Source organism: Sarcophilus harrisii, chromosome 3 (genome assembly GCF_902635505.1).
Source record: "Sarcophilus harrisii chromosome 3, mSarHar1.11, whole genome shotgun sequence".
Taxonomy (NCBI): domain Eukaryota; kingdom Metazoa; phylum Chordata; class Mammalia; order Dasyuromorphia; family Dasyuridae; genus Sarcophilus; species Sarcophilus harrisii.
This window is the reverse complement of record NC_045428.1, coordinates 18,631,292-18,775,470: the sequence shown is the minus strand read 5'-3', so window position 1 is coordinate 18,775,470 and position 144,179 is coordinate 18,631,292. Positions and strand designations below refer to the sequence as shown.

The window sequence follows — 144,179 nt, the reverse complement described above, 5'->3', positions numbered from 1 at the left end:
AGCTAGGACAAGGTAGAAAATTGTCAATTGGGAAAGAATTGTTTGACTAATGGAAATATGTTTAACAGGATTGTACGTGTATGTCTTATATCAAATTGCCTGCTGTCTTGGGAGGGCAAGGAGAAAGAAGGGAGAAAAATTTGGAATCCAAAATTTTATAAAAATGAATGTTGTAAACTATTGATGAATGGTGTTTTAGACAGAGAGAAACTAAGAATTGATCCCTGAAGCAAGCAGGGAGAAAGTACTGATAGAGATCATGGTCCCACCCTCTGGGGAGATTTTCCAAATCTGAAATCCAGGTTATATCAAACCCCTGAGATCCACCTTCCGTAGAAGCCTCGAGCACTCTGTTATGCCCTGTCAGAAATCCAAAATATGTCCCTTAGGTTAAATGTTCCCTAAAAAAAATCTATTTATGGGCTGTCCCATAGCTACTGCCCTTCTTTGGATCAGCCCACTACAGCACTCTGTCTCATAGTGTCTTTCTCCTTACCTCCTGCCCTCCATGTCACATGGTATCTCTCCTAACTCCATTATGCTTTCAACCCCACTTCTCCTCCTTATAGCTAACTAACTCTTTTAGGGTACTAAATCCCTTTTGGGATTTAGCCTGCCAGCTAAGGATATGCCCCAATCTCATATGTGCTCCCTTTCTACTGGTAAGTGTGCGTTCCACTGAGGAACTGGTCTTTCATATGCTCTCCCATTCTATTTCATATTTGCCATTTCTAGGGTCTATTTGTATACCTTCATTTTTCTTGTAACATCTTTCCTAAATAAAACTACCTTTTGTTCAAGATACTAGCCATTGTGAATTCTTCACATGACCAAACCCCAGATTTTGGTGCCTTCCATCATCTGGTGTCTACATCATTTTGGTCTCCAAATTATCTTTATATGTAATTGGAAAAAAAAATTATGAAAGGAAAGAATTGTATCAAATATCTCTGAAGAAAAGTCATCTAAAACATGTAGGAAATTAATAAAACTATTTAAAAACAAGATTTTCAGTAGGGAAATGGTCAATAGATGTGAACACATTTCAAAAGAAGAATCATGAACTATTGATAATATTATGAAAGACTATTCCAAATCACTATTAATAAAAGAAGCACAAAATGAAATATCTCTGAGGTTTAATTCTTCATATTCCACTTTGGCAAATTGACAAAAATGAAACAAGATCTTCAGTAGGGAAATTGTCAATGGATGTGAATAGTTTTCAAAAGAAGAATCATGAACTATTGACAATATTGTGAAAGAAATCACTAGTAATTAAAAAAGACACAAAATGAAATATCTCTGAGGTTTAATTTTTCATATTCCACTTTGGCAAATTAACAAAAATGACAAAAGACAGAAAAATCAATGCTGGGAAAGGAACTATGGAAAGGAAGGCATACTTACACACTATTGAATGATAGATTTAAACCTTCAAGGACTGTAGAAATGATCATATGCAAACTCCTCATTTTAAAGATGAGAACTGAATTTTAAAGAGTTGAAGTAGAATCACACAACTTATTAAGTATCTGGATCCCAGGTTGTCATTGTTCAAACTAATGTTTTCTATTCACCACCCATTCCCATTCTCTTCAACTCAACTTTCCATTCTAAAGCTACTCAAAAGTTCTGTGTTCTCTGAAATGCCTATTCCATAGATAACAAAATAAATTTCAACTCAAAACTTTTCCTTTGTTGCTCCCTCCATTTTCCTGCCTTTTCCCTGTTGCACAACTTACCCAGCTATTCTTTCTATTCCTAAGTGCACTGTCACCTAGGTCACACTGTCGCTGTGCACCTAGGTCACTGTCACGTGTCCTAGTGGAAGTTAGATTACTCCTTGCTCCCCTTTACCACTTCCAAGCTTGCCTTCTGCCACCATCATTCCATAATCTTTCTTCCTTGCACTTCCTTCCACTTATTATTAATCAAAATTTTGGTAGCTGCTGTCAGCAGACCTCCAGGATACTCTCCTTCCTTCTTCCATGAGTCCAGGGCTTGGTTCACAGGCTTTATGTGAACCTCCTGCCCTCATGCTAGAGAACTACAACATATTTATTGATATTTTTTCAAATAATCTAATTTCCCTTATCCTTCAATTCCACAACAACAACATAGAAATTTATTTTGCCATTGCCTGTAAGTATTCCATATCCTTACTCATGAATTCTAAAATTCTTTTACCTATTCATAATCTATTGTCATTTTCTTCTCCTGCTTTGTTACCCCAAACAACAGTCTTCATCCTCCCTTAACCTCCAATTCCATCACCCCTCAATTCTCTCCTGGGCATGACCTCTGTACTGGCTATGGTCTTCTACTTTCCCCATGTTGACTCTTTGGCAAATCAATTCTGTTCTACATTGTTTTCTTCTTTCAAGGATCTTTCCCCTTTAATCCTTCAACGATGTTGTCCTTGCAAACTCCAGTCTTGGATTACTCATCCATTGCCTTCATTCCTATTCATTCACTGCTGAACAAAGCTAGAGAAAATCATGAAACCACATTGCATCCCTCTGATATTAATCTGGACTGGACGCTCACTGAAGCAAGACAACCCTTTCATGCATCCTTAATCAAGTCACTGTTCCATTCTCTATCATGGCTCTTCTAAAACCTTTTCATTACTCCTTAAACTTACCACAACTCTCCCTCTCCCTATTCTCCCAGCTGAGAACTTTGCCTTATGTTTCACTGAAAATATTCAGGCCATTTGAAGACAACTTCTCCCCCTTTTCTCTTCTTACATCACTCAAATGCTTTCTGCTATTCTCTTCTCCCTCACTCCTGTCTCCCATGAAGAAGTGACCCTTCTCCTTACCAAGACAAATCCCTTTATCTGCATGAAGGATCCCTGTCCATCTAGTTTTCTTCCTTAGTTTCCCCCTTTATCATACCTGCAATCTCAACAACTTTCAGTGTCTCCCTATATACTGAATGCTTTCCTGATGCCTGCATATACATCCATGTCTCCTGCCAAGTCAACCTCTTTCCTACTTTGATCTTCCGTGACTGTGGAACTGTATATCTCCTCCCTTCAGTGGCTAAGCTTTTTGAGGAGGCTGTCTATGGTAATTCCATTTCCTTTACTCTGTCCTCTTAACACCTTGTAGTTAGGATTCCAACCTCATTATTCAACCAAAACTATTCTCTCCAAAGTGAAAGAAAGTTTCTTCTGTGTTCTGCTTATTTCATTTTGCATCAGTTCATGTAAGTCTTTCAAGGTTTTTCTGAAAGCTTATTGCTCATCATTTTCTTTTCCTCCAATTAATAATATTTTATTTTTTTCTAATTAATGTAAAGATAGTTTTCAAAATTCATTTTTGTATTGTTCCAGATTTATCTCACTCTCTTCTTTCTTTTCTTCCTTCCTTGCTTCCGTCCTTCCTTTCTTTGTCACTTAGTTTATATTTTATCTTTTCTCAATTATATATAAACAAAAAGTTTTTTTTTTTTTTATTTAATAGCCTTTAATTTACAGGATATATATACATGGGTAACTTTACAGCATTAACAATTGCCAAACCTCTTGTTCCAATTTTTCACCTCTTACCCCCCACCCCTCCCTAAATGGCAGGATGACCAGTAGATGTTAAATATATTAAAATATAACTTAGATACACAATAAGTATACATGACCAAAACATTATTTTGCTGTACAAAAAGAATCAGACTCTGAATTATTGTACAATTAGCTTGTGAAGGAAATCAAAGATGCAGGTGTGCATAAATATAGGGACTAGAATTCAATGTAATGGTTTTAGTCATCTCCCAGAGTTCTTTTTCTGGGTATAGCTAGTTCAGTTCATTACTGCTCCATTAGAAATGATTTGGTTGATCTCGTTGCTGAGGATGGCCTGATCCATCAGGACTGGTCATCATCTAGTATTGTTGTTGAAGTATATAATGATCTCCTGGTCCTGCTCATTTCACTTAGCATCAGTTCGTGTAAGTCTCTCCAGGCCTTTCTGAAATCATCCTGTTGGTCATTTCTTACAGAACAGTAATATTCCATAATTTTCATATACCACAATTTATTCAGCCATTCTCCAACTGATGGACATCCATTCAGTTTCCAGTTTCTAGCCACTACAAAAAGGGCTGCCACAAACATTCGTGCACATACAGGTCCCTTTCCCTTCTTTATAATCTCTTTGGGATATAATCCCAGTAGTAACACTGCTGGATCAAAGGGTATGCACAGTTTGATAACTTTTTGAGCATAGTTCCAAACTACTCTCCAAAATGGTTGGATAAACAAAAAGTTTTAACATTAGTTTTTTAAATTTTGAATTTCAAATTCTCTCCCTTTCATCTTTCCCCTTTTTCTTGAGAAGGCAAATAATTTAATATAGATTATATGTGCATGCAAAATATTTCTATATTATCATGTTGCAAAAAACAAAAAAAAAAAAAAATGCAGACCAGAAAATAAAAAATGATGAAGCAAAAAGAAAAAACTGTGCATCAATATGTATTCATGTACCATCAATTTTTTTTTTCCAGAGGTAGATCACATTTTCCCTAAATTCTTTGGAATTGTTTTAGATCTTTGTATTGCTGAGAATAGTGAAGTTATTCATAGTTGATCATACTTGCAATACTGCTGTTACTGTGTATAGTGTTTTTCTGGTTCTGTTCATTTCACTTTGCATCAGTTCATGTAAGTCTTTATTTAAGGTTTTTCTGAAAGCTTATTGCTCATCATTTCCCTTCCCCCCCAATTAATAGTATTTTGTTTTTTTTCTTACTAATGTAAAGATAGTTTTCAAAATTCATTTTTATGTCATTCCAGATTTATCTCACTCTCTCCCTTCCCTCGCTCCTCCCCAAGACAGAAAACAATCCAATACAGACTATACAAGTACAACCAAGTTAAACACATTTTCTGTTAGTCATGTTGTTAAAGAAGTAGTAGAACAAAAGGAAAAACCACAAGAATTTTTAAATTGAAAAAAATTTAAATGAAAATAATATGCTTCAATCTAGATTTAGTTTCCATAGTTCTTTCTCTGGGTGTGGATGGCATTTTTCATCATAAGTCTTTTAGAATTGTCTTGGATCACTGTTTTGCTGAGAAGAGTTAAGTTTATCAAAGTTAATCATCACACAATGTTGCTGTCACTCAGTACAATATTTTCCTGGTTCTGCTCACCTTAGTCTTTCAAGGTTTTTTTGAAATCCACTTGTTCATCATTTCTTACAGAATGAATTCCATCACATTTATATACCACAATATAGTCAACCATTCCCCAATTGATGGACATCCCTTCAATTTCCAATTCTTTGCTTCCACAGAAAGAGCTGCTCTAAATATTTTTGTACATACAAGCCTTTTCCTTTTCTTTTGATCTCTTTGAGGTATAAACCTAGTAGGAGTACTGCTGGGTTAAGAGGTATGCACTGTTTGATAGCCCTTTGGACATAGCTACAAGTTGCTCCCTAGTACAATTGATTGAATCAGTATTCAACTTCACCAACAATGAATTAGTATTTTCATTTTCCCAATGCTCTCCATCATTTGTCATTTTCTTTTTCTGTCATATTAGATAAACTGATAAATGTGAAATTATTTCTTAATTGCCAAATCTAATGATTTTAATACAATTACACACACACACACACAATACATCAAACTAACCTCATTTCCTTTTTTGTTAGGATTACTGGTGTAATAGATTGAGGAAATATTATAGGGCTCTTGGTATATCTGATTCTTGAAGTAAATTTAACCAAATCTCTTATATCCTTGTGGACAAGATGAAAAATGACAATATAGTGGGGTGTATTTATAGGTGCTTGAATGACCAATCCCCAAAGAGTAGCGAGCAATAGATTAACATGAACCTGGAAACAAGTGTCCAATGACATGTTATAAACTCTATACTTGGGGCTGTTCCATTTACTATTTTAACCATTGATTTGGATATTGACACAAAAAGTATGATTATTAACTTTGCATAGGGCGGAAGTTGGAAGGCAGAGATAATATGCTGGATGATAGAATGGTTACTTAAAAAGAGACTGAAACAATGGGCTACCATAATAACACAAAGATTAACAATACATCCAAGGGCCACAGTGTCACAATAGCCCTTCTAAATGAGAAGGGCCTGGGCCTGACCAACAGATTGAGTGGCTGTGGCTGAACAATTGTCACCCTGCAGTCAGCCTGGCAATGAGTGTCTCTAAACTTAGCTCAGACCACAGGCATCCGGCCTGTCCAGAGCTTGTTCTCAGGGGGCAGAGACTTTAAGAATCCAAGGTCATCTATCTCCAGGCCCCCTTGAGATATCAGAGGAGGAAGGAGAAATACAAAGTGTTCAGGTACTTAGCTCAAAACAAAAAATCTACAAAAATCTGAGTCTAAAGAGCATTTTATCTGAAAACAAAACCGTGTGTGTGTGTGTGTAATTGTCCTCTTACAGCATAAAATGGCAGCCAAAAAACCCTTGCCCAATCTTATACTGTATTAACAGAAGCATAGGATATCAAAAAAAAAAAAAAAATAGATTTTAATTCTATTGTATTCTGAACTGGTCAGATTACATCTTAAATACTTTGTTTATTTGATTATACTAATAATAGCAATAGCTAATTTTGATAGAACACTTAAGATTTTTTTCGAGGATAGGTGCTGTTATTATCCCCATTTTACAGAGGAGGAAACTGAGTCAGCTGGGGCAAAGTGACTCACCCAGCAGCTAAGTAAGTTCTTGAGGCCGGATTTGATCACAGTTCTTCCTAATTCCAGCTTCAGCATTCCAACCAATAAAATAATCATTTATGTTGATACACCACTAGAAATCATCTGGCTCAATCCCTCTTCTTACAGATAAAGAAACAGTTAATGTTAAGTGACTTGGCCAAGACCACTCAATATCCAGGATTCAGAGTCAAGTTGTTAAGTTGATGTAACAAAGGATGCTTTCTTTATGGGACGGGAAGAGGAAATGACTGGAGAGACAAGCGAATGAGTCTTTATTGAAAATAAATTACAATTTAATTTCAACAAAAGCCAAGTTATCTTACTCTTCCCCCAGCGCCATTGTTAACAGTGAGAGATACATAGACAAGAAGCATTTGTCTTTTCTCTAAAATAAGCATGTAAAGAAGTAAACAAAAACCACCCCAAAAAGGAAAATGTTACACTCTTTCAACATAAAAACTTGCATTTCTGTAGTGTTTTTTTAAGACTCACAAAGCATTTTCTTCACAACAGCTCTATGAATTTAATAGGGCAGCAATCACATCCCCATTTTTCAAATGGTCATGTCAAGACCAAGCAACGGGTCGACAACCCATGTTCTTTCCACAGGTATTCTTATATGGTTTAGCAAAATAGGAAAAGTCCCCCATTGTGTGGGGATGTCCCCCCACTCCCTCCAGATGAGGGAGGAGAAGGCTGGCACTGAGTAGCTGCAATCTGCAGATAGAAGGAGAGGCAAGCTCAGTGATGAGAGGTCCCCCTGTCAGTGTCTGGGTAACAACTCATTTTGCCAATGAGAATGAATGTGGGGGAGTGTCCTCATGCTCCCCTCCAGATATCCTTGTGTTATGTTTGACCTTGGATGGAGCTGGTTTTGCTTTGGTTTAGATTCTATTCACTTTAAGCAATTTTATCACCTATTTTATGGGTAATGCTAGGGCAAGGAGAGATATAGAGATGACTTTCACTTTGCTCTCCAGGAAGAGAGGAGAGAAATAAGCATATATTAAGCATCTCCTCTGCAACAGTCACTCTGATTTTATTTTATTTCATTTGATCCTCACCACAATCCTGGGAGGTAGGTGCTATTATGGTCTCCAATTATTTTTCTTTTTTTCTGATTTTTTTTTTTTTTTTTTTTAGATTATACAGGTACATTGGTTTTTTTAATACATATTTCCATTTGAGTCATATTGGGAGAGAAAAAGCAGAACAAAAGGGAAAAACCACGAGAAGAAAAAAAAAAGAACAAAAAAAGGGGAAAACGTCTGCATTCAGTCTCCATAATTCTTTCTCTGGAGGCTGATGACTTTTTCCATCCAAAGTTTATTAAAATTGCCTTGGCTCGCTCAATTGCTGAAAAGAGCCAAATCTATCACAGTTGATCACAGTGATCTCCATTGTTATAAGTCGACATTAGGTGACTTGTCCAAGGTCACACAGCTAGTGAGTGTCTAAAGCTGCCTTTGAACTCAAGGTCTTCTGCTTCTCGGTCCAGCTGCAGCTGCCTCTGCATCCTCAAAAGCTGACAAATTAATGGAACTCTTGTGTGGAGAAACAAGACATCAAAACTGGAGCCTCTAACGTGCAAAGTGGGGTACAGATAACCTCACCTCTGCTCTATCAGTCTAAGAATTAAAAATTAATTAAATTGAAGATTTTAATTATAAAGCAGGAAAAACTTGATCTCAGTAAACATGATGAAACACACACCCTTCCTTCCCATAGAGAAGTTAGGAATCATTCCATATATTGTTGGGCACAGCTGCTATGTTGGCTCTTTCTCCTGCCAAGGGAGGAGGTATATGGAAGAGGTAGCGGTACATCTGAAAGATGACTATGTCCATAAAACTTTAATAAGTGAAATAATCAAAGAAAATAAAAATAATTACTAAAATAAGCAATAACAGGAGTTTAACGATCAGACTAACCAATGCTTGATGGCCCACAATAAGGCAGTAAAGCAGCAGGATAGATCATTTAAAACTTAGGCTCTCTTGCTCTCCTACACTGACCCACATAAAAGTAAAAAAGTACAGTGATTCATGAGGAAAGCAAAACTGGCTTTTTTTGTCTGATCAGACCCATATGGAAGTAGCCAAATTTGAGGAAGGAGAACAAAAAGTTAGGGGATTCTTAAGATGATGCTACAGAAGGTTCCACTGAAGGAACTAGAGATACTGTAGGGAACAAAGAAGGATTTCATATAGAAGACAGATTAGACTTCTTCCTGGGCACTATAGTGGATGGGAAACAGTGAGTTACAATGGAAAGATGTCTGCATTTGAAGTCAGAGCATTCAGATTCAAACCTCAGCTTTATTCATCATTAACTGCAAGTTACTGAAATCTCTTTTGGTCTGAGTTTCCTCATCTGTAAAATGGGGAAGTGTCTCAGATCCCTTCTAACTCTAAATCTATTTTCTTCTTCTTTTAAATTGCAGAAACCAAGATATCCCCTTGATATAAAACAAGAGTTCTTAACTCAAGGTCCGAACGCCATAACTTAATTTTTGAAAAATTATAATTTCAATAGAAGTGATTTTCTTTGAAGTCATATTTTATGATGGGCATTTAAAAATTTAAGCTTCACCACATGGCATCTCCAAATACTCGGTTTGCTTTCTAATCTTAATTTAATGCATTTACAAAAGTTAGTCTGGTATGGGGTCCACAGGCTTTGGCAAAGTGCCCAAGGGTCCTTAACACACATCCTGGGTTAAAGGCAAACTGTGGAATCTATTGGTTAGATCATTCTATTGAGCAGAGTGGAAGGATTCACCATCAGGACAGAGCTAGACCAGATGACCCTTTGGAGGTCACTCTGGTGTCTGAGGTCCCATGATTCTACAAGCCTTACAAAGTCAGTTTTCCCTAGTGAAACAGGGCACTGCTTTCCCAAGGCTTGGCACCTAATGCTGATTGATTGATTAGCTGCCTTTCTTACTCAGATTCTGGCACTCCCGGAAGAACAAAGCTGCCTTTTTTCTGGAGCATGGCACTACCATGCTCCTATTCACTTGTAAAATATCTCAACCTTTGCGTTGCAAGATTGATTGGATTATTGTTTCATGGCACCTCCACTCCTAGCGCAGGCTGGCCAGACCAAGCCCTCATAAAACACTGTTTACCTATAATTGGGTCAACAAAGGCAAAGTATAAATGTACAAAGGTCCTTATTATCAGCCCATATTAGTTTCTGCTCTTTCCTTCTCTGCCTTTTTTCCACAGGACCTGAGAGAAGCAGACAGACCTCCTGGACAAGGCGCCTGGAATGGGGACCTGGAACTCTAAATCCTCCAAGGTCAAGCAGGCCCGAGTTCTGCTCTTGGGACTGGATTTCTCAGGGAAGTCAACCATCCTTTACAAATTAAAGCGCATCAAGGACTTCACAACCATCCCGACCATCGGCTTCAATGTGGAAATGATAGAGACGGAGAAAAATATTAATCTCACGGTCTGGGACGTTGGAGGGCAGTCCCAGATGAGGAGCCTGTGGGACCATTACTGTGAGAATACAGATGTGCTGGTCTATGTGGTGGACAGCACCGACCAGAAGCAGCTGGAGGCCTCCCGCAGGGAATTCGAGCTCATCCTGAAGAACGAGCACATCAGGAATGTGCCCGTGGTGCTGCTAGCCAACAAGCAAGACCTGCCCGGGGCTTTCACGGCGGAAGATATCACCAGGAAATTCAAGATGAAGAAAAATTGTGGAGACCGGGACTGGTACGTCCAGCCTTGCTGTGCCATCTCGGGAGATGGCCTGGCTGATGGCTTCAAGAAAGTGACCGAGTTCATCCAGAGATACAGGAACTCTGCAGAAGCAACTTGGGCCTTCTTCAGGCAGAATTAAAGCTGCAAAGGGCACTCCAGGTGTGGATCTTTACCTAAACTGCCAAACTTAGTATTTGCATTAGTTCTGCCCTTTTTTTTGTGAGAGGTAATTGGAATTAGGTGAATTACTCAATCACACAGCTAGCCAGTGTATGAGGCTGGATTTGACTCAAGTCCTCTGACTCCAGGGCTAATACTCTGTTTACTCTGCCAACTAGCTGTCCATACTTCTTTTTTGAAAAATATATTGTTACAAGGAATGGCTTGTTGGGGAGGAGAATGGAAATGGAAATAAATAAGTTATTTAAAAATTTAAATTTAAATTTAAAAATTTATAATTTAAAAAATATATTTTAAAAATTAAAAAAATAATAATTGTTTAAGGGTAGACTGTCAAACAAAGAATTGTTCTTTGTGACCCAGGAGTTTAAACTGGAGAACACTAAAAAAATACTTTCTAAAGTCATTCATTCTGTAAGCATTTATTAAGCACCTGGTCTGCGCCAAGAGCTATTCTAGGTACTAGGGACACAGAAACCTCACAGACTACCCTCAAGGGGTTAACATTCTAGCACAGATAAGTCATTGCAAAATATATACCAACTAATTGGTGTTGGGGAGACAGTAGTGGAGTAATCGCAGTTGACTGGAAGTGGGTAAAGGAGACCTCTTGTAAGAAATGAAGCTTTAGACGTGCTTTGAAGGAAGGTAGGGTTTATAAAGGTAGAGCTTGGGAGGGGGGAGGGAATTGGGGGCGAGGGATGGTGTCGAGGAAGGGCTCGGGGGGGGGGGGACAGTCTGTACCAAGGAGAGGGAATGAGATCCGTAGGAAATAGAGCAAGTTAGCTATTTAGTTTTTCCCAGTCAGAGCATAGGAATGCCAATGAGCCAAACAAGTGGCCACGTGGGTATGGGGGATGTTGTTGGCAAAGCTTTCCGGACAGGCCGTTTCATTTCACTTTTTATTTAAGGGTTCAGCACACCCTAGTCTGGGGGTTGCTATTTTGAGCCCCGGTTTAGCGCGCACTCGGAAGGTTGGAAAGGAGAAATGAAAGCTCAGTCTGTAAGCCTCTTAGGACCCCGCGGGTTCCCTTAGGGGACCATCATTTAGGGCTTTCTCACTTGTCTGCCGCCCCTGCCACATTATTTTCAGAAAACCCTCGGGGAGCCTCGTTCGGAATAAGCTCAGTCTGGAGACTTGGGGATCTTTTTCCAGCTACTTGTAGTAGCAGCGGGGTGGGGGTAGGGGTGGAGGAAGAAGTGGGATTTAAAGTTGGGGAGGGGGAAACTGTGGCCGGGCAAACACCCCTCCAAAACCCCCGCTTCTGGGGTACCTTTCACCTGGTTCCCTGCCAGGCTGATTGGAGGAACTGCTGCCCAGAATTTCCTAGCTTCGTCTCCAGCCAACTCGCAGGTTATTTATTGCCCAGGGGCTACTCTGGGGCGGCTCCGGTGCTGACTCATACCCTGAAGCTGAGGGGGTGATTTCACAGGCTCCTGGCACCAGCCTGGGGTTTGAGTCTGGACGGGAGCCAGCCAGGCTGTTGGAGAATATAGCCACCCTGTGGGACTCGCTGCAGGCTCAGATTTATCTCCCAAGTCCTAAGGGAAGATTAGGCCAGTTCTAAAATAACCTGGGAATTCTATTTTTTAATTTTTATTTTTAAAGCTTTTTCTTTTCAAAACACGGGAGGATAATTTTTCAACATTGACCCTTGCATAGCCTTGTGTCCCAAATTTTCCTCTCCTCCTCATTCCCTCTCCTAGATGGCAACAAATCCAATATATGTTATACATGTTAAAATATATGTTAAATCCAATATGCGTAAGTATACTTATACAATTATCATGCTGCAAAGAAAAATCAGATCAAAAAGGAAAGAAAATGAATAAGAAAACAAAATAACAACAACAAAAAGAGTAAGAATGTTATGTTGTGATTTACACTCAGTTCCCACAGTCCTCTCTGGGTATAGATGGCTCTCTTCATCACAAGATCATTGAAACTGACCCGAATCATCTCATTGTTGGAAAGAACCACATCCATCAGAATTGATCATTGTATGATCTTGTTGCTGTCTACAATGATCTCCTGATTCTGCTCTTTTCACTTAGTTCATCACATCAGTTCATGTAAGTCTCCCCAGGCCTCTCTGAAATCATCCTGCTGATCGTTTCTTATAAAATAATAATATTCATATATCATAGCTTATTCAGTGGGCATCCATTCAGTTTCCAATTTCTGGCCACTACAAGCCGGGCCGCCACAAACCTTTTTGCATATGTGGGTCCCTTTCCCTCCTTTAAGATCTCCTTGGAATATAGGAATCTGGGAATTCTAAATCAATTACCAAGAGACTTCCTCGAGTTGGGGGCAGAAGAGAGGGAGGGATGGGGGAGACAGGGCAAGGAAATTTGGCCTGAACTGGAATTCCCCAAAGTGTGACTCAGAACCAGCCCTGAAACTGACCTCTTCTCTCAAGGCTTCTTCCTTCTAGAGCAGAAATGATCCCAAATGGAAGGATTACAGTCCTTTCCGGTAGGTAAAGTAATGCAAGCATTACCAAACCCTTTTCACAGATGAGGAAACTGAGGCTCAGAAAGATTAGGAATCTTCTCACAGCAATATGACCAGTGAATGGAAAAGCTGGGATGCAAATCCAGGTCTTTCCATGGACTTTGCTGCCTGAGTTAGCTCCTCCTACCTGATGTCAACTATGATCCCACCAGGTCTTTTTAGTTGGTTCCCAATTATTATTTCTTCAACTGGTGTTTTTCATTCTGTTGCCCAAGTGTGCAATCTCAACCTCCTCCATATCGATTCATTAGAGCTGGAAGAGACCCTAAAGATTGTTTGGTTCAAATTCCTCTTTGTACAGATAAAGAAACCGAGGCAGCAGGAGGTTATAGTCACTTGCTTGAGGTCATTTACACCTAGAAAGAATAGAACTTGAATTTGAACCTAGGGCTTCGGATTTTAAATCTATATTATGCACCTAAAATACAAGGTCTAACCTTAAGCCTCCAGAAATTGAGGAAGGCTCTATTGGGGACTCAGAGATAGAGGAAGCATGTCAGTGAGAGCTGGAGTTGGCATTCAGGGACCCGTCTTTAACATGTGGGAACCAGTCACTTCACCTGTGTACGCCACCGTTCCCTCTTCACCAGGCTTCTATATCACCTACACAGGTGATATAATGTATTCAAGGCCCTTTACCAACTTTTCTGAGTTCTGTAAAAGTGATCACTGCTGCTGCTGTTACCACAACTGTGTAGTCAAACTTGGGAAGTTCTCAGGCTCCAGTTTTGTTGCCATGAAAGTGGGAAGAAGGATGGGAAGGGTGACTACCCACCTGACTACAGGTACTCTTCCCATTTTCTGGCATTTCACAATTTTCTTACCTCACTTATCCAGGTAACAAGTCAGGCAGCTGAAGTGAGCTATTTAAGTTCTCACATAATTATTGTTTCTAGATTTTATAATAAATATTTACAATCTCAGTAAGTGGCACTTCTCTCCGGGCGAGGTTTTGGCACACACACCCTCCACTATTTCCGTTGAAAATCCTTACCTGTGGTAAATAGTTTTAACTTAAAAAAAATTCTCATTTAACATGAACTGATGCTGAGTGAAATGAGCAGGGCCAGGAAATCATTATATACTTTAACAACAATACTATATGATGATCAAGTCTGATGGACGTGGCCATCCTCAGCAATGAGATCAACCAAATCGGTTTCTATGGAGCAGTAATAAACTGAACCAGCTACACCCAGCGAAAGAACTCCAAGAGATGACTGTGAACCATTACATTGAATTCCCAATCCTTCTATTTTTGTCTGCCTGCATTGTTGATTTTCTTCACAGGCTAATTGTACACTATTTCAGAGTCCGATTCTTTTTGTTCAGCAAAATAACTGTTAGGACATGTATGCTTATATTCTATTTAATTTATACATTAACATATTTAACATGTATTGGTCAACCTGCCATCTGGGGGAAGGGATGGGGGAAAGGAGGGGAAAAATTGGAACAAAAGGTTTGGCAATTGTCAATGCTGTCAAATTACCCACCCATATAACTTGTAAATAAAAAGCTACCAAAAAAAAAAAGTTTTAAAAAAATTATCATTTAAACATGCCTTTCTTTTTAAACTTTCAGTCTTATACTCTCTTCTTCCATCTCACCTATATATATATATATGTGTGTGTGTGTGTATGCATGTATATATGTGGGTATACACATGTATATTACATATACCTGTTACATATGTATTAGATATATTATATGTGTTGTGCAGTTGTATGTATGTATACATATGTGCATATATATTTGGTTTAGCAACACATAAATACATTGATACATATATGTTATATAGGCGTGGCAAACCATATGGGTTGTGCATGTGTGTGCATGTATGTATGTGTGTATATGGGTATGTTGTATGTGTATAATATTCCCATACACATGTTATATACATGTATTGCATATATTATGTTTATGTTATACATACCTGTGGGTGGGTATGTAAAATGAAAGCCTTTACCTGTTTCCTTTAACCCCCCTGCTCTCATTAGAAAGCCAGGGAAATGAGCTGCTAGAGAGTGCTTAGAGTCGGAGGACCCCAATTCTGACCCTACTTGTGCAACTTTGGGCAAGTTCCTATCTGTGAAATAAAGGGCTCGTGCTAGATGAGCCCCAAGATTTCTTCCCAATCTAAATGTATGAATCAGGGAATCTGTGAAAGCTTCTTCTGCATCTCTGTTGGGTTTTTGGTAGAGGGCATCCCAAACTCCAGGATGTCCAGCTGATCTAGAATGTCCACACACACACCCCCAGCCCCAAGTCAGACTGGCCCCCTTTTACTCCCTGGTTAGAGCCCCCTTCCCCCTTCTGCTGCCTTCCTGGGATTGCCCCTTTCTGCTTCAGTCCCTGCCTGTCACCTCCTTATGGAGCCAGTCCCATCTAGAGGTAAAGTTGAAGGATTAAGTTTCATCAAGTAAAGACCTCCTGGCTTAAGTCCCACTGTCATCCCTTGGCCTTGTGTCTCTGGGTGCTTTCTCCAGCTCCCATAACTGAAGCCATGTTGGACTGGGAGCCTGAAAATCCGGCTTCTTAAGAAGGTGGGATTTAGCTGAGATGGAAAGCCAAGAAGGAGAGGTGAGGGGAGAGAGTCTTCCAGGTGCATATCTGCAGTTGGGAAATGGAGGAAGAACTGGAAGGTCAATGTAGCTGAATCATAGAGTACAAAGGGAGAAATAAGGCAGAGGCCAGATCTTTGTAATAGGGAGGTTCAAAGAAGGGAGGGCTGAGGAAAAACACCAAGTTGTTTGACCAAGTCAAATTTAAGGAGTATCCAATAGGATAGAGATCTAGCTGGGGATGTCCAATAGGATTATGAGATCACCAATTAAGGGAGGGGGAAAGGATGCAGGGAGAAAAAGGCCCAAAATAGAGGCTGGAGGATTCCCACAATTAGCAGAAGATCCAGCAAAAAAATCTGAGAAAGGGAGCTGAATCCTGAGCAATCAAGGCTGAAGAGGCTGATGGGAAACTTCAGAAAGGATTAAGACTGGGGGGGAAAGGCTTTTCAGCTTGGACATTAGGAAGTCATTGGTAATTTTGAAGAGTGAAAGTTTGAGGGGAATGAAGAGGTCAGAAGTCAGATTGCCCAGGGTTCTGAAGAGGAAAGTAGAGGCAACAATAGAGAGAGAAAGTGAAAGTCACTAGAGGAGAGGAGATGTGGGTGAGTCTGTCGGTGGTCCAATGGCAACTTCCCCATAGGATCTCCTGTAGGGAGGAATAGTCAGTCACCTGCAGTTCTGTAAATTGTGCCTAGGGATGTGCCTGTATTCACCAATCTAACCACTTTTGTTTATCTGCTTATCCTGGTTCTGTTTGCTTCACTCAGCATCAGTTCATGTAAATCTCTCCAAGCCTTTCTGAAATCATCATGCTGATTCTTTCTCTTTCTTTTTCTTTCTTTCCTTTCTTTCCTTCTTTCCTTCCTTCTTTCCTTCTTTCTTTCTTTCTTTTTTTTTCTTCCTTCCTTCCTTCCTTCCTTCCTTCTTTTCCTTCCTTCCTTCCTTCCTTTCCTTCCTTCCTTCCTTTCTTTCTTTCCTTCCTTCCTTCCTTCCTTTCTTTCCTTCCTTTTTTTTCTTTTCTTTCCTTTCTTTCTTTCTTTTCAGCAGTTGGGGTTAACTGACTTGCCCAAGATCACAAGCTAGGAAGTGTTAAATGTCCAAGATCATATTTGAATTCAGATCCTCTTGACTTCAGGGCTGGGGCTCTATCCATTGCACCACCTAGATGCCCCTATCCTGACTGTTTCTTATAGAATAATAATATTCCATAACTTTCATATGCTGTAACTTATTCAGCCATTCTCCAACTTATGGGCATCCACTCAGTTTCCAGTTCTTTGCCAATACAAAGAGGGCTGCCACAAACATTTTTGCACATGTGGATCCTTTCCTCTTTTTTATGACTTCTTTGGGATATAAACTCAGTGGAGACACTGCTGGATCAAAGGGCATGCCTTTTGGGCATAGTTCCAAATTGCTCTCCAGAATGATTGGATCAGTTTCCAACTCTACCAGTAATGTATTAAATGTCCCAGTTTTCCCACATTCCCTTCAACTATCATTATCTTTTTCCTGCCATTTTAGCCAGTCTGAGAGTTGTGAAATCACACTTCAAAATTGTCTTAATTGCATTTCTCTAATCAGAGTTGTCTTAATTTGAATTTCTCTAATCAATAGCGATTTAGAGCATTTTTCCACATGACTATAGAAGGCTTTAATTTCTTCATCTGAGAATGTGTGCTCATATTTTTTGACCCCATCATCCCCCATCAATTGGGGGATAACTTGTATTTTTATAAATTTGATTCAGTTCTCTGTATATTTTAGAAATGAGGCCATTAACAGAAATACAGTAAAAATTGTTTCCTGGGGCAGCTAATTGGTGTAGTGGACAGAGCAATAGCCCTGAAGTCAGGAAGACCTGAATTCAAATGTGACCTCAGCCACTTAACACTTCCTGGCTGTGTGATCCTGGGCAAGTCATTTAACCCCAATTGCCTCAGGGGGAAAAATGATTCCCATCTTTCAGTTTCACTTCTAATCTTGGTTGCATTGGTTTTGTTTGTGTAATTTTTTTTTTTTTTTTTAGTGCAACAAAAATTATCCTTTTTTTTTTTTTTTTTTTTTTTTTTTTTTTTTTGTTTCTTTTTTTTTTTTTTTTTTTTTTTTTTTTTTTTTGCATTTCATAATGTTCTCTATTTCTTGTTTGGTCATAAATTTCTCTTTTCTCCAAAGATCTGATGATAGGTAAACTATCCCTTGCTTTCCTAATTTGCTTATAGTATCACCCTTTATGCCTAAATCATGTGTCCACTTTGACTTTATCTTGGTACGGGATGTGAAATGTTGGTCCATGGCTAGTTTCTAACATACCATTTTCCAATATTCCCAGTGATTTTTGTCAAATAGTGAGTTCTTATCAAAGAAGCTGGAGTCTCTGGTTTTATTAAAGTGTAGATTATTATTGTCACTGACTATTGTGTCTTGTGTACCTAACTTATTCCACTGATCCACTACTCTAGTTCTTAGCCAATACCAAAACCAATACATTTTGATGACTGATGTTTTATAACAGAGTTTTAGGTCTGGTACTGCTATGCCAACAAGTTTTTGCATTTTTTCCCGTTAATCCTGTTGATTTTCTTGACTTTTTCTTTTGTCAGTGATTCTTAAAACCCTGCACCATGAAATATTTTGAAGACCTTCTGAACAGCCATTTCCTCTTCATCTTAATCCCTTACTTTCTGAGTAGTTCCCTCAAGTTTCATAGCTTCTGGCAAGCAGCTGATGGTTTGGGCTCCTCCAACAATGGCTATTTTTCCCTCCAAGAGCATTTGTTATAAATTCAGGGTCAAAATCCCACATTGCGACTCATGCCAACTGAAGGTCTCTGGGGCCCGTGATGTCTCAAACTCATGAGGTTGCCTTCTATGCTCAGTGAAAGAAATCCAAGCTGAAATAGCAGCCAGCAGGGTCCAGATTCAGTTTCTCCTAGAAAGCACCTGTGCTCACTGTCATATTCATCTCTGCAGCTTCTGGGGTGAAGACAGGCAAGAGGGGCTCCTGGTGTCCTCCCACTCTTGGAGAATGCCATAGAGCAGTCACTCCTTTTCAGGTCTGGATGGCCTGGTTCTACGACTTCAAAAGCCAATTCTCTTTAATTCATGGTACCTTCGTTCCTGCTGCTGTCACAGGGAACAAAGAATGGGTTGTTGCATCATTTCAAAATCCTTCGGTGCTGAACATTTGTTTCCTTTCCACCACTTCCCTCCACAACTACCCAGTGGAACTTAGTTCAGCTCCAGTTTTGCTCATTGGGCTATCCATTCCTTGGGCACTAGAGCAAAGTTAATGACTCTTCTCCAAAGGGTAATCGTACTAAGGCCTAGTTATCAGAGTCCTTCCAAAGGCAAATAAAAGACCTGAGACCTCCCGCCATCATTTCTCATTCTTCTCTCTTTCCATCTGCCTTTCAGATGTCCTGCCCCTGCCCCTTATTTGTCTGAACCACTAAATATTAACACTTCCACTACTAAAATATCTACTCTAAAGTTGCTACAAGGAAAATATTTTGTAAGCCCTAAAAAGAAATTGAAATGTAAATAATTCTCCTTCAAATTATTTCCTTGTCCACCACCCTGAGGCCCCTTTCCCAACTCCAGTTCCTGGTACAGATACCCACAATAGCCTAGTGTTTTTCATCTGAAATTTAAATCTTCAGTCTTGTGTGGGCAAAGACTAATATCACCATCAGCGTATGTTTTTTGTTCTTTATGTTTAAAAAAGAAGAAAAAGAGGAGTGGGGAAGGGAAAGAAAAAAAGGAAAAAAGAGAACAGGAAAGAAGGAAAAGGAGGAAGAGGGAGGGACAGACAAAGAGAGCTAGAGTAGGGAGAGAGGGAGGAGGGTAAAATGGGTTTAGTTTTGTTTGTACTCTCTATTTCTTTTTTACTAGCCTGAAAGATTCCCAAAGGATATTTTCTAAGATGGAAGTGCATGGTTCTGTTATACAGAGAGCCAAGGAAAAGCTCTCATTCTGCTTTTTTAGATGAAACTAATGGCTGTGGAGAACATAGGGTTCAGCCCCTAGACCACAGATTCCAAATTCTTTTTTGGGCAATCTGGTAAAGCCTTATGAACGTCTCAAAATAGCATTTTTAAATTAATTAAAGGAAACATTACATAAAATGTACTTAAAGTTACATTTAGTTAGTGCATAGAAAAATGTAATTTTTTCTCCTATATATGCACAGACACCCCAAAATCAATCCCTGGATCCCTTGTTAACATCCTCTGCCCTAGACCCCCTCAGAAGAAAAGAAAAGGAATGACTGGGAAGTGAGCCAAGATTAAGAAATATCTCTTGGCTGGAGGCCCAGGCTCCCCACAGCTCCTGACAGCCAACCCCCTAGAGTTTCCTAGCCATTTTTCTCCTTGCCCTTCACTAGTTCCCCTTGCTTCAAAACAACCATAGAGCTGTCACTCTAAGTCCCAGCCCACCCTCTCTCTTCCCATGCAAATCTAACTGGGCTGTCACAAAAACCTGGGAGGCAATTTTGCAGAGGGACCGCCTTTTCTTCTTGCAGCAGAAAGAAATGGAACTCCTGATTGGCTAAGAGAATGCTGGGTATGTTGTTTGCCTGCATAAGTCACCTAGAGGTAGAAAATTCTGAGAAGACTTTGAAGATATTCATCAAAAGAAGTTCCTGGAGGTGATTGGGGCAGGGAGGGGTAGAGTGAGGACTTCAGCCTTCCTGTACTCCACCTCCCTGGACCCCACCTTGAAATATTCCCTGCCTGCCTTCCTTCCCACACTGGGGGCTTGCCATCGAGATAGTCCTTGCTCTGACCAAGATGGGGAGCAGGGGAAATCTCTGAGCCCACTACTCAGATGTGGGGAGTATAGTCCTAATGTCTCAAGGCAAAACCATGAATGTGTTTCCAGCAGTCACACAATATAAATGAAAGAACATCATCCGAAACACCTGTTTAGAGTCCAAGATCATCTCCCTTCCATAGCTAGGAGAGTAGAGCTGTGGAATATTGCCTATGCCATTAAAATTGAAGCACAGATTGGTGTTTTCAAACTGCTTTTTCCCTTTTATTTTCCCTCTTTGGCAATTGGAGTTAAGTGACTTACCCAGGGTCACACAGCCAGGCTGTGCTAAAAGTGTCTGAGGACAGATTTGAACTCAGGTCCTCCTGACTTCAGGACTGATGCTCTATCCCCTGCACCACCTAGTTGCCCACCTCTTTTTCTAACCTTTATAACAAGAGATGCTTAATTGAGTAAAAAAGGAAGGAAAAAGGAATATTTAGAAATGAAGGTGACCTAAAAATGGAAAAAAAAAAAAAAGTTACAAAGAAATATTGTAACAGATACAGATTATCTTAGAACAGTACCATGCTCTGACTACATTCAATATATAGGTATTTGTAGGCTAGCCTGGGAACCTACCCATATAGTAGCGATGATAATAGAAGCCCATATTTCGATTGCATTTCCCAGCTGGAAGATGGCTTATTATCTAATTTGTTTGTATGACATTGTACTTTTTCAATAGTATTTCATTTTTCCAAATACATGTAAAGATGGTTTTCAACATTCATTTTTGTAAAACTTTATATTCCAAATTTTCCTCCCTCCTTCCCTTCCCTTCTCTTCCCAAAACAGCAAGCTATCTGATATACGTTAAATATGTGCAATTTTTAAAAATACGTTTCCATATTTGTCATGTTGTGCAAGAAAAAGTAGATCAAAAGGGAAAAAAATCACAAGAAAGAAAGAAAGAAAAAAAAAAAACAAGCAAATAAACAATAACAAAAAAAGGATAAAAATACTATGCTTTGATCCAGATTCAGCATGACATTGTTTTGATAGAAAAATGCTATCTCGGTTCCACAGAACCGCTTATAAATGAACTTTTGGAACACAACTTATGGAAAAGTTAGAGAGGAACCTACTCCACCACGCCTTTTGTTTGAAATGAAACTGTTTTCCCCATCATATTATGATCTCATCAAGTTCTCCATGGTATTTTATCATCCATCCTGATCTTCAGTAAGATAGTTTGAGACCCATCCAAGAGCGCTATTGATTAATGATGCCAAACCTAAGCTCCAAAATGCCCCCTCGAGGAAAAAGAAAAGGGGCCTGGAAATAAATACTACTTAAATATTATTATTTAATTTTGGAAATTGTTCCCTGGTGGTGGAAAAAAATGGTTTAAAGCACAAGTAGAGATGAATGGCTATGGATTAAAATACATAAAGCATTGCCTTGACCAATAGATATTAAAATCAATACATCTATTTGAAAAAACAAATGATTTGTGGGCAAAGTGGTCCCTGAGGACTCTTCCTCGGGGAAGGCATGCCCTTGCATCCACACTTCTCTGGAAGAGGATTTGAGAGACTGATGGACAGAAGGTCCTGAACTCCCCCCAACTGAGCTCATGGTGCTCATGGAGGGGAGATCACGAGTGGTAATTGGTTTGGGGGAGTTTAGTTTGGTTTTTCCAACTCTGGGACACGCTGAAGTTTTCTTTCAGGGAATGAATATTCCCCTTTTATTCTGAGCTGAAAGTCTCTACCTTCTAATAACCCAAAGCAGTTTTAGCTAATCTGGGGGCTCCTGTGCTCAACCACAGAGTTTCTAAGGGCCTCTTGAGGTTTAACAGTCGCAGTGGCTGATGGAGGCTCTGATCTGTGCCAGAGTTCTGCCAAGCAAAGCGAGCTCGGGGAGAGGCTGGTTGGCTTTTGTTTTGTTTTGTTTGGGGGGTGGGGGTGGGGGTGGAAGTTTGGTTCTCGTTTTCTCCACGTTAGCTGCCCTTGCCTATTGTTAATTGTGGCCTGTGTCTCTCTGAAGAGCCTGGGCTGGACCATCTGATAGAGGGCTTTCCGAGCCTGAGAATTTAAACCACAGATAAGTCTTGCTTTTTAGCAAATCAAACATCAAGATGAAAGAATATACAAAAAGCACCCTGCAAACCTTTAAAGACTTAGCTATCTTTCTCTATACTATAGTCGTTATCATTATAAACAAATCTGGATTTATATTAGAAAAAGATGATGGAGATGGACCGTTTGTTTCTATGTAACCTGAGCCTCAGAGTTCACTGGTGGTATGCAACTCTCCCCTTCATTGGTGTGACCAATGGCCTGAGCCTTTGTGAGGGCAGGGGAGAGAACGGGGAGAGAGGGACAGGGGAGAATTCTCCAGCTCTACCTCTTGGATCTCTGCTCCAGCTCTGGACACTGCTAACTTCCAGCTTTGAGGGAGAAGATGGAAGAATTGGAGGTTAAATTGGAGATAATCAACAGAGGGAAAGCACTGGTATTCAAGGGAATTGGGATCATTTCCAGTAGTAGGTGGGAGTGTGGCTGGGACTTGAACTAAACCAGGGCAGGCAGGAGATGGAGATGAGAAGGAAGAGAATTTACAGCATCAGCAGATGGGGTCTGGAGTTGGGAGGTAGAGTGTTTTGTGTGAGCAGTAAGAACGTCATGGGGTTCCAGGGTTCAAGGAGTGGGCTGGTAGGAAGAACAAGCAAGAAGGCTAGATAGGTAGGAGGAGGACGGATCATGAAGCATCAGTCTGCTTTGCCTACAAGATCCATCTCCCATTAGCTGTTTTGCCTCTGCTTGGGAGGTAGCGTGAAGCAGCAGAAAATACATTGGGTTTGGGGTCAGAGGGCCTGGACTGAAATCCTGACTTTGCTGCATATTACTCTTGTCTGTAGAATTGGGTAAGTTCCTAAATTCTCTGGGGCTCAGTTTCCTTCTCTGTAAAGCAAAGGGGGAAGATTCGAAACCCCAAGTCTATAATCCTATGACCACTGAGACCCTTGTTCCACCTGGGTCTCTTCCTGTTTTATCTCTGCTGTTTGTGATGACAGTAGAAAGGGCACCAAAAGAATTCAGAGGCCCTGGGACAGGGATTTTACTCTTCAAAGGCTGTTTTTCACTCTTATTAAATGTGTGAACTTGGAAAGGTCACAGCCTTCCAGGTTAATTTCTTCATCCACTTGTAACATCTCGGATCCAATGGTATGGACAACTTTAAATCAGTTAAGAAATTTTGGCTCACTAATAAAAAAATCATAGATTTAGAACTAGAATAAAGCTGAGAAATCATCTAATCCAAACCTCTCTTTTTTTTTCAAAGCAAGTCAAGCATTTATTAAGTTCCTACTGTATACTGAGCACTTAGATACAAAGAAATGTCAGAAAAATCCTGCTCTAGATACAACTTGCAAACCACCATGTACAACCAACTTATTTACTGTATGAGGTAAATTGGAACTTATCTCCGAAGGAAAGAAACTAAGGTTAAGGAGGACCAGGAAAGTCGTGAAGAAGGTGAAACTTTAGCTGGAGCTTGAGGTGAAGATTAAGAGAGGTCCAGGAAGGGGTGGGGTACAGCTGATGACAGTCCCAGAGTCCCGTGGTGGAGAGTCTCTGGGTAGAACAGCAAGGAAGTGGATGTCATGGGGTTAAAGAAGAATAAAGTATGGGAAGACTGGAAAGGTGAGAAGAGGCCCGGTGATGACAGACCTTAGAAGCTGTGTTTGATTCTGGAGTTGATTAGGTCAGGAATGTCAAAGAACTAGGTCCTTTGAATCCACAACTTGTTCCATCACTACTTCCCAATACTCTAACCTTGAAACTCTTCATTTTGTGGTTGAAGTCCCATCTTGACATAAAGTGGCTCCCTGCAAAATTTTCTCAGATGGGCATTTCTCCTAGCATTTTGAAGGGATTCCAATTAATTTGATAGATATGTATAGAACTTTTATGTCAAAGAGTCCTCTGGCATCAAGATTTTGGAAACACTTTGGGAATATTCTCAATTCTGTTTCAAAGGCCCAGGAAAGCCAGAAAATCTTTTTATTTTACTTCCCACTCATTCTGCTAAAACTGTGTCTAATTTCAAGCATTTCCTTTACAGTATTATAGAAGAAAATATTTTCTAATAGGATTAAAGCAGAAAGCCTTGAATGAATAACCATTTGTCATAAGGATCTTCAGAAAAATCCCCCCAATGACTTCAATTCCCATGTAGGATGACTGAGGCCTTCTCAAGAAGGTAGTGGAAAGTTGCTCAGTCGTAGTATGAATCAGTTAGAGGACAGCTATTTATTTCCTCCATGCAAAAAAAAAAATATATATATATATATATATATTTATATAAACTACAAAAGTCTGTCACAAACATACATTAACTTAAAATCAGTCAGGGAATATCTACTGATAAACTCTAGAACACATCTTGGATAGCAGATCAGACCATGCTCCCTGATTTTATGACATTATTATCATTGTTATTATGTCAATGCTCTAGTGATATAACCATAAACTGGACCAGGGAAATCTTCTTCTCTAAGTTCTTTGACCTTACTCTTGCTAAATTCTTTAAGGATTTGCGCTCAGTGCAGCTCCAATGCTGATTCAGTTTTGATGCTCAAAACCCTTCCATCCTCTTAACACCAGAATGATTGTCCACTCCAGGAACTGTTCCCTGATTCCAAGTCCTTAGCAGGTCATGACCCATTTGGAATCACCCAACTTAATGTGGGAGGTTGCAAAATTATGATTTATTATTAATAAATGTTTGATTTGTATACCTAGAGTGTTACATAAAAATTTCTCAGGGAAAAGAAGTTGCAAGTGGAAAAACTTTATGAAGCTCTGCCCTAGCTAACTGAGGGTTGGTACGGTATCCGATTTACAAGTACGTAAGAACACAGGCAGAAGATTATTGTCCAGAAGCCTTCTCAAAAGCGAGGACTTTTATTTTTATCTGTGTTTAGGATATAGTAGGTTCTCAATAGATCTTTGTTAAAATAACTGAGTTTATCAAATCCTATTGGGATAGCAGCCACTTTTTGCCAGTTAACTAGCTCTGACAGGCTTGCATTTGTTACCTCAGTCCAGTGATTATAGGGCATCAGTGGGGTAGTAAAGTGCTGGAACTGGAGTCAAGAAAACTCCACTTTGAAAGTTCAAATCCAGCCTCAGACACTTAATACTCGTGTGAGCCTAAGCAAGTCACTTTACCCTGTTTGCCTCAGTTTCCTTATCTGTAAAATGAGCTGGAGAAGGAAATGGCAAACTACTCCAACGTCTCTGCCAAGAAAACTTCAACTGCAGTCATGAAGATTCAGTCCTGACTTAAGTGACTCAAACAACAATTAGTGCTGGTTCCCTAAATCAAATTACGAAGGGAGGCAACCCTAATGGAAGTTGCCAACGCTATCTACATGCATCTATGTGCACAGATAGATATGGATATTACTTCATACACACATATATGTACATGCACACATACATTGGGTGTGGGGGAAAAATGAGAAGTATGACTCAAGTAAGGTCTATAGTTCACATTATAGACTTATTGGGCTTTTCACTTATTTTTCTTTATCTTTTTTTATAATTTCCATTCTGTAATAAGCATTGAAATAAAATGTAAGCAGTAAAATGAATCACCAAATAATTGTCCTGAGCTTTCTCAGGAAGGAGAGGAGCTGCAGTGGCTAAGCTCCATGTCCTATTAATAGATCTCTAGCTAGTCCTATTCACAGATTACAGTTTTGATAGTGGATCTAATTAGGAAACTTCAGAGGGCCATGAGAGGAGAGGGGCTAGAACTAGAGAAAAGAAGAAGTTTCAAAGTCAAAGTCACATGATTGATGAAATGGAGATTCCCACCCAAAAGCCTGGAATAACCCCTCCAAGGTTATTCGAGCCAAGCTTCTTTCTATTCAGTACTATGTAGGAGACTCCTTGTCAGGCACTGGGGGGACCATGAAGACCCAAAACGATGGCATTCAAAATACTGTAATTATTTGGCCCGTTGCTGCTGGATCTCTGGGTTCCCTTTCCACTGCTGTCACTCAAAGGTAAAAAGAAGAAGGGAGATTCCTCCATCCATGACCATCATCTTTAGCTATAGCTTTCCCCCATTTTTCCTTCCCTAGGAGTACCTTTTTTTCCTACCTGTTCATTACAGGCTGATCTTCACAGTTTATTCTTTTTGCTGGATTATGAGGCAGCTAGGGGCTCTCTGGCCTAGAGTCAGAAAGATCTGAATATGATCCGGGGTGATCATTTTAACCCTGTCTGCCTCAATTTCCTGAACAGAGAATGAATGAACCAGAGAAGGAAACGGCAAACTACTTCAGTATATTTGCCAAGAAAACTCAAAATGTGAAGTCACAATTGAAACAACTGAACAACAGCACAATGTGATGCATTTCTAGTATAATATATACCAGTTTTATATTCTCTGTATTATATAGGAATAGATGCATATATGTATGATATATGTAGGAAGTCCCCAGAGGGGACTACATGTGTAACAGGAGGCTGACGCAATCTCCTCCACAGAAATTCCTGTTCCCCACTGGGAACAAGAGCAGACATTCTACCCCTGGTTCTGGTCTGCTAACCAGAGGAAGAGCCGACTGTTGATTGTGCAGCGAGAACTGGGTGGTTCAAACAAGTCTGGCCCTGGGTCAGGATTTTCCTGCCTAGATGCAGGTTGGGTAAGATGATGATTAAGGGAAGAGGCTTCCGTCTGTGCTCATCTCAAACTGACACTCACAGGCTTTGCTCTTTGCCCTTTTTCTGGATTATTTTCCCCTGTTTTGGGTGAGATATATGGACACAAATATGTATATGACACACGTATGTGTGCAAGTGTGTGCAGAATAAATATATTGTGTGTGTGTGTTATATGTACATGGTTATTTATATTTTATCTTCCCAATCACAATGCAAACTTTGTGTGTGTGTATGTTTGCACACACATACACACACACACACACACACACACTATGTGTTGTTTATGACCTAATGTTGTCTCCTGCATTAGACTGTGAGCTTATCCAGAGCAGGAACTGTTTTTCCCTTTCTCTGTAGACTTAGCCCTTACCACAATGCCTGGCATACAAGCCACGCCCAATAAAGGCTTGTTGACTGACTGACTGAACTTCCCTTAGAAATGAAGATCTCCATCCTGAGAGACCGGTTTTCCAAGCTCCAGGTCTTGCTATCTCTCCCCAAGCAGCTGAGATAAATCACAGATAAAGACTCTTTGTACTCAGCTGAGGCATAAATCCTTCTATGGGCCTTTCTAGGCACTCCCCATTGTCATCTGCCTTTTCAAGTCCCTGCTTCTAGGTCCTGATTATCAGGACATCTGAATTTTTGTTCCACTCTAAACTCTTCAGTTCCGGCAAATGTTTAGCAATCTCCCCAGAAAAAAGGAAAAAAAAAAAAAAAACAACAATAAAAAGACATATACCACACTTTGAAGATTCCTTCGCATTTGTTAACATTTTTTCTTTCATTTTCTTAAGTCTAGACAAGCAACAAAAACAAAGCCAAACCCTGGTATTGTGGCCTTCGCCAATTTTTGAGGTGTAAATGCTCCTTGAAAGTTTAACAATCAGCTTTAGAGCAGGCCCACAATGACTCTAGCACATGCCCACCTGCATCTATGCTCTGATCCAGCAGTGGGGAACATCTGGCCCTCAGGCTGCATCATTTGCTAAGGCCACTGTGAGCTGAATGCTAGAGAGACAACTTCCCACTGTTTGAGTTCTATAAGTTGATAATTTTGCAGCCCATGAATGATGAACCCAAATGGCCCTTGGCAGAAAACAAGGTCCCCCACCCATATTGTTATCCAAGGTTGAGCCCTTTTAGAGTCCAATAGCACAATTCAGTCTCTGGAGGAGCAAGGTCCACAGCCAATTATTCTGAAGAGTCGGTGAGGCAGGTGCTCAGTGCCCAGCCAGCTAACCAGAAAGCTGTGTCTGACGCCATGTTTCCAGGATTCAGATGCGTGGAAACAGACTGGAAAAACCAAAGCAATGTAATCAACCTAAGCAGGAGAGCAAATAAGGAGTCATCCTTACAGGAGTCAGTCAAAATCTGAGCTATCAAAGGGAGCAAAAAACTGTAAAAAAACAAAAAACCCAAGGGGGGGGGGGCATTGTCTAGCCAACACTACGATGTACTGAAGGGTTTAGTCATCAAGTCACCCAGTTGTAATCCAGAAGATGCACCCATCAGACCTTTTGACTTTTCCCTGGATTAGTCACTCATGCTCAGTAAGGGTGGCTGAGTCAGGATCACATGAGGTAGGATGGGAGAACCTCTGCAATGAAGAGATTTACACCCTCTGTAATTTAGCTTTGGACTTCATCGTCCAGCCTAAACTGCCCTCGCTCCAGTTACCAGTGAGTTCTTAACTAACATATTGAATAATCTTTTCTCATTTTAACTCTCGATGACTTCTAAGTCTTCAGTACTGTCAATCACCCTCTACCTGGATATTCTGTCCTCTCTAGGTTTTTGCAACCCTGCTCTCTCCTGGTTTTCCTTCTACCCACTCAAGTAGCCCTTTTTCAGTTTTCTTTGCTGATTCTTCAATCCAATCCTGTTCATCAGTGCTGGATGTCCCTCAAGGTTTTGTCCTGGGACCTCTTCTCTATAATTATTTGCTTAGAAATATCATCAACTCTCATGAAAGTCAATTATCCTATGTGGGTGATTTCCAGATCTTTATATCTGACATTAGTTTCTCCCTTATGTATCATGATATATCTTCAACTGCCTCAAAATCAATATATCCAAAATCCTTTCCTCTGAAATTATCTTCTTTCAAATTTTCTCTATCCCTATTGGCAGGGCCACCATGTTCACGGTCACTCAGGCTCACATCCTTGACTCAGAACCATTGTCCTTACTCCTCACTCTTATTTACCCTACATATCCAATCCACCGCCAAACTTTCTCAAGTTTACATGCACAACACCTTGTCACCTTCATATACATCATTCATCCAGCTCGAACTCAGAACTCGATTCAGACATCCATCACTTCAGGCCCAGACTGCTTCTATAACTTCCTAGCTGGTCTCTGCTTCAAGCTTCTCCCCACCCCAATCCGTTCTCTACTCTGTTGCCAAAGCGACTTAGATATAGCATAGATCTGACCGTCCCCCCATCCCTCCCTCAGAGCTCTCACATAACTCCCTATTGTTTGGGACAAACAGACCTCCCCAAATTAACTGCTCAGAGATCACTCATAGAAAGCAGAATTATTTGTTAGAATCTCGAGAAGCGGACTCGTCCTGGTGTGTGAGCCAAATTCACAGCAGGACAGAGCCACTCCCTTGCAAATGTTCACAGTATTTATACATTTCAGACAAAGAACCCCCCAAATCCCACCCTCTATATGTTGTGATTGGTCACATAAGTCTCTTCCCCTATTTGGTCAGTGGAATGCAGTAGATAAGGTGATGTACAGCTTCTTCAGCCACTTTTAATCCCTTCTTTGGACAATGGAATGTAGTCCAGGCCTTATCTAAAATCATCTGACTCCAGAGAAGCCCAAACTGAGGCCTTAAGGCTTCAATCAATTTAGCTAACAGTCTCTGATCAATATGTGCTTAATCTGTGAATTCTTCACCTTTTCCCACACACTATTACCACTAAGATCAAATATAAGATGTTTGGCATTTAAAGTTCATCATAATCTGACCCCTTTCTACCTATCCAGGTTTACACTTTATTTCCCTCTACCTACTCTACAATCCAGATATACACACTTGTTTTCAGCTCCTCAGGTCTCCCTTCCTTGCACTATGAATCCTTTATTCTTACAATTCTCTGCCCCACCTCACCCCTAAGGCCTCTTGGTTTTTCTGGATTCCTTCAAAGCTCAGCTCAAATTCATCACTTTTCTTGCGCCCTCAGCTGTTAAAGTCTTCTTTTTCCAGATTTTTTTCATCTAGTCTTTCTGTGTCTCAAATGTTCCTAGCTAGTACATGTTATCTACGCCATCTAGAATGCGATTCTTTTTGTACAGCAAAATAACGGTTTGGTCATGTATACTTATTGTGTATCTAATTTATATTTTAATATATTTAATATCTACTGGTCATCCTGCCATCTGGGGGAGTGGGTGGGGAGAAGGAGAGGAAAAATTGGAACAAGAGGTTTGGCAATTGTCAATGCTGTAAAGTTACCCATACATATAACCTGTAAATAAAAGGCTATTAAACATTTAAAAAAATAAAAAAAAGAATGCCCTCTTTGAAGGCAGGGATCATGTATTTGCCCTTCTTTGTATCTCAGCCCTTAGAGAAAGTGCTCAGTAAATGCTTGTGGGTTGCTACTTGAATGGGAGAGAGAACACTATCAAGGGGAAAATAAAGAAACAGAAAAGGATCTGAGATATAGAGATCAGGAGGGCATTAGGGACACCTTGTACAAATGCATGGAGATGGGAGACGAGAGGATTCTAGGAACAGCAAATCCATTTTGGTTGTAATTTAAAATTCATGAAATAGAGTAGATGGGACGTATATAATGTAGATTTTGAATGGATGGATGGACCTGGGGCGTCCCCAAAGGAATGGGGAGCCACTGAAGTTTGCTGAGGATGGGAATGCCATGGTCATCCTGGTTACAATATTATTTTGGCACTTGTGTGGAGAAATAGTTGGAGAGGGATAGAGATTATCAACAAAGAAGCTTTTACAACAGTCCAAGCTAGAGCTGATGAAAGCCTGAACTAGGGTGATAGTCATGGGAGTTGAGAGAAGTGAATAAATGCAAGAGCTATTGTAGAGGCAAAATTGATAAGGCTTGGGAAATCATTGGATATTTGCAATTAGGAAAGTGGTAGGACCAACAAAGACTCCAAAGTGATAATCCTGAATGCCTGAGAGTATGGGGATATCCTCACAAGAGATAGAGAACTTTGGCAAGAGGAAGTCATTGGTTCCCTTTTGGTATGTTGAGTTTGAGATCCCAATGAGACATCCAGCACATCCATTAGAAAAATGATGATACAAAAATAGACTGGACTTTGTAGTCAGAAAAATCAGCGTTTAATGCCCATCTCTGACATTTACTGGCCATGAAAATGCAGACAAATATTTAACTTCTTTTATTCTCTTTTCAATTTATAAAATAAAGATAATCATGTTTTTTCTCTGAAGCGCTGATAGATGTATAACCCCATCCATATGAGAATTCCTCCAAATTTCTTGAGGGCAGAGACTATGTTTTTTCCCCCTTTTTTGTATTTCTATTCTCAATGTTTAGTACAATGCCTGATGCGGAGTAAACATTTAATAAAAGCTTATGATTTATATAGGACTGCTTGCCATCTAGGGAAGGGGGTGGAGGGTGGGAGGGAAAAATCGGAACAGAAGTGAGTGCAAGGGATAATGTTGTAAAAAAAATTACCCTGGCATGGGTTCTGTCAATAAAAAGTTACTATAATTAAATATATATATACATATGTATATATGTATATAAAAGCTTATGATATACCAACCTATTAAAACCCTTCTAAGCTTTTTCACTGGATTCTTCTCTTCTGTGTATCTGCAAAAAGAGGGATCTGGACAAGATTGAATGAATGAATGAAAGGCACTTACTGAATGTTTACTTTTCCAGTTTAAGAATACAAAGAAAAAAGGAGAAAAGTGCCTGCCCTCAAGCTGCTTACATTCTAATGAGGTTGAGGTAGGAGCCTGGGGACAGCAATGAATATAAATAAGTTTAAACAAGATACTGAGAGAGTAGAAACAAGATAATCTTTAAAAGACAAGAATGGTGGGTTGGACCTTTGAACAGCCAATTTCCAACAGACCAATTGTCACTCCCTTCCAGGAAGAAAAAAAAAGTTATTGTGTCTGATGGCAAGAAGGAGGTAGGGAAGTAATTCATGTGATGACCTGGCAGATGACAAAAAGACAAGATGGATCAGGATACAATGAGAAGGATAGTCTGACCTGGGACTGACTTGCTATGCTAGATAAGCTGAATTAGGGCTTATTCATTCATCAGTTTAGCTCAGCTCCAAAGTGGAAGTTCCAAAGCTGAGAGTATTAACTCTTCCTTCTGGGAATAAAGACCAGATTTCTGGAGGCCGGGTCACTCGGTCCAGGTAAAGAGAATCTGGTCAAAGACAGAAGAGATGACAAGATGAGCCAGGGAGACAACCAGTTGGAATGGGCTCTGAGGTCTCTACAACTCTAGAGCTATAATTCTATGAAATCCCATAGGAGGTTCACCAGAGCAATTAGTCAGTCCATTTACCAGATAAGCCCTACAATAAATGTGAGCTCTTACTAGTTCCTGTTAGGGTTCCAGGTCCACTGCCTTTAGATTCTGATAGCAAGGCTGAGGAGCCCCTCCCTCATTAATTTGCTGCAATATTAATATCCAAAAGAAAAAAAAAAAAAGCACACAATGGCCAAGAGTGTGCAATGATAAGAGAAAAAGAGAAAGAGAAGTATTCAAATCAACTGCAACAATCCTGCATTGGAATAGAAGTGCTCACCAAGATTCCCAAAGCAATGAATATGTACGAGAAAATTAATGGAATGGGAATAGCTAAAAGAAATTAACCTGCCAAAAAAAGAAATCCCCCCTCTTAAATTATTTCCTACCCTTTTTCATGATTTAAAATGTGTAACTTTGTAAAAAGTTTTCATAAAGAAACAAAGATAACAAACATGCAGATAGGTTTGATACTTGCAAGGCTCTGCATATGAAATCATATGATTTTAATTCTTAAATGTGTGTGGAAGGTCCCTAAATTTAACACAGAGATTATTGGACCCAGGGTGATTTTCATTCAGAATTGAATATTGGACAGCTCCTTTCTGGAGAATCTTTGAAAGGACATGGAAAACTCAAACAGAATGACAAGACTGCAAGTCAGCATTGGTGAAGGAAACGTTCATATCGTGAGATCATAGACCTCGGTGTGTTGACTTTTTCTTTGCTTTGTCTTTGTATAATTTATTTTTTCTATGTGGACTTCTAAGGAAATTCCTACACAAGTAAGTAGTAGGATCTGAGATGCTCAGGCAAGCTTCTTGGCCATTCTCAGAGGATGCAGAATAGGCAGCCCGTGGGACAAGGATGGTGGGCTTGGTTTTTACAATGGGAAGTTAATACGTGGAACAAATCCAGAACTCAAAAAGACCAGATAGATCAAAGAGCTTTTAGCCAGTGCCTGTTTATAATTAGTTACCCAGTAATGCAAATGACCCAGGAATGGATTGAAAGCCTCTCTCTAGTAAGAGGAATGGCCCATGTCTTCAATTCTTCCTGAGTTTTTCCACCTCAAGTCTCTATTTCCATCTCAATTGCAGACCCATTCCAATCATTCTCTAGGTACTTTCTTTATCTGTTCTGACCGAATGCAGCCAAGACAAAGTTAGACATTGTCCCTTCCCACCAGCAAGTCAATCAAACAATAAACATTAAGTGCCCACTATATACCAGGCATTGTGCTAAATTGCTTTGTATAGGCAATGAAGCAATTGGCAAGTCCCTCGGGGAGCTATATCATGGCAGATGATCCCCAACCAATGGCTATTGGAAATAGGGTAGTGAGCCCAAGAATCAAAGGGAAGTGGGGTCCTGGTCCCTCAAGAGAAGTAGGGAACAAACAGGATCAATATCAAGCTGAAAGAGGCTGTCTAATGCCTGGTGTGAATTTGGCAATGGGGTCTGGGCTGGAGAAGGGGAGAATCTGTGATTCCCTGACACGGAGGACGAACCAGTATGGCACTCACCTTGTGGAGAGACAACTTTTTCAAATATAACACTTAATACTTACGTAACTTTTGTGGGTTTATAAGGGACTTTCCTCATAACAAGCCAATGAGGTCTAATATAAATATTATTATCTCCATTTAACAAATGAAAGAACAGAAACTTAGAAAGTGGCTTGCCCAAAATCATTCAACCAGTAAGTTTCAGAGCTGAAATTTGACCCTACTATGCCCCACAAATTTAAGTCTCTAGAGCCTGTTTACCTAATAATTCCTCCATTATAAAAAAAAAAAAAAATGGAGACTGTTCATAAAGTCTGATTTCTGTCTGAGGGGTACCCTCACTGCAGAGTCACTTTGAAGCACAGATAATACACACACCAATATTTTCCAGCTTAGGTTATCTGTATGACCTGATTCCTGATGTTCTTTCTGAAAGACCCATCTTGCCAGTACTCTCCAAGAAAATGAGCGATCTTGCAGAAAACCATGTGGAATACTAAATTGTAAAGGTACAATTATCTGAATGAATAAGTCCCCATTTCCACCCAGGATGAGGGGAGATTTTCTCACCCAGAGTCTTTCCAGCAAATCATCTCTTCCCATCTACACAAAATTTATATGAGTACAGCTTCCCCACATGTGTCAAGGGCATCCTTAATGAGGATATTAATGGGGAACAGGCAGGCAAACCACATTGTCACCTTCACACCATTGATTGAAAGCTGTAGAGAATGAGATACTTTGTTTTATCAGAGTAAAACACACAGTACACACTCATCAAAATTGTTCAAGGTTCAAAAAGTAAAACAACAGAGCTAACCTTGTTTGATTCAGTGAGGTGGGCATAGTAGGAAGATTTGAGTTCAAATTTTGATTCAGGCATTTATTGTGTGATGCTGCACGAGCCATTTAACCTGTCTTAGCTTCAGTTTCCTCATCTGTAAAATGTAAAATAATAATAGTATCTACCTCCTAAGGTTGTTGTGAGGATAAAATGATGCTTGTGAAGCATAGTGCCTGGAACATAGTAGGTCCTTTAGATTTATTTCTTCCCTACCCCCAGTACATAGTGTTCAGTTGTTATTCAGTCATTTAAAAAATTATGTCTGTCATATTCAACATATATAGGACTGCTTGCCATCTAGGGGAGGGGGTGAAGGGTGGAAGGGAAAAATCGGAACAGAAGTGAGTGCAAGGGATAATGTTGTAAAAAAAAAAAAAAATTACCCTGGCATGGGTTCTGTCAATAAAAAGTTATATAAAAAAAATTATGTCTGTGACCCTGTTTGGGGTTTTCTTGGCAAAGATACTGGAGGGGTTTACCATTTCATTTTCCAGTTAATTTATAGAGGAGGAAACTGAGGCAAACAGGATTAAGTGAATTGCCCTGAGTCACACAACTAGTAAACAGCTGAGGTTGGATTTGAACTCAGAAAGATAAATCTTCCTGACTCCAAGCTCAATACACTATCCATTGTATTATCTAGCTGTGCTGATACATATTAGGCACTTAATAAAGCAGAAGACTAGGTAGAAAACTGGTCACACCTTTCAACCACTGAAAACTATAATTTTTGCAATTCTGCCTCAAAAGTACTGTTAATCCTGAAAAAGAATAAAGAAGTTTATATTTTTGTGAAATATAGTCTGTTCTGCTATATACTTGTTTTGAGTGAATTTGTTCCAACACAGATGAAGTTTAGAATTGCAGTTTGTTTATGCTAAGAGTGTAAAACACTGCCCCATTTGACAAGAATTTGCCGGCTACAACCCTCTCAATGCCCACTTCCCCAAGCAAGCTCCAGGTCTTTATTAAGAGAAAGTGTCATGTTAATTGTCTTATGTTCTGGTTCAAGAGGGACGTTTAGTGGAGGAATTCTAGTTTGCCCCACTTTGTACCCCGTACAATTTCCATCTTCTTTCATGGCCATGGCCCCCCATCAACTTTGTCAGCTCACTGTACCCCTTCCCAATCAAGCCACAGCCTGAAGTCTGAGCTGCTACCTCTATTTCTTTTATCATTTCTGAATTTCTTAATCAGTTAACATATATAAAACTGAGCTACACCTTTACCTTTTTTGAAACATATCATTGACAAAGTTTTTGGGTAGTATGCTCAAACCCCTTTGCTCCTACATCTGATTTTGAATAGTGGATTTTTGAATTGTTATGATCATGTATATCTTGTTAGAACTGACTGTACTCTAAAGATCAACCAAAAGACCTTGGATTAATCAAAAAGAGCCAAAGTGTGCCACCAGCTAGGCTGTAAACTTAGCTAAAGAGGTTTCCTGATCGCCAAAAATCCATGAAAATATTGATAGGGATGGAAAAAACCCAACTCTTTCTGTTGAATTCCTCTCTTAACCTTGACATCTAAAAAGACAGTGTTCCAAAACTCTGAGTGCAGTTTTAAGCTTCTTTAACTTTAAATTTCAGAAACTAATAAAATTCAAAACTGCACTCAGATTTTTGGAAGGTTCTGTATTTAGAATGTGTAACTTTCAAAATGGGGCAACTAGAGGGTGCAGTAGGTAGAGTGACAGGTCTAGATTCAGGAGGACCTGAGTTCAAATTTGGCTTCAGACACCTCCTGGACGAGTCATTTAATCCTATTTGCCTCTGTTCCTCATTGGTAAAATGAACTAGAGAAGGAAATAGCAAACCTCTGAAGTTCTTTATCAAGAAAATCCCAAATGAGTTCACAAAAAGTTGGACATAATAAAGGGGGAAAAAAACAGCTTTCAAAGAAATTTAAAAGTCTTACTTAAAATACCTATCACTGTTGACCTTAGGACTTGAAAATACCACAACCCATTTGGGTGGGAAGGTAGAACTGGGAGGTTCAGCAGTTCAGTGGATTCTCAATAATAAAGAGAAAATTCAGAGCCCACTCTAGATTTTCAAGCCTGTAGTGCTTTATGGGTACAAACCAATTTATTCTGCCAAGAGATATCAGCTGTGACAACAATATCAAAAGCAACTTTCTCCTAATGTGATTCTCAAAAATTCTCGAAATAATTTTGGATTGCATCACAGTAGGACTGGGCCCTTTCAAAATTTTGGATTTATCTTTATGGACATGTTATATACATTTAATTTTTTATTGGAGGATTCTAGCTGGAGTCTAATTTAATCATAAGATATCTTATAAATATTTCCCCATAACCTAGATTTCCCAGGGGAAATTTAGCAAGCAAAAACTTAACCTGAGGGGTATTTCTAAAAGGGTAGTTTGAAATTAGAAACCATTATTGCTACTAATTACTTTTGTTTTTAATCCAGGAAATGATTTCAAGAAAATATCTTTAAAAGCTATATTCAAAGAAAAATCATCTGCAGCAGCACCATCAATATCTGCCAAGTCATAAGACAATCTCTCTTCCAATTTCTTTGAATTTTGCCATAGCTAAATTAATAAATGCCCCAACTGTAAGTTCCTCCCCAGAGGAAGCCAGTCTTTTGGAAATATTGCTCAATTTTTAAATTTAATAATAACAAGTTCTCATTCCCATTTATAGGAGTTTTTCCTCCAATTCAAAGTGTACAGAATGACACAGCTTCTTTTTGAAATAAATTTTGTTGGTGCGTATATATCATCCTTCGTAGCTCTTCATTCAGTGCGGTTATTCTTGACTTGCCATCTGATAAGAAAGAATTGGAAAGCTAACATTTTATAGCTAAGCTATTAGTAAAAATTATCTAGGGTGATCTGCTTCTTAACATCAATTAAAAGTAACAGGAAATCGAGCTCAAAATATCAAGTCAAGAAGAATGTTGCTTCCTGGGCTTATTCCTTAGCTATTCCAGGAACGGCAAGTAGTGATTTTCCACCTCCCCCAGGCTGAGTATTTTCAACCAAACCATCATAGTTAGCCATCTCTCTCACTGTTAGAAACATTAAAAGGTCAAACCACTTCTTATCAAGAATGAATTGTAAAATGGATCCAAGAATATTGATTAAAAAAGAAAAAACAGATTGAAAAGCTTGTGTGCCCATGGATCTGGCATAACGCCCAATATAAAAGACATCATGTGGAACAGAAAGAAACACATGCTGTTTGAGGGAGTGTACAAGGTATTGGCTTTAGCATCTGTAAACCAGGATTGAAATCTTGCCACTGCTAGTTATGACCTGTGAGATTTCGCTAATTCCCTTCTCTTTTCTAGCATTCGGGTTTTCTGATTTCTAAAATGGGAGAGGGGCCGAGATAGACATTTTAGAATTATAAAAACAAGTAGTGGAAGTATAGGAAATTTTGGAGGAAATGTTCATTATTATGCTCTATTTCTCTTGAGTACAAAATTTAAGAAACCTAATGGCCAGAGGCAGGAAAGGACTGTTCTGAGTTCTGTTAACCCTGTACTTCTGATTTGTGTTTAAGAAACAGAAGCTGGAAATAAAAGACTTCATTTCCCTAAGGGAAAAAAAATGGGAGTTTTGAACTGGATGGTCTCTAAAGTTCTAGTGAAATGAAATCTTTTTTAAACCCACATATTTGGTGAAATGGGGAGGAAGTAATTCACTTAAAAATTCAAATAATAACTCTACATGATTTTGTTATAACTACAATGTAATTTCTGGACAAGTCAATTAATCTATCCAGGGTTACTTAGCATGGTGCTTGACACATAGTAAGCATTTAACAAATGTTTACTCCCTGATTATCTGTACCTTATTAGGTTCATCTAGAAAAACTGCTGGTCTACCTAGAGAACCATGTGAGGATTCATTTATTCATTTACCAAAGATGGTCGAAAGCTTTGGAAATTCAAAGAACTAATGACATACTAAATAGTGATGCCCCCAAATGGAGTGGTTTTTCAAAGAACTAAATAAATGGAAAGAAAACAAACAACTTTGGAGGTTACTAGGGAATAGCGAGACTTAGAATTTTCAATTTCAATTCAATTTCAAATTCAATTCAATCTTGAAAAATCTGAGTAATATTTAGTTGGGAAAGTTGAAAAGAAGAAAAAAGGAGAAAAAAGTTTTATTTATTGGACATCACTGGTCCCCAGTAAGAATGCCATTGGCAATCAAGGATCAATCTTGAAGTCAGGAAGACTAGATTCAAATCCTGTTGGGGACATGCTAGCTTTGTGACTACAGGCCCTTTTCACTTGTCACCTCTATGTTATAGACAGTCCTAAGTACCCCTATGTATCTGGAAGGTTCTACATCTAGAATTCTTTTATAAATCACAAGTTCAAACTAAATAATGTTAAGGATAATGTAAGGTATATATATTACAGCAAAAAAGTCCAAATTTCTGCTATGGAAATGAAATGGAGTACTGAAGTAATTTATAAAGAAATAAGTTATCCAAAGAAAAATAAAAAGAATTACCTTTCCTGAAATATCCAAATAATTAAAGCAAAAATATATTTTTGCTTCAATGATCTGGATTTTTATCATTTGGTTATTTTCTATCTACTCTGTCACCTAGATGCCTTATGAATCTGGATAATTATCTCAGTTACTTATTTTATCTTGCTCATATTCATCTGAACCTAAAAGAGCTGGCTGGAATATTAGAATGAAATGAGACACTCATTGTGGCCAAAGGAAGTCAACAAAAGTCATCACCAAGCAAGATGCTCATAGCTTTTCTCTAGGATGTGCTTTTAAAATATTGCTAAGTAGCTGTTTGATCAGGGCAGAATTATAAAAAACACAAAAATATATGCTTGAATAAGCTCCTACAGCATACTAGGTGTCCTGGATAAAACTACTGATAATCCAATTTAATTTAACAAAAGTATATTATACATCTAGTACCTGCTTAGACAATGAGGATACAATAATTAAACAGTCCCTACTCTGCAGGAGCTTACATTCTCTTGAGGCAGTGTGACAGTACACAGATAAGTATAAAACAAAGTATGAAGTTAAAAAATCAAAAGAAAGATCAGACAATTTGAGGAAGGAGAGGCCTAATAACCTTTAGGAGAGGGACACCTTCCCAGAGGATATAGCACTTGAACATTTTAAAAACTGAAGAAGACATTGGAAAGTTAGATATACACTAATCAAGAAATCTCTCAGTGTCTTCTGTGTTTCAGATTCTGTGTTAGGCAGAGATTTAAAAAAAATGAACACTAAACAATCTATGTCTTCAAGAATTTACATCCTACTGGGAGGACGCCACGTGTGTACAACTAAATAAAAATATACAATATATATTCAAAATAAGTATAATATATGAGAAGATTAAACATTCAGGAAGATCAGGAAAGTTCTCATTTATGAGGTGACATTGAACTGGGAAGGACTCTAGGGATTCTTTCTAAGAGGTTGAGGTATGGAAGAGTTCTTTTGAGGTATGGGGAATGGTTTGGATAAATGTCACAAGGTATAAGATGAAGAATCCAGTTCAAGGAACAATCAGAAGTCCTCTTTGCCCCAAAAAAGTGTATAAAGGGGAGTAAAAGTAAATAAAGACTAAAAAAGTAGGTTACAGTAATTGTGGAAAGCCCCAAATGCTAGACAGGGTAGTTTCTAATTTATCTAGAGACAACAGAGTGTCACTGATGATTTTTGAATAATGGAATATAGGCAACATCAGGATTACACAGGCAAATGAGGTTAAGGTTTAATCAGTTACTTGGCATCAGATCCATGTGTACAGAGAAGTTGAATCACTGAGGGTCAAAAAAAAACCTTTCTTTTCCATAGTTGCTAAAAACTTGACTTCATGGGTAAAATGATAACAAGGAAAATAGCAAAATGTTGATATGTTCATTCAAGCATTGGCATAATTCTATTTTGATCATATGGGAAACTATTATGAAAGGATTTTACCTCTTTCCCCTTGATTTCACAGGATTTAAAGATATTATATTATCTTTATATATCCGTGTGGCTTTTTAAAGCTAGTAGACATTTTCTTTGTCCAAAATAATAGACATTTTGCTATGGCTAGATTTCAACATGTACTCATACGGGACTTTCTAAATGTCAGTATATTAGAAGGTAAATGCATTTATTATATTATAAATCATATCATTATAAATATAATTATATGTAAGTATAATTATATTGTAATTTTTTTATTCCAAAAGCTTTTTTAAAAAAATACTTTTTCACAATTTTTGCTTATATTTGATTTCTGAATGCTGAAATTTTGATCTTCCCCAAGATGTGATTGTCTCCTTTACAATTCAAGAAAAGTAACTGGGGAAAACAGACTCTTTCTGAAGGAGTTGTCCACATGGGAGACCTCTTTTCTGAGTGATCTAAATCTGAGACTTTGGAACTTAATTGTCTTCTACATAGAGTTGGGATGATTTGCTGCATAGGAATTTCTGAAAGCATGCCCATTTGAAATGCATCTGCAATTTTTGTACCCTCTTGAGCTTCTGAACATCTTATAATTCTTTCTTGGGATTTAGAAATCCAGAAAGACTAAGAATCATTCCTCAACTTGGAGATCCTCTTCCAAGATAAGTAATAGATTGTAGAAGAGAATGCACAGGAATGAAAATCAAAGGACTTTAATTACTATATGACACCATAATGTTCCTGAGTCAAGAATTTCAACTGTCTAGGCTTCTTTTTCCTCATCTTCAAGGGGAGTGAGGAGTTAGGTATTCCCATAACCCTTTCCCATTCTAAATCCTATTGTCTTTCAGCAGCTTGATTAGAGTGCTGGACCTAAATCAGAAGTCTCAGACTCTAGGTGGAATTCCCTTAGCCCCCATCCCTAAGCCAAATCATTTATAAAAATGTTAAATAATAAAATACCCTGGTATTCCCTGTTTACACTTTTCCTACACTTTGCTTCCTGGCAATGATGAATTATCTTCCCATCCGCCATCCCATGTTGTCTCCAATTCATTAATAATAGCCTTTGGCTCTAATTCTCTTACACTCTATTTCAGCTAAATCAGTCTACTTATCAATTCCCTGGCTCCATCTTGTAATTTTCCAATATCACGCCTCATTTTTTTCACTTATCCTCAATACATTTTAAAAATATCAATTATCAGGCTTTTATTTTCCCCTTTCCCCTCACCACTGAAAAAAAGAAAGGAAAAATCAAACTTTGCAACTAATAAGTAAAATCAAGTGAAACAAATTCCTATATTGTCCATGTCTGGAAATGTATAAATCATCCCGCACAGTGGTCCATCACCTCTCTGTTAAATAACAGAGAGATGAACACTACCTAGTGTTCATCATCTGTCCTCTGGAATCACAACTGATCATTACATCGAGGGAAGTTCTTAAGACTTTCAAACTTCATTTTTACAATGTTTATGTTACAGTACAAATTGTTCTCCCGGTTCTGCTCCCTTCACTCAGTATCAGTACTTCCCAGGTTTCTCTGAAATTCTCTGTTTCTTCAAGCACCACAGTACTCCATTACATTCTTTCAGCCATTGATAGAAATCTCTTTCAGAACAATTCATGGGCATCTTCTTAGTTTCTAGGGGGTTTTTGCAACCACAAAAAAAGAGCTTTGATAGATATTTTTATACCTATTGGACCTCTTTCTCTTTCTTTGGTCTCATAACTAGTGGTATTAGTGGGACAAAGGGTCCCAGTGATACCTATGCTTTTGACATCCCTTCACTTCTGATTTGCCTAAGTAGATTTTTTCTGTTTTTTGAGGTCTGTTCAATAGCTCACTTAGCCACACACAAACCACACATACATCTCTGATCTCCGATTCTCCATTCCATTTTCTATAAATTCCTTTAAATTGGTGTACTCCACCCCAAATCCCCAGTACTTGGACAAGTCAATTACCTAAGCAAGACAAGAGAAAAACATAGCCGATCACAGTTGATGAAGAAAGGATTTAGCTCTAGTGAACTTCAAGCTGCAAGTAACTCAATCAAAAAGCATTTATTAGATACCTTTAGGCTGGGAAAATGAGCAAACAATAGAAAAAGATTCCGACCACAGAAAGTTACTGCAGTGACAAGAATGATAAAAACACACTCAGAAAATAACAAAATCAAGGCTCCTAAATCCAGACTCAAGAAAAAATATGAATTGGTTTTAAGCCATGGAAGAGCTCAAAAAGGGTTTTGAAATCAAGTAAGAAAAGTAGAGGGAAAATTGGTAAATCAAGTAAGAGAGATAGAGGAAAATTTGGTAAGAGAAATGACAGTTAATACAAGAAAATCATGAAAAACAAGTCAACAGTTTGGTAAAGGAGACACTGAAAAGAAAAAAATAACACCTTAAAAACCAGACTACCTCAAATGGTAAAGCAAATACAAAAAGCAAATGGGGATAAGAATGCCTTTTAAAAAAAAATAAAAAGCAGAATTGTCTAAACAGGGTGAAAAAAATACACTAAAGAAAACACCATCTTTAAAAGTAGAATTGGACAAATGGAAAAGATGTACAAAAGTTCACTGAAAATAATCCCTTTAAAATTAGAATTGAGCAAATGAAAGTTAATGAAGTACAAAGCAAAACAAAAAGAATTAAAAAAAAAAAAAAAGCAGGCGATGTGAAATATTTCAATGGAAAAACAATTGATCTGGAAAATAGAACCAAGAGAGACTTGGACCACCTGAAAGCCATTGTTCAAGAAATTATCAAGGAAAACTGCTCTGATAATTTTTAATTAAAGGAAAAGTAAAGGGGCACTAGGTGTCTCAGTGGATAGAGCACCAACCCTGAAGTCAGGAGGACCTGAGTTCAAATCTGGTCTCAGACACTTAACACTTCCTAGCTGTGTGATCCTGGGCAAGTCACTCAATTCCAATTGCCTCAGGGGAAAAAAAGTAAAGTAGAAATTGAAAGAATCCACCAATCACTTCTTGAACCAATCCCAAAATGAAAACCCTCAGGAATATTATAGTCAAATTCCAGAGCTCCCAGGTCAAGGAAAAAATTACTGCAAGCAGCCAGAAAGAAACAATTCAAACCATGGAGCCACAATCACCATAACGCAAGATTTAGCAACTTCTATATTAAGGATCACAGAGCTTGAAAAACGATTTTTTGGAGAGCAAAGGAGCTAGGAATACAATAAAGAATCACTTATCCTGAAAAACTGAGTATAATCTTTCAGGGGGGAAAAATTGAATGTTCAGTGAAATAAAGGATTTTCAGGCATTCTTGATGAAAAGACCACCACCGAATAGAAAATTTGACTTAAATACTAGATAAAGAAGCATAAAAAGGGTAAACAGGAAAGAAAAATTATAAGTAACAAAATAAGGTTAAATTGTTTACATTCCATCCATTGGAAGATGATATTTGTAACTCATAAGGACTTTCTCATTATTAGGGCAGTTAGAAAGAATATATAAAGGCAGGGGCACAGGTATGAGTTGAATGTGAAGAAATGATATAAAAAGATAAAATTTAGGGTTCAGAGAATAATGTACTGGGAGAAAGGGAAAGAGAGAGGTAGAATGGGGTAAATTATCATCCATAAAAACGCAAGAAAGAGCTTTTACAGAAGAAAGGAAGATCAGGGAGAAAGGGGGCAATTAATGAGCCTTACTCTCATCAGAACTGGCTCAAAGAGGAAAAATATACAATCAATTGGGTATAGAAATTTATCTTACCCTACAGGATAGTAGGAGAGGAAGGGGATAAAAGGTGATGGTGTTGATGGTGATGGTGTGATAAAAGGGAGGATAGAATGGGGAAGGGGAGAGTCAGAAGCAAAACATTTTTTTTAATTAATAGCTTTTTATTTTTCAAAATACATGCAAAGATAGTTTTCAACATTTACCCTTGCAAACCTTGTGTTCCATATTTTTTCCCACCCTCCCTATCTTCTTCCTCCCTAGACAGACTTCTATTACTTATAGAAGTAATCCTATACAGGTTAAACATATGCAATTCTTCTAAACATATATCCACATTTATCAAGCTGCACAAGAAAAATCAGAACAAAAAGGAAAAAAATGAGAAAAAAAAAACAAGGAAGTAACAACAACAAAGGTGAAAGGACTATGTTATGATCCACATTTAGTCCCTACAGTCTTCTCTCTGGGTACAGATAACTCTCTCCATCACAAGTCTATTGGAATTGCCCTGAATCACCTCCTTGTTGGAAAAAACCATGACCATCAGAGTTGATCATCATGTGATCTTGTTGTTGCCGTGTACAATGATCTTGTTCTATTCACTTTACTCAGTATCAGTTCATGTAAGTCTTTCCAGGCTCTTCTGAAATCATCCTGTTGATCATTTCTTATAGAATAATAATATTCAATTACATTCATCTACCATAACTTAATTCAGTCATTCCCCAAGTGATGGGCAGCCACTCAGTTCCAGTTCCTGAAGCAAAACACTTTTTGAAGAGGGACAGAATGAAAGGAGAGAGAAAACAGCATAAACAGAAAGCATAATTGTAGAAAAGAAATTTGAAGTAAGTTCTCCTGTCTAAGGCCTTATTTTTCAAACATCTAGAGAACAAAGTCAAATTTATAAAAATAAGAATCATTCCCCAGCTGATCAATTATCAAAAGTTAAGAATAGTTTTCAGATGAAATAACCATAGCTATCTATATGAAAAAAATGTTCTACCTCACTATTTATCAGAGAAATGAAAATTAAAACCTGAAGTACATATCTATTATCTAATATCTATTAGATTGACTTTTAGGACAAAAAGGAAAATGACAATTATTGGAGGGGATGTCAGAAAAATGAAACATCAATGGAGTTGTGAACCGATTCAATCTTTCTTTAGAACAATATAAAACTATCCCCAAAGGATTATAAAAGCATGTATACATTTTGACCTAGCAATACCACTAACAGGTCAGTATACCAAAAGAGATAAAAAACAAAAAGGAAAAGGACCTAAATATACAAAGATATTTATAGTAATTCTTTTCTGGGGAGCAAAGAATTAGACATTGAGGGGATACATAAATTGGGGAATGGCTGAAAAAATTGTGATATATAATTATGACGGAATACTATTGTGTTATAAGAAATGATGAGCATCAGCAACGAGATCAACCAAATCATTTCTAATGGAGCAGTAATGAACTGAACTAGCTATACCCAGAAAAAGAACTCTGGGAGATGACTAAAAACCATTACATTGAATTCCCAGTCCCTATATTTATGCACACCTGCATCTTTGATTTCCTTCACAAGCTAATTGTACAATAATTCAGAGTCTGATTCTTTTTGTACAGCAAAATAATGTTTTGGTCATGTATACTTATTGTGTATCTAAGTTATATTTTAATATATTTAACATCTACTGGTCATCCTGCCATTTAGGGGGGGGGGGGGGGGGGGGGGTAAGAGGTGAAAAATTGGAACAAGAGGTTTGGCAATTGTTAATGCTGTAAAGTTACCCATGTATATATCCTGTAAATTAAAGGCTATTAAATAAAAAAAAAAAAAAAAAAAAAGAAATGATGAGCATGATGCTTTTAGAAAGACCCAAGACTTCCATAAGCTGATGCAAAGTGGAATATATTGTGTACAAAGTAATAGCAGTATTGTAAGATGAATAGCTGTGAATGATGTAACTATTTTCAGCAGTACAATGATTCAAGACAACTCTGAAGGACTTATAATAAAAAAGCTATCTATGCCAAGAGAAAGAACTGATGGTGTCTGATTGTAGATTGAAGCTTATATTTTTTTAACTTTATTCTGGAATGTTTTTTTAATCTGTTTTTTATGACTTATTAGGGAAATTTTTGCATGATTACACATGTATAATCTATATTGAATTGATTGCACTTTCAATAGGGGGAGGGAAAAGAATCTGGAACTCAAAAGTTTTAAAAATAAACGTGAAGAAATTGCTTTTATGTGTCACTGGAGGAAAAATAAAATACTAAAATAAAAAAAAATTGTTTCTCTCAAGGAGTTTACAATCTAATCTAAGAAAACCAGATGTCCATATACAAGTATATGCAAAATAAATATGAGGCAATACAGCAACTTCCTCCTTGAAGCTGTTGTGATCTTAAGCATTAAAAGAGGAATCGGATTCAGGACCCAGGAAGTGATTGACCAGCTGTACAATATTTTTGTGGGGTTTTTTAGATGAACATTTATTTATTTTTTAAATAGCTTTTTATTTTCAAAATATATGCAAAGATACTTTTCACCCTTGCAAAAACTGTGTTCCAATTTTTTTCACTTCCCCAATCCCTTCCCTCCCCAGATAGCAAGTAATCCAATATATGTTAAACATGTGTAAACCTTCTATACATATTTCCATTATTATCATGCTGTACAAGAAAAATCATGCACCGATCAATAAGGAAAAATGAAAATGAAAACAAAAAGTAAGCAGCCAGTAACAAAAAAAGGTAAAAATACTAGGTTGTGATCGACATTCAGTCCCCATAGTTCTCTTTCTGGATGTGGATGGCTCTCCCCATCATAAGTCTATTGGAATTACCCTGAATCACCTTATTGTTGAAAAGAGCCGAGTCCTTCAGAATTGATCATCTCACAATCTTGGTGCTATTTTACTATATCTTTGTAAAAGAACTTCAGAGTGGTCCTTGAACTGAGTCCCAAAGGAAGCTAATGACTTTTAAGAGGCAGAGATGAGGAAGAAGTACATGTTGGGCTTTGGGAACAGCCTGTGTCAAGACAGATGAGCAGAGGGGATGTCATATATAGGGGAACAGCTGGCAGGTTAGTTTGACTGGAACAACAAGTGAGTAAAGAAGGATACTAATAATACAATAATGTATAAAAGCCTAGAAAGTCAGGAGGCAGCCAAGTTATGGAAAATCTTCAATGCTAAGCCTGGGATTGGGTATTTTATCCTAAAGGTCACAGGGACCCTCTCTCTACCATCTCCTAGCCTGGCAACCTTGTACAAGTTATCACACTTCTCTGGGACTCAGTTTTAATTGTAAAATAAAGTGGTTAGAGCAAATGTCAAAGGTTTCTTTCTGTTCTAATCCTCTCTGATTCTGTATTGGTAATTACTTCAAATCTTCACTCGACTTTGCCCATAAGAGTACTGTCTATATAAAGCCAAGCATCTGAATGAAAAATTTTTTTAAAATAAATTATTCAAACTTGGTGTCATGTTGATACAAAACATAGAAATAAGTATGAAGATGCTGAAGTTTTGTCTACTTCATCTCCGTTTGGGGTAAAACCTAAGACCTTGGGTCTTTTGCATTTGACTTGCAGCTAAAACCTCCTATGTAGATGTCCCCAGAGTCCCCAAAAGTTTTAAGCTTATTAAAGTTTAAAATTGGGATACCCTCCATGTGTTACCTCCTCTATTAAATGCAAGACCTGCAAAAATAGGGGCTGTTTTGCCTTTCTATTTGAAGCCCCAGTAGTTTGCACATAATATTACATAGAATAGTATAAGGCACACAATAAGAAGTTAACAAATACTTTTTCATTCATTTACTCATTCATTCATTCCTTGCTAACTGAATAAATTCTGGAACTCTAAAATTCAATTCAATTTCATTCAAATATTAAGTATCTCCTCAGTGTTGAATTCTAGAGAAACATAAACAGAAAAATATGGTTCCTGCCCTCAAACAGCTTGTGTCCTACTGGGAGGATACATTATATACGCAGATAAATGCAGTGTCCCAGATAAATACAGGGTGTCTCCAAAGTCTCAGAACAGCATCAAACCCTGCATTTACATGGCTCTGCTGTGCTTTGAGGCAAGAATGCTTTAAACAGGGGTCCTCAAACTATGGCCCGCAAGCCAGATTCGTCAGCTGAGGACGTTTATCCCCCTCACCCAGGGCGATGAAGTTTCTTTATTTAAAGGCCCACAAAATAAAGTTTTTGTTTTTACTATAGTTCGGCCCTCCAACAGTCTGAGGGCCCCTATTTAAAAAGTTTGAGGACCCCTGCAGAGAATACTAGGATATGTGGGACAATTTGCCCCTACTCTAGATGTCTCTCATTGCTCTGCCCTCAAACTGAATCTGTCTTGTGCAATCTCTCTCTCACATGGGCTAATCTATTCTTATTTCTTGTTCCCATGTCTTTGTCTCTCTCCAACAGCATCTTCCTTTCTCTCTCACTGCTGCTTATATTCATTGAGTTGTGACACCAGATAACCAGGGTTTCGCTCTTTACTACCAGAGTTCCCCCCTTTGTTCATTTCTGGACACAGCTTGAAATTGGGACTTGGACAAAATGCGTCTTTTCCCCAGCCTGGTAACTCTTTAAGAGACTCCCTTTCTTTTAACACTTGCTTTGGAAAGCCAAGATCATTCAAAGTCCTCCTCTTAATTGTTGAGACAGGTTCTAAAGGAGCTGAAGTCATTTTCCCAGAGTGCTGAGTTTGAAAATGCCCTTTCCTGTCTAGCCCGGAGACTCTGAATTGGTTCATCCAGGAAGGAAGTATAAAGCAATCCATTTAGCCCGTCAACGTGCTGGTAGAGAAAGTTCTGCCAGGCAGGAAGGGACCATTTTAATTTTGTGTGGTATGCAGTTCAGAGGTCAATACTGCGGGCTGACTTCTGTAAAATTAGAAGTAAATATAGGAAGAATCAGAGTCATGTGAATCCTTTAAAGAGGGCTTCCTATATCCAGTTCCTCATAAAAGAAGGGAGATTCTCCTGAAGGCTTGAAGGCTTTACCAGAGCAAGAAAAGCTCCATCGGGTCCTAGCAAGCTGCCAAAGTTTAGAATTTAAGTCCCAGCAGGAGGGACAGTGATAAGAAGCAAGGATGGGGTCTCATACAGTGGAGAGAGGGCTAGACTTGGATTCAGGATCACCAGCCTTCAAATCCTGCCTCAGACACTTACTAAGTGCCAAATACTTAATCATGTCTTCATCTATAAAATAAAGATAATGATACCTGGGCTATCACTGTGGTGGGCACTTGGTTGTGTTTATCATTTGTTGTGGGCACATAAAGCAGTTTGAAAACCTTTAATAATAATAATATATAATTAGGGGTAGTAATTGTATAAACAAGACTGTCCAATTTACTCTAGCAGTTATATGTTATGAGTACTAAACTCCATGGACTTTTGGGGAGCTAGTACTCTCTCAGAAAGGATATATTCTAGAGATGAAGGGGAAAATATTAGGGAACTGCCTGTCCATATCCTTAAACCAGAAACAAACAAGATTCTGTTGTACCCCATTCTGTCTGTACCCCCAGTCTGTTAAAGGTTAATATTCTTTCCACAGGTACTATCTAGTATAAAAGGGAATATAATTGGCAATCGTGAAACACTGATGCACCAATGAAGTTTTTGAAACTTCACACAGAGTTCTAAGAAGTCTTAGGGTAGATTTAAAAACTTTGAATAGCTTAAAACTGCATTTAGACTTTGGGGATCTCCTGTGTCCTGGGCGACATTACCATTTGAATATTTTGAGGTATTGTGTTGTTCAATTTTTTCAGTTTTGCCCTTCATGACTCTAGTTGGGGTTTTCTTGGCAAAGACACCGGAGTGGTTTTCCATTTCCTTTTCCAGTTCATTTTCTGAATGCTTATGAATCTCATTTAATAAATGCTTTTTAATTCATTCTTGTTGGTGTTTCTGCCATGTTCTAGTACTTGATGAGAGGCACGCCATCTGGAAACAGGAGGTTGGGGAGGCTATCACAAACCAGAAGGAATCCTGCTTCTATTTGGCATCTGCAATGGATTTTTCTCCACATTGGTGCTGAACTCCTTTGGAAAGCACAGAAGTCCCCATTTTATGCCTGACTTGATATTGACAAATTAGATCACTAAATAAATTACCTGTGTGATTTTATATCTTTTGAAGAATCTCATATCCATGACATATCCATGGTAGACATCTTATTGGAGAAAAAGATTTGATACGATATTTTAATAATGACGATAAATAAATAAATATAAATGACCACTTTTTAAAATTTAAAATGACCACATTTTTAAAGCACTTAGCAACTTTTAAAGTATGACCAAAAATCCTTGCTATTGTTATGAAAATAACAATAATAATTAGTATTTACATGGCAAAGTGCTTTGATTAAGTTGCTCTAATCAAATGGTTTCATTTTTTCCCTGTTCACAAGTATGCATATACTATATATATATATATATATATATATATATATATATGAGTTTATATACATACTTCATGTAAAGAATATCTTGATATATATGTGGACAAATAAGTCAGTAGTTTATTGATGTTTTCGTTTGTCTTTTTTTTTTTTTTTTTTGGTAATAAGGTCTAAAATTTGATCTTTTTTTTCACATACTTTCAGAACAAATCCCTCAATCCATTGATATTCCTCTGCCTTTAGCATAGTCCTCTTCAGGATCTAGGTGAGTCAGTCTCTTGCCTTTGTCTTTTGAAGTGTTATTTCCATTTCGTCAAGAAGCATGACCAAGAGTATGGAGCTTGCATCCAGATATCTTTCCTGTCTCTCTCTGATTGGAAAGGAGTTGGTCTGAAGATATTTGGGAAATTTTTCATTTTTTTCCCATTGGTCATTCTCCCATTTGCATCCTTCAATGTCGTCAGGGTGACTTTGCTGCTTTGTTGGGTCTCTTGCCAAGTTCTCTTCAAACGTGTTTTTCTGTCCCTGAGTGCTTTATGAGGTAGCAGCACTCCTCATCTCACAAGATCTTGCTCCAGGAGATCTTGTAAATGCATTTAGATTCTAAACCGTCATTGCCCTTGACTATGCTCTCTCCTTCTTTGGCAAGAAGATCTGATGTTTGCTGAACTGACTTTTATATTCCTCTCATCTCATTTTGACAATTGATTTTCATGGCTTAAACTTCTTTATAAAATTGTTATAATACACATTAATGTCTTTTCTCCCATTCACTTTCTTTTCTTTTTTTTTTTTTTTTTTTGGCATCAATAACTCACTTAAATAGGCAGGTTGGAACTGTTTTAATTGTTAACCATATTTTTCCCCACTTTTTTTTATTAACTTTGACCTTTGCACAAATAAGTCAGCAGATGATTTTAATCAAACAGCTGATTCAGAAATGACTTTTAGATTGATGAGTCATTTTCTATATTAAAATATAATCAATTTCATTTTTGGCAATATTATCTGCTGCTCACTGTGCCTTCTAATTCCTTTCCTGAAGAAAGCATTTTATATATGCATATGCATATATATATATACATACATACAGAGATAACATTGCATATATAGTTTATATAAAAATCTATATGTATATGTATATATATATATATATATATATATATACACACACAGATTATTGGGCAGTTAGATGGTGCAGAGGATGGAGTACTGATCCTAGAGTCAGGAAGATTCCTCTTCCTTACTTTAAATCTGGCTCTAGACTCTTACTATGTTACCTAGGCAAGTCATTTAACCCTGCTTGATTCAGTTTCCTCATCTATAAAATGAACTGGAGAAAGACAAAGGGAATTTATTGGTACCCCAATGCAACAAGCAGTTGGAAATTCTAACTTGAACCTGTTTTTATTGGACAGAAGTAAAACAACTTTGAGATACAACCTCATACCTATTAGAAAGGACAAATGCTGGAAGAAATGAGGGGAAAATGAGTGGGTTAATGAATTGTTAGTGGAGTTGTGAACTCCATTGATTCTCCCATTAAGGAGAACAATTTGGATCTGTTTCTAAAGAACTATCAAACTGTGCAAACCCTTTGACCCAGCAGTATCACTATTCAGTCTGATTCCAAAAGAGATCAAAGAAAAGGGAAAAGGACTTCTGTGAAAAAAAAGGAAAAAAGTGTATAGCAGCTCTTTTTGTGGTGGCGAAGAACTGGAAATCAAAAGGATGCTCATCAACTGGGGAATGATCAAACAAGTTGTGGTATATGATTGTGGTGGAATCCTATTGTACTATAAGAAATGCTGAGTGGGTTTCAGAAAAACACATCAAGACCATTTGAACTCATACAAAGGAACATGAGAAGAACTGTACACAATAACAATAATGTTGTGATGATGATCAACTGTGAAAGACTTGGCAACTTTGATCAATACAGTGATTTAAGACAATTCCAAAAGATTCTTGATTTTTAAAAAATGTTATCCATCTCCAGAGAAAGAACTGGTGAATTTTCTGTGTGTAAATTGAAGTATTATTTTCTCACCTTATTTTTCCTGCTTTTTTTGGAAATATGATTAATAGGGAAATATGTTTTGTATGATTTCCCATGTATGATCGATACATTGTTTGCCTTCTCTATGGGTGTGGAAGGGGATGGGAGGGTGGAAAATAATTTAGAATTCAAAATTTAAAAGTAAAAAATGTTTAAAATAAATTAGTAAGATTGTTTTTAAAAGTAAAATCTTCCACTAATATGACTAAATAAAATTTAGTGCAATCTCCTAAATTTGTTTTTCCAGTAACTAGCTCATATGGTAAAAACTAACTTAAAAACCTTATGGCACTAATTGATAACTGATAGAAACAATGGTTAAATCTAGTTTAGCACTGATTTAATCCTACAACAAATAATGGTTTCCCAGTGATATGATGGGTGTATACTCAGTGCACAGCATATAAGCAAGAAGCTCTCAGGGCCACGGGGACTCTGTAAGAAAGCCTACAAGCCCTATCTTCGAGGCAAGAGAGATTCATCGTATCTTCTACCTTGGTGCTGGCTGGAGGCTGAAGAAAGCAGAGGCAGAAGCCAAGGACAAAGCTGCAAGATCTCTTGGAACCAAGCAGAGAGTTAGGCCTCAACTAACCGGGCTATTATAGAAGGAGAAATAAACGTTTGCACTTTTAACACCTGGCTGCGATTTTGGAGTAATTATTGATTGTAACTGAAACTAAGGCTGCCTCCAGAAAACCTTCACATGTATGTGTGTGTGTGTGTGTGTGAGAGAGAGAGAGAGAGAGAGATACATATATATCTTATCTTAGTTCTTAGATTTCTAACAGTCTAATAATCTTGCTGCATTCTCAAAGTTTGAGAGTAAAGATTTTGTTAACATTGTATATATTTTTATTATTGTCATTGTTATTATCATTATCATTATTCTCCATAATCCTAATCTTTGGGACAATTGATGATTCTGATGACCAGCTGTTTGAAGGGAACATAATCCTGGACTCCTAGGATCTTATCTTCAAGGCCTCTGTTTTCATGGCTAAGATAAATCATTCATTCCAAGGCAGATCTATATGTTTGTGAAATTGTAAATCCTGTCACCCAACCCTCAAATTAAGTGTTACCACTTCTCCTCCTCCCCAATTTTTGGTGTTTTCCTCCATCCCTTATATGTATTTTAGAGAGTCTCAAAAGTCTTAGTGCAGTTTGCAGCTTTACTAGCAACCTTTCTCAGCATCTAAGTTCATCATACTGCTCTTATTTGGACCACACACATTTGTACCAGGATACTCACCATCTTGTATCATAGGTATTCTCAAATCTTATTCGTATATTTATATCACATTTTATGGTTACAAATTGCTTTGCCTATCTTATCTCCCTTAATTTTTTCCAAAACCCTGAGAAGCAGGGAATATTGTTGTTGCTTTGTTTTGTTTTTTTGTTCAGATCTGTGAGTTCATCAGCAGAGGAAGCTCCCAGCATGGAAACTCCTTTCACCAATGTAGATTGGCACTCATCTAGAAATTAGATTTTTATTAAATCACCTAGAGGCACTGAGGCAGTGTGCTAGCAGTAAATTAGGTACTAAATCTGGAGGCAGAAGATGGAGGCGCTCATATTCTGGATTTGACTTACTAATGTGACCTTGGGCCAGTCATTTTACTTCAGTTTCTCATAAGTGAGAAGATTGTACCTGAGATTTCTAACCACCTTTCTCATTCTCAATCTATGATTCTAAATGGCTGCCTATGTCACACAGACAGTTCAAAGGCATAACCTGAATCCAGGTCTTCCCAATTTTAAGACCAGCCCTCTATTTACTACATCCAGTCACTTCTCTAGTCCTGTAATAATAAGGATATAATTATTATAATAATTGATTTTATATGCATTATTCCATAGCTATTCCATAGCCATCCCATCAATGAGACATTGCAGGTGTTGCTACCCTCATTTTACAAAAAAGCAACTCAAAAGCTTTTTTGTTTTTGCTTTGCCAGTCACCCAAATATGAGAAAAGCATGAATTCAGAATGAAGAATTGAAGTGAAAGGTACTCATCTAGCTGCTTTCTTCTTCTTCTTCTTCTTCTTCTTCTTCTTCTTCTTCTTCTTCTTCTTCTTCTTCTTCTTCTTCCTCTTCCTCTTTTTCTTCTCCTTTTTCTTCTTCTTCTTTTCCTTCTCCTTTTCCTCCTCCTCCTCCTTCCCCTTCTTCTCTTCCTCCTCCTCCTCCTTCCCCTTCTCCCTCTCCTCCTCCTCCTCCTCCTCCTCCTCCTCCTTCTTCTTCCTTCTTTCTTTTTCTCTCTTTTTTAAAGTGTTACCTTTCTCTCCTTCATTTGGATGATCCATTGAAAGGATTTGGGGAAAGGGAAAAAGGATTGAGGAAAACCAAAATGTTTCAACCTCAGGCAAACTTTTGAGATTTTTTTGGAAGACCGTTCCTGAAGGGATAAAAGAGATGGGCAGGTTGGCAAAGAGTCGGGAGTTAAGGGAACTTCCTAACCCTAAGTCAGATAGAGGCTTGGAACAAAGACAAGGTCCCTGATGACAGGAGAAAATACATTCAAAGACAGGGCTTTAATTATAAGCTGGCTGTTTTGTCTTCCAAAAATGTTTGCTCTCTGGAGACTGACTGGGCCCTAACAGACCTCTCACTAACCAACGCATCTCCTTACATAGAGAAAGAAGTTTAGGGTCTTTTCCTAGTATTGTTGCTTTTCAGTCCAAGTGCATACCCTTCCTTTCTGGATTCTAAACTAAAAGAGAGGTCACTTTTTCTCTTCCAGGGAAGTAGCATCTCATCTGAGGCCCAGTAGATGGCAGCAACAAGAATAGCCAAGCAAAGACAGGACACAGGCAAAAAAAGGTGTTTTGTGGAGGACCAGGACCAGGGAGGGCAATGGGATAACGTCACCAGCAGAGATCACTGGTCCTACTGCACCAGGAGTGTGTGTCCTGACTATATGCATTCCCTGTGGTTGTGTAACAGAAGCATCAAATATTGACCTCTTTCTGATAACCTGAAGTCAGGTTCTATACTCTAAAGAGCCACCCAGAGTCCCCCCACTATCTGCGGCCCTCTACAGGCATTGATTTATTTCTTTGTTACCAGAAATGAGAACTGAAGGGTTCAAGAGAAATACACAAGTAGGGAAGAAGGGACAGACGCAGCAAGATGGCAAATGAAGCATTGAACTTGGTCTGCACTTCCATAGGTGTATGGAAAAGAAATTGGCTGAAGCAAGAATTATTTAGAGGTCCTTTCCAGCAAGAGCAGCTTTCTGAGATTCCAGTTCATGCCAGATCCCGAGTCCACAACCCTTATGGAAAGGACCCTATTGCAGAATTCCTGCCATGTTAGCCAGTCTTCACCTTCAGTCATCTCTGATAGATGAAGATCACGCATCATTTTCACACTGTATGGACCACCCATACTCCTTTGCTCTCAAGAAAGGGCAACTTTGAGAATGAAGTAAACTGAACTGGGCATTTCCTAGAGCGCTTGATTCTAAAATGGGATTTGTATGCTAAATCTGGAAGAGACTGCTGAAGAACAGTTGAGCAAGAGATAGTTTATTGGACTTTTTTCACCAGGACATATTATTGTTATTGTTTTCATGCTAAGAGTAAAATATGTCTTTTTTGTCACCATACACAGGAATCATTACTATGCTCTAGTCCCATGGCTAGAACTCACGAAATATAGCAAATCCAAGGAAGAATTGGAGTTTACTAGAGAGCTGATTCTGGTTGGGAAAAGCCACAATTGTCCCTTCTTCTGATCACAAGTCAGCACTGCCCTGCAGACAAAAGTAGCTTTTTGTGCCATCTTATTTATACAGTGCCCCAGTCACTCATTCTCTACACATGTGCCCCATGTGATCCTGGTCATACATGTTCCTTATGCTTTGGCTACAGTTGTGTTCCCTACACATCCCCTTCCATGAATGTTCCCTAGACATGTCTATGCTTCCCTCTTATGCCATGTGAATTTGTCATCCAAGTCTATGGAGGAAATATTCTGTTGCTGCTTTTATTATATTCGATGCTATTTCATTAAATTATTTCTGTTCTCTGTCTGGGAAAAGTAAAACCATCAGGAAGTTGTTGAGTGGCCTTAGACAAGTCTCTTCCCTTCCCTGCACCTCAGTTTCCCCTTCTGTAAAAATGAAAGGATGGCCTCTGAAGTCCCATCTCAAGATCTCTGAGTATATGATTTGCTTCACTACATCCAACAGGCCTTCAGTACAAATTTTATCTGATCTCAGAGATTCATAGGCTGTTGAAGTCGGAAGGGATTCCAGATTACCTGATCCAAACTGTTGTTTTACAGAGGAGGAAAGGGAAGCCCAAAGAATTGAACTAATTTATCCCAAGTTCAAATATTTAATTTGTGGGACTGAGAAAACCCAAATTGGGTTCTTCCTTCTGGTTTTGCCTTCTTTCCCCTCTTCCCCATTGCCTCCCCATGTGGCTAGACCTGCTCTGCAAAGATCCAGGCTTCTTCAGAACCAAAAGCCTTTCCCTTCAAAAGGCATACAATGCAACTGATGTGACCTAAGCAGATTGACACCCCAGGCATCGCACCCCATCTGCCAAGGAATTGCCCCAAAATGTCTAATTTGACTTTACCGATGTCTTTACCAATTCTAGAGAATGAATAAATTGTTCCTAACATTCATAGTTCATAAGAAATGATACACAGAGCTGAAAATAAAATAAAATGAATTTTTAAAAAAGAAATATTCTATAGGGAAATTACTCATCATCGAAGGGAATAGTGAGATCTACAATAAAGATGAACATCATTTTCAGGCAAATGGAGAGAATGCGCTCCCATGAGCAGAATCACACCAGGGGAGTATTCTGTTAGGGGATGTGTAATTAAAGTATTGTTTATTGATCCTTTCAAAATGACTGACAAAGTTAATGATAAGACAGATTACATTCGGCACCCTCTAGCATCAGCAGCAAGGTGGTAGAAGATGAAAAAAGATTTTTCACCGACAGGAAATTATTCTGAAGTCAGAAAAGTGGAGTACAGGATCTTAGGACCATTTTCATAAATGGAGAGGAAAAGGTTGTAGTTACTGTGAGCTTCTCTAGGTAGCAAAGGACCAGACAAAATCAGAAATGCATGATCTCCAGAAAGTCAGCTGGGCAGAAAAATGTGAACACAAGGAAATAGTAATGCATTTGGGGGAAAATGATCTCACTATTCCTAGAAGATGCTGGCTTCCACGATTTCAGGTATATGATTCTCAGGAGAAAGAAATGATCTCGAATATAAAATAATCTCTTCATTAAATATCATTGCTGATCTTAACCCAAAGGATTTTCCCTTTCTTTATCTAATATATTTCCTTGAAATTAAGGCTGAGAATGAAACCTAAGAGGATTTTAAAAATTTAGCATTCAGATATCAAAGCCCCATAAGGATCATACATGAAGTCTTACTTTATGATATAATAAAATGTAATAAATTACAGCATGACAGAGTGAATAGAGTACTGGCTTTGGAGTCAGGAAGACCTGGATTCAAATGCAGACTGAAGAGTCCTAACTGGATAAGTCCCTGGACCTCTCAGCGCCCCAGGCCACTTTTTGAAGCTTTTAATGACGAGGAGTTAATAATCTGCACTGATGAGAAGATTTTCCTCAATCTTTCCAAAAGTTCCCCACACCAATAAAATCATGGTGTGGATGATAATAACTATGTAACTGACAATAATAACTGTGAATATTCAATATAAAGAACTAGATTGGGTTCAAAACCTATCTTTGAAATATACAGTTTCTGTAACCCCGAAGGATTTCCTTTATTTTGGAGTTTTCCATAATCAATGAAATTACAGATCCAGTGCTTATCCTCATTTCCTTATAAAATAATAAATACTTATTTTAGGGCATATAAATCTTTCTTTGAGTATATTAATCCCTTTCAGAAATCTCTCTGTAATTTTCCAAAATGAGATGTGTATACTGTTTTACAAATATAGCTCTACTGTCTTCAAAAATGTCATTCAGATACATAAAGATAATACCTAATAATTTTAAACAGTCAAATCCAGTAATATTCAGGGTGGAAGGATTAACACCTTTAAGTCCCAGTGTTCTGAAAGCTATTCACCCAAATGAAATGACTTCAGATCTCTGCTGAGCATTTTCTTTTTTGCTATGTTTATTTGCTAAAGTAATCAAAATGCCAAGTTTAACCCTAACTTCAGAGGAATGACTCAAGAAAGCTTTAAAACTTTTATTGCACAATTGCTTATGAAAGGTGAATAGTAAAAAGCCTATACTTCAGGGTTTCCTCTAACAAGCACAATGTTTAGAAGGACAAAATTTTGGGTGTTTTCCCAATAGTTCTAAAAATATAGATTGGATTGGGAAAGGAGCTATCCACCAAGTCATCCATCTCAGATTCTTTTGCTGGTATAAGCCCCATTACTTTTCACATGTATTCTTGGCCCATGCCTTTTTAACATTTCTGTGGCATTTATTTTTTTATTTTTTATTTTTTTATCTTTTTTTTTTTTATTTAATAGCCTTTAATTTACAGGATATATACATGGGTAACTTTACAGCATTAACAATTGCCAAACCTCTTGTTCATTTTTCACCTCTTACCCCCCCCCACCCCCTCCCCTAAATGGCAGGATGACCAGTAGATGTTAAATATATTAAAATATAACTTAGATACACAATAAGTATACATGACCAAAACATTATTTTGCTGTACAAAAAGAATCAGACTCTGAATTATTGTACAATTAGCTTGTGAAGGAAATCAAAGATGCAGGTGTGCATAAATATAGGGACTGGGAATTCAATGTAATGGTTTTTAGTCATCTCCCAGAGTTCTTTTTCTGGGTATAGCTAGTTCAGTTCATTACTGCTCCATTAGAAATGATTTGGTTGATCTCGTTGCTGAGGATGGCCTGATCCATCAGGACTGGTCATCATCTAGTATTGTTGTTGAAGTATATAATGATCTCCTGGTCCTGCTCATTTCACTTAGCATCAGTTCGTGTAAGTCTCTCCAGGCCTTTCTGAAATCATCCTGTTGGTCATTTCTTACAGAACAGTAATATTCCATAATTTTCATATACCACAATTTATTCAGCCATTCTCCAACTGATGGACATCCATTCAGTTTCCAGTTTCTAGCCACTACAAAAAGGGCTGCCTCTGTGGCATTTATTGATGGTACTTCTCTGAAGTCTTTTCTAGGATGTCGCTGTTACTTATTCTTCATTCCTGAAGAGAACCTTGACATCAGGGATGCAATGCCATGACTTGAAAGTGAATTGAATTTAAATAAGAGGAGCTTTGCAAAGTCATCAGCCTCACTTTCTCCTCCAGAGCCACATGGGTCCATGGGCAAGATATAGATCAGGATGACTGGAGATGGGCCCCAATCTGTGGGAGACCTTAGCATTCTTGACCCAAGGTTTTCCCCAGGTCTCTATTTGACTAGGAAACACCCATTTAATGATTAAGACTAGGAAAGAAATGAGGCAAAGAATGGCCTTTTTTTTTTTAACCTAATTTAAAAAAAAATCAATCTAGGAGAAGAGACCCTCAAGGTTTTTGACCAAAACAGAAACAATTGCTATTTACACTCACTTTGAACCATCAGAACCCAAACAATGACTTAGTGCTTGTGGTGGGACCAACAGTTGGTCAATCAATGAGAACCAGAATGATTTAGGTTTAAGATATGATCCTTAAGAAAGAAATCTAGGTCATAAAACCCAAGATATCTTGCAATGCTTCAATGATCAAAATTTATATTCCTTTGGTCAGAAGACCAACAAGAAACAATATGATACTCTATGTGGACTGAGGGGGGGGAAGGAGGAATAGAAGGGAGGGAGGGAAATAAGAAGAAAAGGAAGGAAGGAAGGAAGGAAGGAAGGAAGGAAGGAAGGAAGGAAGGAAGGAAGGAAGGAAGGAAGGAAGGAAAGAGAAGGATAGAGAAAGAAAGGAAGGAGCTGTGTGGTCCAACTGGATATTAATATAAACAAGGCCTGTCCCAAAGACTATTGCAATGAAACTCTTTTCTATTGGTAGAGATGAATGCCCTGCATAAGAGGCAGAGCAAGTTGTCAAGAGGCAAGAGCTTCATTTCTCAGTGAGTTCCCCTTTGGAGCACTTCTTTAGAGGATTCCTCAAGTTTCAAGTCCTCTTCAATCTGGTCTCGGGAGTGGAGGGCATTCTTGATGAAAGATGGAGAGAAAAGATGGAGAAGGCCAAGTCGACTTCAGGTCACTTGAAGGGAAGGACTCTGGGAAGACATGACAGGAGCTAGCAGTCTCCATCACATCCCTCTCCCCAGTTTGTTACTCTAGAGACTGTTGGGCCTTTCCCTTTGGGTGAGATCTAGGACTCTCTCGGTTGAACTGAGCTATCATACTCCTAATGGGAGACCTTCTTCACTCTGTATTGTCTGGTATATATTCGCCTATGTATGCCTGCTCTAATTTCTGTTTTGCTATGATTTAACTAAATGGCCTTCTTTGTTATTCTCTACTTGTGTGTACTGTGGAACTGATATTTGGTGGGGAAGAGGTCAAGCTTGGGGCTCTCTTTCCCCTAAAATAACAAAACAATTAAAAGCTAATTGGAATTTAATCATATCCTCTGGATGAACAATGTTTAAGGAAGTAGTTTTAAATAATTCCAGCCTGGTGCCCCTTCTCTCTGGCCCCAATCTCCTGCTTCTCCTCTTTGCAAGAATGAAAGACTCTCTTGGAGAAGGCTTGGGGAAGAAGGAGCTAGGGATGTCTCTCCTGCACCTCTTTGAGCCATACAAGGAAAAGCTCTTTGCCACATTTGTGAGCCCCTCTTCTTTCTGTCTGCACTAAATTAGTTACTAGAGCCCATTTCTAGGATCTTTTCGATATCTTTCAGAAATCCCTTTCATTTCTACTTGCCTGGGGGAGTAAACTCAATGGGGTCTATAGCAGTGAGTAGAAAAAGAAGTGGCTCGCTGAACTCCTCCAATGATCCAAATCTTATTTTAGCCAGGATTTTCTATTCTTCCACTACACCTTTTGTCAAAGCTGATGAGTAACAAACTTAAGTGTTTGCTCACCTTTCATTTTCTCCTGGCTCCACACTCCAGTGAAAGTGCTAATGAGCAGTGAAAAAAACCCTAAAAAGCAAAAGTGGAGAGAAAAACCAAGGGACCAGGCAGTCTGCAAGTGCAAGAACAAAAGCCTGGGATTCTCAAGAATATACTATGGGAGGTGAGTTGTAACACCTATAGCAGGCCATTTAGAGCACTTATTATCTGTGTGATCCTGAACAAAAAGTCCAACCTCTCTGAGCTCAGTGTCTTCATCCATAAAATGGGTTCCAACAAGATAATGGATGGAAAACACTTTGCAAAGTTGAAAGCCCCCTGTAAAAGTCAGTTCTTGCTATGTGAAAGCATTCTGTATCTAAGCACTAGTCTGCTAGCTCTTTAAACTTAAAACCTCAGTAGTTTGCACAGCAGATCAGGATGGGGGATACAGACAGAGGGAATGAACCTGGAAGGTGGCTGAGCAATGGTACCAAGCAAGGGACTAGAAATGGGAATAAGGAACCAGAATGAGTCCTCTTTCTGCAAACTTAGGGCTTCAAAGAGCATGAAAGAAAGAATGGTCCATAGGGAGTATCCAGGCATCCAAGGAGAGAGTGTTTTCAAGGGAGATCCAAGTTTTCGTCTCAAATTTTAGTTCTAAAAATTGAACCAACTTCTTTCCTACCTCACCTTTTGAATATTTCACTCGAGTAACTTTCACTTCTGAAACATCATCCTTGTCTTAAACATATTATTTGTTATGACAAAGTCTGAATTTAGATATCATATGTGAAAGAGTCATTCCTAATAGAGACAGTCAACCAGTAATTATTAGGAAGGAAGGAAACAAGCCTTTATTAAATACCTACTGTGTGCCTGTTATTGTGCTAAGTACTTTACAAAAATATCCCCTTTGAATCTCAAAATATTGCTATCAGGTAGTTGCTATTATTATCCTCAATTTTACAGATGAAGAAACTGAGGTTTACTGAGGTTAAATGACTTTGTCCTGGGTTACATTGGTTAGGGGAGGAAGAGAAAAACTTTTTATATAGCACTTACTATGTGCCAAGCATCCCCTTTACAAATATTATCTTATTTTATCATAGCTAATAAGAATGTCAGGCTGAATTTGAACTCAGATTTTCCTGACTCCAGGTCCTCTGTTATATCTACTGTGCTACCTGGCTGTCCTTATTAAACACCTACTATGTGCTTAAGCATCTACTATGTGGACTGGGGAAGGAATTTCTATGATATCACAGTTTCTTTATAATGTGTTATGATATCAATACTTCATAAATTTAATCTCATTTTTTAACTTCCAGAAGAAATGTAGACACATCTTAAAAAGAAAAAATTAAAAAAAAAAAAAACTATACCCTCAACTTGAATGTCCTGGGTGCTCCCAGAAGATGGCCACCTATATAATTCTCCTCATGTTTGTAGTCAGACCATGCTTCACATCCGCCATGGCTGTCTTTCTGCCATCTGCTTTGCTGTTGAACCCTGGAGACCACCAGACCTCCAGAGATCTTGACCATGAAGACTTCATCCTTTGGCCCTCCTGTCTCCCAGTTCAGTCAGTCCACTCACTCATGATCCCTCCAATTTCCTAAACCAAATACTCTCCTGAACAAATTTTTATCTTCTTCATTAGAATCTAAGATTCCCATGAATGGGAACTTGCATTTGTATGTGTATCTTCAGCATTTTCTACAGCCAATTCCCTCACACAAAACAGAACATTTTGTACCAATTCTGAACAAGATTTTTGAATCTGATTTCATCAGATTTTTTATGAACCCTTGTTGCCTCTAGATTTTAAAAAAATTCTTTTCTTTGACCTCCATCTAATCTTCCTTCCTCCTCCTCCTCCAATGTCTCTTTTCCACGAATTTTTCATTTAAAAATTTTAGGAAAGACAAATCTTTTCAGCTTTGGAACACTCAACCATCTGGATTCTTGGATGCTGGGTCACAATAAAGTATTTTAGATAAATAAACATAATTCCTGGGGTTTATCAGATAATGCACCATTTTTGGTAAAACAGGCCAGCTGCAATAACTGCCTCTGCTTCCTTTCCTCTCACCCTCGCCTTCACTCTTTCCAGTCTAGCTTCTGACTGGACCATTCCATTGGAATTGTTAGCAATGTTAACTTTTTTCCTAAAGTTCAGGTCTGACCACATCGCTATCACCCCAACTCAAGAAACTCCAATGGTTTCCTATTATCCCTAGGAGCAAATACAAAATGTTCTGTCTGGCATCAGAAGCTCATTCAAAGGTCTTCCTAACTTCCCCCCCCCCCAATCCCCCTTTCCAATGTTCTCACATTTTACTCCCTGAAACACTCTCTTCAATCCAGTGGGATTAGTCTCCTGGATATATCTTATACAACTCTATCTCTTGATCTGGGGCATTTTTTCCTGGCTGTCACTCATGCCTGAAATAATTTCTACCTTTGACTTCCCTGGCTTCCTTTTGATTCCCACTAATTCCCACCTTCTACAGAAGAATTCCCCAACTCCTCTTAATTTCAATGCCTTCCCTCAATAAATTATCTCCCATGACCTCAGAACCTGTACATAACCTTCCTTTCCCATCCCCTGGCACCTGCCACTCCCTATGCAACTTCAGTACACATACTGCTGGTCCATCACTATCCTGATCTCTCAATTTCCCAGTCTCAGTTCTGGGGGGTCTTTTCTTTGACCAGTGACTGATATAATTGCTGTGACCCACTTCACCTTCTAAGGCACTCCTAATACACATTCCCAGCTCTAGAGATAACAATAAGTGATGGAACAGTCACTCCTATTTGGGGAGATTGTTTTGGGCTTGCTTAAGGATAGTATATAGTTAGCCTTTCTAGTTTACATGTTAGAAGTTATCTCTAAAGTGGATCATAGCTCCTTTTAACCTTTTAGTTGGTTTATTAACAAATAGCTCACCCACACCCATATTCTCCTTATAACTCTTACAAGTAGCCTGCTTTAATAAAATGGTGGCTTTTTCCTTAGCACTGACACTGGGCAGGCTGGCCCCCTAATATAACAACCACTTCCCAGGGTTACAGAATGTGTGGGGTTTTAGGCTAATTAAAACTTTCCAATTTAGGCCACACTCCCACTCCCCAGTCCTTCTAGATAACAGTCACCTGAGCTACCCAAAAGACCAACCAAGAATTCAGAAAGATCATCCTTGAGCTAGCTAAGTTAGATGTGGGCTGACCAACAAGTGTGGACCATCCTTCAGAGCCAGATTGAAGGGAAACTTCATCAGAATCAGGGCTGCTTCTCCCTCAGAAGAATATCTTCACCATAAACTGCCTTTACTGGAGGCCACAGATCATGGATTCAGATGGGCCTCAGAGACCCTCTGATCCCACACCCTCATTCTACAGATAAAGATGCAGGTGCTAGCAGGTCCAGTGACATGGTCACAGTCACACTGCTGATGGATATAGAGCTCTCTGCCTGCTCTCCACAGATATGGCAGCTAATGTACAGATTTACCACCCTCTCCTCCATCACCTTGGGATGTCTTCAACTTGAACTGATTTGTTAGACACTAAGCTCTGTTTTCTCTTTTTAGTGATGCAATGAGAAGGCAGGCAGGCTCAGTGGAGAGACCACTGGATTTGAAAACAGAAACCCCAAGTTTAAATTCTAGCTCTGCCCATAAGGCCTGTGCTTTTACCTTTTTTTTTTCCCACATTGCCTAACTCCAAGTAAGTTTAAAAAATGTTTGTCAATTGATTAACCCATGTGATCTTGGGCAAGTAAATTACTTCTAAGACTAAGATTCCTCATCTATAAAAATTAAGAGGGCGGTTTGGATGAATTCAAAGGTCCTTTCTAGATCTAAATACGAGATCATATGGCAGCCATCCATTTGCTGCTAAATGTTGGGGAAAGAGCAAAAGGACCTGATCACTTCTTGAATCAAGTCAAATCAACAAGTATTTGTTAAGTGCTTACTTTATGCTAAGCACTACACTAAAGGAGACCTGTGAGATTATTTTTTCAGCCTCAACCCCACAGTAACTGATCCAAATCTTTTCTTCTTTAACCCCTAATTTTATAATTGCCTCCCAAAAGATAATTTTATCTCCTACTACATCAGGAAGCCTGATGTCATCTCAGGTGAACTCCCTATCTCCCATCCTATATGATACCTCAGAACCCCTCTGTGGTCACCAAATAATAATAACACATTTATTTATTAAGTACCTATTCTGTGCCAAGTATAGTATCTCAATTTATAATTTCAAATCCAAAACTAAGATTGTGCTTTCCTCCAAAGGGAAAGACACATGAAATTTCACACATGTGAAATTCGTGCAGTGGTCAGGAAGGGGTCTCATGCTTTGGGAAGTCTAGGGAATGATGAATGAAACTGTTAGAAAGGGGATAGACGTAGCCTTTGCAGAAGATAAAGACCCAGAATGCAGACAGCAGGAAAAAAGCCTAGGCAGCCTAAGAATCCCATCTGAGGATTGCCAGATGGAGTGGACGCTGTGGAGCAGCAAGAGGCCTGGGGTAGGAAGACCTGAGCTAGTGTGTGGCCTCGGATACTTTGTAGCCTGTGATCCAAGAGGCCCCGGGCCACACGGGTCATCACGTGTCATCACCAGTTACAGAATATCTACCCTTGCTACTAAGTGTCACCAAGATATTTCTGTAACACTGTCGCAACTCTAAAGAACCCTAAAAGCTAAAAATCCTTCCCTTGATCTTTCCTATCCCTTCAAATAGTTATCCTAACTCTCTTTTGAGCCTCAGAACACTCCTGGGAGTTAGGGGCTGTTATGAGGCAAGTAAGTGGTTCAATGGATAGAGCATTGGACCGAGAAGCAGGAAGTCTCATGCTCCGGAGGTCAGACAATCCAGCATCAGACACTTACTAGCTGTATAGCCCTACACAAGTCAAGCCCTGTTTGACTTAGTTCCTCCAATGAGCTGGAGAAGGAAATGCAAATCGCTCCATTTCTCTGCCAAGAAAACCCCAATGGGGTCATGAAAAGTTGGACATGACATAACAACAACAACCAATTTTACTCTTGAGAAAATTGAGGCAGATAGAAATTAATTCATTTCTTCAGGCCACACGATTACTTAAGTGTCTGAGGCTGGATTTAAAGTCAAGGCCCAATGTTCTATCCACCTGGGAGACAAAATCATATAGAGAATCATGTTTAAGTAATCCGAACTCTCTACAAACTAAATATTGCTACTCTCAAGTAGGGAAAATGATAAATACGCTTTGGGGGCGGGGGGGGGGGGCGGGAGAATGGCAAATATCATTTGGGACCAACAAGGCAGCTTTTGTTTTGTTTTTTGTTTTTTAATACAGAATATCAAACAGTTTGGGAGGAGTTCACCCGAGGTGGCAGTTGCTGTTGCTATTTGTCCTTAAGTCTCAAAGATGACAATGATATCGGGGAGGTGATGCTATGAAATGCAAGTGAATTGGATCTGAAGGTAGAAGGAAGACAAGATATGCTAATGATACCCTCCACTAAATGAGATATGCTAACTCGTAGACCCTTATTTTCATTAATTAAAAGGATGAAAGTCACTCATAAATCCTAATAATAATAAACCCCTACTTAGGCAGTTTTTTTCAGGTTTACAAAGTACTTTATTTAAAATAAATTTGAGATAGGCCATGAAAGTAGTGATATTTCCATTTTGCAGGTGAAGAAACTGAGATGAAGAAACTGCCATAGGTTCAGACGATTAGCAAGGTTTGGAGCAATTTGAATCCAGATCTTCTCACTAATCCCAGAGATTTTTTATGCTGCCCTCCCTGTTTGTCTAAGAAGTGAAGACCATATAAATAATTATACAAGTGACATAGCCTAGGATGTCACTGTGGAAAAGTAAAGTATATGTAAGAAATTTGTTGAGTGAGACTGGGCCAACATTGATCATGTGGCAGTGGCTGGTGACTGTTTAGTTCACTTGGCATGTGGACAGTTACAGCCTTTGGAAATATCTCAAGAATCTGGTGCAACTATGTTCAAGATCTTCTCCAAGAGCTTTCAGGATCTTGTATAATATCATTACAGAACTATAAATGGAAAACTCATGAGTCCTATGGGGGTATATATTTCAGGAGTAGTTCTTCAGTCTTAAAATTTTTCTTTCTCACTCTTTTCTACTTCATATTCCATAATTATAATTCCGTATATAATGTGTCTACTCTTACACAGAAGCCAATGGTACAGTAGTAACAGGGAAGAAACCATTCATAAGTAGAACTAAGGAAGTAAATCATCTACTTTAAGTCAATGATTGTCTTCATTAAAGCTATTAGTACCAACAAAAAGATCTGAAATTTACCAGTCTTGAATTTTGACAAAAGTAAAAAAATCAAAGCGTGAGATTTTAAACTAAAAAATTATAACCTCTTATAATAGCATGTAAACATTAATTCATAAATTTTCTACTTGATCTCTCCATATGGATATTTGTTTCTCATCTTAACACAAGTAGTACAAAGGACACACATATGCATGTATGTAAATATATACATATGAATGAATGAAAAAGCATTCCAATGGTTCATAGTACTTTGCGTCAGGTACCAAAGTGCTGAAGATACAAAAACAAAAAGCAAGATAGACACATTTATATATCCACATCTATAGCTCTATCCATCTCTTTATCTACCCATTCATCTATCCATCCATCCATCTGTCTATCTATCTGTTCATGTGATATGGATTCATTGATCCATATCAAAGAATGGATCAATGGATACAGATACATATACATACATATACATTATATTTTTATATGTTATATACATATATATGTATGGGTATAGAATAACCTCTTCCCGCTTATTATGCCAAGTAGAAAATTGTCCTATCTCCTGGGGCCATTTTCCTAGTCAAGGAAGAGGCAAGTTACTAAAGAGTAAACCCAGGCCAACTGAGAAGCCAAAAAGAAGAAGACAAAGGTCAAATGCCAACTTCTCTAGTTACCCAAGGACAGCTCTTTAAACCAGTCACCAATTTTAAGCAGGGGCAGAATAAATTCTCCCTTTGGTGCAAACTTTAGAACTCAACTATGAAATATCAATATTTGTATGCCATCTGTCAAAAAGGGCCAACATTATACAGAATTCCATTTGAAAGGCAACATACTTTAGAACAGCATGTCATCATAAACAAATACCCAAATGGATTGTTTATTGCTTCAATTAAGAAACTATGAGCCTACCTTTCCTTATGTCAATAGCACACCATGATGAGTTGGGGGTGAGGGATCTCCCAGTTCTCCAGGGCTACACTATTGAAGTAAGATCTGTCAAAGCAGCTTAGTCCACATGACACAAATTCGGAGGGAATTGATATATGCCAGAGAACCAAGATCAAAGCATTCAAATGTCCATTGAACTGGGTAAGTGCCTCTAAGATCAAGGCACCATGTTAGGAAATGCAGAATAAGATAGAAACTTGGAAACAAGCTCCATTAAATACTTTAGGAATGCCAGCCAGATGATATAATTATGGAATCACTGATTTAGAGGCACAAGGGAACTTAGAAGTCATTCAGCCCAATACTTTCATTTTGCAACTGAGGAAATTGAGGTTGAGAGGAGATAAGCAACCATTCTACTGATGTTGATCATGTAATTGTTATTTTGTTGAGGAATGTTGTTGTTCAGTTTTGTCTGACTCTTTGTGATCTCATTTAGAATTTTCTTGACAAAGATAATGGAGTAATTTGCCATTTCCTTCTCTAGCTTATTTTACAGATGGGGAAACTGAGGGAAACAGGGTTAAGTGATTTGCCCAGGATCACACAGCTAGGAAGTATCTGAAGCTGGATTTGAATTCAGATCACTTAGATCTTCCTAACTATAGCCCCGATGCTATCTAGTTGCCCATATAAAAAGTTTGGCAGAGAATGGAAATCTTTCTCCATCAAATGATCTCTAAGAAAAAAAAATATCCTGGGTTTTAACCTTGTGAGACAGCAATGAATGTTTGTGGGGAGACAGATCTCTGTCTGTAACTGTTGCTGGCTTCCTCAAAGTGAGAGTGGCTTGCTAGGTGGAGACCTTGCAGTTAAACTTCCTGTTTGAACCACTCTGTGCACTTGCCATCAGAGGAAGTTCTCAGCTGGCTTAAAACCTTCTAGGTCACTTGGATAGTGTGGAAAGGGAGAGGAGTGATTGCGATGAAATATGTATGAACAGTTTTTTTATTCTCAATCTCCACAAAATCAGAGAATCTTAGAGGTAGAAAGTATTTCAGAGACCATCTGGTTCAATGTGTTTGAACAAGACTCTTCTCTACTTCAGTTGTTTCAGACTCTTTATGATCCCATTTGGGGTTTTCCTGGCAGATACTGAAGTGTTTTGCCATTTCCTTCTCCAGCTCATTTTACAGATGGGGAAACTAAGGCAAACAGGATAAAATAACTTGCCCAGAGTCACATAGCCAATAAATATCTGAGGAAGTATTTGAACTCATTTTCCTTCTCTAGATTATTCCCAAAACAAGTAGCCATCTGAAGATTTTAACTGAAGCAAAGCCTCCTGAAGCAGCCTTTCCTACTTTGGGATAATTCTAATTGTTAGAAAGGGTTTCCTTACTTTGTGCTTTTATCTGCAACTCCTAAACATTGCTTCTTATTTTGCCATCTAAGGCCACATGGAGCAGACCCAATCCTTCTTTGGATTAATAGAAGTTCTTGGAAACCACAGTCATCTTCCCAGTTAGCCTTCCCTAGGATAAAACATGTCAAGTTCTTTCAACTGATCCTCAGATGATATGAACTCAAAGTCATTGTTCATCTTAGCCATAAGAGAGGGTTCTTTGGACCCTCTCCAACTCCTTAATAGCCTTTCCTAAAATTTGCCCCCCTCCACTGAAAAAAAAATACTCTAGGTATGGCCTAACTAAGGCAAAGCACAGTGGAACTGTCACCACCTTCTTTCTGGATTCTTTTTCTATCAATGCTGCTCAAGATAGCCTTTGATTTTTGGCTGCCATATTATATTGTTGAATCACATTAGTCATGGAGCTTACAAAAATCCCAAGATTTTTCCCCCAAACTGCTATCTACTTCTTTTCTATCTTATACTTGTAGATTCTATCTTAAGACTCTGCCTTTATCCCTATTAGGATTTTTTTTAAAAATTCCTATTAAATTTATTTTTATCAATTTGAATTAATATGCCACCTGGAAATTTGATAAGTAAATCTAAGCCATTGACAAAAATGTTGATGAGCACAGGGCAAAGTTGAGATCTCTCCATCTCTACACCTAAGATGACATCAAATCATTATGGGAACAATAAACCATACATGAATCCACCTAACTGAAACGTTATCTAGCTTGTGTCTTTCCATCTTTTCCACAAGAATATGTTCAGTTAAATGCTCTGATAAAATTTAAATCAACTTTAGCTACACCCTTCTCTCAATCAGCTAGTTTAATAGCAAATTATTTTAGCCTGGTCTTGTTGAAGCCACGGCAGCTCTCTTTGGGATTCTAGAGAATAACTCACCATCACTTTAGTGATATATTTCAGGATTTTGTTAAGACTCAAAGTTAGCTTCACTGGCCTATAATTTGCCAGTCCTATCTCTTCCCTTTTCTGAAAAATGAACACATTTACTTTTTGCCCCTCCATCCTATTGCATATACCTCTTCTATTAGCCCTGATTTTTTTTTTAAGATCAGTGATAATGACTCAGTAACCACATCCTCATGAGGTAGTTCAAACAGACTAGGTGACAACTTAATTCAGGCAGTTCTCTTACTACCATCTCCTTACTAATCTTGGGTGTTACCTCTTTACTATACCCTTTTGTTCTATTCTTTCCAGGTCAACGATCACTCATTGGCAGAGAAAATAAAAACTAAGAGCTCTGCCTTCTGTTGCTAGTTTTCACTAATGCAGAGCAGTGATCCAATACTCTCAATTCTCTTTAGACTGAAACCCCACCGGACTCTTAGTTGTTCCCAGTTTTCCTCATCCACCCCAACTTGTTCTGAGGTCTAGTACTTGCCTTTGCTTCCATCTTCAAATTTCTGTTGATTATTTGACAGATCAGCTGAAATCCTACCTTTTACAGGAATATTTCAGAGCTAATAAGACGTGTCTTAAAGATAGAAGGTAGTGGAAAGTCACTTCCCTATTCTGGGCTTTAGTTTTCTGATCTGTGAAAAATATAATTTGACTAGATAATCTATGAGCTGCCTTTCAGTTCTAAATCTATAATCATGAGGAAGCTTAGAAAGCATCTGGTCTAATATGGGCAACCTGCAACTTTTTCCTGAGTTTCTATTGTAGTCACTTGTCTGAAACCAAACACTTTCCTTTACAAGGACTCCAAGCTTTCTGAGGGTAAGGACTGTCTTGCTTCTTTTTTGCAATCCCAAGCTAGTAGTGCCTTATACTTAGCAAAATGTTGATTGAACTAAACTTATGGCAGGTACAAAGGAGTTTTGAATTCATTCACTGTGTACATATTGAACATTTTATTTATATGTTGATTTAAAATATGTAGGTTTGCATATTCTAAAAGTTTTTAAATAAAAATCAACATAATAGGAGAAAGGAGTAACTAACTCTAATCTTGAAATATGTGTGCTTTCATATGGCAACTAGAATTCAAGATCTGCTCTTTGGAAACTACAGTCAAGTTTAATAAGTAAGTGTCCCACAAAACCAATGCAACCAAGTATTGTTTTTTTTTTTTTGTTTTTTTTTTTTTTTTAATTTTTTTTATTTAATAGCCTTTTATTTACAGGATATATACATAGGTAACTTTACAGCATTAACAATTGCCAAACCTCTTGTTCCAATTTTTCACCTCTTACCCCCCCACCCCCACCCCTAAATGTCAGGATGACCAGTAGATGTTAAAATATATTAAAATATAACTTAGATACACAATAAGTATACATGACCAAAACATTATTTTGCTGTACAAAAAGAATCAGACTCTGAATTATTGTACAATTAGCTTGTGAAGGAAATCAAAAATGCAGGTGTGCATAACTATAGGGATTGGGAATTCAATGTAATGGTTTTTAGTCATCTCCCAGAGTTCTTTTTCTGGGTATAGCTAGTTCAGTTCATTACTGCTCCATTAGAAATGATTTGGTTGATCTCGTTGCTGAGGATGGCCTGATCCATCAGAACTGGTCATCATCTAGTATTGTTGTAGAAGTATATAATGATCTCCTGGTCCTGCTCATTTCACTCAGCATCAGTTCGTGTAAGTCTCTCCAGGCCTTTCTGAAATCATCCTGTTGGTCATTTCTTACAGAACAGTAATATTCCATAATTTTCATATACCACAATTTATTCAGCCATTCTCCAACTGATGGACATCCATTCAGTTTCCAGTTTCTAGCCACTACAAAAAGGGCTGCCACAAACATTCGTGCACATACAGGTCCCTTTCCCTTCTTTATAATCTCTTTGGGATATAATCCCAGTAGTAACACTGCTGGATCAAAGGGTATGCACAGTTTGATAACTTTTTGAGCATAGATCCAAACTACTCTCCAAAATGGTTGGATTCGTTCACAACTCCACCAACAATGAATCAATGTCCCAGTGCAACCAAGTATTGAAGGAAAAACAGAAAACTGGGAAGCAATCTTTACAATAAGTGTTTTTTGATAAAGGCCTTAATTTTCAAATATGTAAAAAACTGAGTCATATTTATAAAGATAAAAAATAAATGGCCAAAGGATATGAACAGGCAGTTTTCAAATGAAGAAATAGAAGCTATATCCAATAATATGAAGAAATGCTCTAAATCATTTTTGATTAAGAAAACTACAAATTAAAACAATTCTGAAATTTCACCTCATATCTAGCAGATTAGCTAATATGACAGAAAAAGAGAAATGACAAATATTGGCAAAAATGTGGGGAAATTGGGACAATAATGCACTGTTGGTAGAGTTGTGAACTGATCCAACCATTCCAGAGAGAATTTAGAACTATGCCCAAAGAGTAATCAAATTATGCATAATGAGTAATGACTAATATGGAAATGTTTTATATGATTACACATATAACCTAAATCAAATTGCCTTAGGGAAGAGGGAGGGATGAGAATATAGAACTCAAATTTTTATTTAAAAATAAATGTTAAAAAATTATATTTACAATAATGATAAATGTTGGAGGGGCTGTGGGAAGACTGAGACACTAATACATTACTGGTGGAACTGTGAACATATCCAACATTTTGAGACTATGCTCAAAAAGTTATCAAACTGTGCATACCCTTTGATCCAGCAATGTTTCTATTGGGCTTATATCCCATCTTAAAAGATCTTAAAAGAGGGAAAGGGACCCACCTGTGCAAAAATGTTTGTGGCAGCCCTTTTCATAGTGGCAAGAAACTGGAAACCGAATGGATGCCCATCAATTGGAGAATGGCTGAATAAATTGTGATATATGAATGCTATGGAATACTATTGTTCTGTAGGAAACAACCAGCAGGATGATTTCAGAGAGGGTTGGAGGGAGTTACCTGAACTGATGCTGAGTGAAATGAATGAACCAGGAAATCATCATACATGGCAACAACAAAATTATACGACAATTAATTCTAATGGACATGGCTCTCTTCAACAATGAGATGATTCAAACCAGTTCCAATTATTCAGTCATGAAGAGACACATCAAGTATCCAGAGAGCCAACTGTGGGAACTGAGTGTGGTTCACAACATATCATTTTCACTTTTTTTGTTGTTTGCTTACCTTTTGCTTCTCTCTTTTGTTTTTGTTTTTTACTGTTTTTTTGCATGATAAAAGTATAAAAAATGCATATGAATATGCAAAGTATATGCATAAGCAATGTATGCATATAGTGGATTTAACATATTTCTACCATGTTTAACATATATTGGACTACTTGCCATCTAGGGGAGGGCGTAGGGAAAGGGGGAAAATTGAAACACAAAATTTTGCAAGGACTAATGCTGAAGAATTGTCCATGCAAATGTTTTGAAAAACAAAAAGCTTAAATTTTTAAAAATTATATGTATTTGGGAAAAATAAAATACCATTTAAACAAGAAAAAAAAAAGGACTGTTTCTGGTAGCCTTGAGATATGAGACACACACACAAAAGCCAAAAATGAGGAGAGAGCTAGAAGATGAAACTCTTAACACACAACTTGAGCAAGTCAGTCTGTTCCTAAAACTTTTTCTTACAGGTGAAAAGGGAATAGATTATAATTTGTTGTTGTTAGGATTTTCCCCATGCCCAACAAAGTTACTTTGCATTTGTTTTGTGTAGACTGTCTGGGTAGCCACTGTCTTCCTTATCTGCTCCCTCCTTCCTCTTGCCCCCCCCCCAAAAAAAAAAAAACTGCTTGAAGTTGAGATTGGGCCTTTTTATCCTTTAATATTTAACATGTTGCCTGTTCAATACTAGATGCTTCAAAAGTCATGTTCAATTGCATTTGTCTAGCCAAAAAGGGAAAAAGAAAATATCTGTTCCATCGTTAATCATTCTGAGTTCACCTGGAATCATGCTTTACATATAGTAGGTGCTCAATAAATCTGTTAAAGAGATTAAAAATTTACCCCAATTTCTGAAGCAAACATTGCTTACTTTTTAGTCTTTGTTGAGTTATTTCAGTCATGTCCATCACTTAGTGATCCTATTTGGGGTCTTCTGGGTAAAGATACTGGAGAGATTTGCCATTTCCTTCTCCAGCTCATTTTAAAGATGAGGAAACTGAAAGAAATAGCACTAAGTGATTTGCCCAGGGTCACATAGCTAGTAAGTATCTGAGGTTGAATTTGAACTCAGGTCTTTTTTACTCCAAGTCCAGCAGTCTATCTACTGGGCCATCCAGCTGTCTATTTAGATATTTAGGACACCCAAAAGATCAATCTAACAAATCCCCTAAATAAGTAACCATCACGGAATGCTTTTAAATTTCTGGTACAGTTTAAAGAGAAATAAATATGGCCTTGTTCTTGAGACCTGTTCCTACTTATACCCTGAGAATAGATCCCAAATTCTATTAATTGATGTAATTATCAATTTTATCTATTTGTTTTTGTGATCAAGCCAGATCAACTGAAATATTGCATATGATTTCATAAATCTCCCTGGGGTAGATTCTTCAGTAGGGAAGCATCCCCAAGAAAAGAATGCTACAACTCAGCAATGAAAACAATTGTTCATCACAACTTTCCCCACTGAGGATGGGATAACAAATACTCTATTAAATTAATCCTGGTGACACACAAAGAGTCTTCATTTCTGCAATCGGTTGGGAGTGCAGTGGAAGGAAGTCTGGCTTTGGAATCTAGAGACCCAAGTTCAACTGACAATTTGGTCACTTCCTGGAAGACTGACCTTCAGTCTCCTTCTCAGTAAAATTCAAGTCTTGGAGATGACTTCTAAGATCTCTCCTAGCTCATTCTGTTTCAAATATTTTCTTATCAATTAATCTTTTGCAAAATTTCCTGGTAGGGATGTATTCAAATTATTGGGTTTCTTGTGTCTTAGTGTACTTTATATATCTATTGCTTTCATATTAAATAATCTTTTTAAAAAGCAGTATAGGAGGCAAGACTCCATCCTAGGTGGGGGAATTCTAAGAGGCCCTTCTCCATTAGATCTGGGAATACTATAAGGGCCTAGAATCCATCTTAGATTTGGGAATTCTAATGGAGCCTGGAATCTACCTTAGATTTGTGAATTCTACTGGGTCTTTAAGTTTAAATTAGATTTGGGAATTCTACAGGGGCCTAGAGTCTATTTTAAATATGGAAATCCACAACCTCCTTACTAGAAATGAATTCCATAGACTTTTCTTTACAATTAGGTTTCTTGCTATTTTGTTTTAAGATATTCCCAGATGCCTGAAAATCATTACTCCTTGACATCCCAGAGATCTCACCTGCCAGGAGGAGTATATAAAATGGAGAATAAATGTCAGTTCTTGGAGATTTTAGCCTAGCCCCAGATGGCCCATGACTAACTGCAGAAGATGCATTATGGTATGGAAAAGAGAGTCCAGTCTTGGAGCCCAAACGATTTTTACACATGCGGTTGTATGAAGTCAGGAAAGTCACTTGATCTTTCTGTGCCTCCAGGTAATTCTCTAAGACTATAAATTAGAGAGGAAGTACAGGTCTGCACCAGGGAAAAGTTTCCACATGAGCTCCTTAAATCATTGAAAGTATAGACCAATCGATTTCAGCAAGTGCGTGCTAGGCCTTGTCCTAGTCACTTGAAATACAAAATAAAAATAAAAACCTCTCCACTAAATGGGGGAAACTATCTCTCCACCTCTAACATCTAAATATCTACCACTATTGTATCATGTTTACCATCGGTTTCTCTTTCCTTCCTTCCCTTCTCTCTTTTCGTCCTCTTTCTCTTTCTCTTTCCCTCCCTCCTTTCTCATTGTCTCTCTTCTCTCCCTCTCTCCCCTCCTCAATCCAGAGTAAATATCTGTAAGACCCCAAGGGAGAAGATATTAACAGCTGACAGGACCCTCCAAACCCCACAGGTGGACATCAAATTATCATCCCCATTGCATATAGGAGGGACATCACTAGTGTCAGGTTTTTCTGACTCCAAGACTTGCTCAATTTGATCCCAATCTACACTTAGTGATGGTTTAATGGAGTCTTAGCTCTAACTATGGGATAAAAAGCTTTGTCCTCAATTATAGAAATTAAACCGCTAGAGCTGAAAAGAATTCCAGAAGCTAGATTCCAGAGAGTATCAATGAATGACCTGCTTACGGGCCTATAGGTAATAACAGAAGTAGGCTTTGAACCTTGGCCCTCTCCTTCTACAACTGTCTTTCCTGACATGGCATCCTGATTCCTGCTATTCTCCTAAAAAAAACAAAAGGTATGATTCTTCTTAAATATTTCAACCAGCTGTGGGTTTGAACAGGGGAAAGCTATTTTAGCCCAAGGTCATTTTTTCCTAAAGGTCTTTAAGATAGTGTCAAGTCCATCAGGAGGGCAAGAAGTCCCACCTCCACCAGGGTGGGACTCCTCCCTCCCTCCACCAGGGGCCTGCTATGATTTGTTCCAAAAACGACCTGGATGCTTCCGTGGACCAATGTTTATATGATGCCTCTTGGCGAGATGATGTCTAATGACAGGGTGGGGCTTCTCCAGTAATATGTGGTTATTTGGATCCTGGCTGTTTGTTTGGTATTTACCTTAGAGAAATTTCAGTAAACAACTCCTTGGTCTATTGTTTTCTCGTCTTCAACTCAGATAAATGGTATGATGCTTCACTTAATGAGTCTCCTGGCATGAAATTTCTTTAGAACAAAATCCCTGCTTTTAAAAAGGAATCTTTCTAAGTCATTCACAGTGCAGTCCTATGCATCTGTGGCAGACCATGGGGGAAAACGTGTCCATTTCCAACTATAGCTAAAGAGACATGACCCATTCAAAGATTTGGGACTTTGAAATCTCCAGCCTCCCTTTTATTTTCTTCTCTGACTCTGCCTGAACTCCTAGTACCCAATATCCTCCTACTTTTACCTATAAGATATGATCAGATGTAAGTCATTAAAAATAATAATTATCACATACATTGTCCTTGGAGGTATGCAAAGTGTTTTACTTATGTGGTCTCATTTTGTAGTTGAGGTGGGGTGTATGATGCTATCATCCCCATTGTACATTTGAGTTATACCACTAGTGTCTGAGGCAGTGTGTGAATTCAGGTTTTTCTGATTCCAAGTCTTACCCAATTTGATCCCAATCTGCATTTAGTGATGGCTTAACGGGCCTTATCTCTATAACTGTGGAATGACTTTGTACCCAGTTACAGAAATTTCTCCAAAGACTCTACTTCTCCTCAGCCTGGGTACAAGTTTAGTTCCAAGTCACAGACTTCAAACTTTGAGTCCCTCTCCTTCCCTTCTGCCTCTGAACTGATAACCCACAGAGGGGTATAGAATATATGATATTATTTTAGTTAGCAAATAATTATATTTTCAAATATGGTTGGTGAAGTGCTTAGCACAGTAATCTGCAAATAGGAAGTGCTTAATAATTGCTTGTTCCCTTCCCAAGTCACTTTTTTTTTATAACTACCCCCACTTAAATTTCAAATCGGATATCTTAAAAAAAAAAAAAAAAAAAAAAAGACTTTTCTATAGAATTTCTCTCTCTAGCAATTAAGTTTCTGATAAAGAACAATGTCCCTGGAATTCAACTCTTTTCTTAAAAAAAGATATTCTATTACTATCCTTCCTTAAATAGTTTACATAGAAGACCAAAAAGGCTCTGACACTTGCCTTTTCTCTGGAAATTATCTCTGCCAGAATTCTAACTCTCGAACGAGATTGAGTGAGAGCAGCTCTCAAGTCTCTTTCATGTCTACATCAATCATTTAGACACAGCTGGGTGGTCCAATGGAGAGAGTTCTGAGCTGGAAATCAGAATTCTAAATGCTGCCTAACAGGTTTAGGAGCTGGAGGACCCTGGGCATGTCCCTTAATCTCGTTTTCCATTTGTAAAAAAGTGGGGAGGCCTTGATACCTTCTAAGCTCCCTTTCAGACCAAAGTTCATTGGGTTAGCCTTTCCCACCTCCTTCATCTGCCCTTGCAACATCCCCCCATTTGGGTCATTCCTTCACTTGGAGCTGGGGAGGGCGGGCCATCAAGGCAGAAGAATCTTTCGGGCCTCTCCGGGGGAAGGCTGAAGCACCAAACACCTTAGGAGGAAAAGGATCGAATGAAGAGAAAAATGAATGAGAACGAGATGAGAGAGGGAGAAAGCCCACAGGAAAGAGGAAGACAAGAGAGGGAGGAGAAGAGAAACAGAATAGAGAGAAGAGGAGGAGACAGGAGGAGATAAGGGGGAAAGTGGACAGGAAGGGAGGGAGTTAAGAAAAGAGGGAGAGAGAAGGGAGAGAAGAATGAAATGGAGAGTGAGAAGGAGGAGGGGAAGGAGGAAAAGAGGAAAGGGTTAGAGAGAAGAGAAAGGAGAAGTGAGGAGGAGACTGGGAGAAGGGAAGAGGAAAGAAAAGGAGTAGAGAAGATGGAGGAAAGAAAGGGGGAAGGGAAAGAAGAGGGAGATGAGATAAGAGGAGGGGGAAGGGGAATGAAGGAAAGAGGGAGAAAGGAGAGGGGGGAGGAAGAGAAGGGGGATAGGAGAGGAGGAAGGAAAGAGAGAGAGACGGGGAGGGGGGAGGAAAAGGGAAGAAAAGAGGGAAAGGGGAGACTGGGAAGCGAGCGAAGAGGGGGAGGGGGGAAAAGAAGGAAGGGAAGGAGGGAAGTAGAGAAAAGGGAGAAAGAAGGGAAGGAAAAGAAGAGGGAGAGGAGAGAGGAGGGGGTAAGAGGAGAGAAGGAAAGAAGTAGATAAGAGGGGGAGGGGAAAAAGAAGGGGAGGGAGAGAAGGACGAAGGGAAGGGGAGGAAAGGAAGAAAAAGGGAGAGAGGAGAGGGGAAAAGGGAGAGGAGGAGGGAAGAGGGAGAAGAGGGGGAGGGGAGAGTGGGGAGGAGAAGGGAACAGATTGGGGAGGAGGGCTGGGCTAGGTGAGGAGAGCCCCGAAGGAGAGGACGCAGTGGGGGGCCGGGGCGAGTTAAGAGAGGTAAAAAAGTGGAAGAGGCAGCGCAGAGAAGTCGGGGAGGATTCCCGCCCCCTCCCCCGCCTTTCCTTTCCCGCTCCGCTCCCGCCAGCCTCCCTCCCCGCCTCCTCTCCCCTCCCCTCCGGGCCCGGCCCCTCCCTTGACTTCCCCTTCCCCGCTCTCTCTTTCCCGCCCCTCCGCCTTCCTCGGCATCGCTGATTCGCCCGACGCCCGGGCCCGGGCGCCCAATGAGCTGGCGGGTCTGGCGCGGGGGGCGTGGCCGCGGCGCCGGGGCCCTCAGATCGAGGCTGCCTCCCCCTCTCCGCCGGCAGGCAGCAGCAGCGGGAGCGGCGGCGGCAGCAGCAGGAGCGGGAGCCCCGGCCGGCGCAGCCGCAGCCGCACACACGTTCGGCCGCCGTTGCCGCGGCCCGGCCCCGCACGGGTCCTCTCGGCTGGAGCTGCGGGCGGCGGCGGCGGCGAGGGCGACAGCTGAGGCGGCCCTGGGAGGGGCGGCGCGGGGGTTGGGGCGGATCCCGCGGGGCTCGGGCGGGGGAAGCAGGCGCCGGCCCGACCATGGCGGACAACGAGAAACTGGACAACCAACGGCTCAAGAATTTCAAGAACAAAGGCCGCGACCTGGAGGTGAGCGCGGCGCCGCCGGCCCGAGGGGCGGCCGGGCGGGAGCGCGGGCCCGGCCGGAGCCGGGGCCGGGCCGGCGTGAGGAGCCCCCAGGCGGGCGTGTGAGAGCGTGAGTGTGAGGCGAGTGTACGAGTGTAAGCGCGCTTGCGCACCGCGGGCACCGCCGGGCCGGAGCCGGGGCCGGGCAGGGTCGAGTCGAGTCGGGGCCGGGTTGGGGCTGGTCGGGCCGAGCCGGCGGCGAATGGCGCGGGGGGCGGGCCCGCCCGTGACGCCTCCGCTAACGTGCCTGGAAGTTGGGCCTGCGCCGCCGCCGGCGGGAGGAGGCCCGGCCTAGGCCCCCGCCCCGCCCCGAGCGGCCCGGCAGTGGCTTTCGTTGCCCGGCGCGAGGGGCCTCGTGGAGCCGGGCCCGCGGCCTGGTCGCGGCGGGGGGTGGGGGTGGGGGACACGGCTCCTCTGGCGGTCCTCCCCGCCCCCCCTCGCGGCCCGCCCTTTTAAAACGCCCGAGTCGGACGCCGAGCTGTCATCCCGGTGCCCGGCTCGTGGCATCTCGGCCCGGGCGCCCGAAGATGGGCCGGGGGGGGCGGACAGCTCTAGGACGCAGCCCCCAGCTTCCCGATTAGGCCGGGGCCGGTCCCCTCGTACGGGGAGAGGGGGCCCGCCCCGGGGGCGGGGGGAGGCCGCTAAAGGTCAGCCTCGACGTTCTCATTGGGACAAGGCCCCTTGTTGGGAGGCCGATGCCGGCGGCCTGAGCCTGGAAAGGCCCAGCATGGCTGCGAGAGGCTGGGAGACGGGCCTTCCCCGTGCTGCCTTTTAACTGGGAAGCCACGCGGGGTGGGAATGTTAAGCAGTGCACCTGATGCCGTCGAGCCGAGTCCTTCCTCTTGTTTCATCCAATTGGTGCCCCCTCGAAGCAGGGGGGCCTGGAAGTCAGTGGGAGGGGCCCAGGCCTTGGCCTGGCCGGTGTGGTCTGGGAGCCGGGCTGCCGACCTCCCCTCCCCAGGGATGGGTTGGGCAGCCCCTCACTACCCGTCTGCCCAATAAAGCCTCGTCAGGTATCCCAGTGACCCTTTAATGAAGTACAACACGGTTCTTTGAAGGAAAAAAATCTGGCAGTGGTTTTTATGGTCAGGTGACTGCTCTTATTAGCGAAAAACTACCCTGATCCCCTCATCCCCTACGTTTGCATAGGAGGCAGGTAACTGCAATTTTTTTCTGCATTTCAGTAGCTTAAGTTCTGAATCCTCAAGTTTTAGTCTCATCTCTGAAGTCCCAAGACTTGGCAAATCACTTAGCTTTGTGGCATTTTCATCTAGACAACTGGAGGAACCCGACACCTGCTTCTTGAATGCTGCGAAGATGAATAGGTTAAAGTTAGGTAGATATCTTGCCATCCTCAAGGCATTTTCCCACCTTCATTCCCCAGTGGGGTTTGGGAGGAGTTTCCCCTCCCCCCATTTGCTAGCATTCACAGTAGTTGATTCCTTTGCTTCGTTATTTTTCTCTGCTAGGTTGACTCAGTTACAATGAAGCCCTAGAAATGGGACCTAAAACATACTCTTTCCAATTATTAAAAGTAAAAGAACATTTTAAGTGCAGCCAAATGAATTGTCTTGAGAACATAGTTTTCAGAGTTAACTAATACTCTTAAACTGTCTCTTTTTTTTAACCTTTCATCCCTAACACTCCTCCTCTCTCCCCTTCCTCCCTCCCCCCTGCCCCCAACACCTTATTCAAAATAATTTTCAGAAAATTTCGGGTGACAAAAGCAGCAAAGATTTCCCCTTTTTTCCCCAGAGTGTGACTGTTGAGTTGGGGACAGTAACCATAGAGAGGGGACAAGCCAACAAAGGAAGTGGAGGGTGGCCAGGCGGCTAGAACAGTTTTCCTAGGCAAATGCAGTTTAAAGCAAAAGCTTACCTGATTTATGCTTCTAACATAGTCGAATTTTCTTGTGGAATTCATTTAAAAGTTGGTCTTTTTCATGCTTTTTACTTAAATAGTTCTGAAAATAGTAAAATTGAGATAATGAAGAACAGATAAATATAAAGCATGATGAAGTGGGAAGATGTTGAAGGTAAATTCCAGGCACTGATGCTCACTGGCTATGTGGCCATGGCCATGTCACTTGACCTTTCTGAGTTTTCATTTGTAAAAATATCTCTAGTACTCGCCTCCCAAGGTGGTTGTAAGGCTTAAATAAGATTATGCATGTCAAGTGTTTGATACTTAAATTTTGCATTTATAATTCTCAGGCCTTAAAATATGTTTCGAAATGGATTGGATTTCTTTTACGAAAGGCAGAACCTAAAATAATAACTTACTGTAAATATAAAATAATATTATTGTAATATTTTCTTTGACCTTTAAAAAATTGTAGAGTTAAATTTTAAGTGTTTGACCCCAAATATGGCCATGACTACATAACAGAAAAACACCTTGACATTTTTTTAGACTTATCATGAATATTTGGAATCATCTGCGCAAAAATCTTGCAAAGGACATAGCTTTTTCATTTTAACTGTGTGGACCAGATATTTTGTTGTGTAGGCACAGTCTAGGTGGGTGTAATATACTCTGGTCAGAATAAATGCATTATTAAACTATTAGGTCTTGTTAAATTAGCTAACTTCTCTCAAAAATCTTCAAACATATGTTCAATATTTAAAATAACTACTGTATGTGATTATTTTTCGTATAATAGATGAAACATGTAACCATATAAAATATTTATACATCTTTAGGTAGGAAATGTCATCTGGTTTAGTATTGCTAATGTTTAATTCTAGTTGATAAAAAATATAGTTGGGAATTAACTTTCTGTACTTCCCATGAATTAATGTTTTACCTTACCTGTGAATCATGTTAACACATGAGTTCCAGAACACATTTTTCCTTCAGTGAAATTTTTAATGGGAAGGGGTGTAGTGATAAATATAAACTAAATGGTAAAATACTAAAGCAACTTTCAGGTTTTTTTTTTTTTTGTTTTTTTTAAGCATTACTCATTGCCATGAACCTTGGTCTTAGTCTTAGTCATTTATGAAAAGTAAGAAAAAAAAAAAGTTACTGGGAGCAATATTAAATCTTGGTTGGTATATATCGTTTGTGCTTTCTACACATGAGAATATACAATTAGTTCAAAATGCATATTTGTATTTGTTAAATATCACTTATAGGAGGCAAAATGATGTGGGGGATAAAATCTTGGGCTTAGAGGAAGGAAGTAAAAAAGGTCTGGGTTTAGATAGCTCCTCTGAAATCCTATTAGACAAATCACTTAATCTCTGCATGTCTCAAGGAACCATCATCAGAGGAACAATGTGCACGGTATGTTGGTTAGTAGTCCAAAGATCCAGGTTCAAATTCTCTGATAAAATATTGGGCAAGTCTTTTCACTTATAAAATGAGTGTTGGACTTGATAATCTCCAATGACTCTTCCAGCTCTACATCTGATTCTGTTATCCCTGGGACCTAACCTACTAAATCATAGATGGGTTGTTTAAGCAGGGTAAGGACTGGACCTGTGGTTTTTGTTTTGTTTGTTCCCCCCCCCCCCCCCCCGGTGGTATAGAGAACTTCCAGAGCAAAGAAACTAAACTTCAAGGGCAGTAGCTTCTTTCTGCAATTTACTCTTTTTAAAATTTATTTATTTTTTATTTAATAGCCTTTCATTTACAGGTTATATGTATGGGTAACTTTACAGCATTGACAATCTGCAATTTACTCTTGAAAGTTCCTCTGAGCCTTGATGACTAGCTTATAGCCCCAGAACAGTAGGTTTCAGAGTAGAGTCTGGAACCATTTGTCTCACTGTTGAGGTCATGTCTGTTTGTGTGTAATTTTTATTGTTATTTGATCACACATAATTTGTTTTGTTTCCAGATAGTGAATAAGCTTCTCTAGCATAAGCTCTAGTTTAAACTCCACACTATCTGATAAGATGCTACACATGTAAATGAGAATGGAGTTACCATTTTCTGCTGATACGTCTTTAAGGATACTTTGTTTCATGTGAATTCCTGCTTTCTCTTTCTTCATTGTTCACTTTTAGGACAAAATTCTCATGTTATCCCTCCTCTTTTGCCTTCATTTTGTTACATTTTGACATATCATCTTATAGTAAGTGAATCTTTTATTTTTACTATTAAGCAGCCTAAAGCAACATGGGATTTGACCATTATAATGAGGAACCAAGTCATTCACTACCTCACTTTCAAGAACAGTAATTGACCAGTTAGTTACCTATTCATAGTTAAACTTTTAAGCATTCCTTTTCTAATTCCCTAAAAAAAAAGTTGTAGATTTATTTGGCTTAATATTTGTACAGTGGAAATCTGCTATTGCATGCTCTTTGCCTATGTCCTTAAATCTTAGGGAGGGTTTATCTATTTTACCCCAGGCTGATTTTGTATGTGAGACTTCCTCACATCTGTAAGCTGCTGCTGCTCTTGCTACTCCAGGAAGTCAGCCACTGTGACAGAATTGTATTTTTAGTTATTTTCATTGGAATCAAAAATTATTTGGGTTTCTTGTTTTTTACCTCTTCTCTTCGTGTATTTTGTATTGGGAGGGAAAGCTACAAATTACAATGCCTAGTGGTTTTAGAAATACACAGTGGGGGGCAGTTTGGTGGCACAATGGATAGAGCACCAGCCCTAAAGTCAGGAGGACCTGAGTTCAAATCTGGTCTCAGACACTTAAAACTTCCTAGATGTGTGACTCTGGGCAAGTCACTTAATCCCAATTGCCTCAGCAAAAAAGAAAAAAAAAGAAAAATACACAGTGGAACCTTATAATGCTGGGGTTGAAAAATAGGATTAAGACATGTTATAGGTTTATAATATAGTTTATAGTTGTATTTCTAAGGTTGTTATTGAATGTATGTAACTGTTAATAAAATTAATTTTAAAAAGTGAAAATAAAAGTATTTTCTATACTTAGAAAGTCACTGTGGTTATAGTACTTGGGGGGGGGTGCCTGTCTTTCTATTGGAGAAGGGAATCAGCATTTATATAGCATCTATTATTGCTTGGTACTGTGCCTTTGCACAGGCTATTTATTCCTTACTGCATGGCTTTCACCTCCTCAGTTTTGCTAAATTGCAAATAGTGTTCTTAGCCTTCTTCAGAGCTCAGGCCAGGCCACTTCCTTCTAAAAAAAAGTCTTCCCTGATCCTTCTAGCTCTTAGTCACCCTGCATTTTGTATTGAGTGAATGTGTCTGTGTGATTTCTCCCAATGAGCATAAGCTACTTAAGGACCAAGATGAGTATCTTGCAGCTGAAAAATGGATTTAGGGATGAATGGGCCCTTCAGATCATGGGGTTTAACCCTCTTTCACCTCCCCCCCCCCCCCCCCCCCCCCCCCCCCCCCCCCCCCGTGAGGAAGCTAAGGTACATAGAATAGAGATGACTTAAAAATAGAGTAACACAAAAAATGGTAGAACTAGAATTTGAACCCAGCTCCTCAGACTGAATCCAGCCTTTTCTCTGGGTCACACGAGGTCAGTAGTTCATAGATACTTGTTGAGTGTTTAATAACTAGACTAGTTTAATAATAGCCTCTTTCTTATCTAATATTCCCCTTCTCTGATCTGCCCTTCATTCACCAAGCTGCCAAGCTAATAGTCCTGAAGCTCAGGTCTGCCCTCTGACTTAAACCGGAAGGATGCTACCCATCTTTTCTTTGGCCTCTCCTCCTTGCTTCCCCTGATCTTTGGCACCCTTGATCACTCTCCTGTCTCCCAATTCTCCTACTTGACTGTTCCTTCTCTGGATCTTCATTTAGATTGTGCCCATTAATCCTGGGCTCTCTTTTCATCCACTCCCATGGAGTCTATCTCTGGGCGGGTAGATGGTTTATCCAGCCATGGCCTTTCTAGTCTCCTATCTGTATCTGCCCCTTGGGAACTCTAAAATTATATGTGTGTAGTAGACACTGTCAACATGTTCAAACTGAACCCTTCCCACCCCCTCCCGAGTTACCTCTGTGAGATGCACCCAGATTTGCAACCTTGACTGTTTCTCCCCCCGTACCTCCTATTTTGTTGCCAGGTCCTGCCTTTTGTCTCTTTTCTAGTGTCTCGTGTGCTGCCTTCTGTCTTTTGACATTGCAGGCTCTCATCACCTCATGCCTGTAGTATTCCAGTAATCTTTTAATTGGTCTCCCTGCCTCAAGTGTCTCTACTCTCCAGTTCATCCTCTGTTCAGCTATCAGAGTGATTGATCTTCCTAAAATTCAGGTCTGACAAAGTAACCTCCTTATTCAATAAGTTCTAGTAGCTCCCTAGTACCTCCGGAACAAATACAAAATCCTCTGTTAGGCTTGTAAAGCTCTTCCTTCCTTTCTAATCTTGTCTTTGCTTCCTTCCCCACACTCTGCTGTCCTTTGTGCAAGCCACTCCAACATACCATCATCCAACTCGTCCATTTTCACTGGCTGTTCCCTATGTTTAAAACATACTTCCTTCAACTCTGTCTCTGGTTTCCTGGCCTACTTCTGCAAGAAGCCTTTCCTTATCTCCCCCAATGCCTAGTACTTGCCCTCCTGATTTCCTCCAACTAAGGACTGGAATCTGTATCCCTACTCCTGACTCAGAACTTCGTAGGCACTCGCTAAAAAAATCATTGTATTGAGTTGCATGGGTTACCTTTTCAGGAAACATTCAAAGATACTACTTTGAAGCATTCTGAAGTGTGATCATTATGTTTTTAAAGGTGAGTTTTTAATATTCTGCTATTCAGTCTTTTGAATAGTAGCCAACTGAATCCTAATTAATTTGAAGGGTGTTTCATATACAATGAATGTGCCACCAGAATTAAGTTAAACAGCATCTAAGTTATTCCAAGTAATGCCATATTTTTTTCTCTTTATCTTCCTCTACCATGTCTATGAATAAAAAATAAAACCATTGTGTGTTGCAATGCTGACATTGGGCCAGGCACTATGTTAAGTACTTTAGGGGCACAGATTTGAAAGAGGAACCATCCCTGACTTGAAGGAGTTCCTCTGATAATAGAAAGAGACAGCACATAGGGGAGTGATGGCTAAGGAAGACCTTTTGGTCTGAAAAATCCCAGGAATGGTAAATGGAGCCATAGAGAGCCAACTTTTGATAGTCTTTCTGAAAGCAGTAATAGGGATGGTATCTTGATCACTGTTCGCAGAGCAGGAAGAACTACCACAAGGTAGTTCAGTCGAAAGATGGTCAGGGAGAAGCAGTATATGGCTGGATAGAATTGGAGTCTCACTTCTCAGGACATTAGGCTCCAGGGAGAGAGTACCAAAATGAAGCATTTCAGCTCCTTTGTTAGGACAGTAATGGTAGCACTGTTGGGAGAGGAATAACAGTGCTAATTTTGTTCATTAATTTATTAAATAAGTTCATTTATTAATAATCATAGCTAGCATTTACACGAATATTTAAAGGTTTAAAATGTACTTTACAAATATCTCTTTTGATCCTCTTCACCTGGGAGGGAGGCATGTGATGCTTGTTCAACATCACATAGCCAATAAATGTCTGAGGCGGATTTGAACTTAGGTTTTCCTGATTAAATTCTGTGCCTTCCAGCAACCAAGATGAAGCCAAGGCCGGGGAAGGCTACAGTTTCAGAGTTAAGTGCTTTAACTCCTAGACTGGGGGGTGGGGGTGGGGGTGGAACTTGTGTAATATTCTAGTCTTAGTCCCACCTCCAAAACAACTACTGTAGTCTTATGTAAATATACAAATTTGCATTAAAGGAGTGCTTACTATGGGTTCATCAGCATTGTAGTGGAAGTTCTTTGGGTTTGGAATCAATAACTAGGTTCAAATCCTAACTCTCCCTTTGTTAATTTAAACCAGCCACTTAACTCCTCGGGTTCTTCAGTGTCTGCAAATGTAAAACCAGATGTAATGACTTTTAGACTAGCTCTGGGGTGAAATCTAGCTCTGGTCTCTAAAGTATTTCTTCACTGATTCTTCAGGCTCTTGTGGGCCCTTGGCCACGTCTCCCCTGAGCTGGAGGCACAGGTCTGTCAGCACTACTCAAATGTAGCCAGCCCTATGGGAGGACTCAAGCACTGGAAGCTGGGGCTAGCTGCCAGTCCCAGGGTTGCTGAACTGCTTAACTTCAAGTGAAAGGAAATTGTGAATATAAACTTTTAAATCGCCTACAGATAATCTTTGATTTTCTTCCAGTTAACTTTGCTACTGGTTGTTGTAACTTTGAATAAGTCAGTGTTATTTGAGATGCTCATCTCCATTAACTTTAGTTACTACCATTGTAAATCAATAAAACTTAAGCAACTCTTCTGTCTACTCCCAAGTCCCCTGCCTTCCCCATAGTTGGTATTGTGAAAATAATGTTAGAGTTGTAATCCTTGCTGGCCCACCTAAAAGCTATTTGAAGAAACTGCTAGAAAAAATTTATTGGGCCATTTAATATTCAAAGAAATACAACTTCCTCCATTCACCAGCTTTTGGGCTTATGCTTTCCAAGACTACTCCTAATACCTTCATGCAATTTTGTGCATTTGTGACAAATAAGGATTTGCCTTAAGCTAGGGGTATGTTCTGTGACCGTGAGAATAGTGTTGAAATAACTTCTTAATATATAAAAATGCAGTAGACTAGTCTGAGTAAATCAGTATTAGTGAAAGTGAAGGAAGTTATCGATATAGTGGCGGTAATCAGGAAATGCTAATATTAAAAGACACTATGTTCTTTATGGTGTACAGCGATGAAGAGAAGCAGTTTGCCAATCAAACAATCATTTAGACATGTCTGGACATATTTTCCTCTCAGCTTTCTTCCAACTAGCAATCAGTCACTGAGCATTTATTTATTAAGTGCTTATAGTGTGCCAGGCACTAAATGTTAAGCACTGGGCATACAAAGAAAGGGATGCTTTTGCATTGTTCCTGCTTTCAAGCAGCCCACTTTCTAATGGGGGAGGCAAACATGCAAAGAATCATGTAATGAGATACATGGTTGTGAAACACTTAGCTAAGTGCCTAACACATAGTAGACATTATGTAAATGTTTATGCCTTTCCTTCCCTAATTAACAAGCTATATAGAGTAGATAGAAGGTATTCTCAGGAGGAAGAAAATAGCATTGAAGGAGAGAGAGGACTGGGAAGAGCCTTGAAGAAGGTGGGATTTGAATTGAAGGTTTCTTGAAGGACAGAGAAAGTGAGTTAGAGGAAGATGGAGTGTCCTTTGGCAGAATCTGCAAGAAGGCAGCCAGTGTCCCTGAATATGTTATAGAGTATGTGGAGACTAGAAAGATGGAAAAGGTCCAGATTGAGATTCTATATGGAGAGGATTTTATATTTGATCCTGGGGGTATTTGGGAGCCATTTATTTATTTTTTATTGATTGATTAGGGATATGACATAGTCAGATCAGCACTTCAGGAAGGTAATTTTGGCAGCTGATAAGGGTAGAATGAAGTTGGGAGAGTCTTGTGGAAGACAGACTAAGCAAAAGGTTATTTGAGTATTCCAAGTGTAAGATATGAGGTTCTGCACCAGAGTAGTGAAAAAACATTATAGATATCTGTAAAATATGGGGTGGGTTTTAATTGAGTAGTAACTATTCAAGAGTGTTTGGGGCTAGCAAGTAAGTTAATTCTTGGTGTGGAAAATATTCAACATGTGCTTAATAAATGTTTGAGTAGATATGACTGACTTTTTGCCCTATACCAGCTCCCCTTCCTTTCTCAGTCTTCAAGTAGAATATATGTGTATATGTGTGTGTACACACACCTTAGTAGGTACTAAGGACTCCCTTACCGGCATTTCCCACATTGTCAAGGAATTTGGTGAATGTTGGAAGGCTTTGAATAAGGAAGATGCCAAAAGAAACATTGCTAGAGCTGAGTATCCAGAAAACTGCCTGAAACCTAGTGGTCTGGAGGAGATTGGTCATAACAGAAGATTATATAAAGAAAGTAAGCATGTAAAATTTTAGTGTTGGTGACTTAATTTGATTGGAAATTGAGTGATTCTTTTATCTTCTTTGAAAAGTGGCTAGATGGCATATTAGACAGTCCTAGATCCAAAGTTAGGAAGACCTAAATTGAAATCCCGTTTTGGACATATTACATGTGTGACCTTTGGACATATTGTGTACTCTATTTGAGCCACAGATTCCTCCTCTATAAATTGGGGGTGATAATTACACTTACCTCCAAAGTTTGTCATAAGGCTCAAATGAGAGCATATTTGTGTAAAGAGCTTTATCAGCCATAAAAGTATTAAAGCATTTATATAAACTGCTATAATTATCTTAAATTATGACTGAGTCATTCTTTCTCCGGAGTTAAACTGACTTTACCCTAGTATTTGTCTTAATATGATCAAAAAACATTTTAATACTTTAAATTTTTAAGGAAATCATTGGTTGAGAGAAACTAGGGAGATTTGAAAGAAATGTCCAGCCCCATCCCTCTTTTGTGAAAGACCTACTGGGGAAGTAGAGGGCAAAACCAAGATATGAACATATTTTCACTATTGTAGAGGGTTAAGTTACTAACATGATTATTTCACTGTGGTACATAGTAAATTTAGGGTGAGGACTCAAGTCTTTTCTAACTCCAAGCTCAGTTCCTTGTACACCTCTGCCATACTTCTTTGGTAACTGTACTTAAATTCAAAATGCAATATTTTAATTGTTGTAATGTTTTAGAAAGCAAAATTTGACATTAGGGAAATGATCTTCAAAATGTAAAAATGTTTACAGTTTAGACTTCTGTGGTGGAATGGTTTTGAAAACAAATCTTTATGGCAAAGGGAAAACAGCTTACTTAAAGAAATATAACTATGTAGCAGATGTGTTTTTAAGGGTCTTCATAGGAAGACCTGCCTGGATAAAGTGAGCTTCCTCTCTAGTAATTCCCTATAGCCATGAAGTCACAAATCAAATCTCCTTCCCATAATATGAAATAATTTTTTTTAGCACGTTTTCCTTTTCTTAAATTTGTCCCTTTTTTTTTTTTTTAAATTTTTTTGTTTTGTTTTGTTTGTTTTGCTTAAGCAATTGGGGTCAAGTGATTTGCCCAGGGTCACACAGCTAGGAAGTGTTAAGTGTTTGAGGTCACATTTGAACTCGGGTCTTCCGCTGGGCCACCTAACTGCCCCATGTTTCCTTTTTCTTGAAGCAGTATACTGTATATGAAAGCATAAAAACTTAATTTTGTAGATGTGGGGAAAGAATCACTGTTTGTTTAACCATATATACAATGAAATAGAGACATGGGCCTTAAATCATCTTTTATCTAGACAGTTCTAATAGTTTAATGGCCACCCAACCTTTCTTGTATACTCTCTGTGCTTCAGTTAGTGAGCCCAATATTCCGCTCTTAGGCTCTCTATTAAAGTTAGTCAACATTTATCAAATACTCTGCTTAGCATTATGCTAAATACTGGGGATACAAAGAAAGCTAAACTATAAGTGTGGAGGTAATGATGTCAAAAGAAGGTTCTAGCTATGGGGCTTTTTAGGAAAAGTCTACATAAGGTAGGATTTGAATTGTCTTGAAGGAAGTGCAGAGGCAGAAGTGAGAAGAGAGAGTTCTAGGCATTGGAACTGAAAAGACATACATTTGGGAAATAAAGGAATCACAAATAGGCACGTTTTGTGAATTGGTAGAGTAAATGAAGAGAGAATATAGTGAGAAGATTGGAAAGGTAGGAGAGATTTAAAAACCAAATAGAAGTTGTTCTACTTGCTCTAGAACATAATACAGAGGCATAGGAATAGGGGTGGGAAGGGGGGGGCTCAAATCTGTACTTTAGGAAAATCATTTTGTCAGCTAAGTAGAAAGTATATTGGAGTGGGGAGAAAGAAGATTGAGTCAGGGTGTCTAACCAGCACAGTTATTGTAGTTCAGATGTGAGGTGACCTGCATTTGCACCAGGATGGTATATGTGAGTGACATGAATAAGGAGAAAAGTACCATGTTTGGCTGTCCTATACCTTTTTTCATATTTTCCACTCAATGTATTTATTCTAGAATTAACACATAACTTTATTTCAATGTTCCCTATCCTAATTTTTTAACACCAGAAAAGTTCATGGATTCTCTACACTTAAACCATCTTAATATTTGTTATTATTGGCATCCATTATTTATGAAAATCTGTAAGTTCCAAGTATCTTAGTGATACTTACAAATGAATTTGTATTAGTGACATTTACCTGTATTTGGGGGGAAATATGTTAATACACATTTGCAAGATATTTGTCCAGTTTACTGAGGGTATATTCATTTCTTATGATAAGTCACAGTACAGATAAAGATAAAAATATCAGTGTTTGATGTACACAGAATTGCTAGATTCCTCACAGTAACTTTGTGGTCCCACAGCTCTTAAATATGAAGTTTATTTAATTGTGCTTCACTTGTTTAAAAGTTGTGCTTTCCTTGATTATTATAATGTTCCTAGTTTTTAAACGTTTATGTTCTGTAAAGTTACCTGTGCTTATCAGATCACATGACCACCAGAAAAAAAATTTTCATTTTGCAAGTGCCTTGGCTACAAAATAATTGTTCAAAATTCAATATCGTTGGTCTCTTGGTATAGCTTTATTAAAGGATTTGGGAGCCGAATGGCCTTGACAGCCATTTGGGGGGGATCCATATAATAAAATGGATACCTACTATAACCAGCCTGACAAAAAAGTGGCCAGTCTCTGGAAGAGGAACCCATCATTCCTTCAACTATCCCATTCCACGTGTAGATAATATTAGCTGTTAAGTTTTTCCTGACATATTAAGCTTGATTATCTTCTCTTGAACTCTACCCATTGTTTCTTCTGTAGCAGACAAAGATAAACTCTGGGACTGAACAGAATAAGTAATCCTTCCTACCCATACTAGCCCTTTACATAATTGGTCACAACTGCTATGTTCCTCCCCCCCCCCCCCCCCCCCCCTCGACTCTTCTCTCCAATAGGCTAGACATGCCCCACTTTCTTCAAGGCCCTTCACCCTTCTGATTACTTCCTGTACAGTTTAATCATTGTCTTTTTTTAAATCCATGGTGCCCAGAACTGAACACATTGCTTCAGGTGAGGTCTGTCCAGTAGAACTGTGAGACTGTTATCCCCTTCCTGAATGCAGATTCTTGTAAATGTGGCCCCAGAAAAGTAAAAACATTTTTTTAGTGCCATGTCAGACTGCTGAATCATTGAGAATACAATCCACTAAACCTTCCAGATCTTTTTCAGAACTGCTATCTAGCCATAATTCTTCCACCTTGTACTGTCAAAATTGATTCTTGTATAACCATGTATAACATTTACGTTTATCCATATTGAATCTCATCTTAGATGTTCTAGACTTTCAAGGTCCTTTGCGATTGTAACTCAGTTAACCAACATGAGCCATCCTGAGCCACTAATTGAGCTATTGAACTACTAACAGCCTTATTAAAAGAGTTGTATATTGAAAATAGAAGAGGGAGGATAATGTTTTGTGTCCCTTTGCCAAACTATGTACCACAGAAATTAGTGGATAAAACATAAAATAAAAAATGTGTAGACCCTATATAGATATATTCTATATAGAATATATCTATATAGAAATGGCTTCATCTCCGTCCATGCAAAAATGTGCATTATATAGGCAATAAGGCAGGTAAGTTAGTGCAGAGAGATAAATTTAGCTTTGTGTCTTTGAGTCTTAGTAGAATTGTGCCTAGAATATTGTAGTGGAAGTGTAAGAGGATGGTGGGAATAGCTAAAAGCAGGGGTTTACTTTTGGTTACCTTGCTGATTAATTTTGTTCTTCAGAAGGTGAATGAATGAATGAATGAAGGAGGACACCACAATTCTAGACCTGCTTCTGATTGTGAATGAGGAGAGGTAGAATGATGGCAGAAGTAGAAATGGGAACCTTGGGAAGAAGTGACAGAGTTATCTTAGGATTTGTGATAAATGAGGACAGAAATAATATGGAATAGAATAGAAACTAAATAGAATAAATTAATATATAAATAATCATAAATAGAAATTTAAAAGGTGAACATAATAGAGCCAAGGATGTGTAATCCTTTTGAACATATTTTACCTACTTTAGATTGCTTGTTGTCTTGGGGAAGGGAAAGGTGAGGGAGGGAGAAAAAATTTGAAATACAATCTTAAAAAATGAATGTAGAAAAGTATTTTTACATATATTTGGGAAAGTAAAACTACTGAAGAGGAAGGAGGGGAAGAACCATCAGAAACATGGTCTATGGCCTTCCCCAGAGTACCGCCCCAAAGGATTCAGGATACACAAGACTGGATCGTTGGCTCTATTATGTTCACCTTTTATGCCTAAAAGTCATGGATCTACAAATGTCCATTTTCATTATGAATGGTATACTTATATTTCAGAGTGAAGGATAGCTAATATATTGAGTGATAAATCTAGGATCCAAAAACAATTTAAAAAATTAGTCTTTACCTATTAAGATAAAATATATTTTTAGCATTTTTTTAAATGAGAAAATTTTACATTTTTTTGACACAGTACACATTTCAAAAGGATATACAAAAAGAGAAATGTATCTCTTAATTTTGACAACATGATATAAAGTCCTAAACTTGCAGTTGACTCTTTTCATAACCTAAACATTTCTCTTGAAAGTGACATGAGGGTTTAAATTTGACATGGCAACCCAAGAGCCAAAACTTTTGTTCAGAATTAGGTAAAATCACAGCTCCACTGAATTTGGTCCTAGTTCAAACACATTTGGAATATTGTATTTCGTTCTGGGAATCATATTTGAAGAGACATTGTTGAACTAGAGTGTATCAAGAGGAAGATGATCAAGATAATTAAGGGATCTGAAACCATGCAAAGAATCAGTTGAAAGAATTAGGCAAGTTTATCCTCAAAGAGGGACATTACTGAGGGCACTTGATGGCTGTCAAATATTTGAAGAACTGTTGCTTGGAAAAGAGATTAGACTTGTTTACTTGTCCCCAGAGAGCTAGAGGCAACAGATAGAAGTTGTGGAGAGACTGATTTTGGCCTAACAATGGCAGCCATTTCAGAGTGGAATGGGCCACTTTAGGAGGCAATAAATTCCTCATTATTAGATGCCTTCAACAAAAGAGTAGATGACTACTTTTCGAGGAAAGTTATAGAAGAAAGGATTCCTCTGGAGTACTGAATCTGAGGCTTGGAATCCTAAAGCCAAGTATTGGAGAGAATACTCTTGGTATCTTCTGGAATCGAAAGAGCCCCACTGCTTCTCCAGGACTGGCCTTCCTTGTCTCATTCAACAAGCAGTTATTAGATGCTTACTCTGTGCCAAACACCAGGCTAAGGATTCGGAGACAACCAGATGGAACAGTCAAGGAACCAAGAGTCTATGAGGAGAGACACTTCAGACATTTCTGAACTCATGGGATTATAGGTTTGGCGCTGGAAGGGACCTTGAAAAGCTACCATCTCATCAACTCCATATTTTACCAGTAGAGGTAACTGGAGCCTAGTAAGGTTCTGACCCATGTCAGTTAATGAGTGTTGATTAATAAGAGCCTATTGTAGGCCAGGCACTGGGCTAAACACTGGAGATGCAAAACTCCTTCAAAGACAATCCCTATGCTCAAGGAAATTACCAAATAAATGCCAAGGACACACTAGAGAACAAATAAAAGGAGAGCATTAGTTGTGGTCAGGAAGGGCTTCCTGAAGAAGGTGTACTTGAGTCGCATCCTTCTCAAAAGAAGTGAGGGGTTTTGTAGAGTGGAGTTGAGGGCATGTTCTAGGCATAAGGGATGGAGAGCCTCAGGAGGACAGTTCAAAAACCAGAATGTGGGAAGAGGAACTAAAAGGATGGAAGGATAGGTCTGGGACCAAGTTGTAAAGGACTTTAAAAACCAGACGGGGGAGTTAGTGGATCCTAGAGCCAGTGAGGAGCCGTTATGGAAAGAGGAAAGTGATATAGTCAGATGCATGCACAAGAAAAATCCTTTTGACAGTTATCTGAGCAGCAAGGCCATGTAAAGCCTAGATAAAGAGTTGATGAGGTTTTGAACTTGGTAGTCAGCGATTAAGTTAGCAGAGAGACAAACATGAATGATGTGAAGAAGAAAATTGTATTCTTTCTCAACTGATAGGGGAGAAGAGAGGTGAGAAATAACCCCAAGGTTAGAAACCTAGTCAGTGGAATATTGGTGGTATTTGGGGTAGAAACAGGAAAGTCTTGTAGAGGAATGGATTTGAGGGGAAGAAAAGTAAATGTGCCCTCTCTGTTGCTTGAAAGAACTTTTTTCTGAAATTTTATGTGACCAGAAAGTAATGTACCTCATGTAACCTCAGTTATCAGTGCCTCCTTACTTGTGACATCACAAATGGGAAACCATTCAGATACAACTCCGTGAGACCTTTACTCTCCCTTCTGTTTGTCAGGGTCTCTAAGCAACTTTCTTTTATGGAATAAGATCTGAATATTCCTGCAGTGGTTTAGGTGACCTTGTCATAACTATGCCAGGGAATAGGTATATAGCATCTCACCTGAGGGCCAGCCATCCGTCCTTTTGTTGTGTCTTGCACATATTTGCAGACAGACATCTGCCTCTGTCTTTTGTCTCTCTAGTGGCTGAGATAATGACATCTCCTTTATTCTGAACCGTTAAAGTCTTTCAGTTTGTGGCATTAAAGTATAAGGCACCATTCTAGACTTCAGAGATAGACAAAAACCAAAATGGCACTTGCCGCCAAAGAATCTCAAGTTCTCCTTGTGCAGAATAACTTACACATAAATATAATTTAGTACAAGAAATGTGAGGCACAATAGACAGAATACTGACAGCTTGGGGGGTGGGGATTAGGAGGTGGCCTGAGATCAGTGAATTTTTAAAATGAAGTTAAGCCTTAAGGATTTAGAAAGTAAACTCATTTATCACTCTACCCCACCCCAAAAGGTTGTCAACGAGTATTTATTAAATACTGATTGTGCTGTTTTATAAAAGTGTATTATGCTAGCTTTTGGTGCTACATGTACAAAAAATGAAACCATCTCTATGCACCTTCTAAAAGGACCGGCAAGTAGTTATAAAAATATACAGCATAAATATAAAGGGAGTGAGTGCAGATCTTTTGGGAAGGAAGGCAGAGGTAGAAGGGGATCAGAAAAGGCACCTTAAAATCCTTTAAAAACCATGCAGAAGATGAAGCTTGAGGAAGAGAGGGATTCTCTGACAAGAAAAGATGTGTGCAGGAAGAAGGTGAGGGACAGAGAGATCAATCCAGCCTGCCTAGAGAGTAAAGAGAGATGGGGCCAGGCCCTAGTAAAGAGTTTGTCTTTAATCCTATTCAAGCCAGGAAAACGGTGGGAAAGAGTCACCTGATCAAATATGTCAAGTGCTTTGCAGACTTAAAGTATAATTATTATTGTTGGTGTTCTGAATGGCTGATGAGGACGCCTATTTGTGACGGAAAAACATGGTTGTCTGCTCAGTTATTTGTACAGTTAAGAACACATAACATAATATTTACAAATATTACATGCCAATATCTTTTGTTATTCAGTTTTGTCCACCTCTTTGTGAGGTGTCTTGATTCTGGATTTGAACTCGGGAAGATGAATCTTTCTGATTTCAACCCAGGCATTACATGCACTATGATGCCATCTAGCTGTCTATTTAGCATTTTTTTTTAATGCTTTAATTGATTTATAGCTGTAAAAAAAATATATATATATGCTCCAAAAGCTCATGATTTTATGATTTACTCTTTCAAATCCTAATCATAACTACTTACTACATCTTTCTTCCTCTGCTTCTGTCTCAGAGAGGTGTTCTTTCTTCTTGACAGGGCTAATATCTCTACCCAGTGCTCAATCCTATCCCTTCCCAACTTTTATAGGAATGCATCTCTTCATTTAGATTCTCTAGGTGCTGCGGTGGATGGAATACTAGGCTTGGAGTCAGCCAAATCATAAAACTTCAGCCTCTGCTTCCTCATCTGAACCGAGAGGATAATAAAAATCTCCTACCCAAGGTTGTTAGGAAGTATTACAGAATTGCTAGCTGTTATTATTTGTTTTCTCCTTTTAACTCTCCTTTCTTCATTCTTTTTTCTAGGAGCTTCTCTCTAGAATATCCTTCACTCAGCTACCAAGCCATTTTCTCTAAAACTCGGTTCCCTTTTGCTCCTAGAACAAAATGTGTATTACTCAGCTTGGCCTTAAAATCCTTAAAAATATAGCTTTCCCTTCTTCATTTGATAGTTAATTTTTACGGCAGGAGAATATGTATGTAAACTCCTTTCAGCAATCACCAAAGATCTGTCTTTCTTTTTTAAAACTCTTTCTGGTCCTTAACTTCTTTCTTAATAATCTTTTTTGTTAAATCTATCTAATTATGTGACCATTCCACTATTTTTTCTGTTATATTTCTTGGTGGCAGCATTACATAGTCAGGGTAAAGTTGTTTGAATCCTTTTTCTCATTTTTATTGACTACATAAATATGCATAAGTTTCCTTATATATAAACTGGAGATAATTCCTGTTGTGGGGATCTTGAGTGTGGTGGGGTTCAGATAATGTATGTAAAGTACTTTATAATCTTAGAGTGATTATATAGATCTTAACAGTTTCCCCCTTATTGCCAGGGTACTTTCTGTTCTCAGATTATCTTGTCATACTGAATTTTGTGTATGTTGTACCCTCCCTGTAGTTTCTTGACGGTAGGGGGATCGTTTTTTCAGTCAAACTTCTAGGAAACTTGTCCAGACTGAATACATCAGTTTCTTTGCTTCCTACTCACTTTTAAGCCCCTTGCGATCTTATTTCTGATCCTAGTATTTATCGCTCTGTTGTCTTTTTGGCTTCATAGCAACAACTGAAAGTGCATTAAAGTTTGCAGAGAGCTTATCAGAGGGTAACTGGTTCAGCAGCATGAGCTTTGAGATACTCTATACAGATCATGTCTCCATTGACTTAACTGTCAACACCCAGCTAGTTAGTGTCCAGGAAGGGTTTAAATCCACGTCCTTTCTTCTCCAAATAGATGCTGCCTATCATTTTTTTTTTTTTTTTAATTAGCTTTCAATACTCATAGGATGACTTGAACTTAAATTGGGTCTAATATTCTGCAGACTCATTTTCCTTTCCAGAGGTTTTCTCTTTTTTGTGAGTGGAGGCTTTAAGCTTTGCAAAATTGAGAACCTGAAGCTTAGAAGGATAAGTGATTTGCCAAAGTCAACCCAGTCTGTATCCGAGAAGATAAGTATCTTCAAAGAAGAAAGTGTCTGAGGTGGGACATTGCTCTCACCCACTACTTCACCCAACTAGTCTTCTTGCCACTTGGCAGAGAAATTGGATGTTGCCGTTTTGTTCTCTTGGCTTTCCCCTTGGGGCAGTATGCTTATTAAACTATAAGAAATGGAGGCAGTCCACATCTTCTTCTTACTTTTAATTTGGAATTGATTTTCACTTTTGCTTTTAATTAGTCAGTTAGCTGCACAGTTGGTCTATGTAATCAGTTTTTCTTTTTGGGGTGATTAAATGCTTACCAAGTTGGCTGCAAACCATCGCCCTACAACCATACTTCATTATTTTCCCTTTTGCCCATTTTTGCCTTGTTAACAAGTATGAGTAGTGTGGTATGGAGGCCATGTGGTGCCTGACTTCATAGTTGGATACACTGGTTCCACAAAACAGGCCTCTCTGGGACTCTCTGGTGACACTCCAGAGAAGTTGGGGATGCTAAAAAAGCTCCTCACTACTCAAGTCATTAGCCAAGCCCAAGCACATTCATTCCAGACTGGAAGAACTGGTGAAGCATTGTGTCACTGCCAGAGAAAGCAGACATCTGAAGAGATATGCGCGGAATGGGCTTTAGGTGGGGAGCAAGAGGACATGGTTTCAGATCTGGCATTTGTTCCTTTTGCTCTGACTTGGTCAAGGTGATTTTTTTCTGCATAAACTTCCCCTCTAACACCAAGCCACCTTTTTTTTTTTTTTTTTTTTTTTTTTTTTTTTAATGAAAGGTGTTATTAACAAACATGCGTGGGTAATTTTTCAACATTGACTCTTGCAAAGCCTTGTTTCAAATTATCCCCTCCTTCCCCCCACTCCCTTCCCTAGATGTCAGTCCAATGTATGTTAAGTATGTCAAAATATGTTAAATCAAATATATGTATACATATTTATATAATTATCTTGCTGCACGAGAAAAATTAGATCAAGAAGGAAGAAAGAAAATAAAATGCAAGCAAACAACAAAGAAAGAGTGGGAATGCTATGTTGTGGTCCACACTCAGTTCCCACAGTCCTCTCTCTGGGTGTAGATGGCTCTCTTCATCTGAATAGTTGAAACTAGTTTGAATTGTCTCATTGTTGAAAAGAGCAACGTCCATCATAATTGATCGTCGGATAATCTTGTTGATGTCTATAGTGATCTCCTGGTTCTGCTCATTTCACTTAGCATCAGTTCCTCTGAGTCTCTCCAGGACTCTCTGAAATCATCCTGCTGGTCATTTCTTACAGAACAGTAATATTCCATGACATTCATATATAATTTATTCAGCCATTCTCCAGTTGATGGGCATCCACTCGGTTTCCAGTTTCTTGCCACTACAAAAAGAGATGCCACAAGCAGTTTTGCACATAACACCAATCCACTTTCAAAAAAGACAAGCTCTAGAAATCTTGTGAAATCTTTCTCTCATATAAAAATACTCTTAGTGTAGTAAGGCTGCAATCTCGTGGAACTATGGGGTATTACCACCAAATACTTAAAGCCAGTCCGAAGTATTTTATTTTCTGAATCCCTGTCATAAATAAGTTTTTTTTCACAAGTAATGCATCAAACTCTATTCATAGTATCAGTAAGTTAATTTTTTTTTTTTTTTTACAAGGCGGGACCTTTGTTAGAAATATTCTTTAAAAGTTACTTTCCTTATTAGTTGATTTAGATGAATCAAATAAAAGTTATTTTTATGCAGAGGAAATTATTTAGTTTCATTTTGTACAAAAGAGGAACATGAATAGAATCTTTTTGACTAAAAGCTTCTATTGTCAGTGACAGACACATTTCATACATGTTGAGTTATGTTTTGATATTATATAAGATCGGGATAGAAAACTGGCCTTGGATTAAGGAAAAACTGGATTCACATCCTTCCTCTGACACCTTGGCTTTCTATAACAACTTGGAGAAGTTACTGATCAGGCTTTTCAGTATCCCAGGGAATTCTGAAGAGGGACAGAACCTGGTTCTCATCTTACTTATATTAATAGAGGCATTTTAATAATAGAAAGCTTGGTCCAAAAAGAACCGCAAAGTAGATAGACCTCCTCTTCTCCCCTAGACTTTGGACTCTGCTTCTGAATTTTGGGGAGGCATTTCAACCACAAGCACAGGGCCTCTTTTCACTTTTGATTCTTCATTAGGACACCATACCAAGGTCACCAGAAGCAAGTGCATTCTCTGTCAGTAGGCTATGTCTTCATCAAGCAAATTTTCACAGGCCTTCAAAGTAGGGCTTTAATAGTTCTTTTGGAATTTGGTACATGGGTGGTTTTACATGAACTTGGTCTTAAGAGACTTGAATAAAATGACAAGCAGCATTTTTATTGATGGGTTTAAAAATGGTCACAACTCTTTATCAAAAGAACAATGAAAGTCCCCTTGAGCCTTCGAAAAAAGCGTTTACAAAACGTTCAGATTCATATTTCCTAGTGACTGTCCTTTGGGGCAACATTGCAAGTAGAGTTTTTAAGAGGTTGTAGTCATGATTATGGATTGTTGGTTTTTCTTTTTAACAGACTATGAGACGGCAGCGAAATGAAGTTGTTGTCGAGTTAAGGAAGGTAAGTCTGAATAAAATTTATGCCTCCAAATCTAATTTGACTGACTGACTGAATGAATGGATGGATGGATGGATGAAGCATTTAGGGTGTGCTTACTAAGTGCAAGGAATAAAGATAGGAAAATCAGATGGTCCCTGTTCAGTTTCAAGACAGGAAAGCCTCTGGTTATTCAGGGGCAACAGTTTACCAAATAATGCTTCAGTAAGGTTGTGGACATGATAATGATTGTGCAAATGATTATAATAACATTACATATCTAATTTTTAATGAGTGGCAGACCACATAGAGTGAATGGAATGCCAGTCCCAGAACCAGGAAGATTTGAGTTTCTATTCCCTCCACTAACACATGCCAGGCAAAGCTTTCCTTGTCCCTGCCTCAGGCAGCTCACAAACTCTAGGACCAGTGCTCTGCCTTGGGAATGCCCATCCCTAACCCATTTGGGATTATCATGAAATGTGGTATGTTTGTAAAAATTACAGAGGGTAATACAGTTTTCTATTTATAGAGCTATGACTTAGGCCAGAAAATAATGGATATATTAAGTAGAAATACTATCTGTAACTTTCTTTATAAAGTTTCTCATCTTTTAGTCATTGTGCATGCCTGCCATGGATTAATTGACTTCTAATTTTTAATTGCTTCTTAGAAAGGAAGATGTAACTTAATATGTAATGGTTCGGTCCTAAATAGCCCACTTTTTAGTTTGACCTTTGGCATGAGATAGTAAAGTAACACTGGTAAATCGGCCTGGAGGGTGAATGAGAGATAAGAACGCTGATCTGAGAGTCAGGAAGACTTGGTTCAATCCTGTCTCTGCCACATGCTGTCTTTGATCCCTGGCAGATCACAGCACCACTGAATTAAAAAACTATAGGTCGCTAGAGTATACTTCCTAGGTAAGGGCTTCCCTATGTCAGTAAAACATAGGTCCATTCCTGTCTCTCTAGTTGTTCTGTCTGGTTCCATAATTTAAGAAGATCTTTGCTATTTTAAATATGAAACATAAGCATATTTTATTTTAAACTTTTGGTTTCATCATGGTTTCTGATTATTTGGGGTTCGAGTTAGTTTGATTTGTTCATTTCTATTTCTCTTTAATGTCTTAGTTCATGTAGGAATAAAATTTTGTATATTCTGACCTAAAAAAGAATTAGATTTTAAACAGAATTTTTCTACCCCTCCCTTTATATTTATTTAGAACAAAAGAGATGAACATCTCTTAAAAAGAAGAAATGTACCACATGAAGATATTTGTGAAGATTCTGATATAGATGGTGATTACAGAGTGGTAAGTTTGCTTACATTTAAGACTGCTGATAAAAGAACTGCATGATTTCAGAATGATTTTTTACTTAACATTTCGTATAATTTTCATTTTCTAGCAAAATACCTCCTTAGAAGCAATTGTGCAAGTAAGTTTTTTTTTCCCTTCTAGTCTTTTTTTCCCCCTGAATAAATACTGTTACTATATTAACCATTTGTTATTTTTTCACAGAATGCTTCAAGTGATAACCAAGGAATCCAGCTAAGTGCTGTTCAGGCTGCTAGGTAAGTTTTGCTGTCTTTCTAGCTTATATTTGTAAGTGTTAACCTTTTGAAATTCACAGTACAAAATTCAATCAGATGTGAAGTCTCAGGCTAGCTGAGGTCATTCAAATTTTCTTGTAGTTTTTATAATTAATATTGTATACTAATATTTATAATTTTATAATTAATAGTGGCAAAAAATTGGTAGCTTGTATAAAAACTCACTTTTTCATTGTTTCTAGTGTGTTTAATGTATGCAATTTCTGTTGCAATTAATGTAACTAAAAGCTCTCCCCATCTTACCACTATTTTCGTGTTGATCAAGCAAAATCCATAGGCCTACAAATCTGCCACAGCTATATGAATATTCTTTTTAAAGCATAACTTTGACCAGTTATTCCAATGCTCCACAATCTTTAACTGTTTCTTCTTGCTAATAGGATAAGAGGAAAACAGGAAAGAGATTGCTGTGGCTAGATTGTAGACTATATAAGGAAGCTTGTTAAACTTGGAGTGCCCTTAGCCCTTTACATATTACTTGGGATTTTCAGACTTTTCAGTCCATCTTTACCTTCCTTCCTTCTTTCCCCTAGTTGCCAAAGACTATCTAGTTTTTTCTATTTATATCCCTAGTGCTTAGCACCTAACCCTAAATCCTTTTTCTTTATGAGCAAATTAAATGGTATGATATAAGTAAAGTAGGAAGACAGAAAACAAATGAAGGTTTAGAAAGGTGTTTCAGGAATGAAAATTAATGTTGCCATATTAATAGGGCAGTTTAACTAGACTAGACAGAATAATCTTAGCAATGCAACAGCAAATAGAGGCAGAGGTTTTTAATCAGGAAAACCACATGATGAAAATGTGATTTTTGAGGTAGTTTTACACAAGAGCAGGATTCATTAATGGCCCTTGGAATGTTTTAAACTTTTATAGAAGAGATTGTTTTTTTTTTTTTTTTTTTTTTAATAACCTAAATTAATTGTCAGAAATTCGCATGTATGGAAATAAAATTCTATTCTATATAATTAAGTCTAATAAGTTTTTTCCTTGCCTTATTTCTCATAGAAAGCTTTTGTCCAGTGATCGCAATCCACCAATTGATGACTTAATAAAATCTGGAATATTACCTATTTTAGTCCATTGTCTTGAAAGGGACGACAAGTAAGTGCTTTTTAAACTCTTAAAAACTTTAAAAAAATTTTTTTAAACTTTTTTCTTTAAAAAGTAGACAGTTGGGTATTGATTGAAATGAAGGCACAAGGTCGTCTTTCATTTTAATAAAGGGTAAATTCAGGGGAGTAAGTTCATGTGTACTAGTAAATAATCACTTTTAGTCTGTTTTTCTTAAATGTTTGCAGGGGGAGCATATATAGTAAATAGCATAATTATGAATTAAAAGAGATTTATATATTGGGTTGAAATAAGTTATTACCTTAATACAAAGGATAAGCAAAACATTGTGAGCTACTTATTTGGGGAAGAGATGTAACTTTTACAGTTACATCCTTGACTTCAAACTACAAAATTAATACTTTTCCCTTATTTGATTTTAGCCTTGGGAAGGACCTTCTTACAGACCCAACATCCCCACATTTACTATAGTTCTTCTCCACTTTGTTAATAGCTCCCCCCCCCCAAAAAAAAAAGGAACAGATAGAAATAAATTTAGTAGAAAAATGTCAAATTGTTTACCACAAAGAACAATTATTTTTATGATGATAAGAATGGGTTGTTGAGATGGCATATCTTGGAGTCATGTGGAGATGTAATCATTAAAAAGAATAAGAGATTATATATAGAGAGAATTGAGGCTGAATTGGGTTTGGTCCAATAATTAAAATTTCAAGCTAGTAAAACTTTTGTTTCTTTTAGTCCTTCTTTACAGTTTGAAGCTGCATGGGCTTTGACAAACATTGCTTCTGGAACCTCTGAACAAACACAGGCTGTAGTTCAGTCCAGTAAGTTGATTAGTTGACAGTTTTGACAAATGACAATTGCATGCTTTATTTTGAAAAGTCAATGTAAAAAAAAAAAAAAAGCTAAAGAAGTAGTTTTCCTTTGAGTAAACCTGTGCTTCAAGAAGAGGGCTTTCTACAAATATTTCAAGTCTAAATATAAGCATATTTCAACTTGTCAGTCTTGAGAGTCATCTGATTTATTTGGAAGAAAAATTTTAGTCTGCATTTTATGATGTTTCTTTACTGGAGTTAATTTTTCAATAAAAACAATTTTTAAAGGTATTTGCATATGCTTCTAACAGCCTCTTTGAAGAAAAGATGGTTGAATAGAATTGTGTCCTAAGCAATACCATGTACACACTCAGTGAGGCCCTCTAATCTTTTGTTCCCTTCAACTGCCTTTGGAGAGTGATAGTATTAAGTATTGCATGTGAGATTATTCAGGTTAACCTTATATATTGTGCAGGGTAGAAAGGGCTCTGTGGTTTTCAGTGTATGTGGAGGGTGGGAGTTTCCCTCACTGAAATAGTTTCTTAGCTCATAAGCCAGTCACCTTACTAGTCAGTAGGAGAGCAGGCCTTGAATTCAGGTTTAGAGTTTTGGAAAACTATTACAGACAAATACAGAATATGTTGCTTTCAAAGGATAACTTTTTTTTTTAATCATTGCAGTCCGTTTCTGACACAAGTCACTTTTCTTCTGACTATAACTATATGTAGTATACAACAACAACAAATCCATAGTATATTAGAGAATATATTGCATTCCTCATCTATAGACTAAGCTACCAACACTGGTAGTTGGTAGCATGTAAAATCCTTTGTGTACCTGATACTTAATACAATACTGGACGTGTAGTTTATGTTTAATGTTTGTGGATTACTTTTATAGTAATATCAGTAGAAACTTGTTTTCCACAATAGTAGATCAGTTAACAAGCATTGCTAACTCTGCTACAGGACTATATTGCTTGTTTGTGAATGGAGTCTTGTCCATAGTTGAAGTAATAGAATTAAAATATTGACTTGGATTCCATAAGCCACATTTGAATTTCATCCTGTTGTTTTGTAATCCGGCTTAATAATCTAGCTTTTTTAAGTATTAGGCACAAAGATCTTTGTGAAGTATTAGACACAAGATAAATAGGACGCAGTCATTCTCAAAAAAATTAAGTCCTAATAGAGGAATTTAGAAACTAATATTTATATAAAATGATTCTGCTTTAGCTTTACATATTTTAAAACATTTATTCCAATTCCTTGTTTACACAAACAAATACCAAGTAATTTTAGGGTTAAATAATCTGCTAGTTATTTTTCACAGTATTTGTAGATGAAAATTTGGCATAGAACAGAAATGTTTCCCATTCTATGCTAAATAAAATTGATTTATTTTCTAGGAACTGAGATTCTAGGAGAAGAGAGAGATTTGCTTGTTGGGTTGGGATGCAGAAACCAAGTAGTACTTTTGGTTCTCACAACTCTTTCTCTCCTAGATGCTGTGCCACTTTTTCTGAGGCTTCTCCATTCACCTCATCAAAATGTGTGTGAGCAAGCGGTCTGGGCACTGGGAAACATCATAGGTCTGTATTAAGTGTTTTATTAATAACCAAAAAGCTGTCAATATAAAGTTTTAATAGAAATAAAATTGAATACTATTAGACATGACAAAAGTAAGAGAATACATGCCAGTTTGTCACACAGAGGAGAGTTTGCATATCCTAATACCACCAAAAATAGCTTTTGAAAATTGATTTGAAATGGCTGGTGGATGCAAAACTCAGTAAATAAGATGAAAGTTGTTTTAAAAATATTTTCCATGTATTTCTTTATACAGCTGAGAATCTGCATAATCCAGATCCCTTTTCTATTTGTCCTTTTCTTTCCTTGTAATTACTGTTCATTAGTTCTTGTTGTAGAGTGTGTGAGAACAGAGAGTGTAAAAAAGTCACTTAGAACTTTTTCTCATTAGCAGTTTTGCTCATTAAATAAGCTCTTTAGAACTCAGTTATATGTAAGTGACCTTTTCTCCACAAATAAGAAAGACAATAATTTTTTAGTATTCGCTGGGACAGAGTCCAGTAGCATGTTGTAGCTCTGCCCTTGATGAGCTATCTGATTTTGGATAAGTCTCTTGCTATGTATGGGCCTTTGTAAACAGAGAGGATTGGATTCCATTCCATTTCTGATGTCCCTTCCAAATATCTCGAGGACTTAGGTAATTTTAGAATCTGATCCCAAGTATATTTCTGTCAGCATGTCGACTGTCTGCTTTCTGAGGACCAGCCAAGTGGTGAGTTCATAGAGGCCAGCCACTTGGCGATGAATTCTTTGGCCATGACAGTGACAGGAAAGGAACTGAGCTTTAATCAGTCTATAATCATTTAGTATTTGTAATCTAAATTATGAGATCCCTGGCCATTTATTAAGGAATGGAGGACCTGAATCCTGTCAGTCTTAACATTCTGTGAACAAAACCAGACCACAGAAGAAAGTTGAAGTTAGGAGGAAGGTTACAAGAAGGATCCAGCATGTATGTCTCTCTGCTTTCTCTTGTAATAAAAATAAGCTCTATGCAAGTTTTTGGAGTTGGAACTGTTGGTTGACAATTCATAATCTCTCCTTGGCAAAACAATGACAATTAATGCACATTGATGTTTGTCATTTACCCAAAGGGGAAAGAGAAGGAAACAGGTTTTTACATAACGCCTGCTCTTCACCAGGCACTAAGCTATTAAGCACTTTACAAATATCATGCAATTTGATCCTCACAATAACCTGGGAAGTAGGTGCCATTATTCATTTTAAGTTGTGGAAACTGAGGCCGACTGAGGTTAGACACTTGCACAGGACCTGTGCAGGTTGTAGTTTCAGATATTTTTGATTCCAGTTTCAGTTCATTGTGCATTGTCGTGCCCCCAGCTGCTTCAAAGGCTACAGCAAATACCATTTAAGGGACATTTGTGAATCTTATTATCATATTTATAAATACTTATTCTACCCCCCCCCCCCCAAAAAAAAAAAAAAAAACCTACCAGGAAAATATATGCCTTGTGCCCAGAGAAAGAAAAAAATGTAGAAATTGTATGAAGCACATGGTATGTCCTTTCTAACCTTATTCAGTACTTTGCTACTTGGGGGTTTCAGGGCCAAGGCAACGATATTTTATTTTTCAACATGGTTTTGGTGAGAAAATGTGAACTTCTAGAGGCAGGAGGTATTTCGGTTTGGTATTTGTATTACATTACTTAGCACAGTTCCTGGTACACAAGTGCCTAATAAATGTTTCTTGGTATTTGGTGGGGTTTTTTTTTGTTTTGTTTTTTTCTGTTTTTTGAAAGAAAAAGAAAAAAGGCTGGCCAAAGCCTTGTGAGCCCCCTAGAGGCCTCTCATCTCCTTCCTCAGAATATGTTCTTCAAGAAAAGAATCAGGAAGCCTGGGCATAGTGAATCTTGAGTAAGATTTTGAGGGGAAAAATGAAATCAGTTATTTTTCAAAGACAGGAAGTGACTCATTGTTGATGCCCTGAATCATTCCTGAATCAGCTGTGGTATGCAGAGAGACCACCAACTAATGGGGGGGGAGGGGGGAGAGGACAGAAACATGGTGATAAGGAAATGTGCCAGCTCTGGGGTTAGAGGTCTAGGCTCAGAATTCACTTTCTATGCCTGATTAACTATTACTGTAAACCAGGGATGAAGTTTTAGGAGAGCTGGGCTTTCATGTCCCTGGCAGCTTTATATCTCTGATCCTGCAGGAGAGAATTAAAGGATAAGTTGTTACATTTGGTAGAGAAGTCAAGTCAAAACTTGATTGTCTTGCCAAACAGAAGCACTGTTTTATAATATAAACTCATTTGTAAGATATTACTGAGAAAGATAATGGGATATTGTCAATATTACTGCCTCATTAATCAGAGAGCAGTGGAAGAAAAAGCTTTTAAAGAAGACCAAGTAACATATTCAACTAAGCAAAAGTTAATTATTATTTTTTGCAATTTTTTTAAATTGGCATTACAAATTTTCTCCCTGCACCTCTCCCCTTCCTTACCCTTTGAGAAGGCTATTTTTATACGCACTCTGGATATTTTCTCTGGAAGTAGAGAGCATTTTTTTCATCAGGAGTGTTGGATGAATTGTCTTGGATCATTGTAATGATCAGAACAGTTAAGTCATTCACATTTGATCTTGTACAATGTTGCTGATACGGTGTGCAATGTTCTTAATGGTTCTGCTCACTTTGCTTTGCATCAGTTCTTATAACTCTTCCCAAGTTCCTTTGAAACGACCCTGAGCATTTTTTGTAGCAAAATAGGATTTTGTAACCATCGTGTACCACAACTTGGTTCAGCCATTCCTCAGTTTCCAATTCTTTGCTACCACGGAAAGAGCAGCCATAAATATTTTTGTTATTTAGGTCCTTTTCCTTTTCCTTTGATTTCTATGGGATATAGACCTAGTGGTATTTAAAGATATGCACAGTTTCAGAGCTGTTTGGGCTTGTTCCAAATTGCTCTCCATATTGACCAGACCAGTTCATAAATCCCCCTAATACTAATTGTATTAGTGTTCCCATTTTTCTTCATCCCTTCCAGAATTTGTTATTTCTCTTTTCTCTGATTAGAGATAGCTTCTCTTCTTCTTCTGAAATCCTTTTATTCTTTGGAAAACTGCTTGTCCATGTCCTTTGAGATTGCATATATTTTATTTTTAAAAAAAAAGAAGAAGGAAGAATGCTTTCTGACATTGCAAATAGGTCCAGAACTGAAGGAGGGAAAAGGTACTTTGGGAAAATCCAGTTTTTAATGACCCTGAGCTTCTCCCTGAAATAAAGGTACATCTTTTTAATTCCAGTAATCTTCCCCTGTCATATAAATCTGAGTCACAGAACACTTCTGGGTCTGAAGAATAAAATAGAAAGTATATTTTCTTAGGTTTATGTGGAGATGAATGTACTGTATAATTTCTAATTTCAGATTAATGAGGAGAGAATAGGTTTGTGATTAGAGTGCCTGGATTATCCTCCCAATTAGAATATTGAGTCAGTAACCTGGCCTTCTGGAACCACATTTTCCTTGTTTGTAAAATAAGAAAGTTGGAGTAGAGAATTTTAAGTCACTTTCATCTCTCCATCTGTCCTCTTCCCTTCTGTCCCTGCCTGTAATCCTCCTCCTGGGTTTACATTCCAAGGAAGTCAGAGAAACAGTACAATACATAGTCTGCAATAGTCACAGCAGCATTCATTATGCTAACAGGGAACAGAGAGCAGGATGGTTGAGGATCTGCTTGGAAATGGCCAAAAAAAAAAAAAATTTTTTTTTTTTTTATTGTGCATAGGAAATGATAACTGAAGAATATAAAGAAATACAGAAAAATTCGAAACTCCCATGTTGAATGAAATGAGTAGAACTAAGAAAGTGATCTGCACCATGATAGCAGTGTAAATAGAGAGATCACTGAAAGGAAGTTGTAGTTAATTGAAAAAACATTGAAGAGTCCAGAGAAACCATGTCATCTACCTCGCCTTCATGGTAGAGGTGAGGAGCCACTGAGGCCGAATATTTTAAACATTGTCAGAATAATATGGCCACTCAGTCACTGTACCAGCTGTTTTTTGCTTCCATGTTTTTGATCCAGAGGTGGAATTAAATGACAGACACAAAGGGCCCTGGAACACAAGGGGTATCTATGTTAAAAGTTTTTCTGTTGGAGTTGGCAATAGATGGAACATTAGATGCATTTACAATGCATGTTTGAACTGGAATCTGACTCAGACCTTCCAGGAAACCAAGGAACGATCTCTAAGAGTTGAGGACTCTGAAATAACTGTCTCCTGGTCTTCACCCTAATCCCAGACATTCTTTCTGTTACCAGACAGGCATAAAGAGGAAGCGTCTTGAGTTTCTCAGTGAGGTTGTAGGGAGTGAGAATACCTTTGGCCCTTGGCATCTTGGTTATAACTAATTTCCAAGAGAACTGTAACTACCTATCACCCATTTTCCTCTAACCAAGTCCCATCTCTTACTTTCCTTTCCCAAACTCCCCTGAACCTGTGGCCTTGCTACTATTCAGGCCCTCTACAGAGGAATTATGGAAGGACATAAAGAATTGCACTGAATTGAGAAGTTATAGATGGATTTTCATCTTGGCTGTTAAAGGGAATACCTGCGTCATTGAAACAGTTGGAATAGACTAAAAGAAATCAATGAAATCCATAGCTAGAAGCACTTGGAACTGGAAACAAAAATACAGAGTAAACTTTGAAATTAAATCATTCCATTTAAATTCCATATTCAGTATATTCAGTGTTTAGAGCCTGATACAAATTCATCATTGAAATGTTGTAAGATTATTGTAAAGCATTTCCTAGAAGTCATTAGTACTTTGTAATGTTAGGTCATTAAAGTTTATGTTTGAGGTGCTTTCTCTTTAGCAAAACTTTAACATTTTCTCCACTTTCCATGAAATCTTTTGCTGTGCTAATGAAAGGTACTTGTTGATACAGAGAGCAAAAAAAACTGGGGCTTGTTCTTGTTCCAAGAAAGATGTGTGATTTTTTTATACTATAATTTTAAAAATTCATAAACAAAAAACTGTTGAAGATATGGCAAAAGATTGTTCTTTCACTCTAAAAAATATTTCTATTTTTCTGTCATTACTTGATATTATTGTCAGAGAGACTAAAAAAATCTCAAGAAAAGAGAAAAACCAATGATGTGAATGTGTAAAACATGCTCTTTTCTATAAAAACTTTATTAAATCTGTTGGGAAAAATTGATCTCACAGGTGACGGACCCCAGTGTAGAGACTATGTCATCAGTCTTGGGGTTGTGAAGCCTTTACTCTCCTTCATCAGTCCGTCCATCCCCATAACCTTCTTGAGGAATGTTACTTGGGTTATGGTCAACTTATGTCGCCACAAAGACCCACCCCCGCCTATGGAAACCATTCAGGAGGTAAATATTAACCTAGTCTTTTTAAAAATAAGCTAGAAACAATGAAATATATAATCATTTGCAATTTTTATTTCTCTTCTCAGATTCTTCCAGCCCTCTGCGTTTTAATTCATCACACAGATGTAAATGTGAGTAAAAATATACCATGTATGTCTAGGGCTTCTCAGATTGAACATGGGCACATAGACCTGTTGGTAGTGGTCCCCAAAATGTATTTTACAAAGCCAAGCTTGTAGTGTGAACACTAACTTTCTGTTTTGGGGAGTATTTTGAGTACTTAGCCCAGTTCTATTTACCTTCAGGATAGATCAAATGAAGAAAAATTTCAACTCAGGGAGGCACAGTGCCTTGGAATTACTTCTAACATGATATCTTGGCCAAACAGAAATGTTTTACGTTGATTCTGAATGTAGTCATTTCTTTTTTTCCTAAATGTGTCTTGCATAAAACCTGAGCAAGATTTGTAATTCATGTCTCTTATTATTTTAAATCTATATTGTCTTTCAAAGATAGATTTTTTTTTTAAGGCATGAGCCTTAAAATATCCAAGATGTCCACAATATTATTTAATCTGTGAGTATTCTGATTTAAATAATTATGATTAACCAGTTAATGTTTGAAGACCCAAACTAGTGCAGTTAAGCTATAGTATAACTCCTTAAAAAAGACACCACTTTATCCTGATTCCCCACTAAGGGACTGAGTGTGACATGGAAAATAACCGTTACCCAGCAGCTAGAAGCAGAGCGGTTGAGGGGAGCAGAACCAGTCTTTGAGGCTTGAGGGCTCAGGAAGTCAAAGGAGAGCTAACTCAACCTAAGCTAATCACTTGGGACATGTGCACCAGGGAGGAGATAACAACATTTTTCTCTCCAAGAATACTGGCTCACAGAACTGACTCAGAGTTGAAAGGTTGTCCAGTCAAAACATTGCATTTCACAAAGGAGAAAACTGAAGACCAGAAAAATTAATTGACTTGCCTGAAGTCACAGAAGTAACAAGTGAAAGTCTTGTTGTCATTAAAGATTCTATAATGATGTTCTCACATTCTTGATCTTTTCATAGAATGTGAAATATAGTATTAAAATTGGGGTATAACATGACATTAAATGTCTCCAACAAACAAAACATTTTAAATCCCACAACTTTAGAACAGAGACATAATTTTTGATATCTTGGGAAATTCAACTCATCACTGCTACAGCCAAGACATAAAAGGATTGATAGGACACACACCTTGTTCTGGACAAAAAAATAGGATGCAAAGGAAGAGAGTATGATAAGTATAAAAGAGAGTCCGATTAGAGGGCGGGGAGGGATGAATCTCACGGATGTGGCGCCTCCATTGGGCCACGGTGATGAAGTAGCTGAGCAAAGATCTGAAGGTAAGAGTTAGCAGGTGACAATGGACACCAGTCTCTAGTTGGTTCAGGGAACCTTCTGGAAGGAGTTTGAGCTAGGCTGTAGAGGACCTTCCAGTCCAGAACCCAGGAGTTAATACTTGGGGTAGGAAGAGACCTACTCCAATGAGACCTTAGAAGGGTGATTCATTAAAACCAGTAGTGTGGTCACAAGAGTTTGATTTTAGAATTCAGCCTGAGATTGACTTGGTAGAAGGAACTTCCAGTTAGGAAATTCTGTCTGCCAACAGAAATTGGTTTCTGCTCTGCCACTTGGAGTCTTGGAGACTTTGCTGATGCAGACGTCATCCATTAATCACAACAGGGAGTTAAGCAGAGCCTTGAGCCAGGTTTTCTTGACCTACCCAGGTCAGAAATTATCCCCCCTGCCCCCTGCCTTGGTCTTGTTAGAGAATTAGCAGTGAGCAATCTAGAAAAGTCCATTCAGGAGGCTGAGGGACAAGGCCTGAATAAAAATAGGGAGCCCAGAGACAGAAGCTTAGGAGCTCTGGGGCCAAAGAAAAGACCCAAAATACAGGGGGGAAAGCTGGAATGTGGATTTTGAAGTGAGTGAGATCTCCTAAAGAGAGAGGAGCCCAAGGGGATCAGGAACTCCGAGGAGAGTTAGAACCCAATGTTTTAGGAATAAGGAAAAAAAGAAATTACGCACTTGACTTTGGCTTCTCTGGCTTTTTATCAGATTTTTTCCCCCTGAGGCAATTGGGATTGAGTGACTTGCCCAGGGTCACACAGCTAGGAAGTATTACGTGTCTGAGGCCAGATTTGAACTCGGGTCCTCCCACTGTGCTACCTAGCTGCTCCTTTATCAGATATTTTCTAAAAATAAATTGCAGTTTGATATGTTACCCAAAAAAAAAAAAAAAAAATCAAGTAACTCCCCCCCTCTTTTTTTTTTTTTTTTTCAATTTAATGCCATTTTTTTCTGGGGTTACCTTTTGTTAATCTTGAATTAGAATGAAGATTCTTTATAGATGAAAGGCATAAAAGCATTTTTTGAATTTTTTGGCCATAGTGTCTGTGTTACAAAAAACTTAAATAATACTTTTTATGGTAAAATAATGCAGAATATATATGGTGATTCATTTCTAGAACAACACTAGAAACATCTCATTGGTGTGGAAAAATAGCACTCCCAGGTTGTTAGACTCTCATATTGCATTGATAGCTTGATGTTACCCAGGGGAAAGTTCTTTGAAAGGGAAAAATGTGATATTAGGGAAAGCTTTCTCAGCAGTGAATATTGGCTATGTAAAGTACTCAGGTCAGATTGACCTTTCAGACATATGAGATATCAAGCTGAAAGAAGCAGAGATTTACATTTTTGCTTTGCTCAAGCCATTTACTGTACCCCTTCTGAGCAGCACCAGTGCGAGTGGTAGTTTAGTTTTTACATCCAATTTACCCAGACATCCTTTGAACCTGCCTACCGCCCTTCAGCCTTAAGAACAGAACAATCATTTATATTGTACCTCTTGTAGGCCAAGCACTGGGCTAAGCACTTTGGGAGTGGTTAAGAGTGTTTATACTTCCTGCCCCCTCCTCAGTGCTGTGTGAAATAGGAGCCAAATGGCTTCAGTGTGAATCCTGACTCTCTACTAAGTGTGACTTAGCCTCTGGCTTTTGGCTCCCTTATTCAGAGAAGGGGGGATGCTTAGATTGTTTACCTCATCGAAGTGTTAGCAGGGTATTCCACAAATTAGGAAATGCTGTGTAAAGGTGATGTTTAGTATATGGAAGCGCTATCCTTGAGGTGCTTACTAGGCAATAAAAGTGATATTAGAAATAATACACAAATATTTAACCCTATATTATAATTAACCACATTATAATAATTTCCAGAGGAAGTTGGGCGGAAGAATTAGTGACTTTTTAAGGATAAGAATGGGCAGAGCATGGATTCAGGACAGATGAAATGACTCTGGGTACAGGAGCTGTAATGAAACAAAAGTCTGGAGACCCAATCACCACTCCAGGATTCTTCATGGTGCTTAGGAGTCTGTCTTGTCACTGATCTTATGATTCTCTCTTCACCAGTGCAAGTTAAAACTCCTCCAAACTGTCTACCTGATGTCCTTAGGAGGTCCTGGTGTGGCCAAACCCCTTCTGTGATTTTCCTTCTGGGTCAGCATAGCTGGACTGGGGTTCCTAGGGGAGGGGGGCAGTCAGCCCTGCCACAGCTAGCGTTGCTTGGCTGGAACTGGGGTTACCATGGCTCCATGCAGAAGCCTCCCGGGATGGTACCTTCTTATATCAGATGAGCAGCAGCCCCCGGGTGAGGTGAAACATGGGAGTTAGTGGGAAGGGTGAACAAAGGGGATCTTGGTTTGGCTTAGGGGATGCTCACAGCTTGGTAATATGTCTGATGTTTTTGTCATTGTAGATACTGGTAGACACTGTCTGGGCCCTCTCTTACCTGACTGATGCTGGCAATGAGCAGATTCAGATGGTCATTGACTCAGGCATCGTCCCTCATTTAGTTCCTCTGCTCAGTCACCAGGAGGTGAAGGTGCAGGTAAGTCTGTTAGCAGTAAGGACCTGAGGATGGTGTATCTTGAGAGAGCAATGAGACAACAGCAGTGTGATTTCTTGGGTCATGAAGCCTGACTTCAGATGGGCTTCATCTCTCCTGATAGCACAAAGCTCGGGGCATCTTGCTTCCTGAGGCACGTTTAGTTCATCCCCTGCTGCTCGTTGCATGCTCAAGGAAACTCATCTGTTGACAGGAATAAGGACAGACCATGTGCTGTTGAATTCCAGCCTCAGACCTTCCTTTGGCCTCCTCCACGGGTACAAGGAGGTATATCTGCTCTCCCACGACAGGGATCTTTGGCAAGGCTGGGAACATCCCGGGGACAGCAGTCTTTGCTCATTCTAAGGGAAGGGTGGGAGAGGATTTGCAGACACACACTCTAATCAGGACAGAGAAGTCCACGAGAGGAAGTTGGGCTGGATCAGGATGGGCTTCCTCTTATCCTAAGGGAAGTGTGAGAGGTTCTAGGTGTGGGGGGGAGGGGACGAGGGCTTCATCTCAGGTGGATGCAATGACAGAGCTGGTCACTGCAGTACATTGGGTGTGCGAGGAACCAAGAGGCTTTGACTGGAGAGTGGAGGTTGGAAAGTGTTGTGGCAATTAGCTAGTGAAGGGATTTCAGGGTTAAAGGGATGAGTTGATAGTTTATGCTGGGGACACCAGGGAGCCCCTGAAGTGATAAGACGAGATCTGCTCTTCAGAGAGAGTCTCTTTGGCCTAGAGAAGATGAGTAGGGAGACCTTTTAGGAGGTAGTGGCAGTAAGGCAGCTGAGAGGTGGGAAGGGCCTGCCCTGAGCTGAGATGGCACACCTAGGGGAGGGCCGGGAAGGACACCTGAGGTGGGGCTGGTCTGCAAGTCAAAATGATCCAAGTGATAAGGATTGTGAGGTGAGAGACTGGGAAACTTACTCATCTTCAAAGAAAATGAAAGAGGGGGATTTAAGTCATTAGAGACTGTTAATTACTGATTAGGAATCACTTGATTAGAATGAAAAAGATTGATATATCATCTCATTGGGTTAGAAAATTAAGGGAAAGTGGGAAACTTAATTCCCAGCTTCTATAACCTTCCCCTCCACCACTGCATCCTGTTTGTTGTGTTTGTGTGCCTAGTTTTTTCCATGTTGTGCTGGATGTTTTCCTTTCACTTCCTGCATATGCAAACATTACTCTCCCTTCCCCCCTCCCCCCCCCCCCCAATTGTCTGGCACATCATGGGTGCTTACCGATTGATTTTCTGACAATCTTATTCATCCTTCCTAGGCACGGGGTGACATTTGGAATCCTTCCATGCTTACAGTCACTTCACTCTGTTCAATCTTTGCTGTTCACATTTGATCGTCTTTACTTGCATGAGAGTTGACGGAGCTTTTGTGTCTTTCAGACGGCCGCACTCCGAGCTGTCGGCAACATCGTCACTGGTACTGACGAGCAGACGCAGGTTGTGCTGAACTGCGATGCTCTTTCACACTTCCCTGCACTTCTGACACATCCCAAAGAAAAAATCAATAAGGTGGGTACGTATTGAGTGTCTTAGGGCTGGACCCTTGGGGAGGAGGGAGGGTTCAGAACTGAAGTTCCCAGAAGTCAAATGTCTTCCCTGCTGCAGCTTTCCACATGGTTTACCCCGCTCCCTTTTTTCTCTCATCTTCACCCTCATTTACAGGTATTTGTTTTCTGTGGTTTGTGAAACTAAACTAGTTAGGTTATTATGGCTGTGAATAAAGTAGAAGTCAGTTAAAAGATTGAATGGCAGCTATTTGGAGTAATTAGGTCTTTTGTTTTGTTTTCTCCTTTTAAAAAAACTGCCAAAAAGAGCTAAAGCCACTGAGTTTTAGGGAAAGGTTGCTGAATATGTCTTCCTAACAAAGAGATGGTTAGTAAGTTTAATAATTTCCTCAAATACTGACCAGTTACATTTGCAAGTCTTATTAAATTTCCAATGATTGGGAGATAAAGTTACAGGGGATTCAAGTTTTAATATCAGTGTGACTATTCAAAGCATTTTAGAGTAGAACCTGGCCTTTAATGATTTCCTGATTGTGGCTGATTTCTAGTGACCCTGAAAGTAGGCAGTCAGTAGCGCCCATCATACAGATGAGTGAATTGTTTCAGGGAATAAAAACTTCCTGTTTGCTAAAGAAGACTCATACATTCAGCCTGATGGTTTAAGATCCTGTATTAAATTTATTATCCTCTTGAGTCATACAGTGAATGATCATTTTCCCCTTTGGTTTAAATTTACTATTCAGATGCTGTATAATAATAACCCTGTTCTGCAGTGGGTTGTCAAGGACCAGATAATTGATGGTTTTGATCTGTCCTTGTTCCTTTAAAAAGCAACCTTCGAATTCAATCTAAGACGATTATATGTTGTGTGAAAGAATTTAGCCTTGTATCTGTGACATCTCAATGGAGTTGGAAATTTTTAGCATAAATCACATTGCATCAGCATTGTTTTAACTTGATGTGGGCATCTTCCATTTAATTTTGCTTTTAATTGGAAATGTGTTTTCAAAGTAGGACCTGAAAAGTTCCTTCCATTGGGAGTAGGTTTGCAGATTCTCTGTAATTAGGATTCAGGTTAAGTTGTTATTTATCAAATTAAGGTAAAATGTGGTGTCTCATAACATAGTTTTTTTTTTTTTTTTTTTTTAAAGAATAATTTGCCAAATTAATACATAAAAGTAGTTGTGAAATGATTTTTTAAAACTAGCTCTCTTGGAAATGATGACACAGAGATAACTGGGTGCATTTGTTTGAAAGGTGTGTGATTTGAGCATTTTAAAACTTACTATAAAATTAAGTAAACATTAAAATGGGGCGGGAGGGGGCTTGTATGTGTGTGTGCGTGCATGGGGGTAATAATGTAAAGGCTGAGGAAAGGGAGCCCTGACTGACAATGCAGATATCGGAGTGCATCTGAGGCTGTTGTAAAAAATACAGGAGTGTTTGTTACAGCTTTGCCGATGATTATAGCTCAGCAACAGCTCACCTACCTGCCTGGCACCCAAGTCTCTAACAGGTTCATAAATGTGGACCTGTGATCTGATCCATAAGAGCTAAGTGTTCATTGATTAGTATGACTGTTTCTCGTTCCCCTCCCCCTATATCAACTAAATAAATAGACAAATATACTTATTTTTTCTTTACGAGTCTATAAATTTTCCCTCTGCTTACTATAAGAGCAGTGGTTTTAGTGTTTTTTTTTTTTTTTAATGGTTTTTAGTATATTTAGTGAAAAATACAAAGCATTTGGTAGGAGTGATAAAAGAATCCTTACCTTCATCACAAACAGGAGCAAAAGCCAGTCAGAGAAAACAGTAAAGCTGAAAGCTCCTTCTTCCCTATGGTTGTTCCTGCTGATCCTGGTTCCTGAGGAGAGAAGACACAACAAGATCTTTTAAAATAGATGTTATTTATCTATCAGCCAGAACTTAGAGGCACAGTGGAACCAAAAACTTGTTGGTTAATATAGTTATTTTAAAAAGCATATTAAGTTTTGTTCTTGTGAAATAAAAATTGTGATTACATTAAATCTTTAAAATTTCTTTTTAAAATTCACACACATATTCATTTCAATTCTTGTATGTGATTTTAATTCACTTTTCATTTTTGCTCTGAATATTTTGTTGAAGTTTGGGGGGGCCAATTTGATAGGTCCTTTTTAAATTTTAAGCAATTGTGAACCCTTCTCAGATACTATTGTATGTTATTGAAAACAGGTGTATGTCATCTGAGAGTTATTTTGAGTGTTGTAAAAATTATTAATGCTGTTAATAATTAAATATTTTAAAATTAATCCTATCGATTATTGAAGGGATTTTGTTTTCTAGGAGGCGGTATGGTTCCTCTCGAACATCACTGCGGGAAATCAGCAACAGGTTCAGGCAGTGATTGATGCCAGCCTTGTGCCCATGATCATACACCTCTTAGATAAGGTAAAGAAGTGTTCTTGGGGGCAGTGGGAGCTCCCATCTTCATAGTGCTCATAGATTACTACCAGCCTCATGACCACGATCATGCACCTTTTTAGATCAGGCAACACTCTGGAGGGTGATTGGTGGCTCCATGTGTGGTTTTAATGTTCAGTAAATGGATTGGTTTGAGTTAGGAACACTATGAAATTGATGATGTGTAATAATAGTAAAAACATATTTAGTAGACACATACCTAATCTTTAAAATCTTGTTTTTTTAAACATAGATAACATTTCCCCTGACTCATATATGATTCTTCTTGCACAGATTTTAATTATTTTTAGAGGAATATTAAAAACATTTTAGTTCACCTAGGTAGGAAAAGGGCCGTTTTAAGATAATGCTTATGAGAAGTGTTTACCAAGCACCTGTTCTGGGCATGGCAGTGATGACACAGGTAGAAAAGAGCCACAAGGACCACACATGCCCCTCAGAGTGTGGGAGTCACTCCATTTCTGCTGAGCTTTATTGGCTTACATAGGCATTGTTGTCTTATTTAAAACCCAGACCATTATTCTCTCGGTCTTGCTTAATGTCCTGAAATCCTGGTGCCTTGAAAGTACCCTGGTGAAAGGCTCACCTGTGTGAGGCTGTGGGATCCCTTTGGGGTGCCCATCCTCTTTCCTTAGTGCCGCAGCATTGGGTCTCTGGCTTTTAATTAGCATTTTTGCAGGGAGAGATGTGACTGGTTGTTGGCACTCAACATTCCTTGAAGCAGATGCTTCCGCCCGGTTTGGTTTGTTTTCAAAAGCCTTAAGAGTGCCTTTGCTTTTTTTTTCCAGGGTGATTTTGGAACTCAGAAAGAAGCTGCTTGGGCCATAAGTAATTTAACAATCAGTGGAAGAAAAGACCAGGTGAGGGGGACATGGGGCACTTCATGCTCATTCCTCTGCTGGGGAGGGGTTGAGAGGGCTCGTCCCAAAGTGAGAAGAAAAGGAGAGTTTGCTAGGTGCTCTTACCAGGCCTTTTCCTAGCAAGAGAAGCCTCAGCTTGTCGCCTCAACAGGCCAGGCCTCGGGCTTTATTCTGTGAGTTTTACTAAACACTTGTTATAAAAACTTTTTTATCAGGTACTTCCCTCACACCATTTTTTTGATCATTTTTGTTGTATTGGTTACATTTTCCACACATATAGAGTCTAATACTTGACCCCGAGGGAGGTTCTGCATAGGACCCTAGCATCCTTCCTTGGAAAGAAGAGAATGTCTTTAATTGCTTTGTAATTGGTCCTTCATTTTAATTCTCATGGTAATCCCTTTAAAATGTCATTAAGAAAGCAAACCCAGCACATGGAACGTTTCTCACAGTGATGTATAGTCAGCGACCTCCCCACCAGTAACAGGACCTGGAGGCCAGAAAGCCAAACCTTGGCATGACTAAAAGCGAGGATATGCCGGGCTGGTTTTCTGTTATGGGATGGGTGCTGCATAGCTTGGGTCTGCCTGCTGGGAGCTCCGTCGGTTCCAGGAAGCTTCCGGTACTGTTTTCTGCGGTTCCCCAACTCTCACATTCCACCTTTTGTTCATTCATTGCTTCATTAATGTGCAGCTACGTTGTTTCCAGCTCTAATTTATTAATCCAATTAGATATTAGTTGGCATTGAATTTGGTAAGTTTGAACATCGACCATATGGTGAGTGGCTTAAGGTCACAGCATTACGTAGCTAGGCCTTGTGGAGAGTCAGAAGTTCTGCCGCTGCCAGGGAGACCCCGCTAACGCCCTGATTGTTCTGTAGCCCCTGGTCATTGGGTTCTCTTTCCATAGGTGGCTTACCTTATCCAGCAGAATGTTATCCCACCCTTCTGCAACTTGCTGACTGTGAAAGATGCTCAGGTTGTGCAGGTGGTACTTGATGGGCTAAGTAATATATTAAAAATGGCTGAAGACGAGGCCGAAACCATAGCCAACCTAATAGAAGAATGTGGAGGTAATAAGTTCAGTGTTTTGACAAATATTTCACTAAGTAAACTTTTCAACATTTTATATTTTATTGCTTTGATGAATGTCTAAATAATGTCAGGCCTTCACTTCTCATATATGTGCCTTGCTACTTTAAATGTTAAATAACAAAATAAATTTATAAATGTTTTCTGTTTTATAAAGTACTGTGTGCTTTAAAGATTAAAAACTGAACGTGCTTTAAAGATAGTTACATACTGGAGAGCATGGACTAATTATATATTTTCAATAGGGATATTACCAATAAATTTAATGATTTCTTGGTAGAAATATATGTATTGTTGCTTTCTTTTTCCAAATGATGAATGATTAGCATTTAAAGGCAGATGCCTCCTTTTCTTTAACTCAGTTTTCAGGTAACACAGTTATGCCATGTAGAACTAAAACCCAGGAGGACATTTTCCTAGGATCTTTCTCTGAGTTAAACAAAAGAATTTAAGAGAGTTCTAATTAATTGCTTTGATAATCATTATTTTTGAATATTAATTACTGTGGCTTCTTTCATGTAATAAAATTGTTTTTTGCAGGCCTTGAAAAGATTGAACAGCTTCAAAATCACGAAAATGAAGACATCTACAAGCTGGCCTATGAGATCATTGATCAGTTCTTCTCATCAGATGATGTATTAATTTTAAATTTATTTCTTAATTTACTTCTGTTATTTTTGAAGAGGAAAGCTAAAAGTAGGGGTGTGGGGACACTTTTTTTGATAGAACAAAATAGAATGTCAACTATTTAGCTGTTTACTTGAGATTATTGAAAGACTGATTATCCTAAAAAAAAAAAAAAACCAAAAAACAAAAAACTAAGGTCATTTGTATTCTGAAGTGATTCTTAGCAGTCATATATTTTAATTTCTTGAGTCCTTTTATAAAGATATTAATTGTAAGTGAATGGTACAAATACTTGACAAACTGAAAAATGTAGGCATTCATTTGAGATAGTGTTCATCTGCAAAATCGTAACATCCAGTTCAAATGGCAAGCAGAGTTTTAAATTATCAGACAGCTTATGCTAAAGTCATTTCATCTCTAAGAGTAACCATTTTGTTATAGTTACATTCTTGAATCTGTTACGGTCTTCCTTCAAAAATAATTCAGATACAGAATCTATATCTACCATATCTTCAAATATTGTTATTCAGTAGTAGAAATTGTTAATTAACTATGTGTCTAAACTTCAAGAGGCAGTGTGACAGATTAGATTAAGAGGTAGCTCCAAAGTTAGGAAGACATGGATTCAAGTCTTGCCTCTGATTCAAATGACTTGTGACTTGGGCCAAGTGACTATAAAGTTAAGTGCCCAAAACACCAACCACCACAAGTCACTCAGAATTTGGGGATTGGCATTGGTAGAAGAGGGTTGTCTCACTAGGGATTACATTCCCTTCACCAAGAAAATATGATCTGATCTGACCAAAAAAAAAAATCCCATTTGCCCACAAATTGAAAGAAATTTCTTCTGATTAGAAGAAATATGAGATTGCCTCAGAACCACAAAAGGCTATAGAGACCTGACCCTCTAAACCTTATCCTTCCAAGTATCAAAAGACTAAAGTATAAAGTCTTTAAAAATATTGAAAAAATTTTATGAGACAAAATACCAAAAGTATACCTCTGTGGCACATGTGAACACACAAACATGGAAATCCTAAATAAAATTCTTTAAAAGTTTTATTACTGTAAAAATTGTCAGGATATAGATAATCAAACATGTAGAACTAATTAAAATCCTCAGAAGAGGATTTTAGGAAGAAACATTTACTAAATGTTACAACAATTGGATCATAATAGATCAGGGATCAGCAAAATAAATCCACCATACCCAGCGAATTAAGAGGAATTTTTTACATTTTTATTGTGTTCTAAAATGTCAAAACTGTTTTTAGTTCATGTCTGCTCACCAGTCACTGAGCTGGATTGTCTGCATTAAGTATCATAGATTATCTTTAAAGGGGGGGAATCATTCTGATATAAAATCTTCTCAAACTATATGAAAGATTGCTTTTAAGATGTCTAGTTTTAACCTCTTTTTTCCTTTCTCTCCTCTCTACCCCCCTTTCCCCTTCCAGATTGATGAAGACCCTAGCCTTGTTCCAGAGGCAATACAAGGGGGAACATTTGGTTTCAATTCCTCTGCCAATGTACCGACGGAAGGGTTCCAGTTTTAGAAAGATGTTGTGGAAGTGTTGGGTACAATGCAGCACTGATATATATACATATATATATATAAAAAAAAAGGTTTGATCCATCAAGCTTGGCTCATGGGATCTGCTGCTGCATTAAATCGGGGAAAGAGAACGTGAAGATTTCATTTGGAATCACAGAAAGCCCAAATGAAGTCAAGATGGCGAGTGGGTGCGAGTGAGAGTGAGTGGCAAAATGTAATGAAAAACTTCACACGAATGCTTATTTAGGTCGTTCAAAGGAAAAGGGCTCAGGTCACTGATGTGCCGGGCCTGAGAAGGAACATGGACTAGAGCTAGAGCAACAGGGGGGCGCGGAACCACCATCTTCCAGCCTTGTAAGCATTAATGAGAACAGGGTGCCCGTCCGAGCCCGAGGAGAGAGAGCCCGGTCTTGCTGTGACTTCAGCCCTGTGTGAATGGAAGACATTGAGCAGGCTCTGGCCTCCGTGGTGGGGAGCCCGGCTCATCTTTCAGACCCAGGGCTCCTCCCTCGGGGAGCAGACCCCAGTTGTGGAGGGGCGCGTGTGCGAGAGTGTGGTTGTGGTGCTGTATGGGGATGCGTGCGAGCTTGATTCGCCTTCAGGGGCTGGGGACAAACCTGGGAATCATCAGGGGGAGACCCTAAGTGTTGGCGTACACTGGACATGGAAATAAAAGACCGGTTTAGCAGCAGACTTTGGTTTACTTCTGCAGCCTGGGTTTCCTTTCCCTTTCTCTTGGACCTTTTTTTTTCCTTTCCTTTTTTGTTTCTCCTTTTTCTTTTTCTTTTCATTCTTCCCCACCCCCCTAATTACTTTATCTAGTATGGCTTTATTAGTTGCTTGTCAAGTCAGATAACTTTTCAGGAAGGAGTCCCTGTGCATTTGCACCAGATGAATGTTTGATGTTATGAAAAGCTTTCCATATCATCAAAAACTAATTTGTGTAGACTTTTGCATGAAAAATCAGAATTTCCCTCCAAATAGACTGTGTTGCAGTACACAAGTTGCCATAATAGTAAGAAACAGTAAAATGTGCTTTCTAAAGCCGTCCTTTTCATTTTCAAAGATAACATGAAGCTCTTTGCATGTGGTAATAATCTACAGCCTAGTTCAGTTTTAGATTTTGTTGAGTCCTGTAAAGAAGAAAAAGAAAAAAGTTTTCAGTTGTGGTAGAATCCCGTGCTGTGTTTAAATGTTACTTGCTTTCAAACTTTGTTTTCTATGAAAATGATATGGAAACTTCTAAAATGGAATTTGGTGCATATGTACTGCCGAATAAAGACCGATGACGAGGTGTGAATAGATGTACAAATCAAGTAATGGTTTGAACACCTTTAATAATATGCCTAATCTGTTCAATTGTTTTAGAATCTTTTTATCTTAGATGTAGGCAGCCATGAACAATCTATTTTGAGCCACTTTAGGGAGAAAACTTTGTATTTCTAAAACTTGCATAAAAGACATGCAAGTGGTTTTTATAAATTGGAATAATACCTCAGTTTTGAGGTTCTGCACACTAAATTAAATGTGACACAAATAAATTTGTACAAAAAGGAGAACTCTTTATAAGGTGGCTCATTGTAGGAAACCCTGTGCCTTCCCCTTCGAGCACACGTGTTGCATGAACAGCGGTTTGCTATAAGAAACATACCAGATTAGCCACCATTAGCATCGTTATCTACTTTGTGTTTAAAAATCAACTGGTAATTCTGAAACACTGTAGAATGGATAAAGATTATTTTGTGATCATAACTCTTTGTTGGACTAGAGTATTTTTGCAGCATTCCTTGTCATCAGAACATGGTTAAAGTTTAAAACTAGAAGCAGCAGAAAACTAGCTTGTAAAATTTATCCAAGTAGAGTGCAGGCTAGGCTGTCTTGGGGAAATAAACATTAAAACTTAAAGCAATGTTTTACACGGGGTGTGGTGTGTGTGTGTGTGTGTGCGCGGGGGGAAGGGCTTTCTATGATCAAACTGGACATGACAACATAACAATTCAATTTATTAAAGTTCTCTCACCTTCTTACCTCTTAGGCTTTTGACCTGCTTCAAAACCAAAAGAATGTAGGTGACTTGACTTATTATCAACTTAGTTCTACAATTTCATTTCCTCATGATGTGTGACAATATTTATTAGCTTTTGAATTTGCACATGAAAACCTATGTACCTTCTCCCCCTCAAATAACTTTCCCCTAACGATGATCTTCTGAATGGCTTCAACTCTGTTTAGAACCACACCCTGGACGGCACTGGTAATATGTCAGTATCACCTGAACGATGGGTTTTGTACAAAAATATTATTTTCACATGAGATTTGGTAATAGATGTTTACGTAAGAATAGGCAAATGCCTTAATTTCATTAAGCCATAAGCCCTTTTCTACTTTTTTCTTTCTTTGGTAAATAAGATGTTATAAACTAATGAGCTTATCACTTAAATTTTGTCATTTGAAGCACATGGCATCTCATTAAAGATAAGGGCTATTTCATACTTCAAACATATTTCTGCTTAGACCTATGGCTTTGACCCTCCCCCCCCCCCCCTCCCCTCAATAGATCAGTGTCTACATTCTCATTCTGAGTATTTTCTGTCGACATGTATTAATAGTTAACTGGTCGTGTATTTAAGCACAGCTATATTCCTGTTAGCCAGTAGTCCAGGAAGTTGGCTCACTCAAAATAGGGCTTCATTATTTCTCAGTGAAGTTTTGAAAAATGGATAAGCAAAGACGAACATACTTCACCACATCCCCAGTTAAAATGCTCAGTTGAGTCATGTGCATAACCTTAGATTGGGATTTGCCTTGTGGGGGTGGGGGGAAAAAAGGGAGGGGATGGAGAGGTGAAAAATAAATGGCTATTTCTAATTAAATTTTAAGAGATCGCCACCGACTTGTCCTTGGCTATCATGTTAGAATATTACATTACACCAGTGCAGAAGGAAACTGGGGATTAAAGGTCTTTTCGATTTGTTGAAAGTAGATTTAAGTCAAGGGAAACTTAACTACCACGTGGGTTTTCCTTAAGCTACAGAACAGTTGTGATTCCAACATGAATTTGCATGAAAAAAGTGACTTGGGTAGACCAGTGTTTTTTGACTCCTTAGCCTGCTCTTTGGGCGTCTTCCCTATTTAGGGGGAATGGAAGAGGGGTCGTCCTTTTAGGGAAGGTGAGAGGGGCAAGAAACAGAAGAGAGACGATGCATTTTAAGTGTCTAGCTCAGTTTATGAATGAAAACACTAGACCTATAGGTGTAGTGCTACCTAAAGTCATGCTAATGGCAGAATGGGATCATGCTATCCCAGATGGATTAATAAGAATCTCCTCTAATACATCTTGTCCCTTAAAATATGAAAGTCTTTGGGCTAACCTCAGCTGAGCAGAAATGGATTTTATTTTTGATAAATTAAGTGATGCTCCTCATTTTTCAGTTTTGGAGGGGCACCAAAAACAACTGATTCCTCAGACCACAATTCCCTTTTCTTTAGTGTTGTGACTTAGAATCTCCCTTTTGATGATGGAAAAAAATCTTACATGCTGGGAGGGCCAAGACTCCAACTAGCATCTCATACAGATAAAAACTACTCATTCTGAATAGTCATGGTTTGGACCCCTTGATGCTTCCCTTACTCAGCTGCAGAGTGCAGCTGTGGGCTGTCTTGTATGAAGGAGGTAGAGAATTTGGCCACGGCCACAACAATGAGTATATTTGAGGCTTGGAGCAGCCAAACTTAATTTTTTTTTTAAACATTTTCTTTTAATCTGCTCTCAACTAATTTCTACCCACATCAATCAGGAAAATTCCTGGAAAGCCCGATTGGTTTCTACCCTTAGCAAGCCGTGGTTATCATGTGTGATCCTCAGCTACTAGTCATTCCTAGACACTGGACTAACCTGAGAGCTATAGAAGCAATGATCTGAGAATTTCACTGAAAAACTTAAAATGTGAGGGATCTATTTTTCTCTAAGAACAATAAAGTTCTTGAAATGTGACTCCACTGGTAATGTGTGTGTTATTTCTTGGTATTTTTTGCTCAGTGTTACAGATGAATGCCTTACAGTCGGGTAATAGTCTCACACTTCTAGCCAAGTACCATTAAGTTGGAGATGCACAGACAAATTTTGGGCTTTTCTTTGCCAAGATTATCCAAGTATGGGTTCCTGTCCACTCCCAGAGTTTTTCAAGCCACTTCGGTTGTCAGTAAGGGTCTCCTGAATCTTTCATTAACAGAAACTTGATTTGGATTCTACAGTGTTACCGAGCTGCACACAAGCTGCAGTTGGAATCACCATTTCTGCATGATGTCTTCTAGTTTGCTTGAGGGATCACAGCCACAGAAGCCAAGCCCTCTGACCCCCTTCCCTCAGCCCTGCTTGGGTCCCACCATGGTTTGTAGTCTCTACTTCGTTTACTCCCCAGATCTTCCCCCCTTTCAGATTACACTGGTGGTCTTACCTAGCCTTGGAACAGAAAGAAAAATGAAAAAACAAAAAAAATCAAGCCTTTGTTTCCACCTTGGAGGGTGCACAGAAGCCCGCCATCTTTTGTAATTCCAAACCATTTGCCTGGGGATCCTGTTCCATCTGACTAGTGGAACTTAAAGTCTGCTGTCCTAACTCCTTCATCTCTTGAATTATTCACCTTTGCTTCCTGGGCTTTTTCCCCCACTTGTCTTTCAAAACAACATTTACCCCCGAATTCCTCTCCCCAACCAATGCTTCCTGGTTTCCCTATCACCTGTCCAGTCTCTGCACTTCTCAAGTGAAGCATTTTTAGTTACTACACAGCAGATTACTCAAGATCATTTTATCTCACCCTTGACTTTGGCACCAGACTGACTGATAACTGGTACTTTGTGCTCTGAGGTTGGCCAAAGTCCCTAGTGGAAGTTACCCATTAGCTCAGTCCATGGAGATTTTTTGGGCACAAGTTAGCCCTTTTTACAGGCAAACAAGACAAGCCAGGACGTGGCTCACAAATGCAACCAATAAGTGACAAGGATCTGAACCCTGATTTTCCTGACTCCAAGGCCAGCACCACTTACTTACTAGGCAGCCTCTTAAGAGCTTGATTCAAATCCCACTTTTCTTATAGACTTAATGGGACCACTTCTCTAAGCCTCAGTTTATCTGTAGGATGGGATACTAGCACTGTGTGCCACGGAAGGCTATATTTAAAGACTTGTCAATGTGAACTATTGTAAAACAACCGATAACTAGGACTTTGCATTTCCAATAGCTTAAGGAAAGTTCTTTCATTTCTAGTTGATTTTGACCCGAGTACCATAGCTTCTGTTCACCAATTTACCCGTCCTAAGTCATTCTTTTTGCTATTTCAGATTCTGTCTTCATCCTTTTCCAGTTTTAGCTGGGGATTCCTGGAGCCCTCATGTCGTCCTTCCCAATTCATCTTGTGACTAAATTAATGTAGTTGAATGTTTTAAGAATCCTAGAAGTAATCAACTTCAGTATTATAGGCAAGGAAAGAGCTTCATAGTTGAAATGACTTAAAGCCGGTTTCTGACTCTTGTCATCTGCTACATGACAAAATTCCATTTCTTGTAATAAGTCTCAGGTCAGTCTTTTAATGTCTTAACCACAATAGGCTACTGAAATCCCTTGAGATTGTGTCTCTGGGCAGTTCTTTTTCTTTTATAAACCTGCCTTTGCACTTCTGAATGCTTGTCTTATCACAGGATCTGCCTTCTGTTCTCCAGTGGTTCCCATTAAATCTAAGTTTTACCTAGGGACTTTGAGGACCTCCAGCTTAAACTAAACTTCGGTCATGAAACAATTGCTCAACCACTTTGTCCTTTTAACTGCTGACATCTGTGGCTTTCCACAGAATCCTAAATTTAGAGGTTAAAGGACTCGACCAAGAGTCACAAACAAGTGATTAAGCCTTGGGGAGCCTCTGAAACTACTTGTCCAGAACAGATTTGATCTTACCACCATTTTTAAATTTCCCATATTAAGATATGACTGTCCAGTTACTCAGGTTCATAAACTCAGTCATTCTTGACAAGTTCTCACCGCTTCCATGTCCACTTAACCTCATGCCATCTTTCCAGTCCAGTCCCTTCTCATCAGACAAACATAACTGATTCTCATTACCTCCATTCTCTGGTTTGACCCTGAGCCTCACTAGTCTCCCTTCTAGGATCTTTAACCCCATCTCCGTGCTATTGCTCCCCAGGAGACAGTCATTGCTCCCTGAAAACCTCTGCTTGGCATTTCAGGCCCTCTACAGTCTGGCTCCCCACTACCCTAGTAGCCTCAATCACATTGCTCCCCTACACAGACTGCCTGCATTTCCATTGCTCCCCTTGTCTAAGATTTAGTTCAGTCGCTGCAGCTTCCATGAAGCCTCCCCTTATTCTCTAATCCCTCAGGTACTCTCCTTAAATTAGTGGCTCCTTTTATTCTCTCAATATGAGGAAACCCCCTGAGCATGAAGGGTCTCCTTTTGTCCTCAAATTCTCGTTTAGTGTAACACCTTGCACCTAACCTCTGTTGCACTGGAGTGTTTGAAGGCAAACTGCAATGTAGAAAGCCGAAGTTGCTGCTTTGGACAGTGGGCTGAAGTTGTATCTGAGGACCCAAGTTCAAAGTTTGCTTGTATTCAATGTCTGAATAAGTCTCTGGGCATCAGTTTCTGTATCTGCAAAATAGTCTCCAAAATTCCTTCCAGCTCCACAGATGTGATCCCACACTTTTCAAGTGGTTCATCATGGGAGTGTAGAGGACAGTTTTAGAACTGGGTTTCTTTCAACCCAAACAAAGTTGATGAGAACCTCCCAACAACTCTTAGAGGAGGGCATTAGAAGTGTTTTTATTCCCATTTTACCAATGAGGAAATTAAGGTTAAGTCTTACGATATGTGAAATATGTTTATCTATCTTTAAATTCCCCACTAAAGTTTCTTGAGGGCAAAGACGATCTCAAAGCAAAATTGTAATTAGGTATCTGAAGCAGCATTTAAATTTAGTCCCATTACTCCACTACATATACCTCCTGTGGGCTCAAAGATGGCCTGAACCAGAATAAAATGGAATTGTGAAATATTTAACAAAAGTATAACATTTTAAGCTAAATCTCTGTAGGGATTAATGGCCTCATAATGGTTCTATGCCATTGTACCATCCTACACTGCCACACTGTCACTGAACCAATCACAGTGGAAAGGGACTAAAATGTTTTTATATTACTAGTGTCTGATCCCACCAATCAAAAGTGTTCTTGCCATTATATATTGCTTCCCTGATAAGAGGGCAGAGCAAAAGGGATCATAATGGTTTTCACCACCTTTTCCTCCATCTCTGAGTCTATTGATCTCCTTGGGGGCGCCTTAACTCAGACAGACCCACCTGCCACTCTTGGCGTTCTTCCCAAAGTCCTTTCCTAATCCTCCATTCAGTGGTCATGATGTCTATGTTGACGTTACATGGACTATGTTGTCAATGCCGTGCCCTATCCAGTCTTATGACATGTGAAATATGTTTATCTTTAAATTGTTCGCTAGATTGTTAAGTTCCTTGAGGGCAAAGACTTCCTCAAAGCAAAATTGGAAATTCCACAGCAACCAAAAAAGGGATGCCAGGTGGTATTCAAAAAAGTGATGAGGAGGAGGAGGATGTAAATGTGAATATTTCCTGTAACCATTCATCTCTCATTTAGAAGTTAGTCATTGGCCCCTGTACATATGGTAATTCTTTATCACAAACTTTGCAGTCAAACATGAGTTTCCCAGGAACATCCTCTCCTTTTTTATTCATCCATCCATTCATTTATCCATTCAGCAGCTGAAGACATGGTCTGTGTCATCCTGAAATGTGCAATGATGAATTTTAAATGAAAAGGATGAATTTGCACCAACTTAGAGCACTAGATCGTGTCACAGGTGAGGAAGTAGGAGGAGGGTGAAGGGGGGGGCAGTCCTGGCGCTCCTGGTGTGGAAGCGCCATTGCTACTTGGCCATTCTGTCTGTAAGGCTTTGCCCTCTGTCTATTGTACCGTGCTATCTTTCATTCGCAACATAGAAAAATTGGAAATCCTCCTTAATTACTGACTGAGCTTTATTTAAATACCAACTTCATAGACTGGTCTCCTTTTCATAGGATTTTTGAGAATAGCTTTGCAAAATGCCCCTGCTGTGTAATGAGCTTTCCATCTCATGAATCTGGCTACTTAGGAGCTCTGTGGTCATGGGCAAGGCCCTGAATTCCCCTGAGATTTTTTTTTAAACAAAATCTAAAAGGGGGAAAATTTGAGACTGTGGTTCAGTCATTTCAGTCAATCCCCTTGGGAGTTTTTGGGCAAAGTTACTAGAGTGGTTGGCCATTTCCTTCTCCCATTCATTTTACAGATGAGGAAATTGAGGCAAGGAGGATTAAGTCGCTTCCCCAGGGTCACACAGCTAGTAGGTGTGTGAGTCTGGATTTGAACTCAGGTTTTCCTGACTTGGTGCAGTATTCTATCCGCTGTAGTGCCACCTACCGCCAGTGTCGATATACATTTGTAATTTTATATTCTTGTATTTTTAATTAAACATGTCTCCATATTATACTCACGACCTCATCAGACTGTAGGGAGGAAAACTCTTGACAAACATTCAAGCTTTATGTAAATACAAGTTGTTTGTGTGAATAATAATAAACATCGGAGCAAGGACATAAATCTAGAGTTGGAAGGAGCTTCAAAGGTGATCTAATATAAGCCCTTCAGAAAAGGAGTCAGGGGACTAATAATTAGCAGAAGTACAATTTGAATAATTAGTGGCAGATCCCACCACAGGTAACATTAAGACCATCAGCAGTTAGTTCACTTAACTTATCCGAGCCTCAGTTTCCTTATCTGTAAAACAAAAGGATTGACTGATATGAACTCAAACATCCCTCCCTGTTCTGAATCTATGAACCTATATTCCTATTTAGTATCAAAATTAGAGTTTATCAGAAACATCGAAGGAAACTAAATTGTACAGTTACTAAAAGGTTTTAACAGTTGTTGTTAAATTGACTAATAAAATGGTAGCCGGAAAAAATATTGGAAACTCTGCCCTATGTGAATGTCAGTTTTCTCCTGAGAGAAAATGACATGTTTGGACTGGATGACATCTAGAATCACTTTAAATTCTAAAGCAATCAAACTGTGCTTTAAATTTAAAGTTTATCTAAAATTGTTATGAGTAAACACAAGTGGTTTCCCCTTTCAACTGTCAAAAATTCATATATAAGTCTTCCATAAAATGCATTCTCCCTAAAACAATGATAGCAAAAAACAAAAAACCCCAGCCATTTATTTTATTTTATTCATTTATTTTAAATGAATATTTATTATATTTTTACTTATATTTATTTATTATTTATTATAAAATGTATTCATTTATTTTAAATGAAAATATGATTCACATGTCTGGTTCTGCTCTGGGTTGCCAAAAACTAGGGGTGCCTTAATAAACCCAGGTAATATCCATTATGTTGGACCTGAGTTGTTGCTATTTGGTATTGGGTCCCCTCACATTAGGTATTTTGTCCTGCCTTTGCCCGATTCACTCATAAGTCTTCCCATGTTTCTTTGACTCTTCTATGTCCTTCCTTGGAGATCAATGGTTCCTATGTATTAGATTCCTATCCCACAATCCCCATGGTTCCCTTCCAACTCTGCTGCTAGAGTATTCCTGTGAATGTTTTGACTCAGAATTTAGCCCCCAGGTTGGGCTCTAGAACTTACTATTCTGGGTTTCAGAAGTACGCAGGAGTTCAATTGCCTCAGCTAGCATTTCTTAAACTCTTCCCCTGTGCCCGGCACTGCGTTAAATGGAAAAGACACAAAGAAAAGAGCAGTCCACATTGCCAAGGAGCTCACGGCCTCGTGGGTATACAACTGGGTCCCCCCTACCTACAGAGGGGACGGAAGGTAATCTCGGAGGGAGGGGGCTCGCAGTGGGGAGAGGATAGCCTCTTGCCAAAGTGGGGATTGAGTTCTGAAGGAAGTCAGAAAAACAGAGGCAGAGAGGGGAGAGAGCACTCCAGACAGTGCGGGAAAGACTAGTCCAAAGAGACATGGAGCATTGTGTTCCAGGACCAGCAGGCAGACCAGGGGGGATGGGACACAGGTGCACAGAAGGCTGAGAAGAGAAGTTCATCTTTGATTCTAGTGGGAATGGCTGCTAGAGCAGGGAAAAAGGGGGTGTGACATTTTAGGAAAATCACCTGGACATCAGAGTTAAGAATGGATTACTTTAGGGAAACCTAAAAGGAGGGGCTTGCTTGGGGAAACCAGTCAGAAGATTAGGATCTAGGAGATCTGGACTGAGCACCTAAACCTGAGCGGGGGCTGCAGAAGAGAAGGGCTTGTAGAGAAGAGAGACAGGACTTGGCAGTGGAATTGGTGGAGATGGGGAGTGAGGGTGTGGAGCGGAGGATGACTTGTGGGAATTAGTCTGGGCAGATGGGAAAATGCTGGTGCCTTCAATAAAAGGAGGAAAGTTTAAATGGGGGGGGGGGGTGTAGAGAGGAAGATAAGGAGAGGTGCATTGTGGACATCCGGTTTGAGCAAATGTTCAAAAGGCAAGGTGGTGTCTGATTGGAGATCAGGAGAGAGCCGGGAGCTGGTTAGATGGGAGCATCTTCATAAAGATCACTGAACTCATGGAAGCGGCTAGATCAAACAAGTGAAATAGTATGGAGGGAGAAAAGAACCTTCGACAGAGCCACCCAGAGTGGGTGAGTGCTCCATAGATGGAGATCTGGTAAAGGAGACAGAGATGAAACACTCAGATAAGAAAAGAACCAGAAGAGAGCAGAATGCTGAAAACATAGAGCAAGGAAAGAGGTCCGACAGAAGGTGATCAACGAGAACAGCCTTTAGAGAGCTCCAGAAATGAAAGGACTGAGGAAAGGCCATTGTTCTTTGCAACAACAGATCCCTGGTAACTGGAAAGGGGAGCTTCAGCTAACAATGAAGCCAGATTGCACAGGGTTAGAGAGCAGAGGCACTGGTGTAGACAGCTATGGCAAAGGGGCTTAACAGAGAAGAGGAGATATATACAGAATGGTAGGTAGCAGGGGGATAGGATCAAGTAAGGATGGGAAAGATATGGACATGCTTGTGGTTTACTGGGAGAACAAGACCCAGTACCCCATGTCCAAAATGCAACAGAGGCTTCCATTGGGCCTCAGAATGTAGACAGGTTCAGGGAAACGGGATGAGGGGCCCAGACCCAGGACCCCAGGCAAAAAACACTTGGGGCATGATGGCAGCCAATGGTGCACCCAGAGAGTGCCTAGAAGTCCAGTACCCAGACATGACTGATCAGCCAGGAAACCATATGAGGGGAGAAAGGGATTACACAATCAATCAGCCAGGAAGCAACCTGATGGGAGAAAGGGATTACAGTTAGGGAGAATAGAGTTGTATACAGCTAGGACAACTGAGATACCCCCTGGAGAGGTGAAATCCGTTCCTCTCCAGCCTATGGATCCCTTGCCTCCAGGCACAGTAGGCTTGACCATTTCACCTCCTGAGAGCACTTACAAAACAGTGTCCATCCATACCCTGATGTGGGAAACTGGGGAATGTGTAGATAACATCCCAGTCACTAATGCAGGGAGACAATGTGTGACTTATCACCCAGGAGAAGTAGTAGCATCAGGTTTACTGATAGACTCCTAATAAGCAACCTGATGATAGTCACCCAGATTCTGACTCCAAACAACAAAATCCAGGAATATACTGGACAGCAGCTGTAACAACTGACCGACCTATGCTCACGATCTATATAAATAGCATAAAATTAGAAGGATTGGTAGACACAGGTGCAGATCATACAGTCATTAGAGGTGCCAACTGGCTCAGTCATTGGCCAAAGATTAAGGCAGACACCTATATGTCTGGCGTAGTAGGATCAACAGCAGCTGAAGTTAGTGCTGCCCCTATGAAATGGACTTTTGAAGGCAAAACAGGAGTTTTTAACTCCTTTTATAGTTGAAAAAATCCCCATCAATCTGTGGGGAAGAGACGTTTTACAGCAATTAGGGTTAAAAATAAATACTTCCGTTTTTTAGGCAGGGCTGCTGTTGAAGGCCCTATCCAATGGAAAACTGATACACCAGTGTGGATAGAACAGTGGCCCTAAGGTAGCGATAAAATTGAGGCCTTATTAGATATAATACAGGAGCAACCTGACCAAGGACACTTACAACCTTCTCTAAGTCCTTGGAATACCCCAGTATTGTTGTAAAAAAGAAATCTGGAAAATGGAGGATGGTGACTGATTTAAGAAAGGTAAATGGGAACTATGGGAACTCTTCAGCCTGGACTTCCATCTCCTACTCATTTGCCTAGAGAATGGCCTTTTTGGGTTATAGACATTAAGGATTGTTTCTGTTCTATCCCTCTAGATAAGGAGGATATGAAAAGATTTGCCTTTTCAGTGCCCAGCGTTAACTTAGCTGAGCCTTATAAAAGATATGAATGGACAGTTTTACCACAGGGAATGAAAAACAGCCCTACTATGTGTCAAATGTATGTTGCTGCTGCTCTTGCTCCAGTAAGAAAAGCATTTCTAAAAGTTATGCTATTACATTATATGGATGATATATTGGGATGTGCACCTGAGGAACAAATGTTAGAAGCTTCTCCTCAAAAGACCATAGAAACACTAAGGAACTACAAATTGCACATAGCTCCAGAAAAAATTCAAAGATATGCTACTTCTCAATATTTAGGATATGAAGTATACCCTAAGGTGCTTACAGCACAAAAACTGTCCTTAAGAACAGAGAAGCTAAACACATTGAATGATTTTCAGAAATTGATAGGAGATATCCAATGGATGCAACCAGTGTTAGGCTTAACTACCTATCAATTATAACCATTATATGACATTTTAAGAGGAGACAGTGTTTTAAACTCACCATGCCAGCTTACCAAAGAAGCTCAAGAGGCTTTGAGAGAGGTTGAACTGGTTTTATCCAATGTGGTTGAAAGAGTCACTCAAAAACCCTTGGAAATATCAGTTTTTGTTTCACAAAAGACACCCACAGCAGCCCTTCATCAAGGAGACAGTGTGATAGAGTGGGTGAACTTCCCAGCACAACCAGAACAAAGCCTTACTCCTTAGCCAGTGCTTGTGGCTAGAATTTTATTAAAGGCCATTAAGCAAGCAGTACAATTATCTGGAACAAGACCTGACAAGATATACACCTTTTATATTAAGACACAAATTAATGTGTGCTGTGAAACCATCCCAGAGTGGCAAATTGTATTGGCCACAGCTCCAAATTTTACACATGGATCTCCATTAAAGATAACCAGTCTATTACATAATTAGTGACGGATTCTTGAAGAAAAAGTTTCTAAAGTTCCTCTTAAAGGACCAACTATCTTTACAGATGCATCCAAACATAATATTTGCGCTGTATTCTCTTGTGACTTAACTATAAAGAGAGCAGTCAGAATTCCTTTTCAGTCCACTCAGCAGAATGAATTGTATGCGATCATTCTAGCTCTTACTTATTATCCAAGAGATATAAATATAATATTTGATTCAGTCTATTCAGTAGATGTGGTACACAGAATTGCCACAGCCCAAATAAAATGTGCAGCCTCTAATATATATCAGCTCTTTAAGGAACTTCAAGAGCACGTGAGAAAGCATCCAGGGAAGATTTATATCTTGCATGTCCACTCTCATAGTGGACTTCCAGGTCCTATTTTTGATGGTAATTCAAAGGCAGATGGCCTTCTAACTATATTGGTCAATACCCCTTTATTCCAAGAAGCCCAGGCATCTCATTCTAAATATCATCAGGCTGCTCAAGCTTTACATTTATAATTTGAAATAACAAGAGAGGAAGCTAGGAGCATAGTAAAAGCCTGTACGGCTTGCCTTCCTTTCCACGCTCCTACACTGCCTCCACGGAAGAACCCTTGTGGTTTGAGACCCATTGAAATCTGGCAAATGGATGTGACCCATTATAAATCTTTTGGTCGTCTATCTTTTATCCACATTGTGGTAGACACCTTTTCGGGATTCACTTTTGCAATACCAGCAGCAAAAGAGACAGCCCGAGTAGTCACTGAATTCCTCACACAAGCATTTGCCATTATGGGTGTGCCACAAGCCATAAAAACAATGGACCTGCATATGCTTCTAAACATTTTGCACACTTTTGTGCACAGTATAAGATTTTACACACCACGGGCATACCCTTTAATCCTCAAGGACAGGCAATAGTAGAGAGGAGAAACAGATATTAAGATGCTCCTCCAAAAACAAAAGAAAGGGGGAGCCACAGGTAATCCTAGGGAAGTTCTAAATCTAGCTCTTTATACTATTTACTTCTTGACTTTTGACAAAGATGCACTGGCTCCGGCAGACAGGTTTTATAACCCACTGGAAGGTCAGTGTCCAGTGCGAGCAGCTCCACTATCTTTAGATAATCGCCAGGTGATGTGGAAAGACCCAGAAAGTGGTGAATGGAAAGGACCAGATAGGTTAACTGCTTGGGGGAGAGGGTTTGCTTGTATCTCTATAGGTGAAGGAATCAGATAGATTCCAATGAGCCATATTCACCTTGTCCATCGGAGAGAGACAGAGCAGACCCTTGAAACAAAGGAGAAGACCCAAGAAACATTGGGTGGTTCTGTTGCTGATTGTACTCACCCCTGAAAGAGCGTGGCAGTTATGGCGTTTGACTCATGGGCATCAAAAATTGTAGGACTTGAAAGCCCTGAGGAATCATTGGATTCTCTGAGACATGATAAGATTGTTGTAGGACTTGAAAGCCCTGAGGAATCATTGGATTCCCTGAGACATGATAAGATTGTTGCAGGACTTGAAAACCCTCAGGAATCATTGCATTCTCTGAGACATGATAAGACTGTTGTAGGACTTGAAAACCCTCAGGAATCACTGGATTCTCTGAGACATGATAAGACTGTTGCAGGACTTGAAAACCCTCAGGAATCATTGGATTTTCTGAGAAATGATAAGACTGTTGCAGGACTTCAAAATCTGCAGGAATCATTGGATTCCCTAACACATAAAAAGACTGTTGCAGGACTTCAAAAACTTGTGGGGATCATTGGATTCCCTGACACGTGAAGTAATGGACAATAGATTGGTTTTGGACTATCTCTTGGCTGCTGAAGAAGGCGTATGGGTGACTGTTGTTTACATACCCTCCTTCTAGGATTTCTGGAAATCTTTTACAACACCATATTGATTTATATTGTTTGTTATACCACTTCTTGCATGTACAATTCATGTTTGTTGTACCACATCGAGCCTGCACTGACTGTGGGGAGAGTCATCACTAATAGCCTCTGCGTTATTGCTATATACTTGTGTAATACCTCCCATGCTGGTGGGTTTGTGCATACCTGTTTCTAATAAGACCCTTCAGCCCAGAAACCCACTAGCAATCCCCACTTCCCTTTGGTGCTTTTCACCTCCCTTCCTGAGAAGTTGGGGGTGGGGAGGGTGACCACCTGTGTTCTAAAACAAAAGAAAGTGGGAGATGTAAAGGGCTGAAACTCGGAGTTGATGCATTGAGGTTGGACAACTGAGCACTTAAGGCTAACTACTGATTAGACAATACTCTATTAGCATATGCTTGGAAAATGGCCCTTCCCACTATTCTGTGCTGGTTCAATCTTTTGGTGTATCCAGAGAATTGTGGGAAGGATTGGGGGATGGAGTAAGACAAGCCAGAGTCACTTTGGCGATAGATGAGGAAAAAGAAGGTTGTGGAGATCTTGAGTCCATCCAATTCACTTCTACCCCTAAAGATCAAGAATAAAGACCAAGGACTCTTGCTTATCCTGACTCCAGCTGATTCTAAGGCATCCAGGTGCTTACTTGGTCTTCACAATATCCAAAATGATTAGCCATAAAAATACTAAAGTTTATACTGCTTAGGTATTTTCTCTTTGATTTCTTTTCTGGATTTTTAATAATCATAGCTAACATATATATGTAGGGCTTTAAGAATTTGCATAATGTGCTTTACATATGTATTTTTTTCCTTATTTGGTTTGATCTATATCCCAAGTCCACTATTTTCTTTACCCAATAATATACCATCCTATAAACAAAATATAAATAACAACCTGTCTCTGGCCTCTGTCTGAACTATTACAATCAAATAAAAGGATTCATTTCCATAAGGGTTACATTTCACATCTGTAAATCATATTCTATAAGCTGGCCACCACCTGGAGAAAACACAAGGTAAGTTTGGCCCTGAGCTCAGGCCTTTGTTTAATGCTAGATCTGCTGCATTTTGTGTTGTCTAGAAACAGGCACACATGTCAGAGAGAGAGAGAGAAAGAGAGAGAGAGAGAGAGAGAGAGAGAGAGAGAGAGAGAGAAAGAGAGAGAGAGAGAGAGGAGAGAGAGAGAGAGAGAGAAAGAGAAAGAGAAAGAGAGAGAGAGAGAGAGAGATGGAGGAAACGGAAAGAGAGAGAGTTGGTTACAAAAAATCCATTTTTAGTAATAGGAAACAGGAGGGAAAGTTGAGAAAGGGATGAATTAGAGGAAATACATGTTAGGGAAGCATTAGCCCTTAGCAAAACAAACTCTAAGGATGTATAACTACTTAATAACTCTTTTCAAAGAGGCAAAGGATGGGAATCTAAGGGAATACTTATAATTTGGGGAGTGGGTGAACAAGTTATAATATATAAAGGTGATAGAATATTATATATAATTTTATAGCTATTATATATATATTCTGATAGTATAATGATCAACCAAGATTTCTGATGAAATATGCTGCCCAACTCCTGAGAGAAAGGTGAGGGATTGTGAATTCAGAATGAGACACATTCTTTTATTCATGAATGTATTTTGATTGACCATGCCCAGTGATAATGGGTTTTGTTTTTCTCATGTTCAGGATAAGGGGCTAGGACCATAAAGGGGAGATTTGAAGTAGGGAGGGAAGAAAGGTCTTGGCTGATTAAAATAAAGTTGTTTAAAGAATAAACAAAATTGTTTGTCTTGAGAATGTTGCTATTGTCCAAATTGTTTTCCTTGTTTTGTTTATTCTTCAATGCACATGTTTTTCCAAATTTCACTCAAATCATTCCTTTCTTTTTTTTTATGATACAATAGTATTACATTACATTCATATACCATAATTTGTTTAGTCATTCACTAATTGAGGGGTATCCTTTGAGTTTCCAGGATTTTGTTTTAGTTTTGGCTTTTTACTCCAAAAAGAACTGTTTAAACTATTTAGAATATTCTGTACTTATGTGTTTAACTCTTTCTTTGATTTCTCTGAGACCTACTTATAGCACCAAGGATAGATAGAGTTCAGCAACTTTGGAGGCCTAGTTCCCAAAAGCTTTCTAGAATAGTTTGGACCAATTCACAGCTGCAACTCAGTTACATTAATATGCCTGTTCTCCGACAGCCTCTTCATCATTTATATGATGTCATCTAATTTTTGGTTGACTTTGCTAATCTGATAGTTGTGAGGTGGAGATCTGAGTTGTTTTAATTTGCATTTCTCTAATTAATAATGATTTAGAGTCTTTTTCAAATGGATGTCGAGAGTCTAGATTTCTACCTATTTGTCTTCTTTGGCTATTTATCATCTGGGGATCCCATTCCCTTTCAGCTGCTTGAAGTCTAGTTTCTGACACTATGACTCAATAAAAACTTCTCTTTGCAAAAAAAAAAAAAAAAAAATGATTTAAGGCCTTTTCTCAGTCTTTCTCCTTTTTGTCCCTGCCTAAGTCACTCTACTCTCCCTTTCCTTTCCTACCATGATGCCATCCTCTTTATTCCTTTTCTAAATGTCTGACTGTTCCTTCTCTTTCCTTTATCGGCTCATCACCAATCTTTCTATGAGGTTGCCCTCATGTCTCTGTGTCTCCTTGTCTCACTCTCCCTTGGCCATCTGAAGGGGAAGGAGAAGGGCCAAAAGACCGACACGTGTCCAACAAGTTAGATGACATTGACAGTACTTATACCATGGAAAGAACAGCAATAAAAAGGTTCAGGAACTCACAGAAAGTGAAATCCAAGAAAGGAACCAAAAATAGAAGTCTCACCCTCAGATCTTCACACACAAATGCACAAAGTCTAGCAAACAAGAGAGGCAAAGTAGAGATCCCAAGGCAAGGGGAAGCCAACCCTATGTGGGTTCTGCAGTAATTTGAGCATCTTTGAGTAGTCACAGGAATTCTTCCCATCCTTACTTGCCATCCCGTAACAATGGTATGTCCAAGCAAGAGCACACAATGAAACTGTATTCATTTGAAAATCCCCTTTGTTTTGCCTTCATTGTGTGAAATCTGAGATGGATAGTTGAAACTGGTCCGTTTTATTGCTTTGTTAATAAATGATAATCAATGTCATTTCTGACACA

At 38.9% G+C, this 144,179-nt stretch overlaps 2 protein-coding genes, 1 long non-coding RNA gene and 1 other non-coding gene across 4 annotated transcripts; 3 read left to right on the top strand and 1 right to left on the bottom strand.

Moving 5' to 3' along the window:
* Nucleotides 1-9,878: 9,878 nt before the first annotated feature.
* Nucleotides 9,879-10,842, top strand: ARL14 (ADP ribosylation factor like GTPase 14). Its single transcript, XM_003766190.3, has one exon. The coding sequence runs from the start codon at nt 9,989-9,991 to the stop codon at nt 10,565-10,567; it is 579 nt and encodes a 192-aa protein (XP_003766238.1). The 5' UTR covers nt 9,879-9,988; the 3' UTR covers nt 10,568-10,842.
* Nucleotides 10,843-81,209: 70,367 nt separating this feature from the next.
* KPNA4 (karyopherin subunit alpha 4) lies at nt 81,210-129,784 on the top strand. Its single transcript, XM_031957600.1, has 17 exons — nt 81,210-81,486; nt 103,243-103,287; nt 104,489-104,578; nt 104,673-104,702; nt 104,786-104,838; nt 105,886-105,981; nt 106,693-106,778; nt 108,274-108,360; nt 113,563-113,732; nt 113,816-113,860; nt 117,534-117,665; nt 119,068-119,196; nt 121,520-121,624; nt 122,446-122,517; nt 123,427-123,589; nt 124,149-124,243; nt 125,693-129,784. Exons 1-17 carry the CDS (start codon nt 81,418-81,420, stop codon nt 125,789-125,791), a joined length of 1,566 nt encoding a protein of 521 aa, XP_031813460.1. The 5' UTR covers nt 81,210-81,417; the 3' UTR covers nt 125,792-129,784.
* On the bottom strand, nt 117,534-119,074 carry LOC116422192. The gene is made up of 2 exons (XR_004232742.1): nt 118,910-119,074; nt 117,534-117,866 (listed from the first exon to the last, which is right to left on the bottom strand). It is a non-coding gene; the product is annotated as an uncharacterized LOC116422192 (long non-coding RNA).
* On the top strand, nt 120,406-120,740 carry LOC111720097. The gene has a single exon (XR_002769952.1).
* Nucleotides 129,785-144,179: the final 14,395 nt, after the last annotated feature.

Excerpts from the sequence above, each read along its gene's own strand:
- KPNA4 (XM_031957600.1), top strand. The coding sequence starts at position 81,418 with ATGGCGGACAACGAGAAACTGGACAACCAACGGCTCAAGAATTTCAAG. Across the intron at positions 104,839-105,885 it reads AGTGCTGTTCAGGCTGCTAG|AAAGCTTTTGTCCAGTGATC; the intron begins GTAAGTTTTGCT and ends TATTTCTCATAG. Across the intron at positions 113,861-117,533 it reads TTCATCACACAGATGTAAAT|ATACTGGTAGACACTGTCTG; the intron begins GTGAGTAAAAAT and ends TTGTCATTGTAG.
- ARL14 (XM_003766190.3), top strand. The coding sequence starts at position 9,989 with ATGGGGACCTGGAACTCTAAATCCTCCAAGGTCAAGCAGGCCCGAGTT.